The following is a 144,179-nucleotide window of genomic DNA, read 5'->3' as shown; positions in this document are numbered from 1 at the left end:
TCAATCCATTCCATCTTTTTAAGTCTCTAGTTGTTCCCTGTTTAACTATCTTGCCCTGTGAAACCATACCTGTTGAGAAACCAAATCCAGTTAAGCCATCTTCTTTGACTCCCTTAGCCCAATGGCCTGAACTACTCAGTCCTACCCCTCTACTATTGAATTTCACCACCCAAACACAATCAAAACCTCTAAAATTTCATAGCTAGCCTAATATCTTTCAAAACAAAGCTAAAACTTAAAGAGAGAGCCCTCTATGGGTGCATATTGGCTAGATTCTGTACCTAAAAGTTGGTTTGTGGTTACCTCAGACCCCTTTCCTCTTCCCAACAACTTCAAGGAAAATCTGAGTGATAACAGGATGAATGTGAAGATAAACCAAGACTTGGAGCTTATATGAGTTTGAAGAATGGAGATTTGATTTATAGAAAAAAAACTACATCAAGGAGAAGATTAGTGGATAAGAAGCTAAATTGAATTAGAGAATCAAAGAAAGATATGTAGTTGTAGAGTAAGGAGAAGATTATATGAAAGTTTAACTTTTGTATCAATGACATCTTTAATTAAAAACCTCATATTTGAGTTTGAAAATGGATGAAAGGGGGAATTGATAGGTTGAGCAAGTAGGTGTTTACAGATCAAGGAGGTTGGAGTTTTCTTCAGGTTGCAGCTTATAGATATTAAGGAGTTGGTTCTTAGAGTAAGTAGGTGCTTGAAAAGAAAAGGGGGTTGGAGCCTACTCTAGATTGGTTCCTACATAATTTGATGTAATTTGGAGTTAGTTTTTAAATTTACACCATAATAAAAAATAATTTGTGTTTTTCTGCCATATGGATTTCCAAGTTAACATCTAGTGTTCAAATTACATGCGATTTATGCACTATTGTATTGTTAAATGTGTTTAATTGAATAATTAGTTGTTAAAAGTGTTAAAATACTGATTCACCTCCGCACTAAGTATTTTTCTAGTTTCCAACAATTGATATCAAATTAGGTTCCTTCAATAACAATCTAACAATTGGAAGGTAAGGATGAGAACTTACATAATGTCTCTTGGTGTAGATGTTTGGAATACAATGTTGAGTGGTTATAAAAATCCAAATGTATTGATTAAAATAGATGATAAGCTAGAGTTTTCTTATAACACTAAAGTAATTAATGCAATACTAAGTGGTTTTCTAGAATTTTAGTTGCTTAAAGTCATGCAGTAAAAAATAACTAAAGAAGTATGGGATAAGATGATCAACTGATATGAAGGTGATAGTAAGGTAAAGAAAGCCAAAATCCAAATCTATAGTGCTATAGGGATTAATGCACGGGTGGTTGTGGACATAAAATCCCTCTCGGGTCTCTCGGGACTCAAGGGAAGACATAATTAGGTGACTTACAGTTGTTTAGGGATACATGCACATATTCATGTTAATCTAGAATCGAAAAAGTAAAAGAGAAGAGTTACCTCTCAATCTCTAGTGAAGTTTCATCAGAGATCTTAGTGCGACAAAGAGAAGGCTACTTCACCCGCTCCTAGAGGAGAAAATTCACATATACAAGAAAAGAATTAACCTTCACAACATATACATCTCGACAACTAAAAACATTAACATATAGGAATATATAAATCTATAGTGCATGTAAGAGAACCATCAATCTCGAATTTGCATCAACATATACAGAAAACAAGTCTCAACATCATCAAGTAGACAAAACAAGAGCATATCTATATTACTAGATTAGAGAAGAATGATTACAACCATGGTTTCTAAATCAAGTCTTACCTTAGCTCCTTGGCTCCTTTCCCTCTCTCTGTCTCAACTCTTTGACATCATAATAATGCTTGTCTCAATATTCAGATCGACCCCTTGTTATAATGGCCAAGCCTCTAATTTATAGATGAGGAGAGGCTCTCTCCTTGCCAGGTTCTTCATGAGTTACAATTAGGAAAAATATTGGATGTTGCCTCAATTTATTTCACTTTCCCTTCTCGTGAAGTTCTCGTAGGAATAAAAATGTCCTTAGTTAAGAATCAGGTAGATGTTTCCTTCTTTTCAAGTTGGCATTTGAGTGAAAAGTGGAGTGGTAGTCAGTCAACTCATGCTTTGTCCTCTAGAATCTCATAAATATCTAGTAACACTTCCCTTTAGGCAAAACATAGCCTTAACCTAGGGAATAACGCTTTTTTTTAAGTCATGAGGAGAAATATAACTCACTTTGTCTGTTTTTGCGGTGGGTTTCCCTAGTAAATGGGTTTGCAACTTAGTGTTTTCTTTGAGTCAAAGTATCCTTGTCCTTTGAGCCCATGAGAAGGTCATTCTGTGTATAACATATGCTCCCTAAAGTGTGAGGTCAGAGATGGAGACAATGACCGAAATAATTTATATAAGGCAGAGAGGATTAGAGCTTTGGAACTGGAGGACACCTAAGAACAACAACATATGTTAGAAATATATAAACATGTCTTGAGTCGGGAATTTCCATGCTCAGTGGTTGTATCAGAGTGATTTCTTAGAAGAGGTATGACTGTCATGTCCACCGATAGGCACAAGGCTGAGTGTTGTAAGCCTCTACCCAAGGTCTTGCTCACTGCCTCTTTGAATGACATATTTCTGCACATGTGAATAAAGTAGTTGAGGTTGAACATGTGAGAAATCATCTGATTACTAGTCAATGATGGAAACAGTTAATAGGCACAAGGATGACCACTGATAAGGATGATGGTATCCAAGATGTCTAGTACAAACTAGCGAGTGTGAAAAGTTTTTTGTTGTTGAACACTCGTAGAATTGTTCAACTGGGAGCCAATAGTGAAAACCCCCAATCAAACGCGGGGTAAACTGCCACTGAGGACTACAAGTTCTAGGGTAATAATATGTTTCTAGATCTACTTCCTAGATATGATGTTGAAGTCGATAGGAAGAGATCTGTCAAAGGTAGGAAATAAAGTGTCTTACATCAGTTGACACGAAACGGCGAAAGAATGATTGTTTTGGAGATAGACTAGAGAAATGGGTCAAATAAGGAGAGGGAAATATCAAGCATGTGATGATATGGTCAATACAGGAAGCAGAGAGTAGATGAATCTCTTGAATAATAGAAGGCATGGCATCAAGGTTACTAGACAACTTAGACTCATGAACAAAAAAGAGTGTTAGGATACAGGGATACATAAACATCATAATATGAAGGCTAAGCTCATTGGATGGTAAGGTTCAATGAGAAGATGATAAAGAGGTCTATTGAGGGGGTGCCATGTTCAAGGGATTTACTGTTGCCAAAATATCCTTTAGAATATAGATATCGAGCCACTGTTCTATCCAATTTTTCCTTATATGATTAAGTTTAACGAGTCAATACGTGTAAAATCGGTGGTATTTTCATATATAAAGAGTCCGAAAAGATCGTAAAGATGACTCCAAAGGGTACCTTTGTCATGGTTGATGACCGTATGTGACAAAGGGTTAATAGTATACCCGACACAGTTCCTTTTCTGTAACTTCGTCCATTGAGACTAGATAAAGTGATAAACCTATGCTTAATAAAAGTCTACCTCATTTTGTTACGAGTACGAGGAGACAAAGTAAACTTGATATTCTTCATGAAATTTTAATGAGTGAGACGAAAAAAACTTGATAGATCTTCATAAAATTTTAACGAGTCAGATGAAGGAAACTCGATATGTCTTTTTCAGTTTTAGGGAGGGAGAAAAAGAGGTAAAAAGAGTTACCCAGGTCTTAATCGTAGGAGTTTTATGATCCTGAAGAAGGCAACTTGGGGGTTTTTCAGTTCAAGGGTGAGAAAAAGTCCCAAAAACAAATGTGCTCATATCTTCTTCATAGGAGTTTTACAAGTCTGGAGAAGGTAATTTGGGGGTTTTTCAGTTCAAGAGTGAGAAAAAGTTCCAAAAAATAACGTGCTCATCCAGAGTCAAACTTGGTCAACTCTGCATAAAGACACTAAAAGATCATCAGAGCATAAGTAAAATTTGACAGAGTAGTGATATGGTGCATGTTTAACAACATAGAAATGAATAGATTCAATTTCAATCACTAGCTAAAGTGAGTCATACCTCCAGAGTGACTATAAGAAGGGTGACAAACCCACATTTTCACTGTTTGAAGTTTGTGAGAGTGATCTAAAGATGTTGGGACAGGGTCCCCTGTGGTCCGTTTTGGGGAAAAGGCCCAAGTTTTGGGGTAGAAAGCCCAATTTTTGTTATGTAAAGAACAAATTCTCCGCAAGTTGTGGTCACATAGTGCGTAGATAGTAATTGACATAAAGGGATTTTCCCTTCTTTTATGTAAGTTGTGTCGGCTTGTATAGACATACCCATGGTACGTGGATCATGGGATTGTATAAAGAGGAGAGTATTGGAGAGTCTAAGGAAGATAGTCATGAGTGAAGAATGAATGTAATGGGTCATTAAGAAGGAAAGAGCAAATTGTCTTATCCTAGAAGAGAGGCTTTACAGCTGTGTGCGTAGAGGCCTAGAGAAGAGTCTGTAGCTGAGTGCGTGGACCCCTGCAACTGAGTGTGCAGGGTAGACTTGAGTCTGTAAGCAAATTTCAAGTATCAATAAAGAGATTATTCTAGAAATATCTGTGTTTTTGTCCATTTACTTATGTTATGAAAAAACACGTTTATATTATGATGAATGATGGGTTTATGATTTATTGTTGTATTGATGCACAATTTTGCATGGTTTACATTGTTATATGAATGCAAGTGCTAATATCTGTTTACGCGAAGAATATCTTAATACATGTTAAAGATATTAGACACTTAAGATGATCTGGGTAATAACAGACTTAGGAGTAATTACATAGGTGCGTAAGTGGTCAACTTGCCTGTTTAGGGTTCTGTTGTGGCCAGCAACAACCCCCCTTCTTATTTAGTGTTGTTCCTAATACTAAATAAGTGGGGACCCTTAGTTAAAAATTTAAAAAATCAAGTTAGTGCTTGAATTTCCTTTTCGAATAAAACTTACCATCATAAGCTTAGGAAATCCCCTTGGAAAATCTAAAAAATCTAAGTTCTATGATAAGGTAAGACAAAATCTTTCCTTAGGAAATATCACATCACAAAAGGATAACAGGATACCTCCTTACAAGCTGAATTCTAACATTGCGAGATCGCGATACGCGATAATAAACAAATATCACATCGCATACATCAAAGAAAACTTACATTGAAATACTTTAATTTGCCGATATGCGATGACGCATATCGCAAATCGCATTTCGCAGAAAACAGGTTAACGAAGATTGTTATATATTACGTTCCTGTGATAGCACAATATTGCGATATTGCGATATTGCAGTTTTGCGATAAAGCGGCAATGCGATACCACGATTATGCGATAATGCGATATTGAAAGTTCGCGATATAGCAAGCAAGCAATGTCGTGATTCTGCGATGTTGCGATCTGCGATATTGCGAAGCAAATCGCAAAATCGCTTCATCGCAGATCTTTCGGGCTCGTGGTTCAAAAAAGTATTTTCCATAAACCGACACCTGGTTATGCGCTTTAATGCTAATTAATGAGTTAGTTGCCAGTTATTAATGGAATATGGTTTCGTGCTTATCGAAAAGTCATTTCACGTAAGGTGATATATTTTATACGTCTTCAACATTTAAAACTTTCCCATCACCTTCCTTATCATTATTCTCACTTCACTTGTAAATTGTAGGAATGAAGAATAGAGAATGATACAAAGCAGTACGTAGGATATTATGGGAAAGAAAAGCAAAGCTCCGAGTTTTGAAGAGAAAGAAATGGTGCCATTGTATACAGACACAGCCTGTAACAGAGACATTGGTATTGCTACGTGGGAAGGCATGTATAATCTACTTGAGGAGGAGAATCCCAGAGTAATGGAAGTTACTGCTACTGCGAGCTCACATAGTTCTTCTGAGGTATCTATCACAGAGCTAGCTTGTTCATTCTTACACCAGATAGCAGCAAGGCCCAAAATTCTCCCATACACATACATGTTAAATGGATACTTGACAACGTTGATATCAGAAAGAGATAGTTTAAGACTCAGGGTCAAGAGCTTGTGGAACCATTATTTTTACAATTTTTAGCTTTATATCCACTAAAAGAAAAAAGCGCAAAAGGAGAAAAACGCATCAAGGAATCCCGGATCAAGAAACGCCTAGCGCTAATCGCGCATCGCTGAGAAAAACTTCTTGAAAAGGAAAGTTTCTAATTGCTCAGTCACCTGCAGGCCCCAAAAAATTGCAAGAAAGCAACGATAGAGACAGACTGGAAACAGAATGCTCAAGAAAAGGTAGAATCAATCCAACGATCAACCAAGTTGAATTGGGATTATTACTAGGCACACTTGGTAAAGCCACATAGCCAGTGGATGACTCTTAAGTGTATCATCAATTCTGCTGAGAAGATGGCGCTAGCTCTTGCCAATTATTTTTTCTCAGCTCAGCTAAAATCGGAAGTCGGCCAGCCGACTCTTCTCAAACAGATGCTGAATGCGTGCGATTTCAAGGAGTAGATACAGAAGTAGTTTTAATTTTAGATTTAATTTTAGTTTTAATTTTGTTTTATTTTTGCCTGAAATGAGGACGGTCATTTAAACCGCATCCTACATTTTTGTAATAAGTTATTTTTAGATTTATTTAGTAGTATTTAAACCCTTCTCATGCATTTAGAGAAGGGTCCTGAAATTTGTCAAAAACTTATCCCCAGAACATGCACTTTTGTACCCTCTGAGGAGGTTTTGATGAATGAATGGAACATGATTTATTGATATTTGCATTTGATATTTGCTACTGATGTTGCACTTTTGTACTCTTAGTGGATGTTAGATCAAGAAGAGATAAATCATTATCGCTTGAAGCTCATGAGTAGGACTAGTTATAAATGGTACTTCTATCTCTTAACTATTTCTTCCTTTGTGTTAAAGTGATATTCATGTTTATTTGTTTATATATTGATGCGTGAATGCTTGAGTTATCATTTGACACTTTTGTATGATGATAGCTATTTATTTATGCTTAATGTATGAGTAGCTTATTATGCGATATGTTTTTCACAATTGTTTCGTCTAACTTTTTATACGAAGCGGTTCATCCTTATTGAATTCTTTTCTCATAACAATTGAATGATCTTTATTACCAATTGTTATTTGAAATCATTTTAGATCGCATAACAGAAATATTACACCCCGGGTTAGTGTAGACTTAGATATTTCTGCTTATTAGAATACAATTTCTATATTATTAGATTAGAGTTAGAGTAAAAGTATTCCATTTAGAAACTGTTAGAAAGAGAAATATCAGTCCTTCACACACACACACACATAAATTGGGAAACTGGTCCCATATCCCTAGTCAGACCCACTATACCAAACAGAAAAGGAGCTCCAAACCAAGGTCCGGACTGGGTGGGTATCCCCCTTGTTGTAGACCCAATTTTCGGGGCTTCAACAGGTTCGTGAAAGATAGTCGTAGACCTTCACGAAGGTCTAGAGGCCGGTAAGAGAGAGTTATATTAATAAGCCTTAAGGGCTTATCAATATGCGTGAAGACAGGTTTAGGGCACAAAACAACATCAAAATCATCTCTGGGTGCAGAAACTTGGTTCCAGCATCCCCCCATACTGCTTCGGGTGAGACTTCAGTCCGCACTCAATGGGTTGATGTCGAAAGGGCCAGTAGTGTAGGGATTTGTTTTGGCAAACTTAAATATGAACCTAGATCAAGACCCACTAAGCCAACAAATGGTTCCGTTGCTGGGACTGGGATCTACGTAAAGGGATGTGTGATGTCGCAGCACTGGAATCCAACTAAGAAGGAAAATGAATATTGGTTGGACAGAAATATGCATGAATTCGCGGTGCAAGAAAACATAAATATGCCATTGAAGAAAGAATAGTGGATTGTAGATTTCTGTGGTTTGGTTTTTTAGAGTTACAAGGTATGTGGGATTTCATCCTCCCAGATGAAGAGGATCAAGAGGCATTCCCGGTTAGTACTCGCAGCAGAAATCAACTTGATCCTCCTCAATCTACACCTAAGCCAAAGAGCGCAAGCTCAATGACCAAGGACAAAGTCGCAGCCAAGAAAACATCACCTAAAGTGACTCAAACCAACCCAGTCCAAACAGACACATCAACTCCATCTAAAACGCTAATCATTTCGAATGAAATGGAGTATAATATCATAGAAGACATGAAAAAGACTAGGGCCAATATCACTTTTTACGAATTGAGTAAGTTAAAACACTAGCAAAAAGTAATTTTAAAAGAATTGCATGCTGTACCAGTTGCACCTTTACCAGCCGCTGTAATCTCTCAAGCTTCCCATGACATGGGAAGACCTCCAACTAATGTGATTAATAAAGTTGATCCAAATGATATCGCCTTAATTGGAGGAAGATCGAGATCTCATACTCCCCCATTTTTCCTTACTTATGAATTTTTCAATAAAAACATGCATAATTGCTTAGTGGATTTTGGAGCTTCATCGAATATTATACCAAGATAAATATGTGCAAAATTGAACGTTCAACCATAGAAATCCACTGCGCGCATAGTCCAATTAGATCGATCACAATTCGAAGTGATTGGCGAATTAAATCAGGTTACCATAGGGTTGTCATCCAACCCAAAGGTATGTGAAGTTATCGACATTTTAGTTGCTGATATTCCAGAATTTTATGGCCTAATTCTTAGCAGAGATTGGTCAAAAAAACTTCATGGATAGTTTGCAACTGGCTGGTCGCATATGTGGCTCCCTTATAATGGTAAACCAAATCAGATAAAAGTTGAGCGGGAAAAACATCAAAAATACATAGTAACAAAACTTGAGGGAGAAAATGAACCAATAGCATATAATTCTAACTTCATTGGCAACTATTCAGTAGATTGCTTCCTAGGAAATTTTAATGCTCATACTTCACCTTACTTAGAACATTCTATTTTATCTCAAGTGGAAAATTTCTCTCAAACAGATAGTTCTAAATGTATTAATTTTATAGATAGTCCTGTAAATAAATCTTTGTTTTGGAAGTTATTTTTTGATGGTTCCAAGTCTAATGAAGGAGCAGGAGCAGGATGCGTGTTAATAAGCCCAGAGGGAGATAAAACTATGCTAACTTGCAGACTCAAATTTGATTGCACCAACAATACCGCAGAATACGAGGCTTTAATCCAAGGGTTATACAAAGCAATCGGATTAGACGTCAAATATCTTCAAGTTTTCGGAGATTCTGAAATTGTAATCAGACAGTTACGTGTTAAACACACATGGACATCAAGAACAATATGAAGGATAAAACGCGAGAGTACATTTTTATTAACAAATGATTTACATTTATAGTACATGTTGTGACCGATGGGTTTCACATCCCAAGGTCTCTTGGACTTCTCTTTGTCTATTCGGCTTCCACACTAACCCATTGAGGATTAGGTGTCCAAAATTCCCCCCTTAATCCGAAGGGTTATGTATGAGTCCAAGAAGAGAGCTGTAATACAAAATGTGCAAAAATGCATGGCAACACTAGGCTGAATGTGCTCTCTGAAATGTTGCTATAAAGGGCGGTGGTTTAAGGATGACCACCAACGCTGGAATGCTTAATGCAGTTCCTGGAACTCTTCCAAAACTGGAAGGAAGCTGAAGTCTTCTGCTAGAGGAAGTGCTCCTATTGTTTTGAAGAGGGAAACATTCAACCATGAAAGGGAGCTCTCACCCCGCATAAAAGGGAAAACTTCAACCTGAAAAGGGAAGTCTCAACCTGTGATGGTTGAAGGATGACCAACAACTCTGGAATGCTTAATGCAATTCCCGGAACTCTTCCAAAACTGGCAAGAAGCTGGAGTCTTCTGCTAGAGGAAGTGTTCTCAATTTTGTTCCTAGAATTCTTCCGAAACTGGCAAGAAGCTGAAGTCTTCTGCTAGAGGAAGTGTCCCAGATTACCAAATGAAGGCATGCTCAAGGGCATATTTGTTTCTAGCTACAACTCTGAATCTGGTGTGGCAGGTTGTGGCTCAGGCTCACTTGATGTGGCTTTGAAGCTTGTAGATGACCACCATTTACCCCCTGTTAGATACAAGGTGAGATTATGGAGAAAACTCAACTGCAAGACTGTTCAATACTCTGGAAGAAATTCTGACATTTGATTGGAATATCTTCTTGGCTGTTGATGCCCATTGCCAAGAAGCGATCCATCCAAGATGAATCTTTGTTCTTGCAGGACATTTATTTCTGAAGCATCTGTGTGAAGAATGGGTGGTTTTATGACATTGCTTACATGGATGGAGATCAAAATAGTGATCTTTCAAATGGCCAACTCCATCACAGTGTTGGCATTTCACAATTTGTTGTTGTTGGTGTGGAAGAGGAGCAGAATCTGGAACAACTGGTGGTGAACTGTCATGAGAAGCAGGTGAACTGTCATGAATGAATCCAACACTCTGAGACTGAATGGGCTTTGAGTAGTCTGGATATGAAAGGACAAGTCCTTCTCATATCCAAGACCGGTTTTGTGCTTGTTGTGGACAAGCTGTTCCCAAGGTCTAATGATGGGCTTGTGAAGTGCAGACTGAGTTTCTGCATCTGCATGTACAACTGCTACTTTATTGGGTACTAAATTTGAACCAACTGTAACATTATTGACTTGCTTCTAATGGGTTGCAGTGTCAATGTTTTGAACAGAAACATGTTCAGAATGACTCCTTCGTTTTAATTCTTCCTGCTGTAGTTGAGATTCAAGCTGCAAAAATTCAATCTTGTCATGTACATCTTGTAAACAACTGTGAATATCGGTGAGAAAATCCTTGCTGATTTTGATTGTATTATCCATAGTAGAGAGTATTAGATTGTCCAGTGACTTTAATATTGCACCAATTGGAGCCATTTTTCAACCTCAAAAAAATAGTAAAACAATGAGGAAAAGATGGACACCAATTTCTCTTTTATATAAACTTATGGCAAAAACTTCAAATCAACCTTGGCAGCTTGCAATAGATTCAACACACAAAGAATGGTGACATCCGGAAAACAGACTCCTCATTCAAAAATGAATTTTCTCCAATTTACCTGAGAATTTAAGTTCCAACAAGGCAACAAGAAATTCAGGCCTCAAAAAGATATGTTCCTGTACCAGCCTTGAATCCAAGAGAACCTGTCATGGGAATAATTTTCTGAAGAATGGAATTTTGAATGCCAAATTGACAGTGTGACTAGGTTCTCAGAGTAATACGATAACAGGTATTCTGATCGACATAGACTAATTTTCTGTGAATTTTTCTTAAGCCTTAATTTGACAAAAAGATTGCAATGATGAATAAAGAAGGCAATCAGAGGCAACAGCTTATTCAATCTGATTACACAGGAAAAAGGGAACCAAAACCTTCCCAAGGGCTTCCTTCAGAACCTCCCACAACACTCTCCACTGGTTGTGTAAAAATAAACAGTATCCACAACATAAGCAACTGCCTGATCAGTATTTCAATAGAAAGAAAGAGCATTCCTCAGTGGGTTTAACTGTTACAACCATTTCAGGCTCCACCTCAACATCTAAGTGGGTTATCAAGAGTTAGTTAGTTGTTGTTAGAGAGCTTATTGTGCCAATCAACTGCTAGCTGAAAACTCTACTAGAAATCTTGCCAAAGATTTAAGAAATATATATATAAATATTGCTTCAAGCAGAGTGGGAGATTGACATGAAGGACACTGGCATGTGTTCTTTATTTGATCTCTGTTGTCTATTTATGAAATATTTCTAAACATTATATGATTCAGATGGATATTTCTAACTCCAACCATTATTTTCAATTTTTTTTCAAAAACAGTAAAATATATGAAAGCAAAATTTGAATCGTAACATTATCACTCATCGATTTGCTTCTACATATTTTAACTATGCATGTTCATGTTTTTCTGAAACGTAGATCACGAGTCTTGTACTCTCCACGGGAATTGAATGAAGCCACTAGGCTTGTTAATTTAGAAACCGTTTTGGCCTTCACATCACCAAGAATTGAATGAAGCGATGTTAATTCTAGCAGATGGTACTATAAATACTACTCGATCTGAGATATATGAATAATTCTTCCATCACCCTGGACAGAGAACCCTGCATGCATCACCTGGTACAAGTATCAATCCAAATCGATCCCAAGCATAATAACACCAGCTACTCTTTACAAGTGACTTCTTTCAAAGGGTGGACAAAATCCTGAGATTTTCCATCAATAAACATGGCGGTCGCTGGTTACAAAAACAAGTATTTATATGTGGGAGGATGCTCGAGCGGATGCAAATCTTTACAACACTTTCCTTTTTATAGAATTGTCAAATTGAGAGGTACAGAAAAAGAATCAGTTTCAACTTGGTGGGCAGGAAAGCGTTCATTTATAGGAGAGCCAATGTTTGTGTCCAGATCATTAGGCTTTCGCCAACCTTATCTCCCTGGATTCGAAAAAGACAATAGATACATATTAGTCATACAATACGCAGGTTTGAGATGTAACAACCTGCCACACCATTACAAGGCTTTACCAACGTAGCAGAGGTTCATTCGATGGAGACTGTGCTGACACGAATCTCGCCAACTGAAATTAAGATGTTGACAAGACGAACAATTCCAGTCGCCCGGTTAGCGATTCATCTTCCTAAAGAGAGCACCGACCAAACAGTTACTCGATGGATGCGTAGATAGCTTAGGTTTCTGACTGCTGAACTCGCTAGACGGAGCCCTTCAACAATTAGCAATAGCGTTAATGTAATACCACAGACTTGGCAGTGTTAATGTAATACCACAGACTTCAGGCAAATGCATAACATAATGAAACTGTTTAATCAGAGTGGAGCGGCGTATGGATGTTTATGAGCAGCTAGAATAAATGGTGAATAGCAGGTGGAGCAGCGTATATATGGAATACTGAATTTGGTCATATGGGCAAGTGTGAATTCATTCATAGGTTTTCAAATTTAATGCAGGTTTCTACGGCTTCAACATCTTCAAGCTTTAAACAACTACCCTCAGCGCATTCTAGAACATTTACACGCAGACCTCTTAGCACACAGTGCACGATCTCACATTCATTACAATGCAGCCAATGCTCCAAATTCTGGCAGAGGGACAGGGAATAATGAGGACAACGACAGAAAACTTACAGGAGTTACAGCACAAAAAGCTAATTTGGGAACCTGGGACCTGTGGCAGCATCAACGCATAGTAACATGAGCTTTGTAATGAGCAGCATCAACACATACCAATGTTAGACCATGTCAGAGTAGTGTACAACACACAGTAAAATGCTTTATAAGGTGGAAATTCTGATCAACTTTGATTAGGAGAAAGGCAGAACTGACATGTATATAGAGACCACAAAACAAGTGGCTCACATTGGAGCAGGACCAGTAATCGCCCGCTCTGATACCATGTTAAACACACATGGGCAGCAAGAACAATATGAAGGATAAAACATGATGGTACATTTTTATTAACAAATGATTTACATTTATAGTACATGTTGTGACCGTTGGGTTTCACATCCCAAGGTCTCTTGGACTTCTCTTTGTCTATTTGGCTTCCACACTAACCCATTGAGGATTAGGTGTCCAACAGTACGTAATACTATACACTATTTATTAGGTCATTTAAAACATTACCAATCTTTAGTTCAAGATCTGACTGAACACTTTATAGCATTTAATATTTCATCAGTTCCCAGACTCCAGAATGCTAGCGCATACCTCTTAGCCAACATAGCTTCCAAGCTCATTCCTTCAGAATATTTTAGCCCTGACCGATTTTCAATTGAGTTAATTTTTAGACCATCTATTCCTGATAACATTACCAATTGGAGGATTTTCAATGATGATCTTGATATCGTGAGTTTCCTCACATTTGAAGGATCCTACACCAATCAAATAATTGATGAAGGCCAACATGACCAACAATTGCAACAGGATAGTACTAACAATGCTATACCTAAATCAGTAGTCAAACTAGAAGACCTTTATGATTTGAAAGATCGATTCAAAAGATCTACCAATTCAAAACTCCAAAGCTCAACTTTGAATTATGAATTAGTAAATCTTGGAACTAATGCCAAACCACAAAATATCAACCTAGGCCTTAGCCTAGCCCCTGAAGAAAAATTAGCATATATTCATCTCTTGCGACAATACAAAAGTGTCTTTGCTTGTAATTACGATGAACTCAAAACATAGGACACTTCCATCATCCAACATACTATTCCAGTGATCGATAATGAAAAACCTGTCCAACAAAAGTTGAGAAAGATCCATCCCAATTTAGAAAACGAGATCAAAACTGAACTCAATAAGTTATTGAAAGCCAAAATAATTTTTCCTGTTAGACATTCTAAATGGGTCTCCAATATGGTCCCTGTTAGAAAGAAAAACGAAGATATTAGAATCTGCATTGACTTTTGAAATCTTAACAAAGCCTGCAAAAAGGATAATTTTCCTTTGCCCCCCATGGAACAAATAATGCAGGCAGTTGCGGGCTCAGAATTAATGTCATTCTTGGATGGATTCTTAGGATACAATCAAGTGTTGGTACATCCCAATGATCAATTTAAAACTACATTCAGAACTAAATGGGGTACATACTCATATCAAAAGATGTCATTTGGTTTGATTAATCCAGGTGCCACATTTTAGAGAGCCATGGACATCGCATTCAAGGGGTTAGTTAATAAATCAGTGGTAATCTATTTGGATGATATAACTGTGTATTCCAAGAAACGAAACAACCATCTCAGAGATTTAAAACAAATCTTCCAATGTTGTTTAAGGTATGGAATTTCACTTAACCCGAAAAAATCTTTTTTCACATTAAGTGAATGAAAACTTCTCGAAGTCATAGTGTTAAAATATGGGATTCACATTGAGCCTGACAGAATCAAGGAGATTTCCGCAGTACCCCTACCTCACAACAAGAAAGCCATGAAATCTTTTCTTGGCCAGATTAACTTTGTAAAGAGGTTCATTCCAGATTTTTCAAGAATCGTGTCTCCTTTACAAGCCATGATTGAAAAGAACGCAAACTTTAAATGGGGCCAAGATGAACATGAGGCATTCAATCTGATCAAACAAGCAATTATTAATGCTCCATCTTTGGCAACTCCAATTTTTTCTGATCCGTTTATTATGTATACATTTGCCTCTGATAGATCATATGCTGCGACACTCACTCAGGAAAATCAAGAAAAGGTGGAAGCCCCAATTGCTTCTTTCAGTTCCAATTTACAAGGAGCTGAGTTGAATTATTCAGACGTAGAGAAATAAGCTTATGCTGTTTTCAAAGCAATTAAATATTTCAAACCTTTTTTACTCAAAACACATACCAAAATCATAGTACCGTTTCCAGCAGTAAGAAATCTTCTAGTACAGAAGGATGTGGGTGAGAAAAGGGCCAATTGGGTTACTTCCTTACAGGAATATGACGTAGAAATCAAACCAGCAAGTATTGTAAAAGGTCAAGGCTTTTGCAAAATGCTGGCCAGAGCATCGCTAATGTCCGAAAATCCATCTGCAGAGGTACAAGTGTACGAGGTAAGCCTAAACGATGTTGAGTCATTATACGCTGATATTATTTATTATCTAAAGAATGGATATGCTCCTTCAAACCTCGATCATACCAAGAAAAGAGCTCTAAGGTTAAAAGCCAAACAATATCAGCTCATGAATGATGTTCTTTTTAGAATAAATTATGACTCTGTTCTCCTTAGATGTCTTGAGAAATCTGAAGCTGAAAAAGTCTTGCAGGAACTCCACGATGGGCCAGCAGGTGGACACTATGCTGGAGATGCAACTGCTCACAAAATTTTGCGCGCAGGCTATTACTGGCCCACATTATTCAAAGACGCACATAACTACATAAGGAAATGTCAAGTCTGTCAAACCGCTGCTGGAAGACAAAAGAAACCATCCTTGCCACTGCAACCAGTTAACATTGAACAACCTTTCGATCAGTGGGGATTGGACATAATAGGTGAGATCATTCCTCACTCTTCTAAACAACATAGATACATCCTTACAGCAACAAATTACTTTACTAAATGGGTAGAAGTAGCTCCACTCAAGACGGCTAATGCTGAAAATATCGTTGAGTTCATAGATCAATTCATAATCACCAGGTTTGGGTTGCCTTCCGCTTTAATGTTTGATAATGCATCATATTTTTCTGGTAAGGCAATGACTAAATTTGCACTAAAAAGGGGTTTCAAGCTTAAATACTCTACCAATTATTACCCACAAGGGAATGGGTTAGCTGAATCTACAAATAAGAATTTAATTAGAATCATTAAGCAAACCATTGACCAAAATCATAAAAATTGGCATAAGTCTTTAATATATGCTTTATGGGTAGATCGAATAACGAAGAAAGCCTCCATTAGCACTTCTCCCTTTAATTTAGTTTATGGGAAAGAAGTGGTTCTTCCAACACATCTAGCAATTCCCTCTTTAGCCTTGGTTCAATATATTGATGAAGCACCAACTTTTGCCTTACAACTAAGGAAACTAGAATTAATTAAGTTAGAAGAACAACGAGAACAGGCTAAAATAACTCACGCTCATAATCAAGCATTAGTGAAAGCCTCTTTTGATTCCAATATGATATCCAGAAAATTTTGTCAGATAGGAGACCTAGTTTTAAAATGGGACAAGGCTCATGAGAAAAAAGGGAAACATACAAAGTTTCAAAGAATATGGCTGGGTCCTTTTCAAATCGTAGAAGTCATAGGTCCGTCCACTTTCATGTTACAATATTTAACAGGGAAAAGATATTCTTTACCTGTTAATGGTCAGATACTCAAAAAATAATTTCCATAGAAGATCATTCTTCTATTTTGTAGACTAGTTGTTTTTCTTTTCATAATAAAACCAGTTGTAAATGGTTACATTTGAGATTCACGAAAAAGATACAAATTCTCTTCTAGATTTTGTTTTTTCACTTGTATAAATAGAATTCTTTCTAAAAAATTGATCATTACTATTGAAAGATATAGTTAAAGACTCTAGGCCTAGAAATGATATTAGTTTCGACTTTGTAAATTTTGATGAAAAGCCACCTTTAGTTAGAAATTGTTTTATATCAGTTCAATAAAAGGTATCAATAATAAAATAAAGATTTTCTGTAGAAAAGATCTTTTCAAAAAACTCTATTATTGTCGTCCAGAGCCATCTTAAGGAAACAATGACTTCCTCCCCACCTAGGAAACTACAACATTTGGAGAATGATCCAAAGATAAACTTTAACTTAAAGAGTAATAGGTCTCATCACGAGCCAACTTATCATGATCATAGCTATTATAGCTTGCTGACTTTGCCAATATTGCATACCACAACAGGGCAATGACTCAAGATTGTTGCAATCATAAGACAAGGGGTCTCATCACGAGCCAACTTGTTCAACAAAGTTATAAATCAGTGAATGGTTGTGTCATGAATTGGCTACCAAACCAAGACATTGTTCTTTAAAGATAAAAAGAAAATGAAAGAAAAAAGTGTGGAAATGGATTCCTCTTTGAAAGTTGTAAATTTCTCTAAGTGGGATACAGGATCATTGTTGGGTAACAGGTAACCCTGTTGAAGCTATAAATGCTTGTTGGCAGCAGAGGCTCTACCTGTGACAAATGAGCATATTTAAAATTGATTTAAAGAGAAGGCTTTATTTTTATCTTTATAAACCAAGTAATGACTGATGTAGATACAAGGACTAGCTTGAGGGAGTAAATAATCAAAGTCGAAAATAGAAGAAACAAAATATCATTGATAGGTAAAAGCATAATGTACTTAATCTTTCTTTAATAAAGTTTAATTTTCTGGAAAATTTCCTGTTTTGGAGGTTTTGAAAATTCAAAAGAACAGCAGAGATAATTGGTTCTTCCAAGTGAATTGTCAATTGTTGTGGCCAGCGACAACCCCCCTTCTTATTTAGTGTTATTCCTAATACTAAATAAGTGGGGGCCCTTAGTTAAAAATTTAAAAAATCAAGTTAGTGCTTGAATTTCCTTTTCGAATAAAACTTACGATCAAAAGCTTAGGAAATCCCCTTGGAAAATCTAAAAATCTAAGTTCTATGATAAGGTAAGACAAAATCTTTCCTTAGGAAATATCACATCGCAAAAGGATAACAGGATACCTCCTTACAAGCTGAATTCTAACATTGCGAGATCATGATACACGATAATAAAAAAATATCGCATTGCATACATCAAAGATAACTTACATTGAAATACTTTAATTTGCCGATATGCGATGATGCATATCGCAAATTTCATTTCGCAAAAAACAGGTTAACGAAGATTGTTATATATTACGTTCCTGCGATAGCGCGATATTGCGATATTGCAGTTTTGCGATAAAGTGGCAATGCGATACCATGATTATGCGATAATGCGATATAGCAAGCAAGAAATGTTGTGATTCTGCGATGTTGCGATCTGCGATATTGTGAAGCAAAAAGCAAAATCGCTTCATCGCAGATCTTTCGGGCTCATGGTTCAAAAAAATATTTTCCATAAACCGACACCTGGTTATGCGCTTTAATGCTAATTAATGAGTTATTTGCCAGTTATTAATGGAATATGGTTTCGTGCTTATCGAAAAGTCATTTCACGTAAGGTGATATATTTTATACGTCTTCGACATTTAAAACTTTCCCATCACCTTCCTTATCATTATTCTCACTTCACTTGTAAATTGTAGGAACGAAGAATAGAGAACGATACAAAGCAGTACGCAGGATATTATGGGAAAGAAAAGCAAAGCTCTGAGTTCTAAAGAGAAAGAAATGGCACCATTGTATACAGACACAGCCTGTAACAGAGATGCTGGTATTGCTACGTGGGAAGGCATGTATAATCTACTTGAGGAGGAGAATCCCAGAGTAATGGAAGTTACTGCTACTGCGAGCTCACATAGTTCTTCTGAGGCATCTATCACAGAGATAGTTTGTTCATTCTTACACCGGATAGCAGAAAGGCCCAAAATTCTCCCATACACGGACATGGTTAAATGGATACTTGACAGTGTTGATATCAGAAACAGACAGTTTAAGACTCAGGGTCAAGAGCTTGCGGAATCATTATTTTTACAAATTTTGAGCTTTATATCCGCTAAAAGAAAAAAGTGCAAAAGGCAAAAGACGCATCAAGGAAGCCCAGATCAAGAAACGCCTAGCGCTAATTGTGCATCACTGAGAAAAACTTCTCGAAAAGGAAAGTTTCTAATTGCTCAGTCACCTGCAAACCCCAAACAATTGCAAGAAAGCAACAATAGAGATAGACTGGAAACAGAAGGCTCAAGAAAAGGCAGAAGCAATCCAACGTTCAACCAAGTTGAATTGGGATTATTACTTGGCACACTTGGTAAAGCCACATAGCCAGTGGATGACTCTTAAGTGTATCATCAATTCTACTGAGAAGATGGTGCCAACTCTCGCCGATTCTATTTTCTCAGCATAGCTAAAATCGAAATTCGACCAGCCGACTCTTCTCAAACAGATGTTGAATGCGTGCGATTTCAAGGAGCAGATACAGAAGTAGTTTTAATTTTAGATTTAATTTTAGTTTTAATTTTGTTTTATTTTTTCCTGAAATGAGGACGATCATTTAAACTGCATCCTACATTTTTGTAAATAAGTTATTTTTAGATTTATTTAGTAGTATTTAAACCCTTCTCATGCATTTAGAGAAGGGTCCTGAAATTTGTCAAAAACTTATCCCCAGAACATGCACTTTTGTACCCTCTGAGGAGGTTTTGATGAATGAATGGAAAATGATTTATTGATATTTGAATTTGATATTTTCTACTGATGTTGCACTTTTGTACTCTTAGTGGATGTTAGATCAAGAAGAGATAAATCATTATCGCTTGAAGCTCATGAGTAGGACTAGTTATAAATGGTACTTCTATATCTTAACTATTTCTGCCTTTGTGTTAAAGTGATATTCATGTTTAGTTGTTTATATATTGATGCGTGAATGATTGAGTTATCATTTGTAACTTTTGTACGATGATAGCTATTTATTTATGCTTAATGTATGAGTAGCTTATTATGCGATATGTTTTTCACAACTGTTTCGTCTAACTTTTTATACGAAGTGGTTCATCCTTATTGAATTATTTTCTCATAACAATTGAATGATCTTTATACCAATTATTATTTGAAATCATTTTAGATCGCATAACGAAAAGATTACACCCTGGGTTAGTGTAGACTTAAATATTTCTGCTTATTAGAATACAATTTCTATATTATTAGATTAGAGTTAGAGTAAAAGTATTCCATTTAGAAACTGTTAGAAAGAGAAATATAAGTCCTTCACACACACACACATAAATTGGGAAACTAGTCCCATATCCCTAGTCGGACCCACTATACCAAGCGGAAAAGGAGCTGCTAACCAAGGTCCGGCCCGGGTGGGTATCCCCCTTGTTGTAGACCCGATTTTCGGGGCTTCAAGAGGTTCGTGAAAGATAGTCGTAGACTTTCACGAAGGTCTAGAGGCCGGTAAGAGGGAGTTATATTAATAAGCCTTAAGGGCTTATCGATATGCGTGAAGGCAGGTTTAGGGCACAAAATGACATCAAAATCATCTCCGGGTGCGGAAAATTGGTTCCAGCATCCCCCCATACTGCTTCGGGTGAGACTTCAGTCCGCGCTCCACGGGTTGATGTCGAAAGGGCCAATAGTGTAGGGATTTGTTTTGGAAAACTTAACTATGATCCTAGGTCAAGACCCACTAAGCCAACAAATGGTTCCGTTGTTGGGACCGGGATCTACATAAAGAGATGTGTGATGTCGTAGCACTGGAATCCAACTAAGAAGGAAATTGAAGATTGGTTGGACAGAAAGATCCATGAATTCGCGGTGCAAGAAAATATAAATCTGCCATTGAAGAAAGAATAGTGGATTGTAGATTTCTGTGGTTTGGTTTTTTAGAATCTAACAATTCACATAAAATCAATTAATATAAAACTATAATAATTATCCATGAATAATAAATAAAATTAAAAATTCTTAAAATTTAAAATTATAAAATATATATTAAAATATTAAAAATCTAGTTAATTCAAATCATTAGACTGGTCAGCTCACATACTTGACATCTCAACCACAACCTTATTTATCACTACTGTCTCTCTCCTTTGTAAATCAAGTCCTGATGATGAGTCTTGGTCTAGACTCGAAACGTCAACAAAGAAAAAATGAAAACTGTGGATTATCCGAGTTTAGATTCTAGAAAAGAATAGTCATTGGAAAGGTATCTGTACATGGAGATACACAAATTTTTTGTTTGTTCCTTCCCAATTGAGCTATATAAGTGGATCGCTAAATTAGCAGACGGATAGGGAAGGTGGAGGCTTGACAGTCCAATAGTGTGGACCCCGGAGCTAGTACAAAGATTGGAAGCCTTTGAAGAAAATATCACACACGCTATCGATCACTAGATTCATTACATCTTAGGAGGGTTTGTGATAGAATTCATGGTCGATACCTCGGTCAGCTACAAAAATGTAGAGCGACGCTTCTTCAAGAGACCGCGAGGTAAGTATTTAAGATCTTTGAATACTTGGATTAAAATGATCTTGTGTGAAAAATGGTTATGAAATTACCTTGATGTTTAGAGCTACGCGAAGTGGAAAGTTATTTAGGGATAGGAGGAGACCATGACCTGAATATAGCCCGCTGATTGAGCCTCCTCTAAGTAACAATGAAGGAGAAGCACAAGCTTCTTCACAGAGTGATGTCTAGTTAATAAGACAAGGGTTCCTGCAAATACCCCATCTGCCCACACCACCTCCATCTTTACCTCCACTGCATACACCTTCTCCCACATCGCCACCACCTCCACCACCATTCAATATGCTGAATACAGTGAAGTTGCCCATTTTTAAGGGCTTGGGAAATGAGGACCCGAACTAGTTTTGGTTCGTTGCGAAGGCTGTGTGACAATCTCAGAACATTACAGATGATCATATGAAGAAAGAAATGTTGGTTACTGACTTACAGGAGTGCACGCTAACGTGGTACATTAAGTATTGCACTGATACTGACAGCTGCATTGGAAAACATTCAAACTGCACCGAATAAGGAATTTAATAAGCCCAAGTCTGAAGCGGAATAAATTGTTGGATTCAAGGAGATCATGATGAAGCCTGGTGAGACACCATGGGAGCTAGATCGGAGATTGAAATGCAAGATCTGTGAAGCTAATCTTATGGATGGGTAGCACCGTGAATGGTTTGTATCTTCACTCTTGCCTCATCTAAGGGTTGCTTTATCACAGCAGAAGATCGGGACCCAAGGGGAAGCCCTGGAGATTGCGATGAGATTGCATGAGATGCCGATTCAAGATGATGCTTTGGGGGTTGAACAAATTCACGTGGAGTTGCAAAAACATTTCCTAGAATTCCAAAGTTTGAAGAAGGATAGTGTGGCTCGGCCTAAGGTGCACGAAGAAGTTTGGTATCTGAAATGTAAGAGTCAAGGGCATGATAATCACTGTTTCCCTATCTTTACGAATTATGTTGTAGGAGGAGGGCCAATGCCTCTGAGGCCGGAATATCAAGCAAGGCCAAGTACAGGGCTTGCGCTATGGTGTGCTATCTATCAGGTAGCTAGAAAAAATATAACAAACAATTGTCACTTACTGCAGAAATTTGTACAAACACCACAACAACTCTTCTGCAACTTCTATAAATCAGTGGGTCACGATGAGCATAACTACTGTAGTTATGAGCTGATGATGGAAAGAACGCTCACATATTGGATGCAACAGAAGAGTGCCATGTATTAATAGCTAAGTTGCAGGAAAAGGGGACACAGCCTCAGCAACCTACCCAGAACCTGCAGATGATGAGGGCAGAACCCCGCGAAGAGGATCCCAATGTGAATATTGTGCTATGAAGTGGAATGAAAATTGGTGAAGATAAGGGGAAGCAGCCTAAAGAGAGTGAATGGGTCCGTAAAGCTCTAGAGAAGGAGTTTGGTTTTGATTTAGAATGCGCAAAAGAAAATTTCATGGAAGGAAAGAAAAGCTTCGCTGAGGCTTCTACCTCAGGGAGCTAGGATAAGCAGTCTGAAGAAATGGACCCATCCATGCTTACTAGATTTTTGGAGACCTATTTGAAGTAGCTACGTGATAGCAAGGTCATGAAAGGATTACAGGAGTTGATCAATAAATGTGTTGGTAAAGAAAATGCTCCTGAGGGACCGTGTGTGGTTAGGAAAATTGGTAAGCATAAGGCAAGAACAGGGCGTGAGATGAGGCTCACCATGCAAATAGGAGAGTATGAAATGGACCAAGTTATTTTGGATCTTAGGTCAGATGCGAATGTTTTTCCTAAACAAACATGGGAGAGAATGGGGAGACCTATGCTGCAGTGGTCCCCTATTCAATTGAGGATGGTGAATCAGCAAAAGGTTATCCCCATGGGAATATTGCAGGGAGTAACAGTAGATATCGAAGGTGTGAGTGCGTTGGATGATTTTGAAGTGATAGAGATTGTTGATGAAAACAATCCCTATCCCACACTCCTTAGGATTGAATGAGCTATTAACATGAATGGGGTGATCAATTTGAAGAAGCGAACGATGTCATTTGAAAGGAAATCGCTCTATGTAGTAGTACCTTGGACCGTGAAGAAGGACCGCGCTATACTGAACCGATCCTTGATTATGAAAGTGACAATGATTTGGACCAGATTTATAAATAACGACGTGAGATCAAGATTGGGTGAATCCAATAGTTGATGGATGTATTGCATGGGACCGTGAAAGCATGAAGTGTCTACGCTATGCTGTAATATGATGACTAAGGCATTGCATTGTGTATCATTGGAGGTAAGAAGTTTTCCTTATTATGATGGTTTAACTGATGTTGATAAGTTTTTGGATGAATTTGAAAGGGAAGTACCAGAGAAGTCTCACTTCGAAGCCTTGGACTTGGTGCTGCGCGCTGTTCCTGCAAGGTGGTGGGGTACGCATAAAGACAATTTTGATGGATGACGTGAATAAAAAAGAATGATGAGGGTGCAGTTTGGTCACCAAAAGGTGCGATTGATAGAGAAATATGATTGGAGGAGTGATACACATGATCAATTAGCAAAATGGATTGATGCTTATGGAGCAGAACCGAACCCAGAGTGGGTGCATCTGTTCTGTCACACTTAGACATAATACCAATGAATTGGTACCTGGAAATAGAGCTCCGTCACGGTACGAATGAATGGGATATTTTTAGCCAAGGATTCTTGATGACGTTCAGCTTTGAGGATGGATTCAAGTGCATCAACGAAGCACTGCAAGAGGTCAAGGCAACTATCTTTTGAATACCATAGGACCCGATGGATTTGATTCAACCAGATTGGACCACCCAGTTGCGCCATGCATTGGAGTGCTACAATGTGATTTCTGAGGAAGAAGAGGAGGATCAAAGGAACATTAATATCCCAGAGACAGAAGGTCACTGTGAAGTTCAGGGACCGTAGATAGAGAATCCATATATCACCTCACCATTGAAAACTATACAAGTGAACATTGGAACAGAGGCAGAGCCGAGGTTTGCGAAGTTAGGGGACTAGTGGGATGATGCTATGGTGGATAAGGTTACTGAGTTGCTCCGAGAATACCAAGATTTATTCCTACAAATTTTTTAGACTTGAAGGGGATAGTAGGCGATTTAGGAGTGATGAAGATGACGTTGAAGCTAGTCACGAAGGTTGTGTAGTAGAGGCCATGTCGCCTTAATCCAAAGTATAAAGAAAAGGTCCGTTTAGAGTTGGATAAATTTCTTGTAGTAGGGATTATTGAACCAGTGGAGGAGTATGATTGGGTAAGCTCCATTGTATTCAAGGAAAAGAAGCAGAAGGATGAGATAAGGCTCTGTGTAGATCTCAGGAAACTGAATGACGCTTGCGTTCATGATCCCTTTCCAACTCCGTTCACGGATGAGATATTGGATAATGTTGTCGGATAGGAAGAATATTAGCTTACTGATGGGTTCTATGGATATCATTAGATAAATATCATGCTAGAAGATAGGAGTAAGATGACCTTCGTGACTGACTGGGGATGCTTTTAGTATACGGTAATGCCTTTTGGACTTATGAATGTGCCCACAATATTTTTGTACGTAGTCATTTTGGCGCTCAAAGAGTTAATTCACAAGTTTTTGGAAGTATACTTTGATGATTGGATGGTGTTTGGGCTCATAAAGCGCCATGTAGCTAGTTTGCGCTTGATGCTGGATACGTACCAGAGGTATCAAATCATGCTAAACTTGAAAAAGTGTCTATTTTGCGTCCCTTTCAGAATCTTGTTGGATCATGTAGTGTTTAGAAAAGGATTAATGGTGCACCCAGCTAAGATTGTGGTTATAATTAATTTTGAGGCACCAAGAAGTGTTAAACAGCTGCGCGCAACACTCGGTCATACCAGTTATTATCGAAAGTTCATCAAGAGCTATGCCCAGATTACTGCGCTGATGGAAAAACTATTATAGAAGGATGCTACATTATGTTGGAATGAGGAATGTCAGTAGAGATTGGATGTGTTAAATGAGAAAATGGTCACCACGTTGATCCTAGTCTTCTCGGATTGGAAGAAGGAATTTCATGTGCATGTGGATGCATCATGTATTGCACTGGAAGAAGTGCTGACACAAGCTGGTGAAGGAGAACTAGATCACCTGACAACATTTGTAAGCAGGAAGCTGTCGAAGGCTAGAAAGAACTATTCGATGACAGAGTGTGAAGGGTTGGCTATGGTGTACGCACTCTAGAAGTTCAGGCATTACTTGCTAGGTAGATACTTTAAGATGTTGTTGGGCTTGGAATCCCCCTGTAACATGTTTTGGGGCTCAAAGCCCAAAGTTTTGAATAATGTTATTGTAAAGATCTGCGAAGTGCGGGCACGGAGCACAAATTATATGTTAGATTCATAGGGTTGTCCACCCTAAATTTTTGAATGTAGTGTCAGCCTACCCATGGTTCGCAGACCATGGGATTGTATAAATAGAGCGAGGCTCTAAGTTGTAAGAAGAAGGAGACACATGAAGAAACCAATAGAGTCTAGAATATAGCGAGCATAGAGTAAGAGTCTAAGTGTTTTTGGGTCATAGTAGTAGGAAGAGGCTCTGCAGTTGAGTGCGTAGAGGCCTAGAAGAGTCCATAGTTGAGTGCACGGACCCTTGCAGTTGAGTGCGCAGGGCGGAGTCGCGTCTGTAACCATGGAAGGAGAATAATAAGGAAGAAGTTGATTCCAAATCTTGTGTATCTGTTCTTGTGCTATTTCCTGTTTAATTATATTTTTTTCTTTATCACGTGTACTTATATGAATGTTGAATACTGTTAAATATAACTAGACATATATGGATAAGCTAAGTGATTGACTAAATCGGGTGAATAGTAAGGAATTGGGTAATAACACGGATTGGGCCCCAAATAAGGCTACACGAAGGTAGCATCGTGGGCTGCGAAGTACTGATAGGTGCACGTAGTGACGTGCACACAGGGTCAAACCGTGGACCACCTAAAATCATCAGACATCTCTAGGGTGCGGAAACTTAGTTCTAACACCCTCCCATACTACTTCGGGTGAGACCTCAGTTCGTGCTCCACAGACTATTGCCGAAAGGGCCAGTAGTACCGGGATTTGTTTGGCTAAATCACTTGTAAACCTGGGTCAGGCCCCATTAAGCTAAGAAGTGGTTCCGTTGTTGGGACTTGAGCCTGGGTCCGCACTCCAAACCCCGCTCCTCCCCTATGGAATTGTCTTTGAAGGCTCACACCTAGGCTGTGTGCCCACCATGAAATTTGAATATTGAGACCTCGCAAACAGTGAGAAGTATCCGCACTTAGAAATGACAAACCTGATGAAACAGAATACAGAGGTGCTGACAATAACATTAGAGCCGCGAAAATGGTTACGTAGTGTGGAAAAGGCCAAGTTGCTTCATATACTATGGATACCACATTTCCACCATGCATCCATCACCATTTTCGTCATCAAGCAACTGCTCTACCTGGTGTATGATGGGTACTTATGGCTGGAGGAGCCTATACCCATCACAGCAGATCTCATCCACCAAATTTCTCGGCTTCCCTGTAAGGGAAAGGACCCCACGATGATAGCAGGGAAAAGTAGTGACTTGGCTCTCGTAGAGGCCATGAAGGCAAAATATAAGCTCGAAAAGGAAAAAAGGGGTTATGATATCACCAGTATCAAAGATAAAGGGGTGCGCATAGCCACCCAACTCCTAGTTGGTAAGGTAATGGGAAAATGTTGCACCGATGAAGTTCCAGGGCCGGTGGTCGCGTTGGTTGAACAATGCACGGAGGGGGTTCAGTTCAACTGGGCCAAGTTCCTCTGCGAGGAGCCTTTGCTCAACTGTCGCGAAGCCTAGGAGGAGGGTAAGACCTTCCACTACACGTGGTTGCTCTTATCCATCTTGCTGGTAGCAAGAGAACTTCCGGAGGATAGCCAGTTCCCAAGCATTGACCAAGACTTACTAGAGGCCACAAAGTATGCTTCGCTCTGCACGACCAAGGATGCGAAACGGATTCGCGATACCAAGATTTTCTGGGTGCTCATGGAGGCGAGCATCCAAATGTGGATTAATAGGAGGCCATGCTTGTTCCCCATGGTGTACAACAGTCTACAGAGTTTTTTAGATTTCAAGGCAGACATGCACAATATCTACATCAAGGCGCGAAAAGATCCAGTGTAGCAGTGGAAAAAGCTCCCATTAATAGTGTTACAGGGAAAAGTGTCTATGCAGAACTGCTAATCCCAGTAAGGCTGGTAGCTACCTTAGAAACAAACAAAGTAAAACTACTTTCGTTTTCCTTTATGAAAGATAGATGAGAGAAGAATAAAGGAGAACAAACTCTGTCTTGTGCTTGGTTCCTTTGCTCGATTCCTCTCTCTTCTAATAGTCCTTTGCTGCTTGCCTTTCTTGTATACCCAGCTTCATAGAGCACTTGTAGAATCAAAGAAACATAAAACTATACAAGTACATGGATCTATTATCATAAACAATCTAGGATCAAATGTAAATTGACCATACAAATGCATAAAACATCAATCACACAAGAGTATGGAGGAAAAATTGAATAGATTTATTGATAATCAAGAAAGAGCCAAGAGAGTTACAACCAATCATTCTGACCCAGCATCATCCTCTCAGCAAGTGAGCCCTTCTTCACCTCATGAAAAGCTTAGATCACCCAACACTATGATGTTGCCTCAAGAAACCAACAACAATTCCTTACAAGATGCAAAATTCCAGCCCCCTGGATCTCTGGGATGAGGGATCCATATATAGATGTCTGCAAGGGAGATGAGTCAGCTTGTGATTTGATTAGTGTCTTCCCTCTGATAGTTCTTGCTTCCACTTGCAGATTGATGATCTCTTACTCATCCCTAGTCGAATTCAGAGAGGCAAGTGTCACAGGAGAAGTTTCTGGAAGATTCCATGCTTCTCCACCTCGCGGATTGACACTGCCATTTGTCCCTTCTCGCCCATTGCACCCCATAGAAGGTCTTTTTGAAATGCAATGCAACTACTGTGTGTATTTAGGTGAGATGCAATGCACTTTGCCTATGGAGCAGGTGAAATGGTCCAGTTTTGACCAAATCTGAGCAGTTTTTCATGGAGAACTTTTGGGAGAAGCTGTAATCAGTTGACCTTGTTCTTTTAGGGGTTGGAACAACACCTTTAGGGACTTAGGAGCCCTTGGTTTATGGAAATTTTATGCTTGGGGTTGCAGTGCCAAAAAATTTCTATAACAGTTGCCCCCTAAAGCATGAGATCGTTAATCTTTTTTGATGTCGGGTGAAATGCTTTATCATGAGGATCTGAAGTTCTTTCAAGCTGGAAGGAGGCCTGTAATAAGATACAATAAAATACATTATCTTCATAATATTTTCATTATCTAACTGAGGTGGGCATTCCCATGCTCAGCTTTATAAATTCATTTTCATGTGCATAGGACAGACAATCGTCTGAGTGTAGACTGATGATTCTGGTAGAGCCATCATCCCTTAGATTGGATGATCATCTGTGCAACAATGATGTACATTTTATGTCTTTATTTTCCTGAATATATATCATAGCCCGGATGGATGAAACTAGATCCGGGGTCTTCAATCTCGTTTGATCTTCACTCAAAGTATAAGTCGATCCATGTGAGAGATGTTTTGGAGTCGAACATGGAAAGACATCGCCTGATTACCAGCCAATGATGTAAGCTGTTAACAGGCGCGAGAGGAATCACCAATAATGATAATGATGCTCAAGGTACTGCAGTACAATTCACGTGGTGTGAATAAAGGACTTGGCATTGAACACCATGCAAAATCTTTCAGTCGAAGGTCATTGATGTAAACCTGTCTCCGGAAGTGAGAAACTTGCCATTGAGGCATGCAAGCTTCAAAGTACTAAAAGGGGTGTTCCTAGATCGACTTCTTGGATAATGAGCTGATGTCGACAAGAAGCAATACGTCATAGGAGGGCCTTAATGAATACCACATCAATGACATGGAATGGAGCAAATGATTTTAATGGAGGCGAAAACGATCTGGTGATATAAGGTTCAGGGTGGCGGTCATGAAAGAATGGAGCGTAAATGTATTGTAGCGGGTGAGACACAGGTGAATTCTCTGAGTGACTTCTCTTGAACATATCGGCGACAATGACATGATGGATTGGTAGCATTAACCCCAAATGTGGATGGTGTGATGTGACCCGTGAATGAAACAACCCAACCTGACTTGGATGCGGAGTGAAAGTGTCATGTTCAAGAGCGACTTGCTACCAACAAAGTTTCTTCAAGTTTTCTTCCCAATTTTTCCCCAGTCATTGCTGACCAGTACCTCTTTATTTTTGTTAAGCTTGAGGAGGATAACATATGCTTTTTCTATAATCTTCCCTTCGGGAAAACCCATCGCTATATTTTAACGAGCCTAGCGATAGTGAAACTCGTTCTTGTATGTTATGGACAAGTTTGTCGCTATTACGTTTTAACGAGTTTAACGACAAAGATAACTCGGTCCTTTTCAATTTTAGAGAGTCTGAAAAGGGACATAAAGGAAACTCCAAAAATCATTTTTCGACATCTGATCCCTTAGGTCCGAAAAAGTATAAAACTATACAGAAGGGATGAATTTTCGGTACTTTTAACGAGCCAAACAAAACAAGCGCTCGATCTTTTTGTGTAATAATCCCTCAGGTCCAAAAAGATTAAAATCTAAAGGAGGGATAGCACTTCTGGTCACTTTAACGAGCTGGAGAGGCCAATGGCTCGGCAATCTTTTCATATTTTACGAGTCAGCTGAAAAGACCTTAAAGGAGACTCATTTTTTGAGGAACGAGTGATAAATTCAGGTAGCAGCTAATTCCAGGTAAGGTTTGGAATTTCCCAATCACGGCAGTGTTACAAGGATGGCTAATAGAATCACTCTTTGCGACTATTCCTCAAAAGGGGTAAACAATCAAGTGGAGGTGAATGATTTGCCAATACAAAGTGGAGGTGATGATGAGAACACGACCAAGGCTTCAAAGGCTGAAGTACTCCATTCACGATGGTTATTTACCAGAAATTGGTTCATTTTTTAATGAGCTTAAATGGTGGGGAAAACATTTTCTCAGTGCTTATGTTTATTTTTTAACGAGCATGAAGTCTGCGTTAAAACTGCTCGATTAATCCAGTCTTGTAATAAGAATGTCTCATATATAAAAACAACAATTTTTCAAAGATTTGCCCCACATCCTTTCTTTATGCAAGTTAGGAAACGACCAATCCTACGAGTTTAAAGGGTTAGAGGACCTACAAATTTAAAAAAATAAATGGTCGCTCTTCACTTGCACGCCAAAAGGTTTGCATGCCCCCAGGTATAAAATAGAGTTTCAAGGTCACCCTTCAATCTACCGACAAAACATTTGTTTTATCAGGAAAGGCTTACCTCTTTCAGGTTACCAAAGATTGTTCTATCTGCACCGTAAACAAAACACTTCTTCGGCGATGCCTGTTGAAATAGACAAAGGCGAGTGGCGCAGACGCCTCCACCCACATAACTTTGACAAGGGAATCTTATTCCAGTCTAACCCCCTTTTCCAATTGCGGACGGGAGTGTTAGACTAGTCATATATCTCTCGTGGAAACTTACCCTATACCTGAAGTTTTCCTGCCGAAGCAGACCAGGGTGCATGCCCCTTGGGTTTCAGTCATGTCCTCCGAATCACTCGCGCTCATCAGGAGGACGGACTTGGGATTGATGAGACATTCCTTGTGTGAAAAGACCATTCAGGGATGGTATATGACTATTTGCTATGTGTGAACCGGGAAATGAAAGCTGGTCTACAAGCTTGACCACTCTTCCTTCGTGCTGAAAACACATTAATCTAAAGAGTGATGAGACAATGGCTCCCATGCAATAAATATAGTCTCGTCCAAGGAGTAGATTATAATCCAGGGGTCCTTGGACTACCATTACGTTCATTTGAATGGTTTTCCATCTCAATGTTATGGGCACATCGGGAAGGATCCCTAACGGTCGACTGGTTCCTTTGTCAAAGCCTATTAGATTTCTCATCTTAGGCAAAAGCAATGGCGAACCAAGCGCTTTCAAAGCAGTCGAGAAAAGGATACTCACAGAAGTCCCTTCATCTATGATGGTATCAGCCATAACCATTCTATATATTTGAGCAATGATTCGGAATGGTACACTAGCCGGTAAACGGGGTTTTCCTAGTTGATTCCAGTCGAAGGAGACAACCAGGTTGTTTGGAGGTGGGACCAAATAGACGACGAGATATGACTCTGATGAACTTCCTTCCTGCAGTAAAGGAACAGGTAGATTTCCCCCATGTTCTTCCGAGTCTGTGCTTACGAAAATAATTTGGACGGTGTCATCCTTGTTCTCTTTGGTGACTGTATCATCTGAAGATGGAACCTCTGAAGGCAAGACCGGGTCAACTGCCGCCTCGACCTTTTGACTTTCGTCTGGTATGGGTTCAGATGGTTCATCTTCAATGATAGACGCTTCGACTGACCACAAGGGCAGGTTAGCCGGATTTTCAACTAGTGACGGACTCGGTAAGAGTTTCTTATATCCAGGAGGAAGTCGTAACGGTGAAACCAGACGATCGTCCAAAACTCTTTTAGCCTCGTCTAAGAAGGGACAACGGTGGACGACGTGATTTCCTTCACACAGTTTACAAGGAAATTTGCACTTTCCTTTTTGTCCAGGGGCTTCACTTTCACTAGTCGACGGTGTGTTTTCAACATGATCATCAGAGGTTGACGACACCGGGTTGTGAAAACAAGGAGACCAGTCCCTTAAGATCCGAGGGATGCAAGGACAATCTCTATGATAGTGGTCTCTTTTGCAAATGACACATGGCGATTTAGGCCTGGTTGGTGCAGTGTGTGGATTTTCGCTAGACAACACTTGGTTGCCCCTTTTCGCCTTTGGCTCCTTCTTCTTCTTCTCTTTCTTCTTCTTTTCCTTCTTCTTCTCAGGTACTTGATTTTTGTCTTTACCAGCCCCATCAAGCGAAGAGGAAGGAGGAGAGGAAGAATTGGATGAAGTAGAGGGTTGGGGGGTAACTCTGGAATTGTCTAGTTGCTGACTCAATTGTTGAGGAATTGCAGTGTTCTGAATGACGGAGGTTGAGAAAACCCATACAGGCAAGCCGATTGTTAATCCTGGAAGCGACGATGTGGCCATATGGAGTGCACCAACATCTCCCCAAGAGGAGAAGGGACTAAGACTTCCTCCAAGGGGAACTCCTTGGTTGGTGGACTCTATTTTCTCAACCTAAGACCAATGTAGGAAAGGTGATGATTATTCTGTTTAAAATAAATTTTAGATACTTTGACACAACTTTTTTTTTCAATTTTAAAGAGTCGTGGAAAAAACAAAAGATGATTCTAGTCGCCTTCGATTTTTAATGAGCTTGAAGTGACAAGTGCTCAGATGGACCTTTTCCGTTAAGGAGTCTGAAAAGGAATGAAAGGGACTGCTCTGGAAATATAGGCAGAGGGATTACCAAACCAACCGCAAAACTGCAGAATACTTTTTACGGTACGACAGTCAATCTTCCCGAATTTTGTGTTCAGTGCATTGCGATCGATAGGGCGGCAGACACGGCTTCCTATGGATAAAGGAATCAACCTATTGTGGTCTCCCAAAATATACTCGATGGTACGTGGGAGCACAAGTCCGTATTGTCACTTATCGTCTCAAAGTGGAGGAATCACCCAACCAACAGTGAAAACAACAGTTACCGGGCTTTACGACACCGGAATACGTCTCTAACCTAGACTTCTAGATGTTGTGCGTTAGGTTCCAAAGCGTTGTTAGATTCATTAAATTTATTTTATAGTTGATCTTGCTTAAGAAATTTGCCTTTCAGGTTCACCGCGTGATGTAGATGTACAATTCCTAAAATGCAATCTAAGATGATAAACAGTCGTTTTACCTTCTTTGTGCAATGAAAATCCTAGCTACTAAGGAAAGAGAGACAATATCTTTTAACAAAGAGCATAGAGCACACACTATATGCACTATCCTAAATCAAACCAATCAAACAGTCTAAATGCAAATGCACATGCATGTATTTGTTTTCAGCCTTCTTAATATGTGAATGATAAAAAGAAAGCTAATGCGCAAATCTGAATTATTTTTCAAAGCGACAATTACTAACAAGTTTCTTTTCAAATCAAAATGAAGACAATGACAACACTTTGCGATTTGGAAATGAAAACTTGCTTTCGACACTAGAAAAACTACTAATTCAGATCAAATACAATAGTAACAGGGTAATTGACTATCAAGAACAATCAGATTCTCTTCTATGACTAAAAATGACACTTGCGACACTTTCAAATCAAGAAACGACAGTACAATTACGTTACTTCTTTGTAAAGGAGAACTGAAAATGACTCAAAAAATACATAAAAAAATTTACAGTTATTTTCACAATGGAGGCGGAATAACAGCAAGGAAAGGGGTTTCAAACAGAGGTGTACTGACTACAGGCAACAAAATTCTTGAATAGATCTGGAAAGAGTGAACACAGAAACCAAAATTTAGGAACAATGCCTAGTCTAATCAGCGCACCTGTAACACAGTGAAACTGAAATGCAACGCACCTACTACACTCGGGAAGTGCGCTGAATTTGAGATTCAGAGAACATGCAGTGCGCTGGACCAGGGACGAGACTTTGATTGGGTTTCGGGTCACAATTTGCAGTTCAGTTAAGGGATTTTGGCCAAGCAAGTGGTAATCAGTTAATCAATAATAGGGGTAGATCTAAGGAGGTTACTAGAGCCACCACAAGGGCAATTAGAGAGCTTGTAGATCAATTGTTTAATTCATAAACAAAACCCAGAGATTGACTGAAGCAACGTTGATCTACTTTGCACTTGTATAGAAAATGCAGTTCGAAGGCTAGTTGGCTTGACTTCAGGCTCCGTCTGTAAGTTTATAAAGTAAACAAATGTAGATGAACAAACAATCTACTCGCTCCCCAGTGGAGTCACCATTTTGTTACAGGGAAAAGTGTCTATGCAGAACTGCTAATCCCAGTAAGGGTGGTAGCTACCTTAGAAACAAACAAAGTAAAACTACTTTCGTTTTCCTTTATGAAAGATAGATGAGAGAAGAATAAAGGAGACCAACCTCTGTCTTGCGCTTGGTTCCTTTGCTCGATTCCTCTCTCTTCTGATAGTCCTTTGCTGCTTGCCTTTCTTGTATACCCAGCTTCACAGAGTACCTGTAGAATCAAAGCAGCATAACAGTATACAAGAACATGGATCTATTATCATAAAAAATCTAGGATCAGATGTAAATTGACCATACAAATGCATAAAACATCAATCACACAAGAGTATGGAGGAAAACTTGAATAGCTTTATTGATAATCAAGAAAGAGCCAAGAGAGTTACAACCAATCATTCTGACCCAGCATCATCCTCTCAGCAAGTGAGCCCTTCTTCACCTTATGAAAAGCTTAGATCACCCAACCTATGATGTTGCCCCAAGAAACCAACATCAATTCCTTACAAGATGCAAAATTCCAGCCCCATGGATCTCTGGGACGAGGGATCCATATATGGATGTTTTCAAGGGAGATGAGTCAGCTTGTGATTTGATTAGTGTCTTCCCTCTGATAGTTCTTGCTTCCACTTGGAGATTGATGATCTCTTACTCATCCCTAGTCGAATTTAGAGAGGCAAGTGTCACAGGAGAAGTTTTTGGAAGATTCCATGCTTCTCCACCTCGCAGATTGACACTGCCATCTTTCCCTTATCACCCATCGCACCCCATAGAAGGGATTTTTGAAATGCAACGCACCTACTGTGTGTATTTAGGTGAGATGCAACACACTTTGCCTATGGAGCAGGTGAAATGGTTCCAATTTTGACCAGTTCTGAGTAGTTTTTCATGGAGAACTTCTGGGAGAAGCTGTACTCAGTTGACCTTGTTCTTTTAGGGGTTGGAAAAACACCTTTAGGGACTTAGGAGCCCTTGGTTTATGGACATTTTATGCTTGGGGTTGCAGTGCCCAAAAATGTCTATAACACATAGCCACTAACAAAGAAATCCTTACGGTTTTAGAGACATGGCCTCCCGAGTTGCGCGCCCCAGATTTGGTGGAGTTAGAGAAAGTAGCAACACAGAAATAGAAGCAGGATTCCAAGCTACACATCACTCAACTAGCTAAAAGAAGGCGGAAAAAAAAAGCGGCAGCAGAGCTAAGGGCAGTACGCGAAGTAGAACATAAAACCACAAAGCAAAAGAAGGTCGTAGAAGTAGTAGTAGCACAAACAACCGGGGTAGCAATAGAGGAGGGTCAAGCAACGTCCTCAGGGCAGGAGGTGGAGGACACTGAACTCGCAGAGGGGAGTGCGGATCTAGGGACCATGTCCACACAGCTCAAATGGTCATGCATCGTAGAAAGATCGGGACCAAGGAAAAAGGTCAAGGCCTCGATGCTGGTCATCGACCTGATCACCTTGACCGAGGGTGATCTCCATGACATCGGTGAAACGGTTCACGATGTCACTGGGGAAGCACTCTAGGAGTTTATGATAGAGTAGCAGACTGTAGGAGTTATAGGTGCGGGCCCCGCAAGAGGGTACCTTCCCTACCCATGTCGCAGCAGGCATGTCCATAGTAGAATAGATGCTTCGTGCAATGATGACCAATATGATAACCTTACCAGAGGGAGCGCTAGTCTCGAAGAGTATAATGGATCGGGTGACACTTAATACAATGAAAGGCATTGGCCTTAACTTGGTCTCCCTTCCCCGCAACACCCTTTATTAACTGCAGGATGGGATAACAGCAGAACTCCTCACCAGAGAGAGCCATGAAATCTAGGTTCTAAGCGAGCATAAGATTAATATTGAACAGATTAGCTTGCAGCACGACGAGTTGGTGATGCAGAACCAATAGTTGGTACAGACAGTTGATGACGCTTGCCGGCGTGTCCTAGAATTGTCCATTGTAGTTGACCTACCAACAAAAGTGCGGATCCACTGTTTGGCAAGTGGAGTTCGAAACGCGCGCGAGGAAACAACATGAGTACAGCTAGAGCTGAATCTCCAGATTACCGAGCTACATTTGAAGGTGCAGCCTTCCACTCCCCCAGAGGTCAAAGAAAAGCGCGCCAACGCTATTGTAGTAGGGATGGAAGAGATTGGAGGTGTAGTACACGACTGTACCAACATGTTGGAGGTCCTCACTACATTGCAGGAGGACCCCAACATTCAGCAGCTGGAGACCGAGGCATGTGAACTCCAACAACAATATGGAAACATTAGAGGGACTGCGCAGATAGTAGTCCTTACTCAGTGGCTTGCCAGGATGCAGCAAGCCAAGGCTTTAAAAGAACAAGTGGATGTGGCATGCCACAAAGAAGCAATTTTAAAGGCATGCATCCAATCGTGGATTGATGAAGCCTTCACAATCATGGTAGATATTGAAGGAAAACTAGCACAGATTCAAGGAATGCATGCACATATGCAGCACAGTATGCCGGAAACAGAGGGTTCAGAAGCAAGGATGCAACAAGTTCAAAAGGCAGCAGCTCAGTGCGCTACCAACATTTAGGCCATCCGGGACCAGCTTGAGGGACTCCGCACCAGGATCGTTGTGCCAATAGAGTGACTCAAGGACGAGTCATGATGTTTGTGTTGGGGGCCTGTTGGGCATAGAATCCCCCCGCAACATGTTTTGGGGCTCAAAGCCCAAAGTTTTGAATAATTTTATTGTAAAGGTTGCGAAGTGTGGGTGTAGAGTGCAAATTGTATGTTAGAGTAATAGGGTTTTCTGCTCTAAAGTTTTGAATGTAGTGTCTGTTGGGTAGCGAAAGCCCCACACAACAGTCATGGGGCACGAAGCACGCAATTTTGGGTAAAAATAGGGTAAAGACTTTGCGGGATGCATGGAGTGCGAATAATAATAAGTCAAAGTCAAACGGGTAGTCCACCCAAAAATAATGTAAAGAAATGAAAGTTGAGTCGGCCCGCCCATGGATCGTGGTCCATGGAAAGGTATAAATAGAGCGAGGTTCTATGGGTAGAGTAGCTAAGTTTTGTTGTATGGTTTTGGATCTGTCTTGTAATGGGTTTTTGAGAAAAGCATTTTGAAAGCATCTATAAGTCCGAGTTGAGGGTGTGGGTAGAGGATAGAGGCTCTGTAGCTGTGTGTGCAAAGGCCTGGAAGAGTTTGCAGCTGTGTGCGTGGACCCCTGCAGTTGAGTGTGCAGGGTGGATCTGGATGTACTGGTGATAAGTGAAAATAAAGATAAGTTCCTTCTGAGAATTCTATGTCAAATCTAAATTACCACAAATCTGGCATTTTGTATGAGTAATAAGATTGTTTTGATCTATGCGCACATGAATGCCTATTGAATACTTGTGAATATGGGTTAAATCTTAATATGCGAACTGAATAAATCTGATAAATTTTTTCTTAAAGACTATTCTAAAGTATATCCGAGTTGCAATACTTCATCCAATAGATTAGATCTATAGATTATGTGCTAATAGACAGTAAGTGGTATTCGAGAACTATGCGAAGACAGCGCAGCGGGAAGTTGCAGAACGGGGTGCGAAACCTCCAAAACACATCTAGACATCCCAAGGGTGCGGAAACATGGTTCCAGCACCCTCCTCTGCTACCATGGGTGAGACCTCAGTCTGCGCTTCGCGGGCTATTTCTAAAAGGGAAGGTAGCGACGGGATTTGCTTGGGTAAATAATTCTTCCAAGCCTAGGTCAGGCCCATCTAAGCCAACAAATGGTTCCGTTGCTGGGACCGAGATCTGCCTAAGGGGTGTCTAATGTGGGAAAACTAGAATGCTATGAAGAAAGAGATTGAAGAGTAGTGGGATCTGAAACTGCACAAGTTCGTAGTTCAGGAAAAAAGGAACCCGCGAGTATCAGAAGAAGATTGGCTGGACCAATATATATTCATAGACATTTATGAAATCTTCTTTGCGTCATTTCTGGTGGAGTTGTACGAATAGATCGCAAGGCTAGCTAACAGCGTGGGAAGGTGTAGATTGGACCAGCCTATCGTGTGGACCCCGGAACTGGTGCGCAGGCTAGAAGCCACCGAGGATAAAATCGCGTGCGCAGTAGATCATTGGCTGGATCGGGTAATAGGAGGATTTATCACTGAGTTCGCAATAGATACTATCATGAGATATAGCGAAGCGAAAAGGTGGTTTCTTCAAGGACCTTAGGGTAGGTATATCAAATCATTGAATACCTGGATTAAGATGCTGTTGTGTGAAAAAAATATTATGTGCATTTATTGATGTCGTGAGTAACACAGAGCGGAAGAGTTTATCGCAGAACGAGAGGAATAGAGAACAGTCCTTTAGCTTCCATTTCTCGGGAAAGCAAGGAGGAGCTCATGAGGTTCTCACCAGGAAGTTCGGTCTGGTTGATCAGGGAGTGCTTCCAAATGATGCCACCTCCGTCCACACCGCCAGCCGCTTCACCTACCTCGAATCCGTCCACACCAATCCCGACCCCACCTCCTCCATCACTTCCACTAAAAGTCGGGATGGCGAGTGCAATCAAACTGCCAGTATTTAATGGTGTGGGGAATGAAGAACTAGGATGATTCTGGTTTGTGATACGATCTGTATGGGACACCCAAGGAATTACATATGAGAACATCAAGAAGGCCACCTTAGTTAGTGCACTACAAGACCGCGCGCTGACGTGGTACATAAAATACTCGACCGACCATCCGAATGAGGGAATAGTGGCAATCCAAGATATGCTAAATAAAGATTTTGGCCGACCAAAGTCAGAAACCAAATTGTTTATTGGGTTCAAGGAGATCGCAATGTTTCCTGGCGAAACTCCGTGGGACCTGGACCAAAGGTTAAAGAGCACTATTCGTGAAGCCAATATGACCTTGACAAATGCGCAACATTGCGCGTGGTTTGTGGAGTCACTGACACCACATCTGAGGATGGCTTTGTCACAACAAAAGATCTCAACCCAAGTCGAGGCAGTGGAGATAGTAGTGAGGTTACATGAGACCCCAATACTGGATCCAGGGTTGGGAGTTCAACAAATCCACACGCAACTTCAAAACTTGAGTTTAGAAATGCAAAGATTGAAGAAAGAAAGAGTGTCCTGACCAGAGGTACGTACGGAGGTAGGCTGTATTAAATGCAAGAGCCAAGTGGACGATAAGGAACATTGCCCTGTCTTTGTGAACTATTTGGCGAGGGGAGGCCCGATGCTGTTAAAAGTGGAGGTACAAGCAGGACCAAGTGCCGCACCTGCGCTCTGGTGCACGATCTGTCAAGTGGGTGGGAAACATGCAACAGATAACTACCACCTATTGCAAAAGTATACCCAGACCCCACAGCAGTTGTATTGCAACTTTTGTAGATCGGTGGGACACGATGAGTGAATGTGTCGAAGCTATGACTTAATGATGTAAAGAACCCCAGCTTACTGAATGCAGACTGAAGTGTGAGGAGGATTTCAAGGATGCGGTCGAGGAAGAGGAATGGGACCCGGGCGGGGCTGCGGACAGCTGATCTGTTATAATTGTGGAGGGCTGAGACACTACGCTCGCGACTGCACTAACCCGACCAGGACTTCGTGCCCCTACTACAAGTAGTTTGATCATGAAATGGTAGACTGTCTGACCTTAATTGCCCAAATGCGCGAAAAGGGAGTACTCCAATCTCCACCAACCTAGAATATCCAGATGATGTGAGTAGAACCTCGTGAAGAGGATCCCAGTATAAATATGGTACTAAGGAGTGGCACAACTATAGGAGGTAATCCACAAGAAGAGTGTGCGGAAGGCGGAAAGAGGTGCGACACACCTACAAAGGAACATGACTCTGAGCCGGAATAGGGGAAGAAGATGTCGAGGGAAGCTCAGCGGAGCTTCGCGGAAGCTTCTACTCTAGGTAGGAGGGATCAAATGGAGTCGGGATTGGACCCCTCCATGATTACTACCTTTCTCGAAACCTGCATGAAACTACTGCATGATAGTAAAGCCGTTCAAGGGTTACAAGAGCTGATCATTAGGTGCGTCGGATCTAGTGAGCAACAAGTAGTCTGAAAAATAGGAAGACATGCTCTGTGCACAGGACGGGAAATGAGGCTAGCAGTGTAAATCGGTGAATATGAAATGGATCACGTCATCCTGGACTTAGGCTCGGATGCGAACGTATTACCTAAACAAGCATGGGACCACATGGGCAAGCCTGCACTGTAATGGTCCCCAATTCAGTTGTGAATGGACAACCAACAAAAGATTTTACCAATGGGTTGACTGCAAGGAGTGACTGTGGATATCGACGGTGTAAGTACACAGACTGATTTCGAAGTCATAGAGATTGTTGATGACAGTAACCCTTACCCTGCATTGCTCGGAATTGATTGGGCAACAGACATGAAAGGGATCATTAACTTAAAAAGGCGGAAAATGACGTTCGAAAAGAAGTCACTACGAGTAGTAGTTTCGTTGGACCCAGTGGAAGGAGAATGCTACACCGAACCTGTGCGTGACAAGGACAGTGACGATGAACTGGATTGCATCTATTAGATAACCACGTAGGACCAAGATCAGGTGCACTCCACAGACAATGGAAGAATCTCGTGGGAACATGATAGCACTTGTATAGTGGATTCCGATGAGGAGACTGAACGATGGCAGAACCGATTGCAGGAAGTTATGACACTTGACTACAATATGATGATTCGATAACATCTAGTAGAGCACACCGTAACAGATGAAGGGTAGCTCGGCCAGCTAGGCACTTTATATGCAACATGGGAGCAACATAATGTGGCGGAAAACGTGTTACATGCACCTGGGGGGGCGCAGAAGCCGAATGGTAGGAAGAGGTTTGAGGCATGCATTAGAGGATGTACGTGGCTACCAAGATGGTATAGAATGAATATTCGACAACGACGACAGGTACGGGTGCACATTAGGCGGTTGTCAACCCAACCGGATCTGAACGGAATGAAGGTTCGCACAGTCGGGCAAGGAAGTCTCTCTACGATTGACCAAACCAGCACAAAGATAGTTCACCCTAGTGACAACATCTGTGAAAGTATTCAATAGCTCTGGGTAGTCATTTTGCACGGTAAGGTGCAACTGGGTAAGTTAGAAGAAACAGGGGCCAGACTCTATGCATAGAGTGCGAAGTTGGATAAAGCAATTGACAAGTTGTAGTTAGAAGCCACCTACACAGATTACATGAAGGAACTAACGAAGGAAACGGACATGGCTGGCTCTCCTACCCTGCCACAAGCAGCGACCCCACTAGCATGGTTGCGCTTGCACCAGAAAGGACAAGGCCACACATACCGCAATGCGTTAGCAGAATCGAGGGAACGCAGAAAGTGATTGTAGCTCGGGCTAGTTGGGAAAAGGAAGACCCGCATGAGGGGTTCTCCCACCTGATTATCTGTAGGAGGACTAGTTCCAGCTCCCCTCGCAGTTGAAAGAGGGTGCGGGACTATAAAACAAGCTGTTGTGAAGCTGTGCGATATGGCCACAACATACATACAACAACTACACTTGCGACCCTGGGGATTCGTTGCCGCGAAGGAAATATGGAAAGCGACTGTTGCAGGTACCGTTCATGATATGATGGCCCATTTAAAGCATAGTGGAGCAGACGGCGGGTAATTAAGGCATAAGAATAACCACCAAAATCACATTTATGAGCTGCCTCAAGGGAAAACAACCAATTTTAAATTTGAAATCATATGTAATCATAGTAAGGGTCACACCTGTAGGTTTTAACCCCGTACAAAAATTACCTGCATACGAATTCTAAAACAAAGAAAATAAATAATGCGAGAGCAGAACACATAAAACACATATACACAGAGATTTTCCCCTAGATCCCAAAACCAGGACTACCAGCTTGATTTTTCATTATGTTCCTTTCAATGTTATAATACATATTTATACATGCCAAAGCATCCAATACCATGGACCAAAACCCATGGTGTCCAATACCATGGACCAAAAACCATCGCGTTCAAAAACCATGTGTGAAAATCATGCACAAAACCATAGGTGGGTATGCCCAACCTAACATAGGGTCCAAAACCAAAATTTTCCGAGGCATTGCTCCGGACCCCATAGAGTGGGGTTACGGGTGCCCCTCAAATCCCCTATTAACTACGCGGAAAGAATATAACACAACCCAACATTCTCCCACTTGTTGTTTTCTTTCCACATGGATCCACAAGAGAGTTTAGTCATTTTTCCAGCCCTGAAATGCCCATTGTCTCTCTGCACCAAGAGAACTTCTCAGAGCTCACAATTTTTTGAATGCATCCATAATATTCTTCAAAGTGTCCACCTTTACTAGCAACACCTTTTTGTCTTCTATCATATCCCTCACAAAGTGATACTAAACATCAATGTGCTTTGTCTTTGATGATATGCGGGGTTCTTTTCCAAGAAAATTGCACTTTGGCTGTCACAGTCTATCCTTATAGCTTCCTGTACTAAACCCATACTTGAACACAATCTCTGCAACCAAATTGCTTCCTTGCTTGCATGAGTGGCTACCATGTATTCTTCCTCTGTAGTTGACAGTGCCACTACAGATTGTTTCTTACTCATCCAAATGACTACACCTCGAAATAGGTTAAACACATACCCACTTGTAGATCTTCTCTGATCCAGATATCTAGCCCAGTCTGCATCAACAAAGCCATGAATATCCAACACTTGTCCAATCCTGGTCTTCCTTGGTAGCATTAACCATAATCAATAGTGCCACGCAAATACCTGAAAACTCGCTTCACTGTTGTCCACTGCTCCTTCCCTGGTTTTGACATAAACCTGCTCAATGCTCCCACTGCATGTGCAATGTTTGGTCTAGTACAGACCATTGCATACATCAGGCTACCGACTGCACTTGCATATGGAACACGGGACATGTCCTTTTCCTCTTCTTGTGTCTTGGGACACTGTTCAGCAGATAAACTCACACCTACAGGAATAGGAACCTTCACCGGTTTACTATCCTGCATATTAAACCTCTGTAATATTGTCTCGACATACTTCCTCTGGTTTAACCAGAGCTTCCTCTTTGCCCACTCTCTTTTAATTTCCATGCCCAAAATATAGTTTGCAGCACCAAGATCTTTCATGTCTAATTTGGAGGACAATTGGGTCTTCAAATCCTGGATAAATTCTTTGTCATTTCCAACCAACATATCATCCACATACAAGACTAGATAAATAACACAGTCACCAATTAATTTAAAATACACACAGTGATCTGCTTTGCTTCTGGTGAAGCCAAATCCCCATATAAATGTATCAAATTTCTAATACCACATCCTTGGGGACTGTTTTAACCCATATATGGACTTATTTAACTTACATACTAGGTCTTTCTTACCCTTCACCTCAAAGCCTTCAGGTTGCTTCATGTACATCTCCTCTTCCAGATCCCCGTGAAGAAATGTTGTCTTCACATCTATCTGTTCCACTTCTCCTTCTGCATTTGTCTTCTTTTTGAACACCCATTTGCTACCAATGGGTTTCCTTCTATCCGGCAAATCCACCAGATCCAAAGCCTCATTTTTGTGCAAAGATGCCATTTCATCAACCATGGCCTCTTTCTAGAGCTTTCCATCCTTTGAATCAACTTCTTCCTTCACAGTTTTGGGATCATCATCGGTAACAAACAAAGCAAAATTTGAACAGAAAGCAGATGGACTATACCTTTCTGGCTGCCTTCTTTCTCGAACTGATCTTCTCATAGCCAGAGTTTGTGGCTCTTCATCTTCTGATTCCTCCTCTACTGTAGAGTCTGATTCTTCCTCCTTTAGCTCAAACTCTATCTGTTAGACTCAGTCTTGTCAGTCCTCTGTCAGAGCCAAATTCACCAAGGTTCATTTCTCGTCATTTGCCGTCATCAAATGCCATTTTGGTCAAAAAGAGTTATTTTAATTCTTGAGTCCAGGGTTTTGTCTCCAGAAGTGTGAAATAACGCTTGCAGGCCAGAGGGAGGTTCAGTAAGTTTTTATTTCAGGAATGTCATCGTCAATAATGCGAGATTGATTCTTCTTCAAAACCCTGTTTTGAAGAAGAAATCATCAAATGTGTTTTTGTAGTAAATATGTAATTTGTCAAAATGTTTCGAAGTTGTACAACTCTTCAATGGAAGCAACTATAGCTTCTCCTATCCCTACAAAAGAACAAACAGAAGAACCATCATTCCAACTAAAGAAGGTCAGAGAAGAAAATGAAAGACACGAAGGAATTTGTGGTGGAAAATATATTGTTTGAAGGCAAGTCAGAATATCAAGATTTGATGGTATTTCAGTCAGTAACATATGGGAAAGTGCTTGTTCTGGATAAGGTGATTTAGTTGATAGAGAAAGATGAATGCGCCTACCATGAGATGATAGCTCATCTTCTACTTTGTTCTATTTCATCTCCCAGAAAGGTATTGGTTGTTGGAGGAGGTGATGGGGGAGTTCTTCGAGAAATATGTCGACACAGTTTGGTGGAACAAATTGATATATGTGAAATTGATGAAATGGTTATAAATGTATCCTAACAATTTTTCCCAAACGTTGCTGTAGGCTATGATGATCCTCGTGTAAGGCTTCATATCGGTGATGGAACTGCCTTTTTGAGGGAATGTCTGGCCGGAATTTATGATGCAATTATTGTAGACTCTACTAATCGAGTAGGTCCTGCAAAGGAACTATTTGGAAAACCATTTTATGAAACAGTGTCCAGAGCATTGAGGCCTGGAGGCGTAGTTATAATTTAGGCAGAAATCTTGTGGTTACATATGCATATTATTTAAGATATTGTCACAACGTGGAGGCAGAATTTCAGGGGCTCTGTTCACTATAAATGGACATCAGTTCCAACATATCCAAGTGGCGCAATTGGTTTTGTGATTTGCTCAAGTGAAGGACCACCAATAGATTTCAAAAATCCTGTTAATCCCATTAAAGAGAAGTGCTATATTAAATTCTAAAGCAAAGCAATTGTTTTTGACAACCTATCTGCATGTCAAACATTCACAAAAATCCAAAGGAGAAAGCCAAATTTGGAGGTTGAAGAGTGAATTTCAGTGTTGGAGAGGCCGACAGTGTGTTGACAGTGTGTGCGGCGCATACAAGGAGTGCACGGTGCATAGGATGCGCGCGGCGCACTGAGATAAAATCACCAGTGGAAATTTACAAGCGTGCGGCACAGTAGACCAGCGCGGCGCACTAGCTGTGTTCGCGGCGCACAGAGCCGGAACACCACAGAAATTGTGCCACCGCTTATAAATTTCAAATTCAAAATTGCTCCGGTCACACCAATAACTTCTCCGCTTTATAAATTCGAAATACATTTTAAATCCCCGATTTTTTAGTAATCTTCCAATTGAGGAGGGATATAATATAATGAGTATAAGGCAGTCGTAATAATTCCGTGAGTGAGGAAAGTTTTGATATTCTTCGGGAAAGTTTTGATCTTCTTCTTCGGTGGACAGAAATCCGGAAGCTGGTGGAGCTTGGTTATATGGTGAGACCATAATGGGGATTGATTTATTGAATAATAATCATAATAATTTGTTCTGGCAGTACAGAGAAACAATGGTGGAAGAAACCTCGTCGTCATCTCCTGGGGTAGTTGACTTTTCGGTTCCACCGGGAAGACAGTGATTCCATATAGAACTGAAGACGGATGAAACCACATTCGTTTCATGGAAGAAATTGATTAAATATTCTCAGAAGGCCGTTCAGTCTCATCCTATTGGACCACCCGTCGAAGCTCACCCTGCTTCGAAGCCTCGGATTTCTCCAGAGGCTACAACTGGGGATTCTGTTGTGCAGATAGATTCGGTTTCAGCTCCTTCACATCGATTTAGTGCAGTTATTGAGAGGATCAAACGTTTGTACAAGGGAACTGGAAGTAGTGATGAAGAAGAGCTAGATAAAATTCTAGATGACGACCAGTATGATACTGAAAACTCATATATAGATGATACAAAAATGGATGAGTACTTCTCAGTTGATGGGGGAAAGACAAAGCAAACAGGATTTTTTCATCAACAGAGGGAAATTAGAACACTCGAATGAGCCTGCTGCTTCTCCCGTGCTTGCTCCAAAGAAGAGGAGAAGGAAATATACCAAGAAGATGCCAAATGATGAAGAGATTCCAAGCAAATTTGTCAAAGATGGGTGCTCCTCAACTAAAGGCAGCTGCAAGAAGTGGACCTTTGGTGGGTATGAATGCCACAAGCTCTAGTCAAGATATCACTTTTATTTCTGTTGGTGAATATTCAGATGAAAAGCCATTGAAAAAGCAAGAATCAAAACCAGGAAATGTTCACGTTGGGCCCAGTTCATTAAAAGCAGAGAGATGCAAAGAAGTTCATTGTAAAACAGAGCCAACTGTCGTAGGAATTGAGGTGTTTAATAAGGATGGGGCAATTTCAAATATTTCAATTGCAGGCTCTAAAGAAACCACTGTCAAGAAGGCAATCACGGCTGAACCTTTAGATGGTGATATGCAATATCACTCAGATAAACATGCAACTCTTGGAACTGAATGCCATAAAAGACAATTGATGAAGTGTGCAAATGATATGTCAACCTCCAATAAAAGTAGAGCCTTTGAGAAAGTTGAAGAAGGTGACGGTTCAGTGGATGTGAATCTTGTTGTATACCAGATATCAACCTCCAAAATCAAACCTTCACTACCGCTTCATAAGGAAGCTAGTCCTGCAAGGCCTAAATGAACTATTCTGGACAAAGCCTTCCAAGATTTGGAAAAGGGAGTTGCTGAATTGTGTCCACCTTCTACTGATATTTGAGAATCAGATCAGTCATTCCAAGTGGTGAAAAAGCGTATACCTCGTGATGTCAAGCAAAATGATGTAATTAATCGTCTTATGGGCATTTTAGGCCATGCAATGCAGCTTAAAACATTGAAGAGAAACTTGAAGGAAATGATTGCATCAGGAATCTCGGCCAAGCAGGAAAAAGAAGGTAGGCTTCAACACATAAAAAAAGAGGTGACTGAAATGGTCCAAATGCAAGTATCTTCTTTGCAAGCTCAAGAAAGCAGGCAAGAAGGTTCATTGGATGATTTACAAGCAGTATCAACCTCTGTAGAAAAACGAAATTGAATAAGATTACTAATGGTGGTGGAGAGACGACTAAACGAAAGAAGGCTCAAGTAAAATTGAGTACTGATGGATGGAATGGAGATGTGAATACTGGAACTGTTTCTAATCCCAGCTGTGAATATTCAACTCCTCGTGACAAACAAACTATGGTGGAGCAAGTTCATAATGAATCTTTAAATAGAGGTAATATACTGTAATACATGATTGCAGATCCAAAGCCTTCATCTATTATTGACCGAAAACAGAAGTATTTTGAAAAAGGTGAGAATAAGGGTTCAGATTGGGAAATTGAATGGAATAAATGTGTAGGAATCCCATCGAAAAGGAAAAAAAAAATTAAACCAAAAACAGATTTAGGTATAGAAAATACATATACAGGGCATATGAAAGCGTGTTCCTTTGAAGAGAAGGAAACGAACAAGCTGGACCAAGAAGGTTGCGGAGATGTCTATGCTTCATTTGATAAGTATCTCGAAGTTGAGAAGACTTGACGGTGATAAAAAATATCATGCCGAGCAGTATGGACTTCAGAAGGCAAGAAAAGGTGTTCTTTTCCTTGGTTTTCCTCCCGTACTACAACTTCAGTTGAAACGTTGGATATGATTTCATGCAAGACACAATTTGAACGCAGTAACAATAACAATAATGGTCCAGAAAATAGACAGCCAAAACATCATTACAAAAGCCATGATCTCAGCGCCAACATACTTTCTCTCAACATATGAAATGAAGTCATAATCGAGGTGAAAGTATTGATCATGAAAGGATCTCCATGAAATAGCCATAGATATATTCTGTGACTAGTTTAAGACAGCCCAGACCAATGTATGGTTGGAAAACATCTATATCTTTTTGGCTGGAGCTGGATTTAAACGCATGTACACGTGTTTCTCAGAAACTACATGGTTATCTCCAAACTGGGCACGCAAAGGCTACCTTTTTAAACCAATGTGTTGTTCAGAGGGATGAAGGGCGCATAATCATACATTTTGATCCTACTAAATAGAGTCATGAATTTGTTGTGATTGGGTTGCACGTGGTATTAAAGGAGAATGGTAGCCGGGTGCATTCATTTAAGGCAAAATTCTAATGGAAAACCATTTTTTATTGAAAAATTAGTTTCTATTCAGCTGACAAATGTAAAAGAAAACTAAACAATTCGCAGAGCGGCCTCCAAATAGATAATCCATCAGCAGACAGCTGAGATATCTTTAAGGCAACTGGTCAAACTAAATATCATTTTCCAGATGGGAATCTGGGAGGTAATCAATTCAAAATGGACAATCTTGATAAGGAAGGATTTTATGCTAATATTGTTCCAGATACAGTTGAATGCAAAACTGTGGCTGTTGAGGGGTACAAGGCACAAAGTGATATAGTGATTGAACGTCTGGACAGATTGATCAGTGCATTGAAGAGAGGAAGGAATATGTTGCGGTTGAAAGTATGCATTTGTGTCTGAAATTTCGTGATGGGGCTCATGAGAGTGTATCCATCCATTATACATTGCGAATGAAGTGAAGCGTTTAGAGCGCTTGGCAATTCGTTGCTAAGCATATGACCTTTGTTCCTACAGAACAAATATGTTACATACATCTGGGTGTGTTATAGACATTTTTGTGCCTTACAGCATAGAGCATGAAATGTCAATAATCTAAGGGATCCAAAGTCCCTAAACATGTTGTTCTTACCCTTAGAGGAACAAGGTCAGCAAACCACAGCACTGCAAATCAGTTCTCCACTGAAAAACACTCAAAAACAGGTCAATTTTGGATCAAAGCAGCTGCTCCACTAAGCATCTGCGCTGAATGTCAAAAGCTCTATGGTGTACCTGCGCTGCATAGCAAGTGCAACAAAGGCTACCTGCGCTGGGCGTACTTTGACATGTGGAGGAATCTTTTCTCAATGTGCCAGTGCCCAGGAAGCTTCCAAAATGACACTTGGATCAGAAGATTCGCCTAATGATGAGTAAATAGGTTCTAAAACTCCAAGTGGAAGGTAGAAACTCCGAGTGGACTCAAGGACTGAAGAACAACTGGAGTTGAAGAGGACAACAAGTCACACATCAAGCTGACTTATCTTCACTCCAAAACTATATATAAGGATCTCATCCCATGGGATCTAGAGGGTGGAATTTAGTGCGAAGAATTGCTGTTGGTTTACAGTTGTGAGCATTGGGTGATTGCTTGAGGGAGGTGAAGAAGAGATTTCTCTCCGTCGGGAAGGTGATGCTGGATTGGACCTTTCATGGTTGTATCACCGCTTGAACCTTACTTCCATATATTAATAAAGCATTTGAGGTTCTTCTATTCGCATGTGTTTCAATGATGTATTGTCTTACTTGCATATTTGATTTATGCTAATCCTTGAATCAGTTATGAATGCATGCTTCTTGTAGTTTCCTTTCTTTGTCTTGTTTGCAGGATCTCGTGTAGCTGGGCCCGTGAAAAGACTTGGAGCTGGGAGCAAGCGGTAAATAGAGGAGATTGGATCGACCATTTGCGCAAGACATCGGTAAGTGGATCTCTTCCTTTCATCTCTTGCATGTCATAAAGAAGTAACTTTAGATAGCTTTGCTTCAGCTGTTGCTAAGGAACTGTCACCCATAGAGTGGGTTAGGGTCATTCCGAGTTGGATACTTTCCCCCACAACAGACTGGCGACTCCGCTGGGGATCGTGCCTTGTTGGTAGCTTGTGTTTCTTGCTATTCATTTCTTAAACAAAGGGAGTACCGAATCGAACTGCATTCGAGTCCTTTGAATGCAAAGTAGAGGGCAGCTACTCTAGCCCAGTGCTGGGCATGTTTATGATTTGAAGAGATGGTCCACAAGGACTCTTTTTAGCTCTTTGCGATAGTGTTCATCTTCCTTTAATCATCCTCTAGTGTATACTTGACTGATAGCCTATGATTTGGCCAAGAACCATTGATTTTTGAGCAAACTGTGACCCGGAATCTGAGAGAGACGAGAGTTGTCTCTTCAGTGCAGCTGCAGCAAAGGCTACCTGCGCTGCAACGCAGGTCCCGAAGGGGCTACCTGCGATGCATGTCAGATTGATAGTGCAGCACCTGCGCTGATCCAGTTTTGCCTTGTGCAACTGGGATTCCCCACTGTCTGTTGCCCAGTTTTCAATATTGTTTTTGCAGCCTGTTGTCAACCTGTATACCCAGCTGAAACTACTTTTCTTTTCCTTCATTCCGCCTCAGTTGTATGAAGAAACCGTGATTGTTCTTATTGTATTTCTTGCTGTCATTCACAGTTTCCCATAGCGAGAGTGAACTAGTCTTGCTATGACCTCTTGGATCTAGACCTATGAGAAAGTGTCGTTGTGATTCTAAGAGCTAGTTTATTGCTGTTCATAGCTGCTTGAGCATTTGCTTTCGTTATATGGTTCGAATTTCAGTATTTCTTGTGTTGAAACGAGTGAATCTTAAGGTGTTCTTTTGATTATTGGACAAAAACTTGTTTGCTTTCGCTTGAAATTGAATTCGAAATTATACAACAGCTTTCTTTTTGTAATACATCAACATTAAGGAAGAAGAAAAGAAATACTTGCATTGTGCATGTGCATTTTGACAGTTTGCATGTCGATTTAGGAAAATTGCATCAGTGTGTGTTCTATGATCTGTTTGAAAAGATGATGTCTTTCTTTTCCTTCAGTAGTTAAGGTTTTCATAAGTTGAAAGAATTGAAAAAGCTTGCTTATCATTCTTAGACTGCATTTAGGAGTTGTATCATACATCACGTGGTGATCCATAAAGGCAAACTGCTAAGCAAGATCAACCTAAAAAGAACTGAATTTATCTAACAACGCTTTGAAACATAACGAAACACGGTAGAGGTCTAGGTAGAGACGTGAACCGGCGTCTTTAAACATAGTGACTGTCGATCTCTACGAAGGTGGGTGATTCCTCCTGAGGGACGATAGCACTAATACGGACTTGTGCCCCCGCGTACCGTCGCGTATATTGGGGGACCCCTATAGGAACAAAGCCTTTATCCATAGGAAGCCGTGTCGGCCGCCCTACTGATCGCGATGCAGTGAACACAACATTCACGAAGATCGACTACTCGTACCGTAAAACGTATTCTGTGGTTTCGCGAAAGGTTTGGCACACCCTCTGCCTAGAACTCCAGAGTAGTTTCTTTTGGCCTTTTTCAAACTCTATAACTGAAAAAGTCCATCCGAGCATTTGTCACTTCGGGCTCGTTAATACATCAAAGGAGAATAGAGTCATCTTTAGCTTTTTCTCGACTCTTAAAAAGTGAAAAAGCAAGTTGTGTCTTAAAAAGCGTCTAAAATTAATTCAATTCGAAAACACATTTTACCCTGTGCATTGTTGGTTGATCAAGTAATCCGCAACAGTGGAAGAAAGTCAATCGATGAACCGTCATTCGCGGAGGCGTACGAGTCAACTGTCTTTGTCTCCGGAATCGAAAACAACCCGGGAAAAGCGATCTCGTTCAACTAGTTCCAAATCTCCTGTCAAAGTTAGAACAAGTGTTCCGACGACATCTGAGGTTCCGGTTACTCCAAACATTTCTGGAAACCCTGCCCCTATTGAAGAAGTTCAACAGCCCCAGAAGGACAATAACACTGATCCTAGTCTGAGAGCAAATACTTGTGTTACTGAATCGGTTCCATCAGTGATCGGTTCAGAGAGTCTTGCTCCTCAAACAACTATCGCTGTCGAAACAACCCCTTCTTCGGCACCAGAAATATTCTACGGACCTGACGGTCTTCCTCTTCCACCCGGTCTGATCGCAATAGAAGAAATTGTAGAAGATCCGCAAGCAACTACTCCAACACATTTTGGAGCAGGGATCACTCTACTTCCTACTGCATCAGAAGCTAGCCTATCACCCAGAGAAGTTCCTGAAGAATCACTAGGCAATCTATTGGATAGACTCAAAATGTCTGAACAACCGTCGACATCTAGGACTGTGCCGAATGACACAGCGACAGCAGAACTCCCTGCAGTCATTCCGACAATGTTCGCCGGCATACCATCTGTCCCTAACTCTCAACAGCTGGAGGGGGTCCCTTCGGGGGCCATGACGACAGTATGGTCTGTTCCTGTTTGTTCTCCCGGGATAATACCAGGTAACTCCTATGTTGGAACTGAACAGATTGATCCTTTCGGAAATCAGTTTGGGCAATCCGGTCCTTGAGGTGTAATAAATCCTCTCGGTTCCGGACCACCACCGTATGGGGGGCAATATGCTTTTTCATTACCCCCTCCGGGAGGTTACCCATACGGGAGCTCACAACCATACTCAGGTTATACTGGAATAACTACAAGTGGTTGGATACCTATGCTACCCCAGCAACCAAGAGTTATGTATTCTATGCAACAACAGATGCCTGTGACGAACATCCCGACGACACCAGCAATTGTGACTGTGTCGCAAGTTCAAACGATACCTGTTGCGTGTCAACCTGAGTTTTCTCAGGTTGTAATGCAACAACCCTTTGACCCTGCAACCCAACCACAATCGCCGACTGGCGGGGCGACACAAGCACAAACGGGTACCCTTACCCCTCACCTTGGCCCAGTGGTAAGCATCGCACAACAACCAATGGTATCACAACCATGGTTGGTGCAGTATCAACAACCGCAGTTCCAGCAAGTGTACCAAGGTACCGAGCAGCAGATTTTTGCGAACAATGGACAACCGTACCTACAATACGGTCAAAACCAACCACTTTACAGTGGGGTAGTCCACCAACCGTATCAATCATACCAACATCAAATACATTATGCCGGTATGCAAAGACCAACTGCTCAGGCGATCCCTTCGTATCCTGGGTATGCTTCGCCTAATCTGAGTCAACAGCTGCCATTCGTGGCAACTCTAGAGTTACCCGATTTACATCGGTTGACAAACGATCTGATTGCTTATGCCCCTTGGTGGCCAGCGATTCCTCACAAACTTCCCTCTGACATTCCTAAATTCAATGGAAATCCGGGCGAATACCCGTCAAATCACGTCATGACCTTTCATCTATGGTGTTCATCGAACACTCTGAACGATGATTCGATAAGACTTCGCCTCTTCTAGAGGACATTGACAGGTCTGGCGGCCAAATGGTATATAGAATTGCCAAGAGCCTCTTTCGACAATTTCAGCTCCTTGGCCATGACTTTCTTAACCCATTTTCAATTACCTATCAGGTATGAAACAGGAACCGAGATACTGACCAACTTCAAACAGACGACAACTACTCACATATCTGATCACATACATGAGTGGCGTCGTCGTCGTAGGATGGTGAAAACATACGTTCTTGATCAGCTATTAGCTGAATGGTTTATAAAGTCATTACTTCCAGCTATAACAGAAGATGTGGCCAAGGGGGGAGTCGTAACAGAGGAGCAAGTCATTGCTCGTGCTCAATATTTAGACTTAGTATATACTCAGTCTGGCACGCTCTACGACAAGATACCTGACGCCCCTAGACCTGAATTTTCAATTCCTCCACCTCCTAAATCAAATATTGACTCTCATGCCGGAGATGGCGTGATTGGCACTGCAAGTGTGAATTCGAAAAAGGCGTCACCTCAGAAAGCCCGTAAGACTTCAGATCGAAATGCCCATGAAGAGATTCTTGCTTCGGAAGTAAATGCCATATCAGCAGATAAAGGCAAAGAAACCAATCAACCAGGAAGCAAGAAGAAGCAAAACAAAGGGAAGAAGAAGCAACAGGATGATCCGTCGCCTAAAAAAACTTCTTCGAACTCTCCTGAGAAAGGGAAAAAGAAATGGCCCTGTATGATATGTGACGAAGATCACAAGACAACAGATTGTCCATACAAAGCTGAGCTCAAGAGATTCTTTAAAAGTCCAAAGAACCCAGCTGTGTTGACTGATCCATTTCCCAATCCAGGTCAAAATATGGTTGATAGTGGAAATGCTTCCCCGTCGCAAGTGCTAATGTTATCGATCTCTAAGCAGAAAAATGATGCTTTGATTTCGACAAGGAACAAAGATTACGGGAATCCGCAACTATCAAACGAGAAAGGTAAAGATCAACCTAGTAGTTCGACAACGACTTCGACAGAAGTTGTCCCACCCATAATGCCAGAATTAACGATAAAACCACCTAAGGGTGTAGTACACAAGTTGACTTTTAATCCTCGTGCCAGAGCGGCGCAACATTATAACATAGTAGAAGATTTGGCTCAATCGCCATCCGCTATGTCGACTCTAGAAGTACTACAAAATTGTCCATCCCAAAGGCAGGCATTGTTATCGGCAATAGGGGGGGTTGATCCTAAGGATTCCAATCTTGTGTCCTTTGATCACAAAGGGTATGAACCTCAGTTACCAGCTCAACTAGCTTTCCTTATTCAAGTGAAGGCCCTCAACAAAACTATTCACAGAACAATTATTGACGAGGGGGCATCGACATGTATTATGTCAATGAGCTGCTGGAAAACGCTAGGGTCACCAACCTTGTCGAGATCTTCGACAACACTAAAGGCTTTCGACGGTAGGACATATACCCCTTACGGTATCCTAAGTAACTTGAAAGTTGAACTAGGTGGAAAAACAGTAGAGATTGATGTTGAAGTCATAGATGGAAATCTGGATTACAACATCCTACTGGGAAGACCATGGATTTATGCCATGGCAGCTGTCGTGTCGACTTATTTTAGGGAGATCGCTTTCCCATTTGAAGGAGGGATTACGGTCGTCGACCAACAGAACTTCCTCCTTAATGGTTCACAAGTTACGGGAAGCATTCCCATGATCCATGAAAGCGACCATTCAATTCAAGATATAGGAGTAGGCCTGTTGAAAGACCCCACGATGATGGGGACTTTCTCGCTACCAAATCATATGTACATAGGAAATGTACCATTGGTGGCTACCTGCAACATGATATCTTCCACGAAGGTCGCAAAAGACAAAGTCATCATGGATCGTGCAATGGTTTTGCACCCAAGCCCGATCGAAATATTGTAGCAATCAATGTTTCAGGCATGGGAGGCGAGTCCAAATCAACGCTCGTCAAGCGTTTGGGTAGACAGGTCAGGAGAATGTGGTACCCCTTTAGATCCTTGGTCACGAGTGCATGCAAGTGACGAAGGAATCCTACAGTCAATGTTGATTGAGGGGGCACCATGGGATGATAACCACCATCATTCCCTTCTTCAGGAAGATACTCAAGGTGACCTATATCACCCTTCAGTATTAAATTCCTAACAAATACTGTAAATACGGTGGATTCCGAGAGAAACCTGTCCAATATAGAAGAGACTATAGCCATAAATATCTCGACCAAAACAGACATTGTAGAGAATATTTATATCGGCAAAGGTTGTTCCCCTTCAGAACAAGAAATATATAAAGCTCTTTTCCGCGAATTTAGAGATGTCTTTGCTTGGTCATATGATGAAATGCCAGGCATCGACTCGAGTATCGTTGAACATGAAATTAAGATGTATCCTGATGTCAAACCAGTAAGACAACGGCTTCGGCAGGTGCACCCCAAGAAAGCCGCTGCCATTAAGGCAGAAGTTGAAAAACTCCTCCATGCTGGTTTCGTCTACCCGGTTCCTCTAACCGACTGGGTATCGAATATTGTCCCTGTTATGAAAAAACAAGGAACAATACGAGTGTGCGTCGATTATAGGGATGTAAATCAAGCTTGTCCAAAGGACAACTACCCTACACCCTTCATCGACCAGATAATTGATGAATGCACCGGATGTGAAATCTTTTCGTTTATGGACGGATTTTCCGGGTATAATCAAATTAATATCCACCCACAGGACCAATCAAAGACTGCATTTATTTGTCCGTGGGGCACATTCGCTTATCGAAAATTACCCTTTGGTTTAAAGAACGCAGGGGCGACGTTTCAAAGAGCAATGAATTATGCTTTCCATGACATCAAGAACATCGTTCAACCTTATCTCGACGATCTTTCGGCTCATTCGCAAAAGCGGACTGATCATCCGCATCATTTAAGAGCGATATTTCTACGTTGCCGACACTACAAGATAAGACTCAATCCGCACAAATGTGTGTTTTGCATCGGTTCTGGTTGTTTACTTGGCTTTATAGTCTCCAAGGATGGGATTCGTCTCGACCCTTGCAAGGTGTAGGCAATCATTAACTTTCCTCCACCTTCGAACTTGCTTCAGATTCAGAAACTCCAAGGGAAAGCAAACTTTCTGAGGAGGTTCATTCCGAATTACGCAGAACTTGCTAAAGGTTATACTCGTCTCTTGAAAAAGGATGTACCTTTCGTCTGGGACCAAGTCGCACAAGCTTCCTTTGATGCTCTGAAAGAAGCGCTAGTAAAAGCATCATTAATGTACGCCCCGGACTATCAAAGAGACTTTAACCTGTATCTGGCTGCAGCAGATACGACCATTGCAATGGTTTTAGTTCAAGAAGTTGACGGAATTGAGCACCCTATATATTATTTAAGTAAAAACTTAAATGATACAGAAAGTAAATATTCTCATGTTGAAAAGCTAGCACTTGCTGCTGTTCAAGCGATACAAAGATTTCGGCATTATGTCCTCTTCAGGAAGACCACCGTATTGTCAGATTGCAACCCCATGACTTATATACTGTCGCGACAGTTGCTTGGGGGCAAATATTCAAAGTGGATAGCTATCCTTCAAGAGTTTGATCTGGAATTTGTGAAATCCAAATCAAAGAAAGCTTTATTTTTCGCAGAATTATTATGCGATCTCCCATCATCGTCCAACGATGAAACGTCCAAAGAATCGATCGTGGACGAAAGTTTGTTTCTGATATCAGCAAGTGATGAGTGGTATGGAGATATAATAGTTTATCTCCAAACCCAAAAGTTTCGGCCAGACACCTCTCACTCAGAACAAAAATGCATTCGATACCAAGCAAAAGACTACATGATCGTCGGTGATACGCTTTACCGTCGTGGTGTCGATACGGTCCTGAGAAGGTGTCTAACCCATGAGGAAGCCGAAAAAGCCCTGAATGAATGTCATTCAGGCACCTGTGGGGGGCATCAATCTGGATATGCTACAGCACAAAGAATCTTACGAGCAGGATACTTCTGGCCAACCATGTTCAAAGATTGCATAACCGCAGTTAGAATTTGCCATGCATGTCAGATTTTTGATAGCAAAACCAGAAGACCCCCCGCTCCTTTACAGCCAATAATAGTTGTGGGGCCTTTCGCCAAGTGGGGCATCGATTTCATGCAATGTAACCCCACCTCCACCGGGGGGCATGGGTATATTATAGTCGCAGTTGACTATTTTACCAAATGGGCCGAGGCGATGCCTACATTGGATAACACTGGTGAAACAGCAGCCCTATTCTTTTTTAATCATGTGGTCGCTAGATTCGGCGTGCCACGGGCCATAGTAACAGATCATGGATCGCATTTTCGCAATCACATGATGGTTGAATTAACTGCCAAACTAGGATTGTCTCACGACAGCTCTACTCCGTACTATCCGCAAGCTAACGGACAAGTTGAAGCGATCAACAAAGTCCTGAAGCGCATGCTGTAAAGGATGGTGGGGGTTCACAAAAGAAGATGGCATTTGATCCTGTACTCGGCTTTGTGGGCCTACCGAACGTCGGTAAGGAATGCCACTGGGTTCACACCGTTTCAACTGGTGTATGGCCTGGAAGCGATCCTACCAATCCAGTGTGAAATTTCGTCCCTTAAACTCGCAATTGATCTCCTCCCCGGAACCTCAGAAGAAGAAGCTCGTTTCTTGGAGTTAATCCAGTTGGATGAAACCCGTCGTGGTGCCGCCTTGGCCAACGAAGCCCATAAGAAACGATTCAAAGCACAGTTCGACAAAAATGTCAAACCCCGTGTCTTCTCAGAAGGTGATTTGGTCTTGCTTTATGACCAAGAATCCGATAAATTGGGAGCTGGGAAATTCAAGTCCTTATGGATGGGCCCTTATATTTTTAAAAGGGTGTTAGCAAAAGGTGCCTACGATTTGGTAGATTATGACGGAATTCCACTGGCGCAACCCCGCAACGGGTTGTACCTTAAGCGTTACTATGCCTAATAGTAACCTGTATGCTTTTGTTACATTTTTGTTTTCGCTAAAGCGTTTGTTCCGGTTTAAGTAATCCGCTTTTTACACTTATTGCAGATGTCAAATCCATTGGAACCATGGGTTGGATATGCTGACGGAGCGAGTCGTAGTTCGAGGAACCTATCCTCAGCAGCATGGGCCATTTTTAACCCAAGCGGCGAGTTAATGAGTTTCAGGGGGGTATGTATTGGTCAATCAACAAATAATATCGCTGAGTATAGCGCGTTGATAGAGCTCCTCTCTGATGCCATCACCCATGGCATACGCCGGCTAGTCGTCAGGCTAGACTCACAGCTCGTGGTACTACAGCTCAAAGGTACCTACTCTGTCCGAAATCCAGCTATTTATCGCAAGTTCCTAAGAGTTAAAATCTTGGAAAGACAGTTTGATTTTATCCAATATCAACACATTTCCAGAAACTTAAACACATTAACCGACTCATTAGCAAACTATGTGTTAGATAGACATTTGCAAATTTGATAAAAAGAGAAGCATCATCGATGTTTCATACATGGATCACATAAAAACTGGGATAAACCCCGAAAATAAAAAATATATATAACTGTTTACGGTTTACATATAATGTTCTGTAACCAAGACAAAATCGGTCATACGACCCCAAAACTCAAAAATGGCTGGGGGGCACCCTAGCCTAGTGATGCTCGTGATAACATGCCACGGCCTGTGCGATCATGCGCAGAAGACGTGACCATCGTCTAGGAACACCAGCAGTATGTCGCTGCAATCGCAGAGGCAACTCGTCAATCCGTACATCCGGAATCCCAAAGGTAAGACCCTCGACCTGTTCCTGCACAGCTGCAAGAGTCTCGGCCAAGTCAAGGTCACGGAGAATAGCTCTCCTTGGAGCCTCCCCTGCTAGGGCAGCGGCCGGAACTCTCGGACGAACTGCTGGACGGACGGGGCCCACATCTGCATGCACACATGAGTTTGATTAGATTCTTGATAGAGTAAAGCACAAGGACATTATAAATAAAAAACAGTAAACAGTGATAAGGTCAAAATATTTACCAAGATCACCCCACTGCTGGCCATCCGGTAGTACCAAATCCGGATCACCTCGGAAATCCATGCCAATATATGGATACTCGAAAAAAGCCATATCCTGCCGCTCGAACCACCTAAAGAAGGCATCAGTAAAAGTAATCAGATTGACCTGCATGTCTAGCCATGTGGTCGACCCACCTCTGCATGCGTGGCTCAGTAGGAGATGGCAAGTCGAGGACAATGTACTGAGGTTGCATCAGGGGTATCTTCTCCAAAGCGAAGGCAGTCAAAACTGAACCAAAGCCAAAATTCTTCATTTTCCTGTCCTTTACTTTGGTCAACTGGTTTTTCATCTGAACCAGTACTGCATCACACCAGTTAAAAACTTTCGGCTGAAGACACTCCAGGGCGTGCTGCACATATGACCTGTTGGCAACATGAGGGGATGCACTGCCGGCCATCCTACAAATCGTGTACAGAATAGACCTGAGAGACCTGTCAGTGACATCACGGATAGAAACCTTGCCATCTCTGCTCGGCTGGGATCCCTCCCTACAATACTGACGGATATAATCTTTCACGTAATCGCTCCCTCGGGCCGAACCGGACAAGGAAATGGGGGCACCCCGCCTTGACAACCCAGTCAAGAAGTAAATGTCCACTATGGTCAAAGGGATGGACTTGCCCCTAATCTGGAACACTTGGTTAACAGGATCCCAAGCATCAAGCAGGTACTGCAGTAAACGTATCTGTGCCCTCATGCTAGATATACGGAATAATTTTAGCAAGCTACAGTTCCGCAACGCGCTCACGGTAACAGGATCATGGAGGGCAATCATGTCCTCCTCTTCATGCTCTCGTTCTCGCCACGTGAGAGTCATTCTGCTCCAATAAACTCTGCAAAACAAACAAGAGGAGGAGTAAGATCCCTGACTCAGTAAAGAAAATGGCAAAATTCTCATAAAAAAAATGCAACCAAAAGGTTTTCTGTGCCCAACGCAGGTGGGGAAGGGTCTCACCTGCGTTGGGAGACAAACTGCCTTTGAAAATGAGAACCCCCAACGCAGGTTTCGATATAGGGCACCTGCGCTGATGGCAGAGCGCCCTAGAGAAACCCCAGGGGCTCATGGGGGCAGGAAAACAAGCATAAAACTGAGAAATAAGACCATGAAAAGATAGAGCTAGGGTTTAGCTCCTACCTGGTGGAAACGGCACTGAAAATCATCCACAGAATCTCCCGAAATCAGCTGGTGAAAAATCGAGGGGAAGAGGCACCTCCAAAGCTCCAACAAACCAAATGCACGTGAAATGGTAAAATGAGAGGTAAAAACATCTTTTAAATTGCTTTTTACTTAGTTCAAAGTGAAATATTAGTATTTTTACTTCATGTTATCCGTTTCTAACAAGTTTGTTGCAGCAAATTGATGAAAACAGTACTATCTCTGGAAAAGAAAAACTAGTCATGGTAAAATATGAATTTGACTTTATCAAACGAGCAGTTTTGGCAAAGTTCATGCTCGTTAAAAAATAAACGCAAGATCCGAGCAGTTTTAACACGGACTTCATGCTCGTTAAAAAATAAACATAAGCATGTGAGCAAGCTTTCCCCAGAGTTCAAGCTCATCCAGAAAAAATGAACCGGTAAATAACCATTTGAGACCGTAAATTCATCAGCCATAAAAGCCTTGGTCGTGTTTGTGCACCGTCACCTCCACTTTTCATTTGGCCGATCATTCACATCCACTTGATTGTTTACCTATTTTGAGGAACAGCTGCGAAGAGTGATCCCACCTAGCCATCCTTGTAATACTGTCGTGATTGGAAAATTCCAACCTGTACCTGGAATCTGCTGCTATCCCTGTTTATCACTCGTTCCTCAAAATACGAGTCTTCTTTGAGCTCTTTTCACTGACTCGTAAAAAATGAAAAGTTTACGGAGTTTTGGCCTTCCAGCTCGTTAAAAGGACCGGAAGAGCTATCCCTCCTCTAGATTTTAATCTTTTTGGACCTGAGGGATTATTGCACAAAAAGATCGAGTGTTTGTCTAGTTCGGCTCGATAAAGCTATCGAACATTCATCCCTTCTGTATTGTTTTATACTTTTTTGGACTTAAGGGATTAGATGACGAAAAAGGACCCTTGGAGTCCACTTTATGTACCCTTTTCAGACTCTCTAAAAATGAAAAGGACCGAGTTGTCTTTGTCGCTGGGCTCGTTAAAAATATTAGATAGCGACAAACTTGTCTTTAGACGAGAACGAGTTTCCCTATCGCTAGGCTCGTTAAAAAGTAGCGATGGGCTTGCCCGAAGGGCAGGTTATAGAGCAAGCATATGTTATCCTCCTCAAGCTTGACAAAAATAAAGAGGTACTGGTCAGAAATGACTGGGGAAAAATTGGGAGAACCTCAAAGCTTAATGGTAGCAAGTCGCTCTTGAACATGACACTTTTGCGTCCGTAAATATCGGGTTGGGTTATTATCATTCACCGGTCCTTTCACCATGGTCTCGCCATACCATCCATACATGGGGTAATGCTACCGATCCATCACATCAGTGTCATTATATGTTCAAGAGATGTCATTCAGAAAGTGTCAACCGGGTCCCATCCACTACCGTACATCATCTTTCATCCTTCCATGACCGCCACCTTGAATCATATTTCACAGATCGTTTTCACCATCATCACTAGCTCCGTTCCATGTCACTGATGTGGGATTCATTAAGGCCCTCCTTTGACGGATCACTTCTTGTCGACATCAGCTCATTATCCAAGAAGTTGATCTAGGAACACCCCCTCAGTACTTTGAAGCTTGCATGCCTCAATGGCAAGTTTCTCACTCCCGGCGATAGGTATACATTAATGACCTTCGACCAGGAGACTTTGCGTGGTGTTCGACGTCAGATCCTATATTCACACCACGTGAATTGTGCTGCAATACCTTGAGGGTCATCATCATTATCGATGATTCCTCTCGCGCTTGTTAACAGTTTACATTATTGACTGGTAATCAAGCGATGTCTTTCCATGTTCGACTTCAGGAAATCCTCACATGGATCGACTTGTACTAGAGTGAAGATCGGACAAGTTTGAAGACCCCGGATCTAGTTTCATCCATCCGGGCTGCGATATATATTCAGGAGATAAAAACATAGACATGTGCAGCAGATGATCATCCTACTAAAAGGATGATAATTAAAAGCAGAGAATTATCAGTCTATTATCAGACGATCGTCTGTTTATGTACAACAAATGTATTTATAAAGCTGAGCATGGGAAATGCCCGCATCAGCTAGATCATGAAAAGAAAGTATGAAAAGATAATGTATTGTATTGTATTTTGTTACAGGTCACCTCCCGACGATTGAATGAACTTCGGATCCTCCTAATAAAGCATTTCACCCGATAAACGACCTCATACTTTAGGGGGCAACTGTTATAGACATTTTTGCGCCTTACAACATAGAGCATGAAATGTCAATAATCTAAGGGATCCAAAGTCCCTAAACATGTTGTTATTACCCTTAGAGGAACAAGGTCAGCAAACCACAACACTGCAAATCAGTTCTCCACTGAAAAACACTCAAAAACAGGTCAATTTTGGATCAAAGCAGCTGCTCCACTAAGCATCTGCGTTGAATGTCAAAAGCTCTATGGTGTACCTGCGCTGCATAGCAAGTGCAACAAAGGCTACCTGCACTGGGCGTACTTTGACATGTGGAGGGATCTTTTCTCAATGTGCCAGTGCCCAGGAAGCTTCCAAAATGACACTTGGATCAGAAGATTCACCTAATGATGAGTAAAGAGGTTCTAAAACTCCAAGTGGAAGGTAGAAACTTCGAGTGGACTCAAGGACTGAAGAACAACTGGAGTTGAAGAGGACAACAAGTCACACATCAAGCTGACTTATCTTCACTCCAAAACTCTATATAAGGATCTCATCCCATGGGATCTAGAGGGCGGAATTTAGTGCGAATAATTGCTGTTGGTTTACAGTTGTGAGCATTGGGTGATTGCTTGAGGGAGGTGAAGAAGAGATTTCTCTCCGTCGGGAAGGTGATGCTGGATTGGACCTTTCATGGTTGTATCACCGCCTGAACCTTACTTCCATATATTAATAAAGCATTTGAGGTTCTTCTATTCCCATGTGTTTCAATGATGTATTGTCTTACTTGCATATTTGATTTATGCTAATCCTTGAATCAGTTATGAATGCATGCTTCTTGTAGTTTCCTTTCTTTGTCTTGTTTGCATGATCTCGTGTAGCTGGGCCCGTGAAAAGACTTGGAGCTGGGAGCAAGCGGTAAATAGAGGAGATTGAATCGACCATTTGCGCAAGACATCGGTAAGTGGATCTCTTCCTTTCATCTCTTGCATGTCATAAAGAAGTAACTTTAGATAACTTTGCTTCAGTTGTTGCTAAGGAACTGTCACCCTTAGAGTGGGTTAGGGTCATTCCGAGTTGGATACTTTCCCCCACAACAGGGTGATTCAGGATTACCTGTGTAAACGAGCTAGCCAACAGAGAGTTCCAAAAGTCAATAATATTACTGAGAATAAAAGTGTTGCCTCTAGACATGCTACAATATTTAGCTGTTTACGCATAAGAGATACAGGCGAAACACCTCTATAACCCAGTGACAAATACAGTAAGGAGTAAATGAAGAGTATCACAATGTCTGTGCTGCAGATTCAATTAGCTCGAAGGGTATGTTTGAAACTTATTCAGAGACAGAGGTCCTTGTGGGCGTTTCATGGCACTTGTTAATGCCGATGGATCTAGCGCTAATTACAAAAATTGGTTTTAAATGGAAAAAGAGAAGGTGAAAGGTCAAAAGCCCAATTAAATGAAGAATACCTACCACAGCCGAAAAATAGGAAACGATGGTCTATTTCTGACTTCAGTTACAATTTCAAGGGATTCACACCTACAGATGTCACTCTTTCAGATCCGAGCAAAATGTAATGCTGCTCCTTTAGCGATGGATGGCTTTTCATCTTCAGTTAGTAATGATTAAATCATCCCATATTTTGAATCGATTCATTTTTTGATAGAGTGAGTCTATTTATTGTATGAAAATTATGTGTAAAGGGTTCTAAGTTCTGGAAAACAGTGGGAGAGATGTGAAGGAAAACTTCACTGTATAGTTTTGACAGGGATTTAATGAAAAGATATAGCTCTGACTCCTAAGATTCTTGTGGTGTGAATTTAGCATTTGTCTTTTCCTTTGTTTCATATGTAGCTTGTTATGTTTCCATTTGATTTGATAATCATTTCTAAATGAATACTTTTAAGTGAGAAAGGTAGAATCTAGTTTGCTGCTCTGCCTTGGGTAGGTATTCATGTTTTGTGTTTTCTTCTATTTGATAAGGATTCAACTATTGCCCTTGTCAACCTCTCAGCATTCTTTTCATTCCATATAATTTCAAAATTGAATGCTAAATTTCTTTCCTGTCTTGCCTCCTGAGATAATCTGTGTCTCAGATTTAATCTCCCTGCTCATGCTATTCTCGATCCCACGCTGCCCAGAAAACCCAGTCATTTATCAAATTACCCCTTTTTCCGATCCATTTACTAGCCTAAAATCATTTCCCATTTTCAGTCATCTCGCACCCGATTGCTCATTTTATCGAGATTGACTGGAGAGAGCGCTCTCCTGTCCTCGTAGGGCTAGCTATGAGGCTGAGCTTGGTTTAATGTTGCCTTGAACCTCGCCTTCATTTAGCCTGAGGCAGATTCGATCACTAACATAGTGGCAACCATACTGAGGACAAAAATGGTTTGCTTGAAGATTGTTTTTCCCTAGTACATATCTCAAGTTCAGAGCTGATTGTTGATGGTGAACAGCGATCAGACATAGGAAGACGGCTGAAATCGTTCACCTGGCGACTCCTTTCACTCAAGACTCCAGCAATCAATCCTTCATGGTGACTCCACTGCAGAGAGATCAGTAGCGGTAAGATTTTCAAGATGGATCGGATTGCAAGAAGATATGCTTCCATGAGCCGAGATCACATCCCAGGTTTTCCAAATAAAATGCCCAAGGTAGATTGGTCAAAGAATTTTCCTGTGTTCAGAAATGTGGAAGGTAATGATGCTGCTCTTCATCTGGTGAAATTTCACATTCACGTGCATGAATTAAAGATTGATTTTCCTGAACACTATTTGATGAAAATGTTTGTGGCTACCCTGGAAGACGAAGCCCGATCTTGGTATGAAAGTTTGCCACCTGCTTCTATTTATTGTTTAAAGGATTTTCATTCAATATTCTTTGAGAAGTATAAAGAATCTTATCCATCATTAAATTTAGTTTAGGATTGTTGCAAGCATGCTTATGGTTTTATTGAGAACCTTGAAAAATGTTATGAGGATGATAATTTTACAGACGAAGAAATCATGGAAGCATTGTATGAAAATATGTTTCAGCAGCCTACAGAACTCTTAGAGGAAACTTTGCAGCAAGATCAAAATCATCTGGTTAAAGATTTCCATATGACTGAAAATGATGAAAAAAGAAGTACTATTTCAGATCTGGTTGAAATAAATGAGGATACACAGGAAAATGATGTCCCAATCTCCGAAAAAGATGTTGATAAACCAGATCGAGAGACGGATTGTGATGAGGAAAAACATGTTCCGGATCTCATAGAAGAGAATTGCATTGTTGAGGCTGCCTCAAATGAAGAAGACAGAGTTATAGGCCTAATTGCCCTCATCTCATCAAAACACAACCTTCCGACCAAGGTAATCCAGTCAATTCATGAACAACAAGAGGATATCTTTGTTCAAGTAGGTGAAAAAGTTTCTCTGGATGAATTTATGATAGATGATGTCATGCTTGAGTTTCAAGAATCATCTGAAGTTTCTTTTCTTATGATTAATGACTGTAATAAGGAACATGAAAACCTGGCTATCATATCATATGAAGATAACCTACAATACATTTACACCGCAGAAGATCAAACATTCAGGATTTCCATTCAGATTCTTCTTCATATGTTTCATGTGCTGAAATGTTTTTCCAAGAAGATATCTGCTCATCTATTTGTTCAGAATTTTTTGGGGACCAGGAGCAGATTTTTACTGAAGTACATTTTGAAGAGAGATCAGAAGTAGGTGAAAAGGACACCTTGTTCTTTGAGCAGGAGGTGGCAATGGCAAATCTTCATGTTTTTCAAGATCCTCTGGCAAGTTTGTTACAGCTAGCAGTGACGGTGATTATTGGAGTGTTCAGTGATGAAGGAGATCATGGTAAATTAGCTTTTTGGAGACCCAGTTACAAGTATCTACCGTTGACCAGAAGATTTGATAGGAAGAATCAGTCAAGAAGCCATCTTCTTGATTGGTTGCATTGGCATTTTGATATAGTTTGAGGATATATTGTCTTGTAAGAAACACAGGTGGCCATGTACTGCCACCAAGCTTTAAGTTTTAAGTTCAGGTCTTAGTGTTTTTAAGTACAATTTGTCGAGTCAGTTTTTCAGTCATTTCAGATTTACAATTGAGTCGGTTTGAGTCCAATTTCAGTCAATAAATGCGTTAAATTCTGTGTTGGTTGTCGAAATAATGACTCCATAGCCCAATGGACGAAGGCACTGTCTGCTCACCGAAAGATATGTAGTTCTTGGCACCTCCACGGAGCGGCAACTGCCATCCCAATTGGATCCAATGTTAGACTCAGTCTTGCAGTCCTCTGTCAGAGCCAAATTCACCAAGGTTCATTTCTCGTCATTTGCTGTCATCAAATGCCATTTTGGTCAAAAAGAGTTATTTTAATACTTGAGCCGAGGGTTTTGTCTCCAGAAGTGTGAAATAATGCTTGCAGGCCAGAGGGAGGTTCAATAAGTTTTTATTTCAGGAATGTCATCATCAATAATGCGTGATGGGTTCTTATTCAAAACCCTGTTTTGAACAAGAAATCATCAAATGTGTTTTTGTAGTAAATATGTAATTTGTCAAAATGTTTCCAAGTTGTACAGCTCTTCAATGGCAGCAACTATAGCTTCTCCTATCCCTGCAAAAGCACAAATAGAAGAACCATCATTCCAGGTAAAAACGGTCAGAGAAGAAAATGAAAGACACGAAGGAATTTGTGGTGGAAAATATATTGTTCGAAAGCAAGTCAGAATATCAAGATGTGATGGTATTCCAGTCAGTAACATATGGGAAAGTGCTTGTTCTGGATAAGGTGATTCAGTTGACAGAGAAAGATGAATGTTCCTACCATGAGATGATAGCTCATCTTCCACTTTGTTCTATTTCATCTCCTAGAAAGGTATTGGTTGTTGGAGGAGGTGATGGGGGAGTTCTTCGAGAAATATGTCAACACAGTTCGGTGGAACAAATTGATATATGTGAAATTGATGAAATGGTTATAAATGTATCCAATTTTTTTTTCCCAAACGTTGCTGTAGGCTATGATGATCCTCATGTAAGGCTTCATATCGGTCATGGAATTGCCTTTTTGAGGGAATTTCTGGCTGGAATTTATGATGCAATCATTGTAGACTCTACTGATCTAGTAGGTCCTATAGAGGAACAATTTGGAAAACCATTTTATGAAACAATGTCCAGAGCATTGAGGCCTGGAGGCGTACATATAAGTCAGGCAAAAATCTTGTGGTTACATATGCATGTTATTCAAGATATTGTCACAACGTGCAGGGAGACGTTTAGGGGCTCTGTTCACTATACATGGACATTAGTTCCAACATATCCAAGTGGCGCAATTGGTTTTGTGATTTGCTCAAGTGAAGGACCACCAATAGATTTCAAAAATCCTGTTAATCCCATTAAAGAGCAGTTCTATATTAAATTGTAAAGCAAATCCATTGTTTTTGACAACCTATCTGCATGTCAAACATTCACAAAAATCCAAAGGAGAAAGCCAAATTTGGAGGTTGAAGAGTGAATTTCAGTGTTGGAGAGGCTGATAGTGTGTTGACAGTGCACGCGGCGCATACAAGGAGTGCGCGGCGCATAGGATGTGCGCGGCGCACTGAGCTAAAATTGCCAGTGGAAATTTACAAGCGCGTGACACACTAGACCAGCGCGACGCACTAACTGTGCTCATGGCGCACAGAGCCGGAACACCATAGAAATTGTGCCACTGCTTATAAATTTCAAATTCAAAATCGCTCCGGTCACACCAATAACTTCTTTGCTTTATAAATTCGAAATACATTTTAAATCCCCAATTTTTTTTTAGTAATCTGCCAATTGAGGAGGGATATAATATAATGAGTATAAGACAGTCGTAATAATTCTGTGAGTGAGGAAAGTTTTGATATTCTTCAGGAAAGTTTTGATCTTCTTCTTTGGTGGATAGAAAACCGGAAGCTGGTGGAGCTTGTTTATATGGTGAGACCATAACGGGGATTGATTTATTGAATAATAATCATAATAATTTTTTCTGGCAATACAGAGAAACAATGGTGGAAGAAACCTCGTCGTCATCTCCTGGGGTAGTCGGCTTTTCGGTTCCACTGGGAAGACAACGATTCCATATATAACTGAAGACGAACGAAACCACATTTGTTTCATGGAAGAAATTGATTAAAGATTCTCAGAAGGCCGTTCAGTCTCATCTTGTTGAACCACCCGTCGGAGCTCACCCTGCTTCGGAGGCTCAGATTGCTCCAGAGGCCACAACTAGGGATTCTGTTGTGCAGACGGATCTGGTTTCAGCTCTTTCACATCGATTTAGTGCAGTTATTGAGAGGATCGAACGTTTGTAGAAGGGAATTGGAAGTAGCGATGAAGAAGAGCTAGATAAAATTCCGGACGATGACCAGTATGATACTGAAAGCTCATTTATAGATGATACAAAACTGGATGAGTACTTCTCAGTTGATGGGGGAAAGACAAAGCACACATGATTTTTTCATCAACAGAGGGAAATTAGAACACTCGAATGAGCCTGCTGCCTCTCCCGTGCTTGGTCCAAAGAAAAGGAGAAGGAAAGATACCAAGAAGATGCCAAATGATGAAGAGATTCCAAGAAAATTTGTCAAAGATGGGTGCCCCTCGAATAAAGGTAGCTGCAAGAAGTGGACCTTTGGTTGGTAGGAATGCCACAAGCTCTGGTCAGGATATCACTTGTCTTTCTGTTGGTGAATATTCAGATGAAAAACCATTGAAAAAGTAAGAATCAAAACCAGGAAATGTTCACGTTGGGCCCAGTTCATTAAAAGCAGAGAGATGCAAAGAATTTGATTGTAAAACAGAGCCAACTGTCGTAGGCATTGAGGTGTTTAATAAGGATGGGGCAATTCCAAATATTTTGATTGTAGGCTCTAAAGAAACCACTGTCAAGAAGGCAATCATGGCTGAACGTTCAGATGGTGATATGCAATATCACTCAGATAAACATGCAACTCTTGGAACTGAATGCCATACAAGACAATTGATGAAGTGTGCAAATGATATGTCAACCTCCAATAAAAGTAGAGCCTTTGAGAAAGCTGAAGAAGGTGACGATTCAGTGGATGTGAATCATGTTGTATACTAGATATCGACCTCCAAAATCAAACCTTCACTACCGCTTCATGAGGAAGCTAGTCCTGCAAGGCCTAAATGCACTATTCTGGACAAAGCCTTCCAAGATTAGGAAAAGGGAGTTGCTGAATTGTGTCCACCTTCTACTATCATTCGAGAATCAGATCAGCCATTCCAAGTGGTGAAAAATCATATACATCGTGATGTCAAGCAAAATGATGTAATTAATCATCTTATGGGCATTTTAGGCCATGTAATGCGGCTTAAAACATTGAAGAGAAACTTGAAGGAAATGATTGCATCAGGAATCTCGGCCAAGTAGGAAAAAGAAGGTAGGCTTGAACACATAAAAAAATAGGTGACTGAAATGGTCCAAATGCAAGTATCTTCTTTGCAAGCTCAGGAAAGCAGGCAAGAAGGTTCATTGGATGATTTACAAACAGTATCAACCTCTGTAGAAAAAGAAATTGAATAAGATTACTAATGGTGGTGGAGAGACGACTAAACGAAAGAAGGCTCCTGTAAAATTGAGTACCGACGGATGGAATGGAGATGTGAATACTAGAACTGTTTCTAATCCCCACTGTGAAGATTCAACTCCTCATGACAAGCAAACTATGGTGGAGCAAGTTCATAATGAATCTTTAAATAGAGATAATATACTGCAATACAGGATTGCAGATCCAAAGCCTTCAACTATTATTGACTGAAAACAGAAGTGTTTTGAAAAAGGTGAGAATAAGGGTTCATATTGGGAAATTGAATGGAATAAATGTGTAGGAATCCCATCAAAAAGGAAAAAAAAAGTAAACCAAAAACATATTTAGGTATAGAAAATACATATACAGGGCATATGAAAGCGTGTTCCTTTGAAGAGAAGGAAACGAACAAGCTGGACCAAGAAGGTTGTCGAGATGTCTATGCTTCATTTGATAAGTATCTCAAAGTTGAGAAGACTTGATGGTGATAACAAATATCATGCCGAGCAGTATGGACTTCAGAAGGCTAGAAAAGGTGTTCTTTTCCTTGGTTTTCCTCCCGAACTACAACTTCAGTTGAAACGTTGGATATGATTTCATGCTAGACACAATTGGAACGCAGTCACAATAACAATAATGGTCCAGAAAATAGATAGCCACAGCGTCATTACAAAAGCCATGATCTCAGCGCCAACATACTTTCTCTCAACATATGAAATGAAGTCATAATCGAGGTGAAAGTATTGATCATGAAAGGATCTCCATGAAATAGCCACATATATATTCTGTGATTCGTTTAAGACAGCCCAAACCAATGTATGGTTGGAAAACATATATATCTTTTCGACTCGAGCTGGATTTAAACGCAGGTACACGTGTTCCTCAGAAACTACGTGGCTATCTCCATACTGGGCATGCAAAGGCAGCCTTTTTAAACTGATGCGTTGTTCAGAGGGATGTAGGGCGCATAATCATACGCTTTGATCCTGCTAAACAGAGTCATGAATTTGTTGTGATTGGGTTGCACGTGCTATTAAAGGAGAATGACCGCCAGGTGCGTTCATTTAACACAAAATTCTAATGGAAAACCATTTTTTATTGAAAAATTAGTTTCTATTCAGCTGACAAATGTAAAAGAAAACTAAACAATTCGCAGAGCGGCCTCCAAATAGATAATCCATTAGCAGACAGCTGAGATATCTTTAAAGACAACTGGTCAAACTGAAATCGTTTGCCAGATGAGACTCTGGGAGGTAATCAATTCAAAACGGACAATCGTGATAAGGAAGGCTTTTATGCTAATATTGTTCCAGATACAGTTGAACACAAAACTGTGGTTGTTGAGGGGTACAAGGCACAAAGTGATATAGTGATTGAACGTCTGGACAGATTGATCAGTGCGTGGAAGAAAGGAAGGAATATGTTGTGGTTGAAAGTATGCATTTGAGTCTGAAATTTTGTGATGGGGCTCATGAGAGGGTATCCATCCATTATACATTGCGAATGAAGCAAAGCGTTTAGAGCGCTTGGCAATTCGTTGCTAAGTATATGACCTTTGGTCCTGCACAGAACAAATATGTTACATACATCCGGGCGATTCAGGATTACTTGTGTAAATGAGCTAGCCAACAGAGAGTTCCAAAAGTTAATAATATTAATGAGAATCAAAGTGTTGCCTCGAGACATGCTACAATATTTAGTTTTTTACGCATAAGAGATATAGGTGAAACACCTCTATAACCCAGTGACAAATACAGTAAGGAGTAAATGGAGAGTATCACATGTCTGTGCTGCACATTCAATTAGCTTGAAGGGTATATTTGAAACTTATTTAGAGACAAAGGTCCTTGTGGGCATTTCATGGCACTTGTTAATGCCGATGGATCTGGCACTAATTATAAAAATTGGTTTTAAACGGCAAAAGAGAAGGTGAAATGTCAAAAAGCCCAATTAAATGAAGAATACCTACAACAACCTAAAAATAGGAAACGATGGTCTATTTCTGACTTCAGTTACAATTTCAAGGGATTTACACCTACAGATGTAACTCTTTCAGATCCGAGCAAAATGTAATGCTGCTCCTTTAGCGATGGATGGCTTTTCATCTTCAGTTAGTAATGATTAAATCATCCCATATTATGAATCGATTCATTTTTTGATAGAGTGAGTCTATTTATTGTATGAAAATTATGTGTAAAGGGTTCTGAGTTCTGGAAAACTGTGGGAGAGTTGTGAAGGAAAAATTCACTGTACAGTTTTGTCAGGGATTTAATGAAAAGATACAGCTCCGACTCCTGAGATTCTTGTGGTGTGAATTTAGCATTTGTCTTTTCCTTTTTTTCATATGTAGCTTGTTATGTTTCCATTTCATTTCATAATCATTTCTAAATGAATACTTTTAAGTGAGAAAGGCAAAATCCAGTTTGCTGCTCTGCCTTGGGAAGGTATTCATGTTTTGTGTTTTCTTTTGTTTGATAAGGATTCATCTATCGCCCTTGTCAACCTCTCAGCATACATTTCATTCCATATAATTTCAAAATTGAATGCTAAATTTATTGCCTGTCTTGCCTCCTGAGATAACCTGTGTCTCGGATTTAATATCCTTGCTCATGCTATTCTCGATCCCACGCTGCCCAGAAAACCTAGTCATTTATCAAAATACCCCTTTTTCCTATCCATTTACTAGCCTAAAATCAGTTCCCATTTTTAGTCATCTCGCACCCGATTGCTCATTTTATCGAGATTGACTGGAGAGAGCCCTCTCCTGTCCTCGTAGGGCTAGCTACGAGGCTGAGCTTGGTTTGATGTTTCCTTGAACCTCGCCTTCATTCAGTCTGAGGTGGCTTCGAGCGCTAACATAGTGGCGACCATACTGGGGATGAAAATGGTTTGCTTGAAGATTGTTTTGCCCCAGTACATATCTCAAGTTTAGAGCTGATTGTTGATGGTGAACAACGATCAAACATAGGGAGATGGCTGAAATCGTTCACCTAGCGACTCCTTTCACTGAAGAATCCAACAATCAATCCTTCATGGTGACTCCACTACAAAGAGATCAGTAGCGGTAAGATTTTCAAGATGGATCGGATTGCAAGAACATACGCTCCCATGAGCCGAGATCACATCCCAAGTTTTCCAAATAAAATGCCCAAGGTAGATTGGTCAAAGAATTTTCCTGTGTTCAGAAATGTGGAAGGTAATGACGCTGCTCTTCATCTGGTGAAATTTCACATTCACGTGCATGAATTAAAGTTCAATTTTCTTGAAGACTGTTTGATGAAAATGTTTATGGCTACCTTGGAAGACGAAGCCTGATCTTGGTATGAAAGTTTTCCACCTGCTTCTATTTATTGTTTAAAGGATTTTCATTCAATATTCTTTGAGAAGTATAAAGAATCTTATCCATCATTAAATTTAGTTCAAGATTGTTGCAAGCATGCTTATGGTTTTATTGAGAACCTTGAAAAATACTATGAGGATGATAATTTTATGGACGAAGAAATCATGGAAGCATTGTATGAAAATCTATTTCAGCAGCCTACAGAACTCTTAGAGGAAACTTTGCAGCAAGATCAAAATCAGCAGGTTAAATATTTCCATATGACTGAAAATGATGAAAAAAGAAGTACTATTTCAGATCTGGTTGAAATAAATGAGGATACACAGGAAAATGATGTCCCAATCTATGAAAAAGATGATGATAAACCAGATCGAGAGATGGATTGTGATGAGGAAAAACATGTTGTTCCAGATCTCATAGAAGAGAATTGCATTGTTGAGGCTGCCTCAAATGAAGAAGACAGAGTTACAGGCCTAACTGCCCTCATCTCATCAAAACACAACCTTCCGACCAAGGTAATCCAGTCAATTCATGAACAATAAGAGGATGAATTTATGATAGATGATGTCATGCTTGAGTTTCAAGAATCATCCGAAGTTGTTTTTCTTATGATTAATGAATGTAATAAGGAACATGAAAACCTAGCTATCATATCATATGAAGATAACCTACAGTACATTTACACCGCAGAAGATCAAAACATTTAGGATTTCCATTCAGATTCTTCTTCATATGTTTCATGTGCTGAAATGTTTTTCCAATAAGAGATCTGCTCATCTATTTGTTCAGAATTTTTTGGGGACCAGGAGCAGATTTTTACTGAAGTACATTTTGAAGAGAGATCAGAAGCAGGTGAAAAGGACACCTTGTTCTTTCAGCAAGAGGTGGCAATGACAAATCTTCATGTTTTTCAAGATCCTTTGGCAAGTTTGTTGCAACCAGCAGTGATAGTGATTATTGGAGTGTTCAGTGATGAAGGAGATCATGGTAAATTAGGTTTTTAGAGACCCAGTTACAAGCATCTACCATTGACCAGAAGATCTGATAGGAAGAATTAGTCAAGAAGCCATCTTCTTGATTGGTTGCATTGGCATTTTGATATAGTTTGAGGATATATTGTCTTGTAAGAAACACAGGTGGCCATGTATTGCCACCAAGCTTTAAGTTTTAAGTTCAAGTCTTAGTGTTTTTGAGTACAGTTTGTCGAGTCATTTTTTCAGTCATTTCAGATTTACAATTGAGTTGGTTTGAGTCCAATTTCAGTCAATAAATGTGTCAAAGTCTGTGTTGGTTGTCAGAATAATGACTCCATAGCCCAATGGATGAAGGCACTGTCTGCTCACCCAAAGATCTGCGGTTCTTGGCACCTCCACAGAGCGGTAGCTGCCATCCCAATTGGAGCCAATGTTAGACTCAGTCTTATCAGTCCTCTGTTAGAGCTAAATTCACGAAGGTTCATTTCTCGTCATTTGCCATCATCAAATGCCATTTTGGTCAAAAAGAGTTATTTTAATTCTTGAGTCCAGGGTTTTCTCTCCAGAAGTGTGAAATAACATTGGCAGGCCAGAGGGAGGTTCAGTAAGCTTTTATTTCAGGAATGTCATCGTCAATAATGCGAGATTGATTCTTCTTCAAAACCCTGTTTTGAAGAAGAAATCATCAAATGTGTTTTTGTAGTAAATATGTAATTTGTCAAAATGTTTCGAAGTTGTACAGCTCTTCAATGGCAGCAGCTATAGCTGCTCCTATCCCTGCAAAAGCACAAATAGAAGAACCATCATTTCAGCTAAAGAAGGTCAGAGAAGAAAATGAAAGACTCGAAGGAATTTGCGGTGGAAAATATATTGTTTGAAGGCAAGTCAGAATATCAAGATGTGATGGTATTTCAGTCAGTAACATATGGGAAAGTGCTTGTTCTGGATAAGGTGATTCAGTTGATAGAGAAAGATGAATGCGCCTACCATGAGATGATAGCTCATCTTCCACTTTGTTCTATTTCATCTCCCAGAAAGGTATTGGTTGTTGGAGGAGGTGATGGGGGAGTTCTTTGAGAAATATGTCGACACAGTTCACTGGAACAAATTGATATATGTGAAATTGATGAAATGGTTATAAATGTATCCAAACAATTTTTTCCAAATGTTGCTGTAGGTTATGATGATCCTTGTGTAAGGCTTCATATCGGTGATGGAACTGCCTTTTTGAGGGAATGTCTGGCCGGAATTTATGATGCAATTATTGTAGACTCTACTGATCCAGTAGGTCCTATAAAGGAACTATTTGGAAAACCATTTTATGGAATAGTGTCCAGAGCATTGAGGCCTGGAGGCGTAGTTATAGTTCAGGCAGAAAGCTTGTGGCTACATATGCATGTTATTCAAGATATTGTCACAACGTGCAGGGAGACGGATCCGGTTTCAGCTCCTTCACATCGATTTAGTGCAGTTATTGAGAGGATCGAACGTTTGCACAAGGTAACTGGAAGTAGTGATGAAGAAGAGCTAGATAAAATTCCAGACGACGACCAATATGATACTGAAAACTCATTTATAGATGATACAAAACAGGATGAGTACTTCTGAGTTGATGGGGGAAAGACAAAGCACACATTATTTTTTCATCAACAGGTGGAAATTAGAACACTTGAATGAGCCTGCTGCCTCTCCCATGCTTGTTCCAAAGAAAATGAGAAGGAAAGATACTAAGAAGATGCTAAATGATGAAGAGAATCCAAGCAAATTTGTCAAAGACGGGTGCTCCTCGAATAAAGGCAGCTGCAAGAAGTGGACCTTTGGTGGACATGAATGCCACAAGCTCTGGTCAGGATATCACTTTTCTTTCTGTTGGTGAATATTCAGATGAAAAACCATTGAAAAAGAAAGAATCAAAACCAGGAAATGTTCACGTTGGGCCTAGTTCATTAAAAGCGGAGAGATGCAAAGAAGTTCATTGTAAAACAGAGCCAACTGTCGTAGGAATTGAGGTGTTTAATAAGGATGGGGCAATTCCACGGAGCGGCAGCTGCCATCACAATTGGATCCAATGTTAGACTCAGTCTTGTCAGTCCTCTGTCAGAGCCAAATTCACCAAGGTTCATTTCTCGTCATTTGCCGTCATCAAATGCCATTTTGGTAAAAAAGAGTTATTTTAATTCTTGAGTCCAGGGTTTTGTCTCTAGAAGTGTGAAATAATGCTTGCAGGGCAGAGGGAGGTTCAATAAATTTTTATTTCAGGAATGTCATCATCAATAATGCCCGATTGGTTCTTCTTCAAAACCCTGTTTTGAAGAAGAAATCATCAAATGTGTTTTTGTAGTAAATATGTATTTTGTCAAAATGTTTCGAAGTTGTACAACTCTTAAATGGCAGCAACTATAGCTGCTCCTATCCCTGCAAAAGAACAAATAGAAGAACCATCATTCCAGGTAAAGAAGGTCAGAGAAGAAAATGAAAGACTCGAAGGAATTTGCGGTGGAAAATATATTGTTTGAAGGCAAGTCAGAATATCAAGATGTGATGGTATTTCAGTCAGTAACATATGGGAAACTGCTTGTTCTGGATAAGGTGATTCAGTTGACAGAGAAAGATGAATGCGCCTACCATGAGATGATAGCTCATCTTCCACTTTGTTCTATTTCATCTCCCAGAAAGCTATTGGTTGTTGAAGGAGGTGATGGGGGACTTATTCGAGAAATATGTCGACACAGTTCGGTGGAACAAATTGATATATGTGAAATTGATGAAATGGTTATAAATGTATCCAATTTTTTTTTCCCAAACTTGCTGTAGGCTATGCTGATCCTCGTGTAAGGCTTCATGTCGGTGATGGAACTGCCTTTTTGAGGGAATGTCTGGCCGGAATTTATGATGCAATTATTGTAGACTCTACTGATCTAGTAGGTCCTACAGAGGAACTATTTGGAAAACCATTTTATGAAACAATGTCCAGAGCATTGAGGCCTGGAGGTGTAGTTATAAGTAAGGCAGAAAGCTTGTGGTTATATATGCATGTTATTCAAGATATTGTCACAACGTGCAGGGAGACTTTCAGGGGCTCTGTTCACTATACATGGACATCATTTCCAACATATCCAAGTGGTGCAATTGGTTTTTTGATTTGCTCAAGTGAAGGACCACCAATATATTTCAAAAATCCTGTTAATCCCATTAAAGAGCAGTTCCATATTAAATTGTAAAGCAAATCCATTGTTTTTGACAACCTATCTGCATGTCAAACATTCACAAAAATCCAAAGGAGAAAGCCAAATTTGGAGGTTGAAGAGTGAATTTCAGTGTTGGAGAAGCTGATAGTGTGTTGAAAGTGTGCACGGCACATAGGATGCGCGCGGCGCACTGAGCTAAAATCGCCAGTGGAAATTTACAAGCGCGCGGCGCACCACACCAACGCGATGCACTAGCTGTGCTCACGGCAGACAGAGCCAGAACACCATAGAAATTGTGCCACCGCTTATAAATTTCAAATTCAAAATCGCTCCGGTCACACCAATAACTTCTCCGCTTTATAAATTCGAAACACATTTTAAATCCCCGATTTTTTTTAGTAATCTTCCAATTGAGGAGGGATATAATATAATGAGTATAAGACAGTGGTAATAATTCTATGAGTGAGGAAAGTTTTGATATTCTTCGGGAAAGTTTTGATCTTCTTCTTCGGTGGACAGAAATCTGGAAGCTGGTGGATCTTGGTTATATGGTGAGACCATAACGGGGATCGATTTATTGAATAATAATCATAATAATTTGTTCTAGCAGTACAGAGAAACAATGGTGGAAGAAACCTCGTCGTCATCTCCTGGGGTAGTCGGCTTTTCGGTTCCACCGGGAAGACAACGATTCCATATAGAACTGAAGATTGACGAAACCACATTTGTTTCATGGAAGAAATTGATTAAAGATTCTCAGAAGGCCGTTCAGTCTCATCCTGTTGAACCACCCGTCGGAGCTTACCCTACTTCGAAGGCTCAGATTGCTCCAGAGGCCACAACTGGGGATTCTGTTGTGCAGACGGATTCGGTTTCAGCTCTTTCACATCGATTTAGTGCAGTTATTGAGAGGATCGAACGTTTGTACAAGGGAACTGGAAGTAGTGATGAAGAAGAGCTAGATAAAATTCCAGACGACGACCAGTATGATACTGAAAGCTCATTTATAGATGATACAAAACTGGATGAGTACTTCTCAGTTGATGGGGGAAAGACAAAGCACACATGATTTTTTCATCAACAGAGGGAAATTAGAACACTCGAATGAGCCTGCTGCCTCTCCCGTGCTTGGTCCAAAGAAAAGGAGAAGGAAAGATACCAAGAATATGCTAAATGATGGAGAGATTACAAGAAAATTTGTCAAAGATGGGTGCTCCTCGAATAAAGGTAGCTGCAAGAAGTGGACCTTTGGTGGGTATGAATGCCACAAGCTCTGGTGAGGATATCACTTGTCTTTCTGTTGGTGAATATTCAGATGAAAAACCATTGAAAAAGCAAGAATCAAAACCAGGAATGTTCACGTTGGGCCCAGTTCATTAAAAGCGGAGAGATGCAAAGAAGTTCATTGTAAAACAGAGCCAACTGTCGTAGGCATTGAGGTGTTTAATAAGGATGGGGCAATTCCAAATATTTCTATTGCAGGCTCTAAAGAAACCACTGTCAAGAAGGCAATCATGGCTGAACCTTCAGATGGTGATATGCAATATCACTCAGATAAACATGCAACTCTTGGAACTGAATGCCATACAAGACAATTGATGAAGTGTGCAAATGATATGTCAACCTCCAATAAAGGTAGAGCCTTTGAGAAAAACCTTCACTACCGCTTCATAAGGAAGCTAGTCCTGCAAGGCCTAAATGCACTATTCTGGACAAAGCCTTCCAAGATTTGGAAAAGGGAGTTGCTGAATTGTGTCCACCTTCTACTAACATTCGAGAATCAGATCAGTCATGTCAAGTGGTGAAAAAGCGTATACCTCGTGATGTCAAGTAAAATGATGTAATTAATAGTCTTATGGGCATTTTAGGCCATGTAATGCGGCTTAAAACATTGAAGAGAAACTTGAAGGAAATGATTGCATTAGGAATCTCGGCCAAGCAGGAAAAAGAAGGTAGTCTTGAACACATAAAAAAAGAGGTGACTGAAATGGTCCAAATGCAAGTATCTTCTTTGCAAGCTCACGAAATCAGGCAAGAAGGTTCATTGGATGATTACAAGGAGTATCAACCTCTGTAGAAAAAAGAAATTGAATAAGATTACTAATGGTGGTGGAGAGACGACTAAACGAAAGAAGGCTCCAGTAAAATTGAGTACCGACGGATGGAATGGAGATGTGAATACTGGAACTGTTTCTAATCCCAGCTGTGAAGATTCAACTCCTCGTGACAAGCAAACTATGGTGGAGCAAGTTCATAATGAATCTTTAAATAGAGGTAATATACTGCAATACAGGATTGCAGATCCAAAGCCTTCATCTATTATTGACCGAAAACATAAGTATTTTGAAAAAGGTGAGAATAAGGGTTCAGATTGGGAAATTGAATGGAATAAATGTGTAGGAATCCCATCGGAAAGGAAAAAAAAGTAAACCAAAAACAGATTTAGGTATAGAAAATACATATACAGGGCATATGAAAGCGTGTTCCTTTGAAGAGAAGGAAACGAACAAGCTAGATCAAGAAGGCTGCCGAGATGTCTATGCTTCATTTGATAAGTATCTCAAAGTTGAGAAGACTTGAAGGTGATAACAAATATCATGCCGAGCAGTATGGACTTTAGAAGGCAAGAAAAGGTGTTCTTTTCCTTGGTTTTCCTCCTGTACTACAACTTCAGTTGAAACGTTGGATATGATTTCATGCTAGACACAATTGGAACGTAGTCACAATAACAATAATGGTCTAGAAAATTGACAACCACAACGTCATTACAAAAGCCATGATCTCAGCGCCAACATACTTTCTCTCGACATATGAAATGAAGTCATAATCAAGGTGAAAGTATTGATCATGAAAGGATCTCCATGAAATAGCCACAGATATATTCTGTGATTCATCTAAGACAGCCCAGACCAATGTATGGATGGAAAACATCTATATCTTTTCGGCTGGAGCTGGATTTGAATGCATGTACACGTGTTCCTCAGAAACTATGTGGCTATCTCCATACTGGGCACACAAAGGCTGCCTTTTTAAACCAATGCATTGTTCAGAGGGATGAAGGGCGCATAATCATACATTTTGATCCTGCTAAACAGAGTCATGAATTTGTTGTGATTGGGTTGCACATGGTATTAAAGGAGATTGGCAGCCGGGTGCGTTCATTTAAGGAAAAATTCTAATGGAAAAGCATTTTTTATTGAAAAATTAGTTTCTATTCAGCTGACAAATGTAAAAGAGAACTAAACAATTTGTAGAGCGGCCTCCAAATAGATAATCCATCAGCAGACAACTGAGATATCTTTAAAGACAACGGGTCAAACTGAATATCGTTTGCCAGATGAGACTTTGGGAGGTAACGAATTCAAAATGGACAATCGTGATAAGGAAGGCTTTTATGCTAATATTGTTCCAGATACAGTTGAATGCAAAATTGTGGTTGTTGAGGTGTACAAGGCACAAAGTGATATAGTGATTGAACGTCTGGACAGATTGATTAGTGTGTGGAAGAAAGGAAGGAATATGTTTCGATTGAAAGTATGCATTTGAGTCTGGAATTTCGTGATGGGGCTCATGAGAGGGTATCCATCCATTATACATTGCGAATGAAGCGAAGCGTTTAGAGCGCTTGGCAATTCGTTGCTAAGTATATGACCTTTGGTCCTATACAGAACAAATATGTTACATACATCCGGGTGATTCAGGATTACCTGTGTAAACGAGGTGGCCAACAGAGAGTTCCAAAAGTCAATAATATTAATGAGAATCAAAGTGTTTCCTCCAGACATGCTACAATATTTAGCTGTTTACGCATAAGAGATACAGGTGAAACACCTCTATAACCCAGTGGAAAATACAGTAAGGAGTAAATGAAGAGTATCACAATGTATGTGCTGCAGATTCAATTAGCTCGAAGGGTATGTTTGAAACTTATTCAGAGACAGAGGTCCTTGTGGGCATTTCATGGCACTTGTTAATGCTGATGGATCTGGCGCTAATTATAAAAATTGGTTTTAAATGGCAAAAGAGAAGGTGAAAGGTCAAAAGCCCAATTAAATGAAGAATACCTACCACAACCGAAAAATAGGAAATGATGGTCTATTTCTAACTTCAGTTACAATTTCAAGGGATTTACACCTACAGATGTCACTCTTTCAGATCCGAGAAAAATGTAACGCTGCTCCTTTAGCGATGGATGGATTTTCATCTTCAGTTAGTAATGATTAAATCATCCCATATTCTGAATCGATTCATTTTTTGATAGAGTGAGTCTATTTATTGTATGAAAATTATGTGTAAAGGGTTCTGAGTTCTGGAAAACAGTGGGAGAGTTGTGAAGGAAAACTTCACTGTACAGTTTTGACAGGGATTTAATGAAAAGATACAGCTCTGACTCTTGAGATTCTTGTGGTGTGAATTTAGCATTTGTCTTTTCCTTTGTTTCATATGTAGCTTGTTATGTTTCCATTTCATTTCATAATCATTTCTAAATGAATACTTTTAAGTGAGAAAGGCAGAATCCAATTTGCTGCTTTACCTTGGGAAGGTATTCATGTTTTGTGTTTTCTTCTGTTTGATAAGGATTCATCTATTGCCCTTGTCAACCTCTTAGCATTCTTTTCATTCCATATAATTTCAAAATTGAATGCTAAATTTATTGCCTATCTTGCCTCCTGAGATAATCTGTGTCTCGGATTTAATCTCCCTGCTCATGCTATTCTCGATCCCATGCTGCCCAGAAAACCTAGTCATTTATCAAATTACCCTTTTTCCTATCCATTTACTAGCCTAAAATCAGTTCCCATTTTTAGTCATCTCGCACCCGATTGCTCATTTTATCGAGATTGACTGGAGAGAGCCCTCTCCTGTCCTCGTAGGGCTAGATATGAGGCTGAGCTTGGTTTTATGTTGCCTTGAACCTCACCTTCATTCAGCCTGAGGCAGATTCGAGCGCTAACACTATCTTCTCAGGTTCCTTTAGTTGGACTTCATGTTTAATAACTCTTTCACCTCTTTAAACACCACATCTCGACTGTACATAACGTTCCTTGTTACTGGGTTCCAAAGCTTATAACCCTTTAAACCATCCTTATACCCAATAGAGATGCACTTTTTAGATTTACTATCCAAATTTGTTCTTTTCTCCTTTGGAAAATGTACATATGCATCACACCCTACCCTCAGATGTGAAAGAGAGGGTTTCTTACCAGTCCATACCTATTGTGGAGTCTTATTCTCCAACACTGATGAAGGTGACCTGTTGACCAGGTAACATGTAGTATCCACCGCCTCTGCCCAGAATTCCTGTCCTAACCCAGCACCACTGAGCATGCTTCTTTCCCTTTCCATCAACGTCTTGTTCATTCTTTCTGCAACTCCATTTTGCTGAGGTGCATATGGAGTAGTCTTCTGCCGTGCTATACCACACTTGCAGAATTCTTCAAATTCCTTACTGCAAAACTCTCCACCATTATCTGTCCTTAGCACCTTTATCTTCTTCTTTGTCTGGTTTTCCACTAGAACCTTAAATTCCCTAAACCTATCAAAGACTTCAGATTTATTCTTAAGGAAATATATCCATGTATTCCATGAGAAGTCATCTATAAATGATACATAGTACACAGACTTACCCAGTGATGGAACCTTCACAGGTCCAAACACATCACTGTTCACAGGCTCTAATATATGTTTCGCCCTCTTACCACCAAAGGGGAAACTCACCCGATTCTGCTTCTCGTATACACAATTTTCACAGAAATCAAAATCCAGAGAGCTATTACTCATACCTTCTACCATACCTTTACCATGAAGTATTCGAAGGCCCTTCTCTCTAATATATCAAAGCCTTTGATGCCACAACATGGTCTTTTCTCCACAGACCACTAGATTTTCTACTCCACTTTCAGGAACCATGGAACTGTTGCACCCATCAACAACAGTGCTACCTTGTAGCTTGTACAAAGTTCCAATCCAAACTCCCCGCATCAATACTAGTGCTCCTTGAACCATATTTTAGGTATCCTTCTCGAACACTATTTTTACACCTGCATCATCCAACTTACTAACAGAAATCAGATTTTTGGCTAATGCAGGAATATGCAGAACACTCGGAAGTGTTCTAACCCTTCCACCTTGCAGCGTCAACTTTACTTTTCCATGACCAATGATTCTAGCCTTCCTATCATCCCCCAAGAAATCACCACCATCATATTTATCATACTCACAGAACCACTCTCTATGGGGAGGGAAGTGAAAGGATGCACCTGAGTCAATCAACCATGCCTCATGATCTACATGTGTACTTGAAGAAGCCAAGTACACATCCCCATATTCATCTGAGGTGGTTTTCGCCTCTGCAGAAGGAGCCTCATCATATCCCTTTCCTTTTTCAGGAGCTTTAGATTTACAGTCCCTTTTGAAGTGGCCTTCCTTTTCGCATTTCCAGCACACCACCTTTACAGGTTTTCCTGGAGATTTAGATCTCCCTCTAGATTTAGATCTCCCACTGAATGACTTATTTTTGTTTCTGTTCTAGGACCGTCCTCATACAGACAAGGCATCACCATTTTTGCTCTCCATATTTTTCCTTCTCATGCACTCTGTCAGCAAGGCTGAGACTATTTCATCAAACTGCAAGGCAGTTGCATTGCTACCTATTGCAATAAGTAGACTATCCCACGAATCTGGTAGAGAACACAACAAACTGATGCGCTTATCTTCATCTGAAATTTTAATATCAACAGATGCTAACTGACTTACCACAGTATTAAATGCGTTCAGATGCTCTGTCACTGAATCTCCATCTTTCATCCTCAGGTTATACAGATTTTTCCACAGGAACAGTTTATTCACTAGAGACTTAGATTGGTACAAAGTACCTAACTTTTCCCACAAAGACTTTGCTGTAGCTTCCCCTGATACATTCAACAATACTGAATTTGAGACACACAATCGTATTGTGTTTTTTGCCTTCCGATCCAACTTCTTCCATTCTTTGTCGGATACTCCCGTTGGTTTAGTACCTGGATCTACCACGATCCACTAATCTTTATCCACCAATAGGTCCTCCATCTTGAGTTTCCACAACTCAAAACTCTGACCATTAAATTTATCGATCTCTATCTTTCCATTTCTCGCCATCTTCTTTCACCACCAGAATCAATCTCGCAGATCTCCCACTGAACAGGGTCTACCACAGGCCTGAGCGAAACCCCTCAGCAACAAAGGCATCCCCTTGAAGCCAAATCTGCTCCAATACCAAATGTAGGTTTTAACCCCATACAGAAATTACCTGCATACGAATTCTAAAACACAAAAAAAATAATGCGAGAGAAAAACACATAAAACACATATACATAGAGATTTTCCCCTGGATCCCAAAATCAGGACTATCAGCTTGATTTCATTATGTTCCTTTCAATGTTACAATACATATTTATACATGCCGAAGCATCCAATACCATGGAACAAAAACCATCGCGTCTGAAAAACATGTGAGAAAGTCATGCACAAAACCATAGGTGGGTTCGCCCAACCTAACATAGGGTCCAAAACCAAAATTTTCCGAAGCGCTAACCCGGACCCCATAAAGTGGGGTTATGGGTCCCCCTCAAACCCCTTGTTAACTAGTGATAAGAATATAACACAACCCAACAACACCACCATGTCTTACCATCCTACAAGAAAGTCGCCCAAGGTTAGAAACAAGCGCAAGATGAGTGACAAGCAATTAGAAGAAAGTTTGTGGTTTAAGGCATTGCCGAAGCACTACCAGGAAACAATCCTCAAAGCACACAACCCTACCACTGATAATCCATAGCAAGCTTCGCCGCAAGCAGCTGAGCTCCCTAAATCACCCCGGATGCTGAGGACTAGGAAGGACCCTCAGGTTCCAGAATCAGTAAGAAGGTTACCGCAACACCTGCACTTTGGCAAGTTCACAATGCAGGAAAAGGGTAAAACTGCTACAATTAACAGCAACGAGGAAGAAAAAAAGTCTCCCACATATATCGAAGAAGTAAACACTGAGGAGGATCCCATACAACTAGTGCGATGATCCAAGTATGTGCCTCCAAGCAATGGGAAGGCGAAGGTACCTGCAAACCTAGATGAGGTCGACACTGTAATCATTATCCCATCTCTACCAAACATAGTCCCAGTGGAAAACTTGGTAGTTGGTCGTGTTGCAACAATGAAATTCAAATATTGGGACCTCGTAGATATAGTAAAATTTCCCCACCTGGTAACGGACGCACTGATGGAGTGGAATGTAGAAGGGACGGTGACAACGCTACAGCCAAAGCAGTGGCTGTGGAAGGTGGACAAAGCCAGGTTGCCCTGTGTCTTTTTTATTCCTCGCTTCCTCTGGCCTCCTATCACCATGTTGGTCATAAAGTAGTTGCTCTGTTTAGTTCATGAGGAAATATTATGGGTCAGCAAACCTGTCTGTATCACAGCTAAACTTGTTCATCAGGTCTCGCACCTTCCTTGCAACGGAAGAGACCCTTAGGAAATTACTGATAGAAGTAACGATGTCACGATGATAGAGCGACTGAAAAATAAGTATCAGCCCGTGAAGGGACAACAAGGGTACATCATTGATAGTATCTTAGATAACGTAGTCCGCATTGCCACTTAGTTGCTGGTAGGAAACATAATGAGGAAATTCTGTGGCACTGAGATTCCCACAGTAGTTATCGCACTTGCTGAGGAATGCGCAGCCGACATACGGTTCAATTGGTCACAGTTCCTTTGTGAAGAGTTTCTGACCAATTGCCGTGAAGTGCAGGAGGAGGGCAAGACTTTCCATTATGCGTGGTTGCTCCTATCCATCATGCTGGTCGCCACTGACTTACCTGAAGAAAGCCAGTTTCCTGTCTTGGACTCGGAATGGCCGGAAGCCACTCGATATGCTTCCCTCTGGGCGACAAGGGATGTGGGACAAATTTGAAATATCAAAATCTTTTGGGTACTGATGGATTCAAATGTATGTCAGTGGATTAATGAGCTACCCCACCTGTCTGACAGGATCTATGAAAGCATGAAGCATATTGCCAAATTTAAAGCAGACATGCATCGTATCTACATCAGGGCACGTAAGGACCTGGCCCAAGCATGGACCTCACTCTGATTTATTGCCATTGATGATGTTTTCGACGGGATTGTGGATACCTGGCCACCAGCATGGCATGGACCGGAGGTGGTAAAACGCAACGAGGCTGCTATCTGGCAGAAAAAGGAGGAAGCTAAGTGTGCCGTGCAGCAAAAGCGCAATGAACAATTTTCCACAGAAGTTCAGGCAGCCTGGGAGGCGGCACTGGCGACAGCAGGAAAGACACCACCAAGAGGGTCTGTGCCGACAACGGACAGGAGCAGTCAAAAGGCACCCTCTAAGACGGCTACTGACGAGCCACCAGCAATGGGCACAGATTCACCTTTGAAGCACCCAGCGCCATCAGAGTGGCCGAAGCCACGAAAGAAGGCAAAGGTGTCTAAAATGGATAGTGGAGTGACCACGTTAACCGAAGGGGACCTAACTGACATCGAAAACACCATTCAGGATGCCGCTCGGGAGGCAGTCGACGAGGCCATGTCGGAGCAGCAGATTGTGTTGGGGGAACTCCATACATAGCTACAATAACTTGGAACATGAATCACACTGATAGGCTCCAGCGCTACTCCGGGGGTTTCCATTATGATAGCTGCAAAACCATTGTTAAAAGCCCAAATGGATCATTCCACCCCGATTCCAATAGGAGCATTGATTAACACAAATGCGGAGGACCAAGCTGTGCTAGAATGACTTACAGGGTTGGGGCTAAATGTGGCTACTATACCACACGAAAACTTACAACAACTCCAAGACAACGCCACGATCGAACTCCGCACTAGGGCCGGTCATGCCGATCATGTACTCCAGGAGCAGAAAATTAATATCGAACAACTGCACCTCCAACATGAGAAAGCAGTCACACAAAAGCAGCAGATGGAGAAGCTCGTGGCATAAGCCTGCTCGAGTGCCCGAGAATTAGAAATTGTGGAGGACTTGCCTATTGAGACACAAATCCATAAACTAGCTACTGGGTTCTGAAATGCAAAGGAGGAGGCCGTGCGGATCCAGCTAGAGCTCAGCTCGTAGATCGCAGACTTAAAACTACAGGTTCCACCACTGACACCACCAGAGATCCTAGAGCAATGCAAGAACATTATTACTATGGGGCGCACGATGCTCACATGTTCAATGGCGGAATGTACTGAGCTACTAACTCAGTCAATTGTTACGCTCACCGCCCTTCAGGAGGATCCAACACTTTGTCGATTGGAAACTGAGGCCCGGGAGCTCCACTATGCTTATGATCAGCTCAGAGGAACCATGCAAACTGTTGTTATTATGCAGCGCTTGGACAAGATGCGAGAAGCGCGGGTCCTGAAAATCCAAGCCGATACCGCCGGGGAAAAGGAAGCAGTAGTTAAAGCCCATCTCTAGCCATGGTTGGATGAGGCATTTGCGGTTTCAACCACCATAGAGTGCAAGGTAGCCCACATGTAGGCTAAGTATGCCACTATGGAGATAACAGAGACAGGGACTGAGGTGTCAAAGACACATGTGGAATAGATGAAGTGAATGACGGAAGAGTTTGTTGTTAGCACAAGCGACGAAGAGAAGATGCTAGCCGATCTTTGCGCAAAGTTGGTCGAAGCAACTGAGTGACTTGGGACGATTCACGATGATTGTGTTAAGGGACTATTGGGTAGTGGAAGCCTCGCGCAATGGTCATGAGGCATGGAGACCCACAATTTTGGGTAAAAATAGGGTAAAGACTCCGCAAGATGCATGGAGCATGAATTGTAATAAGTCAAAGTCAAAGGGGTAGTCCACCCAAAAATAATGTAAAGAAATGAAAGTTGAGTCGGCTCGCCCATGGATCGCGGTGCATGGAAAGGTATAAATAGAGCGAGGCTCTATGGGTAGAGTAGCTAAGTTTTGTTGTATGGTTTTGGATTTGTCATGTAATGGATTTTTGAGAAAAGCATTCTAAAAGTGTCTATAAGTCTGAGTCGAGGGTGTGGGTAGAGGATAGAGGCTCTGTAGTTGTGTGCGCAGAGGCCTGGAAGAGTCCGTAGCTGTGTGCGCGGACCCCTGCAGCTGAGTGCGCAGGGCGAATCTAGATGTACTGGTGATAAGTGGAAAAAAAGATAAGTTCCTTCTGAGAATTCTGTGTCAAATTTGAATTACCTCAAGTCTGGCATTTTGTATGAGTAATAACACTATTTTGATCTATGCGCACATGATTGCTTATTGAATACTTGTGAATCTGGTTTAAAACTTAATACGCGAACTGAATAAATCTGATAAATGTTTGCTTAAATACTATTCTAAAGTAGATCCGAGTTGAAATACTTCATACAATAGATTAGATCGATAGAATGCGTGCTAATAGATAGTAAGAGGTATTCAGGAACTGCACGAAGACAGTGCAACACGAAGCTGTAGAACGGGGCGCGAAACCTCCAAACCACATCTAAACATCCCAAGGGTGTGGAAACCTAGTTCTAGCACCCTCCCCTGTACCTCGGGTGAGATCTTAGTCCGCGCTTTGCGGGCTATTGCTGAAAGGGCCGGTAGCGGCGCGATTCGCTTGGCTAAATAATTCTTTCGAACCTGGGTCAGGCCCATATAAGCCAACAGTGTTGACCTACCCATGGTTTGCAGACCATGGGATTGTATAAATAGAGTGAGGCTCTAAGTTGTAAGAAGAATTAGAGACATGAAGAAACCAATAAAGTCTAGAAGATAACGAGCATAGAGTAAGAGTCTAAGTGTTTTTGGGTCGTAGTAGTAGGAAGAGGCTCTGCAGCTGAGTGCGTAGAGGCCTAGTAGAGTCTACAGATGAGTGTGCGGACCCCTGTAGCTGAGTGCGTAGTGTGGAGTCGAGTCTGTAACCAAGGAAGGAGAATAATAAGGAAGAAGTTGATTCCAAATCTTGTGTATCTGTTCTTGTGCTATTTCCTGTTTAATTATATTGTTTTCTTTATCGTGCACACTTATATGAATGCTGAATATTGTTAAATATAACTAGATATATACAGATAAACTAAGTGATTGACTAAATCAAGTGAATAGTAAGGAATTGGGTAATAACATGGATAGGGCCCTGAATAAGGCTACATGAAGGAAACATCGCAGCCTGCGAAGTACTGATAGGTGCGCGTAGTGACATGCGCACAAGGTCAAACCGTGGACCACCTAAAATCATTAAACATCTCTAGGGTGCGGAAACCTAGTTCTAGCACCCTCCCATACTACTTCAGGTGAGACATCAGTCCGCGCTTTGTGGACTATTGTCGAAAGGGCTAGTAGTACCAGGATTTGTTTGGCTAAATCACCTCTGAACCTGGGTCAGGCCCCATTAAGACAACAGATGTACACACACCATTCTGCATTAAAAAACCTGGTCAACAAGCCTATATCAGGGGGAGAAATGTGTAGATGGCTGTTGTTATTTCAATTATATGATTTCGAAGTCATTATGAAGCCAGGGACATTGACTGTCAGACCAGATCATCTGTCGTGCATTGAAACCATAGAGGAGCCTACCAAGTTAGAGGAGGGACTGCCTGACGCGCAACTCTTTGTGGTGCACATGACAGACAATCACTTTGTAGACATCATCCACTTCTTGACTATGGGAACGAATCTAGAAGGATACACAAGTCAACAAAACAAGAAATTAGTGGTGCGTGTGACATATTTTACTGTTATTGCAAGCCACTTGTATAAAATGGGATCAGATGAGATATTGTGACGATATGTGCTTGATTTTGAACACAACAATATCCCAGCTCAAGCTCATGGAGGAGCTACGGGAGGCCACTTTGTAGGAAAAGTGACAGTGCAGAACATTTTACGCGCTGGGTTGTGGTGACCCACCTTGCATAAGGATTCTAAAGCGTATTGTAGGTCATGAAATGCATGTCAGAGGACGGGCAGGCCATCGCGGAGGGATGAGCTACCTCTGAATCCACAAGTGTCATTGCAACCATTTGAAAAGTGGGCAATTGATTTTGTAGGACCAATTCAGCCTTGAGGAAAGAAGACGGGTGCGTGGTATATCATCAACGCGACTGAATATTTGACCAGATGGGTGGAAGCATAACCTGTGAAGGATTGTATAGGGGAAACAATAGCAAAGTTCCTATTTGAATGTGTGCTGACCAGGTTTGATTGCCTGAATGTTTTGATGAGTGATCGCATTACGCACTTACTTAATGAAACAATCAACGCGTTAATAGAAGAATTCCAAGTTTATCATCAGAAGAGTACGCCATATCATCCTCAGGTTAATAGGACAGTGGAAGTGTTTAATAAGGTATTGGAGAATGTGTCGACAAAAGTCTGCAATGAACATAGGAATGATTAGGAAATATGCATACTAGCGGTGCTATGGGCTTATAGAACTACTTGTAAGAAGATGATTGGATAGACACCATTTAGGCTGGTCTATGGCATAGAGGTTGTGATGCCTATGAAGTATATTGCTTAGCCTAAGCATAGCGCCTGTTATCACTGAAAATATTTCAAAGGAAAAGGAGAGCAGAAATCTTCATCAAATTCAAGCAAGGCAGCTCCTCAATTAAGCAAGGTATTTTCTTCAATTTGTTTTGTCTAAAGAAATTTCAAAGGAGAAAATGTCAAAAGAAAGGAAAATACCATCATCACCATAACAATCACCAATGTACAAGAATGACAGAAACAAGGCAGCCAACAGTCAAGAAGAAAGACAGAGCTTTGAGGAGGATAAGGAGAAATTTTGAAACTAGCTACAAATCCACGTTTTCGTAGCGCAGACAGTGTAAAAATCCTGTTTTTCGCTACGAAATCAGTGATTTCGCAGCGCGCTGCGAAACCCCTGTAGCAGCCTGTTTCAGCTAAAGAAACTCTGTTTTCTGCTTTTACTAGTCAATTTCTAAAAGCTTTCCTGAGCAGCTTAGAACTTAACTTTGCAAACTGAAAGAGGCTTTTCTTCCTAACATGCTGCGCTACAAAAACCTCTTTCCGTTTCTTCAAATTCGTTCTGAGGTGGGAGGAATTTACGGTTAAACTTGCGCTACGAAACTGCAGAAAGTCAAGCTTTGTCTACTGGTTTTAGTAGTGTTTTTCAAAATCCGTTTCTGGTCACATGAAAGGCTATCTTGGAATTCTGAAGGAGGTTTCTCTTCATAACATGTCCCGCTACAATAACCTATCTCACTTTATTCGTATGTGTTTTCAGTTGGGAGATAAGAAGCTTTTATTGAGACCCTAATTTCAGAAAACGGATTTTTTCCTATTTGCCACGTGTTTTTCAAGGACAGTTTCTGGACAGCTGGAGAAATATTTTCAAAAACCAGGAGAGGTTTTTGTTCTGGACAATATGGGCTACAAAAACCTCCTTCAGTTTCGTAAAATGTGTCATGGATGAAGAGATAAAGGCTCTACAATTTTCAAGGATCTAACCCTAAAAACAGGGAAACATGTTCCCTAATTTCTAGGGTTTCTCATCAGCAGTTGGGTGACCACGTGGGAGGCTTCATCAAATTCGACCTCATGGAGTGTTAGGTGTCAAAGAATGCTTTAAATGTTTAGATAAGTTTGTTGTAATCATAATAAGGAGTTACACTCCTAGTTGTATTAGGTCTCTAGGACTCCTAGTTAGCTGTCCTTTGCATTTAATAGTTAGTTTTGAGTGTCATTAGGTGTCACTGATGGTAAATTCGAATTCTCTTGATGAGGGATGATGGAATCCTAATTGTAAATGCTTTATATAGAGCAAGAGGTCGAATTAGCAAAGGGTTGGAGACGTTTTGGCTCAATTGCTGCTCTATGTGCAGACTGTGTATATTTTTAACCTAATGCAGAATTTCTACTTAGACAACTCAAGATTCATGAAGAGTTCTTGTATGTTCTTGTTTTGATGGCATCTTCCAATACTTACATTGCAGTGAGGTTTACTTATGATACTCAGAATTCATCAATGATGCTCTGACTTCCTTCATAGATAAACTAACTGTGTTTCACTGTTTTATATTTGCATTTCTGCACTTGAACTCTATAATGCCTTGACTTCCATGCTAGGTAGAATGTTTTGGCTTCACTACTCAGGATTCAAAGAGGGTTTTTAATTTCCTATTGTCTCATGGCTTTCCTCTTTCACTTACTTGCAGTGGTATGAATACATGTTACTTAGAATTCATCAATGATGCTCTAACTTCCTTCATGTATTTATAAACCGTGTTTCCTTGCATTGTATCTTTGTTTTGTTGATGTATAAAAACTCTCTATGCCCTGACTTCATGTTAAGCTGATCTTGTTGTGGTACTGAACATACTTTGACTCCATAGCCCAATGGTAGCCAACCTTCATCTTTCAACCTATAAACATATACAATCACAAACCATAGAGTTAGCCATCTATCTTATTCTTTAATCAAAATCTTTAACCCTTTGAGAGAGCCCTCTCAGGCTGAGGAGGCTAAGCCTCAGCCAAAAGTTTGGTTTGAAATAGTTACTCAAAGTCTTCCTGATCAGCAGCCTATCAGGGGCATGATTTTGTGATAACATTTTGGTGCGTCTGCCGGGAGCCTGAAGTCTATTCATTCCCGAAATTTAGAGGCTGAACTTCTGAAGGTAGCAGGAGCTCAGACATCTTTTTGAGGCTGCAAAACTACCTTGGCGACTCCATACATCGAATAAGAAATTGGAAGGTGACTCCACTGCTAAAAGATCAGTAGCTTGATGAAGTTTCAAGATGAATTCCACTGCAAGAATGAATGCTAGGTATGCTCCTATGAATCGGTCTCATATCCCTGGTTTTCCAAATCCTATGCCAAAGGTTGATTGGTTAGATGATCTTCCAATATTCAAAGATGAAAAGAAGGACAATGCTGCTCTTCATTTGGTTAGGTTTCATATGCATGTACGCAGTCTTAAGGTTCACTTTCCTGAGGATTGTCTTATGAGGATGTTTATGGCCACTTTAGAAGGAAAAGCATGGTCTTGGTATAAAAGTTTGGAAAATGGTTCATTATCTTCTCTTGCTGATTTCCATGATGTGTTCTATGACATGTATAAAGAGTGTCATCCTTCATTATTGTTGCTCAAAGATTGTTGTAGACATTCTTCAAGTCTTATTCAGTACTTGGAGGATTGTTATGATGATGATGAATTTATGGATGAAGAAATTTTAGAGGCTCTCCATAACAATGTATTTCAGCACCAAGGAGAAAGTATATCATCCCATGAAACGCAGCATGAGGAGCAGCAGGTGTTCACTTGTGAAAACCGTGTTTCATCCCTTGAGATGAATGAAGAGATGCAGCAGTATTCTGAAGATGAAATCGACTGCAAACAACAAGAAGAAGTGGGAGATAGATTTTATGACCCTCAGGCAGAGGAAAAGCTTGCTCAATTTTGTAATTCCTTGCAGCAGCTTTCTTCAAATAATAATCATAATAGTGAGGAAAATTACATTGTTTGTGAGCATCATTCAAAAAGGCAGTTGGATAACATATCAAATAAATTTGGTGTGGCTAAAGATAAGTTGTTTGAAGATATAGAATGTTATGAGAATCAGCAAACTAACCATGTGTTTTTTGACCCTATAGCTGAATACATGGAAAAGATTTACTGTTCAGGCTTCCAGTTATATTTTCATCTTGAAGAACAGTTACACCTCATACTGCATTGGTTACTTCAGCATCTGGTTTATTTTTGTTTCAAGCACAGCCAAAGGATTCAAGTGTTAGATCAGATCGATGACTGGATTTATTGGAAGTTTCATGTTCCTTGAGCTACAAGTGGAGCTTGCAGCTGATAGGGTAGGTAGGTAGGAAAGTGCAAATAAGCTCAAGGTGACTGAGCATTTTTATTTTTCAGTAGATATAGACTTCTTTCTCCTACAGTGATCATCAAGCTTAAGCCTGAGGTGAAGGCCCAAGGAACTTAAAGAAGATGTTTGTCAAATAAATTTTTGTTCATGATAAGAGGATAAGGCACTGGAACTGCCGGTTCTTAGTGTACCACAAGGGCACACTATCCCAAGTGGAGCCACTGTTATCACTGAAAATATTTCAAAGGAAAAGGAGAGCAGAAATCTTCATCAAATTCAAGCAAGGCAGCTCCTCAATTAAGCAAGGTATTTTCTTCAATTTGTTTTGTCTAAAGAAATTTCAAAGGAGAAAATGTCAAAAGAAAGGAAAATACCATCATCACCATAACAATCACCAATGTACAAGAATGACAGAAACAAGGCAACCAGCAGTCAAGAAGAAAGACAGAGCTTTGAGGAGGATAAGGAGAAATTTTGAAACTAGCTACGAATCCACGTTTTCGTAGCGCAGACAGTGTAAAAATCCTGTTTTTCGCTACGAAATCAGTGATTTCGCAGCGCGCTGCGAAACCCCTGTAGCAGCCTGTTTCAGCTGAAGAAACTCTGTTTTCTGCTTTTACTAGTCAATTTCTAAAAGCTTTCCTGAGCAGCTGAGAACTTAACTTTACAAACTGAAAGAGGCTTTTCTTCCTAACATGCTTCACTACAAAAACCTCTTTCCGTTTCTTCAAATTCGTTCTGAGGTGGGAGGAATTTACGGTTAAACTTGTGCTACGAAACTGCAGAAAGTCAAGCTTTGTCTACTGGTTTTAGTAGTGTTTTTCAAAATCAGTTTCTGGTCACATGAAAGGCTATCTTGGAATTCTGAAGGAGGCTTCTCTTTATAAAATGTCCCGCTACAATAACCTATCTCACTTTATTCGTATGTGTTTTCAGTTGGGAGATAAGAAGCTTTTATTGAGACCCTAATTTCAGAAAACGGTTTTTTTCCTATTTGCCACGTGTTTTTCAAGGACAGTTTCGGGACAGCTGGAGAAATATTTTCAAAAACCAGGAGAGGTTTTTGTTCTGGACAATATGGGCTACAAAAACCTCCTTCAGTTTCGTAAAATGTGTCATGGATGAAGAGATAAAGGCTCTGCAATTTTCAAGGATCTAACCCTAAAAACAGGGAAACATGTTCCCTAATTTCTAGGGTTTCTCATCAGCAGTTGGGTGACCACGTGGGAGGCTTCATCAAATTCGACCTCATGGAGTGTTAGGTGTCAAAGAATGCTTTAAATGTTTAGATAATTTTGTTGTAATCATAATAAGGAGTTACACTCCTAGTTGTATTAGGTCTCTAGGACTCCTAGTTAGCTGTCCTTTGCATTTAATAGTTAGTTTTGAGTGTCATTAGGTGTCACTGATGGAAAATTCGAATTCTCTTGATGAGGGATGATGGAATCCTAATTGTAAATGCTTTATATAGAGCAAGAGGTCGAATTAGCAAAGGGTTGGAGACTTTTTGGCTCAATTGCTGCTCTATGTGCAGACTGTGTATATTTTTAACCTAATGCAGAATTTCTACTTAGACAACTCAAGATTCATGAAGAGTTCTTGTATGTTCTTGTTTTGATGGCATCTTCCAATACTTACATTGCAGTGAGGTTTACTTATGATACTCAGAATTCATCAATGATGCTCTGACTTCCTTCATAGATAAACTAACTGTGTTTCACTGTTTTATATTTGCATTTCTGCACTTGAACTCTATAATGCCTTGACTTCCATGCTAGGTAGAATGTTTTGGCTTCACTACTCAGGATTCAAAGGGGGTTTTTAATTTCCTATTGTCTCATGGCTTTCCTCTTTCACTTACTTGCAGTGGTATGAATACATGTTACTTAGAATTCATCAATGATGCTCTAACTTCCTTCATGTATTTATAAACTGTGTTTCCTTGCATTGTATCTTTGTTTTGTTGATGTATAAAAACTCTCTATGCCCTGACTTCATGTTAAGCTGATCTTGCTGTGGTACTGAACATACTTTGACTCCATAGCTCAATGGTAGCCAACCTTCATCTTTCAACCTATAAACATATACAATCACAAACCATAGAGTTAGCCATCTATCTTATTCTTTAATCAAAATCTTTAACCCTTTGAGAGAGCCCTCTCAGGCTGAGGAGGCTAAGCCTCAGCCAAAAGTTTGGTTTGAAATAGTTACTCAAAGTCTTCCTGATCAGCAGCCTATCAGGGGCATGATTTTGTGATAACAGCGCCTTTCATAGGAATGACGAACCATGGATCCTTACAAGAGTGGCTCGCGCAGCTGATAGAGCTAGAGGAAGATAGATTCTTGGTTGGATTCCATCAACAAGTTTAGAAGAAGTGTGAAAAGGCATGGCACGATCAACACATAAAACTATCCACCTTCAAGGTAAGCAATTTAGTTTTATTATATGACAAAAATTTTGATAAATTTCCAAGAAAATTTTAGATGCATTGTCTGGGGCCATATGTGATCAAGGAGATTACCGATGGTGGAGAAGTTTATCTTATGAAATTGACTGGAGATCCATTTCTCGGAAAGGTAAATGGAAACCGATTGAAGCCATAAATTGGGGATCCGACCATATGACTATATGACGGTAGCACATTCTTAGCACTCTAGGAAACTACAAGGAGGCACTAGACTATAAACTACATTGCCTAGATTGTAGAGCTACGTGATTAGGGGTCTGTGCGGAATAAAAGGGTGTCGCAATATCATTAGACGCGTGAAGGAAGCTGTGCTACAGGACGAGAGACCGCACAACATAGCTAGAAAGTGACCATTATTGTCATTGTTCATGATTTGACTACCAGAAGATGATTAAGAGGAATAGGTGGTTGACATTTAGGGAATTTAAGGCTGAAATAAAGTGTGAAATATTTGGAAATCTACCGCCAATCTCGCATTTATGAACGGATTTTGCGGGGAACGATCGAATTTGAATTTGAAATTTCCTATAAATTATAGATGGCCATCGAATGAGAAACACTTTGCATTATTAGAATTTCTGAGTGTTGTTGTCTGTTGCTTGAGCTCTTTACGAATTTTCTTGCAAGCCCTATGTCTGGGTCTGATCAGAACTTCGTTAACAGTGTCATGCCTACACTAGCTGAGACGGCTAGTACTGGGGGTGTTGTCACCTCTGAGGGAGCTGCCCCTGAGGTTGTGAGTATGGAGGTTCTCACAGCAGTGCCTAAGGCATTGAGGTCACCTAGGCTAAAGCCTACGTCACCAAGAGAGACTCCAAAGCCAAAGAAGGATAAATAGAAGAAGAAGCTTCTAGTGCACGAGTCACCGAGGAAACATGCAGCTACACAGGCGCAGTGGAAAGAAAAGCCAACCACGCAGGAGAGAGGAAAAGTGGTAGACCTGGAGGGCACAGAAGACATAGATGTTGATGGGGTAGAACTATTTTGAAGCTATTGGAGTACATCCTTCCACGCCAAGGAAAGGTTAAGGTCCCGAAGGACCTAGATGAGGGACAGTTCCTCCGGAACACACCCCTGCTGCCAGAAAAATAACTTTTGAAGCTCCGCGCTTAGCACATGTCCCACACCTAAAACTTGAAAATTGGGATTTGGGAGACGTTGGGTGGTTTCCCCACCTAGCCACGGATGCCTTCATGAAGCGAGTGTTCTACAAGGAGTCTGGTGTCATTGCGCTGGAGCCGGTGGAACAGATTCGTGGGGTAAACAAGACAGGGTTGTTGAACCTCCTATGGGTGCCTCACGACCACCGCGCCCCTATAGATTTGACGGTCATTAAGCGGTTACTGTGCCTTGTGCATGATGGGTGCTTGTGGCTGACTGAGCTGATACTATGGTGATCCATAGGATCACATTATTCCCTCGTTCATGACTGAATCCGACAAAGGCATTTGGCGGCAAGATGGGCGAGTGTGACCTCACTAAGAAGATGAAGGACAAGTTCAAACTTGTCAAGAAAGCATGTGGGTATTCTATTTCAGTATTACTGACCCCGCAATGAAGGTGGCCACGCAAATTTTGGCTAGAAAAGTGACGAGAAAGTGCCATGCGGAAGAGGTGCCAACACTAGTAGTTTTGTTAGTGGCTCAGTGTGTGGAGGGCGTACAATTTAATTGGGCACACTACCTGTGTAACTAGTTCCTTGAAAATTGCAGAGAGGCATAAGACCAAAGTATAACTTTCCATTATTCATGGCTATTACTGTCAATTGTGTTGGTCACATGGGAGTAGTCGAAGGATAGATAGTTTCCTCCGATTTAGATAGATTTACCAGAAGCATCGAAGTTTGCTTCACTATGGGCCACAAAGGATGTTGCATGGGTTCGAGAAACTAATTTTTTTTGGGTATTAATGGAGATGAGCATTCATATGGCCATCAACCGAAAGTTGTAGTTGTCACCAACCATGTTTGAGCAGTTGTCTGTGTATGCAGAGTTCAAGGCGGACTTCAACCATGTGTACATCCGGGCGCTGAAGGATCTGGATCATAAGTGGCATGATATTCCCTACTTGGCTACAGATGATGCCATCACAAAGGTCCTCAAGCGATCGCTATTTTATTGGCACACACCATCGAATTTGGCCACTGGGACTAGAAATTCCACAGAGAAGCTAAAAAAGGAAGTGGCCCAACTGAAGGTGTAGCAGTTGGTAGAAAAAAGGAAGAAGGAGGCTGAGAAGAAGGCTCGACGAAGAAGCAGAGTGCACTGCAAAGGAGCAAGCGGAGTAGGAAGAGCATGACTCTAACAGAAGTTAGAAATCTCCTTCACCCCAAACATATGGAGAGCACTCCTTTTCATGTAAAGCGACATAGGAAACAGGAAAAGGAGGGACAGTGAAAGAAGACCAAAGCCTCCAAATCTTTGCTCGATCCAATCACCTTGATAAAGGGTGACTTGGATGATATTGGAGACAAGGTAAGGGATACGACGATGGAACTGCTGCAACAATTTGAGCAGAAGCAAAAGCAAGCACTGGTTGCCATACAGATGGGTTTGCGTGAGCTGCAGATCCAAAAAACTAGACTGCAGGCAGGTGTAGGGCAGACCAGCACGACCTCAACCAGTTTGGCATCAGGGACCACTCAAGCAACAGAGTTGGTTTGATCCTTGGATCTCTAGGAAGTTGTGCTTCCAGATGCAGCTCTGAGCATGGAGGCAGAAGTTGACAAGGCTACTGTCAGCGCTTTAAAGAATATTGGTCTGAACTTGGCCGTGCTCCCCAATGAATTCCTTCACACGCTGCAAGCAAGTGTGATTGCATAACTTTAGACTCGAGAACAACGCGCGTTGAGCATGATCAATGAGAAGAAAGTAAAAAATGAACAGATATTATTTGAGAAGACAGCTACGCTAGAAGCATGGAAGAAGGTTTAGGAGAAGAATGAGAAAACCACAACAGTGGTAGCCGAAGCATGCAAAACCATTGTTGAACTACATATCCTAGAAGAAGCGTTAGTGGAGGCCAAGATTAGAAAGTTGGCTACAAGTGTGCACGATGCAAGTATAGAGATGGCCAAGCTTTAGTTTGAACTGAACCTTAAAATCATAGAGCTTGAGTTGAAGTCACAACCTTCAACTCCACCAGAGGTCAGAGAACAACGCGAGGTAGTTGTAAAGGATGCAACCGCGACAGTAGATGTTGTGGTGGTAGATTGTACCGCGCTCTTTGAGAAATCTATGGAGATCATCACAACTCTACAGGAGGATCCTAACCTGTAGAGGTTGAACACAAAGGGCCGGGAATTGCAAGAAGAATATGACAAATCAAGAGTGACGGCGTGCATGGTCGCTATATCACAATGATTGGCTAAGCTGCATGAGGCAAAGCAGTTGCTCGAATAGGTGGAGGCAGTGCAATGGAAAGAGGCAGTCCTCAAGGCCATATTGGGGCCTTGGCTAGACGATGCCTATGTTATCTCTACCTCAATTGAAGAGAAGCTAACATGCTTACAAAGGACACTACAGAAGGTAAAGGAAGATAGTACAGGACCAACAACCTAGCAGCTGGTCGAACAGATCAAGAAGGTAGCCACGCATAGTGTGACTGAGGTAGCAGTGGCACAGGTCGAGCTGGGAGGTCTCCATGCCAGAAGAGTGACTCACGGGCAAGTGACGATATTTGTGTTGAGGGCTTGTTGGGACAGGGTCCCCTGCGGTTTGTTTTGGGGCAGAAAGATCAACTTTTGTTACGTAAAGTATAAAGTCCCCACAAGTTGTGGTCATAGAGCGCGTAGATAGTAAGTTTCATAAAGGAATTTTGCCTTCTTTTATGTAAGTTGTGTCGACTTGTATAGACCTACCCATGGTGTGCAGACCATGGGATTGTATAAAAAGGAGAGCCTTAGAGAGTCTAAGGCAGATATTCATGAGTAAAGAATGAATGTAATGGGTCACTAAGAAGGAAAGAGCGAAGAGTATTAGCGTAGAAGATAGGCTCTGCAGCTGTGTGCGCAAAGGCCTATAGTAGACTCTAGAGTCTACAGCTAAGTGCGCGAACCCCTGCAGCTGAGTGTGTAGGGTAGTCTTGAGTTTGTAAGCAAATTTGAAGTATCAATAAAGAGATTATTATGGAAATATCTATGTTTTTTTCCATTTACTTATGTTATGAATAAATGTGTTTATATTATGATGAATGATTTATGATTTTGCATGGTTTACATTGTTATATGAACGCAAGTGCTAATATCTGTTTAAGCGAAGAATATATTAATACACATTAAAGATATTAGATACTTAAGCCGATCTGGGTAATAATAGACTTAAGAGTAATTACATAGGCATGTAAGTGGTCGACTCGCCTGTTTAGCGTCTGCAAAAGATAGTCGTAGACCTTCATGAAGGTCTAGAGGCCGGTAAGAGGGAGTTATATTGATAAGCCTTAAGGGCTTATTGATATGTGCGAAGGCAGGTTTAGGGCACAAAACGAAATCACAATCATCTCTGGGTGAGGAAACTTGGTTTCGGCATCCTCCCATACCACTTCGGGTGAGACTTCAATCGGCCCTCCGCAGATTGATGCCGAAAGGGCCAGTAGTCTAGGGATTTGTTTGGAAAACTTAACTCTGAACCTAGGTCAGGACCCACTAAGCCAATAGAAGAGAAAAATGACCAAAACCTTCCCGAGAGATTAAGAGCAATCCAGAAGGCCATTCGACATTCCGTTAGTTCTAGGTAGGTGGCTTGATCCCTATCTTGCATTTAAATACTTAATTCAGGTTGATTACTGGCCATTTGAGTGTTTTTTAGCAATCCTTAGGTGGCTTGGACAACTAACCCGGTCCCCCAGGCCATGTGGTGTGTTAAATGCCATCTTCATGAAGGGGAGGTGCATTAGCATGCCATGTGCGCATTGGAGGGCCGCATTAGCTAGATGAGCACAATGATAGATTGGTTTTCTTAATTTCCTAGGGTTTTTTTCTAGCTAGAAACTCATTTAAGGGCTTGCAAGATGAGTCTTTGGAGAGAAAGAGCTCATGATGCCAAGGAACTATGAATTTTGAATGATCTGACATGTTTGGAAGCTTTGAGATGATGTGGGATGTTGAACTATTTTAGACTTGACCTGATGAAGAGTCGGGAGGATCTCTTGAGTTGGATTATCCAATGGTGGGATGAATGAAAAAGTGTGTTCAGGGTTGGGGACCTGTTGTGGGGAAAAATGCCTATGCAGAACGATCCTATCCACCTAAGGTGTGACAGTGCCTTAGCAACAAACAGAGACAGCTATTCTAGTATTCTTCCTTTATGAATTAAGAATGAAGAGAGATGGATGGACTAACCGGTGTCTTCCATTTGTCCCTCGATCCGGTTTCTCTTCTCTTTGAGAGTTCCCAGCTACTTGCCTTCTCGCTCGCCCAGCTTCAACAGGTCTCTGCAAGATCACAAGAAGAGAACACTACACCAAGACATAGATTCATATTCATAACTATTTCAGGATTAGAAATAAACTAAACATACTAATGCAATCATACATCAAAGACACATCAGCATATAGGAGAAACAGAGATAGCTTTATTGATGAATAACAAGGTTTAGGAAGAGATACAACCCAGAGGGCTCCAATCCAGCATCTCCTTCCCAGCAAATGAAATTCCTATCTTCACCTTCCTTCAAAGCATTAAGCACCCAATGATTCCAATCTAAAACCAACAACAATTCTTTGCAATAACAAAATTCCAGCCTCTAGATCTCATGGAGGAGAGATCCATATATAGATGTTTGGAGAGAGGATGAGTCAGCTTGAGATCTGACTAGTGTCCTCTCTCTCTATTAGTTCTTGCTTCCACTTGGAGGTTCTTGCTTCCACTTGGAGATTGAGAACCTCTTACTCATCACTAGTCGAATTCACTGAGGCAAGTGTCATTGAGGAAGATTCTGGAAGCTTCCAGGGTCTTGACACCTTGTTGAATGAACTTTCCATTTGTCAATTCCTGCTCAGCGCACCCTGGTAGTGCTTCTACCTGCGTTGCAGTGCAGGTAGCTAGTGCAGACTTTGCATTTCAGCGCAGACAGCTAGTGGAGCCTCTGAATTGATCCTGAATTGACTTGTTTTTTAGCAGTTTCTGGTTGAGAACTTCTATGAATTGCTGTGGTTTGTTAGCCTTGTTCCTCTAGGGGTAGGAACAACATGTTTAGGGACTTTGGATCCCTTAGATTATGGACATTTTATGCTTATAGCTGTAAGGCACAAAAATGTCTATAATAGTTGCCCCCTAAAGTATGAGGCCGTTTATCGGGTGAAATGCTTTATCAGGAGGATCCGAAGTTCATTCATTGCTAGGAGGAGACCTGTAACACAATACAATACAATAAATTATTTTTCATACTGCTTTCATGATCTAGCTGAGGCGGGCATTCCCATGCTCAGCTTTATAAATTCATTTTTCTGTACATAGAACAGACAATCGTCTGATGGTAGACTGATAATTTTGATGAAATTATCATCCTTTGGGTAGGATGATTATCTGCTGCAATGATGTACATGTCAATGTCTTTGTCTTTCCTGAATATATATCGTAGCCCGGATGGATGAAACTAGATCCGGGGTCTTCAAACTCATTTGATCTTCACTCTAAGTACAAGTCGATCCATGTGAGAAATGTTCTGAAGTCGAACATGGAAAGACAACGCTTGATTACCGGTCAATGAGGTAAACCGTTAACAAGCGCGAGAGGAATCACTGATAATGATAATGACCCTCAACGTACTGCAGTACAATTCACGTGGTTTGAATAAAGGACTTGGCATCGAACACCATGAAAAATATTTCGGTCGAAGGTCATTGATGTATACTTGTCGCCGGAAGTGAGAAACTTGCCATTGAGGCATGCAAGCTTCAAAGTACTGAAGGGGTTGTTCCTAGATCAACTTCTTGGATAATGAGCTGATGTCGACAAGAAGCGATCCGTCAAAGGATGGCCTTAATGAATCCCACATTAGTGACACGGAACGGAGCTAATGATTTTGATGGAGGTGAAAACGATCTGATGACATATGATTCAGGGTGGCGGTCATGAAAGGATGAAGGATAATGTATGGCAGTGGATGGGACACGGTTGACTTCTCTGAATGACTTCTCTTGAACATATGGCGACACTTATGCGATGGATCGGTAGCATTACCCCAAATATGGATGGTATGGCGAGACCATGGTGATGTGACCGGTGAATGAAACAACCCAACCCGACTGTGGTACGGAGGAAAAGTGTCATGTTCAAGAGCGACTTGCTACCATGAAAGTTTTCTTGAGTTTCTCCCAATTTTTCCCCAGTCATTGCTGACCAGTACCTCTTTATTTTTGTCAAGCTTGAGGAGGATAACATATTCTTGTTCTATAACTTGCCCTTCGGGCAAGCCCATCGCTATGTTTTAACGAGCCTAGCGATAGTGAAACTCGTTCTCGTCTAAAGACAAGTTTGTCGCTATTTAATGATTTTAACGAGTCTAGCGACAAAGATAACTCGGTCCTTTTCATTTTTAGAGAGTCTGAAAAGGTACGTAAAGTCAACTCCGAAAGTCCTTTTTCGTCATCTAATCCTTTAAGTCCAAAAAAATATAAAAAAATACAGAAGGGATGAGTTTTCAATAGTTTTAACGAGCCGAACAAAACAAGTGCTCGATCTTTTTGTGCAATAATCCCTCAGGTCCAAAAAGATTAAAATCTAGAGGAGGGATAGCTCTTCCGGTCGCTTTAACGAGCTGGAAGGCCAAAACTCGACAATCTTTTCATATTTTATGAGTCATATGAAAAGAGCTTAAAGAAGACTCGTCTTTTGAGGAACGAGTGATAAAACGGGTTAGCAGCTGATTCCAGGTACGGGTTGGAATTTTCCAGTCACGGCAGTGTCACAAGGATGGCTAGTGAAATCACTCTTCGTAGTTGTTCCTCAAAATGGGTAAACAATGGAGGTGAACGATCGACCAAATTAAAAGTGGAGGTGACATGCAAACATGACCAAGGCTTTAATGGCCGATGATATTACATTCACAGTGGTTATTTACCGGGATAGTTCATTTTTTAACGAGCTTAAACGCGGGTGGAAACATTTGCTCAATCTTATGTTTATTTTTTAACGAGCATGAACTATGCGCTAAAACTGCTCGGATCTTGTGTTTAGTTTTTAACGAGCATGAACTGTGTGCTAAAACTGCTCGATTATATGGTCAAATTTTGATTTTTTACCATGACTAGCTTTGCCATTTTCAAAGATAGTACTGTATCCTCAATTGCTGCATCAAACTAGTTAGAAATGAATAACATTTGCTTGAAAATGAGATTAAAACCCTAATATTTCGCTTTGAACTACGTAAAAAGCAAAAAAAGTGTTTTTACCTCTCATTTTACCATTTCATTTGAACTTGGTTTGTTGGAGCTTTGGAGGTGCCTCTTTCCCCTTGATTTTCATCAGCTGATTCCAGGAGATTCTGCAGACGATTTTTGGCGCCGTCTGGACTAGGTAGGAGCTAAACTTGAGCTCTTTCATTTCATGGTTTCTTTTCTGCATTCTGTGCTTGTTTTCCTGTTTTCCTGAGCTCTTGGGGTTTTATTGGGTCGCTCTGCCATCAGCGCACCTGGTTCACTCGAAACCTGCGCTGAATGTCAAGTTGAATGAAGGCAGTTTGACCTTCAACGCAGGTGGAACACTGGCTAGTTGCTCTGGGCACAGAAAAATAGTTTTGTTGCACAGTTTTTGATGAAAATTTTGCCAGTTTCTAACTCCTCTCATGTTTGTTTTTCAGAGATTATTGGAGCAAAATGACCCTTACATGGTGAGAACAAGAACATGAAGAAGAGGACATGATTGCCTTACATGACCCTGTCACGGTGAACGCGCTGCAGAACTGTGGTCTGCTGAAGTTTTTCCGTATCTCTAGTATGAGACAAAAGATCTCCTTATTGCAGTATATGCTTGATGCTTGGGATCCTATCAACCAAGTATTTCAGATTATGAGAAAATCTATCCCTTTGACTGTGGTAGACATTTACTTCTTGACTGGCTTGTCGAGGCGGGGTGCCCCCATTTCTTTGTCAGGTTTGGCCCGAGGGAGTGACTCTGTGAGAGATTATGTTCGCTAGTATTGTAGGGAAGGATCTCAGCCGAGCAGAGACGGAAAGATAGTTATCCGTGAGATTGCTGACAGGTCTCTCAGGTCCATTCTGTATACTGTTGGCAGGATGGCCGGTAGTGCATCTCTTCATGTTGCCAACAGATCCTATTTGCAGCATGCCTTGGAGTGCCTCCAACCGAAAATATTCAATTGGTGTGATGCAGTACTTCTTCAGATGAAAAGTCAGTTGACCAAGGTAAAGGACGGGAAGTTGAAGAACTTTGGATTTGGTTCTATTTTGACCGCCTTTGCCTTGGAGAAGATACCACTGATGCAGCCTCAGTACATTGCACTCGACTTGCCTTCTCCTACCGAGCCACGCATGCAGAGATGGGTTGATCACATGTCTAGGCATGTTGGTCATTCTCAGATTTCTTTCACTGATACCTTCTTTAGGTGGTTCGAGCGTTAGGAGATGGTCTATTCCGAGTATCCATATGTTGGCATGGATTTCCGAGGTGATCCGGATTTGGTATTGCCCGATGGCGAACAGTGGGGCACTATTGGTAAAATCTTCGACCATATCACTGTTTACTGTTTTTATTTGTAATGTCCTTGTGCTTTATTCTATCAAGACTTTAATCAAACTCATGTGTTCATGCAGATGTTGGTCCTGTTCGTCCAGCAGTTCGCCCGAGAGCGCCAGTCGCTGCCCCAATAGGGGAGACTGCTGGGAGGGTTATCCTTCGCGACCTTGATGTGGCCGAGACCCTTACAGCTGTGCAGGAGTAGGTTGAGAGCCTTACTCTTGGCATTCCGAATGTTAGGATCGATGAGTTACCTCTACAGTTGCAGCGGCATACTACTAGTGTGCCTAGACGATGGACTCGTCCCTTACGCATGATTGCACAGGCCGTGACGTGCTATCATGAGCATCACTAGGCTAGGGTGACCCCTAGCATTTTGAGTTTTTGGGTCATGCGATCGATTTTTGTCTTGGTGACAGAACATTATGTGTAAACGATAAACATCTTATATATATATTTTGATTTTCGGGGTTTATTTTGGTTGAGTTATATGATCCATATGTACAACATTGATGATGTGTTTTCTTTTTATAGATGTCGCAAATGTCTGTCTAACACATAGTTTTCTAATGAGTCGGTTAATGTGTTTAAGTTTCTGGAAATATGTTGGTATTGAATTAAATCAAACTGTCTTTCCAAAATCCTAACCCTTAGAAACATGCGATAAATAGCTGGGTTGCGGACAAAATATATACCATTGACTTGTAGTATTACGAGTTGTGAGTCTAGCCTGACGATTAGTTGGCGTATAAAAACCCCGTGCTCTTCCTTCCGGACCTTATCACAAGCTTCCACATGATCAAAGACGTTTTGAAATGGGTCATGATAAGCCTCAAAGCATCATTGTGGGCTAGCAGCCCCTGCATGCCCCAACCTCCAATTCCAACCACGCTATTGGTAAAATCTTTGACCATATCACTGTTTACTGTTTTTATTTGTAATGTCCTTGTGATTTATTCTATCAAGACTTTAATCAAACTCATGTGTGCATGCAGATGTTGGTCCTGTTCGTCCAGCAGTTCACCCGAGAGCGCCAGTCGCTGCCCCAGCAGGGGAGACTGCTGGGAGGGTTATCATTCGCGACCTTGATGTGGCCGAGACCCTTACAGCTGTGTAGGAGTAGGTTGAGAGCCTTACTCTTGGCATTCCATATGTGAGGATCGACGAGTTACCTCTACAGTTGCAGCGGCATACTACTGGTGTGCCTAGACGATGGACTCGTCTCTTATGCATGATTGCACAGGCCGTGACGTGTTATCATGAGCATCACTAGGCTAGGGTGCCCCCTAGCATTTTGAGTTTTTGGGTCATGCGACCGATTTTTGTCTTGGTGACAGAACATTCTGTGTAAACGATAAACAGCTTATATATATATATATATATATTTTGATTTTCAGGGTTTATTATGGTTGAGTTATATGATCCATATGTACAACATTGATGACGTGTTTTCTTTTTATAAATGTCACAAATGTCTGTCTAACACATAGTTTGCTAATGAGTCGGTTAATGTGTTTAAGTTTCTGGAAATATGTTGGTATTGAATTAAATCAAACTGTCTTTCCAAAATCCTAACCCTTAGAAACATGCGATAAATAGCTGGGTTGCGGACGGAATATATACCATTGAGTTGTAGTATTACGAGTTGTGAGTCTAGCCTGACGATTAGTCGGCGTATACCATGAGTGATGGCATCAGAGAGTAGTTCTATCAACGCGCTATACTCAGCGATGTTATTCGTTGATTGCCCAATACATACACCTCTGAAACTTACTAACTCGCCGCTTGGATCAAAAATGGCCCAAGCTGCGGAGGACAGGTTCCGCGAACTACGACTCGCTCCGTCTGCGTATCCCACACATGTCTCCAGAAGGTTTGACATCTGCAATAAATGTAAAAAGGTGGATTACTCGACCAAAACAAACACTTTAGCGAAAACAAAATACAACAAAAGCATACAGGTTACTATTTAAGCATAGTAACGCTTGCGGTACAACCCATTATGGGGCTGCGCCAGTGGAAATCCGTCATAATCCATTAACTCGTAGGCTCCTTTTGCTAACACTCGTTTAACAATATAGGGGCCCATCCATAAAGAATTAAATTTACCTGCTCCCAATTTATCGGATTCTTGGTGATAAAGCAAGACCAAGTCACCTTCTGAGAAGACACGGGGTTTGACATTTTTGTCGAACTGCGCCTTGACTCGTTTCTTATGGGCTTCGTTAGCCAAAGCGGCATCACGACGGGTTTCATCCAATTGGATTAATTCCAAGAAACGGGCCTCTTCTTTTGAAGTTCCGGGGAGGAGATCAATTGCGAGTTTAAGAGACAAGATTTCACACTAGATTGGTAGGACTGCTTCCAGGCCATACACCAGTTGGAAAGGTGTGAACCCGTTCGCATTTCTTACCGATGTTCGGTATGCCCACAAAGCTGAGTACAGGATTAGGTGCCATATTCTTTTGTGAACTCCGATCATCCTTTGCAACATACGCTTCAGGACTTTTTTGATCGCTTCAACTTATCCGTTGGCTTGCGGATAATACGGGGTAGAGCTGTCGTGAGATAGCCCTAGCTTGGCAGCTAATTCAACCATCATGTGATTGCAAAAATGCGATCCATGATCCGTAACTATAGCCTGTGGTACGCCGAATCTGGCGACTACATGATTGAAAAAGAAAAGGGCAGCTGTTTCACCAGTGTTATCTAATGTAGGCATCGCCTCGGCCCATTTGGTAAAATAGTCAACGACGACTATAATATACCCATGACCCCCGGTCGAGGTGGGGTTGCATGCCATGAAATCGATGCCCCATTCGGCGAAAGGCCCAACAGTGACTATTGGCTGTAAAGGTGCGGGTGGTCTTCTGGTTTTGCTATCAAAAATTTGACAAGCATGGCAACTCCTGACTGCGGTTATGCAATCTTTGAACATGGTTGGCTAGAAGTATCCTTCTCGTAAGATTTTCTGTGCTGTAGCATATCCAGATTGATGCCCCACACACGCGCCTGAATGACACTCATTCAGGGCTTTTTTGGCCTCCTCATGGGTGAGGCACCTTCTCAAAACTGTATCGATACCACGACGGTAAAGCGTATCACCGACGATCATGTAGTCTTTTGCTTGGTATCGTATACGTTTCTGTTCTGAGTGAGAAGTGTTAGGCTTGAATTTTTGGGTTTGCAGATAAAAGATTATATCTCCATACCACTCATCGCTTGTGGATATCAGAAACAAACTTTCGTCCACGATTGATTCTTCGTATGTTTCATCGTTGGACGACGATGGGAGATCGCACAATAATTCCGCGAAAACTAAAGCTTTATTTGATTTGGATTTTAAAAATTCCAGATCAAACTCTTGAAGGATCGCTATCCATTTTGAATATTTTCCCCCGATCAACTATCGCGACAATATATAAGTCATGGGGTTGCAATCTGATAGAATGGTAGTTTTCTGAAAGAGGACATAATGTCGAAATCTTTGTATCGCTTGAACAGTAGCGAGTGCTAGCTTTTCAACTTAAGAATATTTGCTTTCTGTATCATTCAAGTTTTTACTTAAATAATATATAGGATGTTCAATTCCATCACTTCTTGAACTAAAACCATCGCAATGGTCGTATCCGTTGCAGCCAGATACAGGTTAAAATCTCTTTGATAGTCCGGGGAATACATTAATGATTCTCTTACTAGAGACTCTTTCAGAGCGTCAAAAGAAGCTTGCGCCACCTGATCCCAGACAAAAGGTACATCCTTTTTCAAAAGACGAGTATAACCTTTAGCAAGTTCTACGTAATTTGGAATGAACCTCCTCAGAAAGTTTGCTTTCCCTTGGAGTTTCTGAATCTGAAGCAAATTTGAAGGTGGAGGCAAATTGATGATTGCCTGAACCTTGCAAGGGTCGAGACAAATCCCGTCCTTGGAGACTACAAAGCCAAGTAAACGACCAGAGCTGACGCAAAATACACATTTGTGTGGATTGAGTCGTATCTTGTAGTGTCGGCAACGTAGAAATATCGCTCTTAAATGCTGCGGATGATCAGTCCGCTTTCGCGAATGAGCCGGAAGGTCATCGAGGTATGGTTGAACGATGTTCTTGATGTCATGGAAGACATAATTCATTGCCCTCTGAAACGTCGCCCCAGAGTTCTTTAAACCAAAGGGTAATTTTCGATATGCGAATGTGCCCCACAGACAAATGAATGCAGTCTTTGACTGGTCCTGTGGGCGGATATTTATTTGATTATACCCGGAGAATCCATCCATAAATGAAAAGATTTCACATCCGGCGCATTCATCAATTATCTGGTCGATGAAGGGTGTAGGGTAGTTGTCTTTTGGACAAGCTTGATTTACATCCCTATAATCGACGCACACTCTAATTGTTCCTTGTTTTTTCATAACAGGGACAATATTCGATACCCAATTGGTTAGAGGAACCGGGTAGATGAAACCAGCATGGAGAAGTTTTTCAACTTCTGCCTTAATGGCAACGGCTTTCTTGGGGTGCACCTGCTGAAGCCGTTGTCTTACTGGTTTGACATCAGGATACATCTTAATTTCATGTTCAACGATACTCGAGTCGATGCCTGGCATTTCATCATATGACCAAGCAAAGACATCTCTGAATTCGCGAAAAAGAGCGTTATATATTTCCAGCTCTGAAGGAGAACAACATTTGCCAACATAAATATTCTCTACAACATCTGCTTTGGTTGAGATATTTATGGCTATAGTCTCTTCAATATTGGACAGGTTCCGCTCGGAATCCACCGTGTTTACAGTATTTGATAGGAATTCAAAGACTGAAGGGTGATAAAGGTCATCTTGAGTATCTTCTTCACAATCCGGAAGAAGGGAACGATGGTGGCTATCATTCCATGGTGCCCCCTCAATCAACATTGATTGTAGAATTCCTTCGTCGGTTCCATGCACTCGCGACCAAGGGTCTAACGGGGTACCATATTCTCTAGACCTATCTACCCAAACGCTTGATGAGCGTTGATTTGGGTTCGCCTCCCATGCCAGAAACATTGATTGCTACAAAATTTCTATTGGGCTTGGGGGCAAAACCATTGCATGATCCATGTCGATATCGTCTTCTGAGATCTTCGTGGAAGATATCATGTTGCAGGCTCCTACCAACGCTACTTTTCCTATATAGATTGAAGGTGGAAGTGCGAAAGTTCCCATTAATGTGGGGTCTTTCAGTAGGCCTACTCCAATATCTTGAAGCGAATGGTTGCTACCATGGATCATAGGAATGCTTCCTGTAACTTGTGAACCATTAGGGAGGAAGTTTTGTTGGTCGATGATCGTAATCCCTCCTTGAAAGGGGAATGCGATCTTTCTAAAATAGGTCGACACAACAGCTGCCATGGCATAGATCCACGGTCTTCCTAGTAGGATGTTGTAATCAAGATTCCCATCGATGACTTCAACATCTATTTCTACCGTTTTTCCCCCCAGTTCAACCTTCAAGTTATTTAGGATACCATATGGGGTATATGTCCTTCCGTCGAATGCTTTTAATGTTGTTGAAGATCGCGACAAGGTTGGAGATCCTAAAGTTTTCTAGCAACTCATCGACATAATACATGTAGATGCCCCCTCATCAATAATTGTTCGGTGAACAGTTTTTTTGAGGGCTTTCACTTGGGTAAGGAAAGCTAATTGAGCTGGTAACTGAGGATCGTATCCTTTGTGGTCAAAGGATACAAGATTGGAATCCTTAGGATCAACCCCACTAATGGCTGATAACAAAGCTTGCCTTTGGGATGGGCAATTTTGTAGTACTTCAAGAGTCGACATAGCGGATGGCGATTGGGCCAAATCTTCCACTATGTTATAATGCTGCGCTGCTCTGGGGCGAGGATTAAATGTCGACTTGTGTACTACTCCCTTTGGCAGTTTTATTGTTAATTCAAGAATGATGGGTGGTACAACTTCTATCGAAGTTGTTGTCGAACTGCTTGGTTGATCTTTTTCCTTGCCGTTCGACAGTTGCGGATTCTCGTAATCTTTGTTCCTTGTCGAAATCAAAGCATCATTTTGTTGCTTGGAAATCGACAACATAAGCACTTGCGACGGGGAAGATTTTCCACTATCAACCAGATTTTGACCTGGATTTGGAAACGGATCAGTTAACACAGCTGAGGTTTGCAAACTCTTAAAGAATTTTTTAAGCTCAGCTTTGTATGGACATTCTCTCGTCCAGTGATTCTCATCACATATCTGACACCCGAAGGGGGGTTTCCTATCTCCAGGAGGGTTTGAAGAAGTTTTTTCAGGGGATGACTCACCCTATTTCTTCTTCTTCCCTTTGTTTTGCTTCTTCTTGCTTCCTGGTTGTTTGGTTTCTTTGCCTTTATCTGATGATACGACATTTACTTCCGAAGCAAGAATTTCGTCTTTTGCATTTTGATCTGAAGTCTTACGGGCCTGCTTGGAGTTGGCCTTTGTCGACTTCGCATTTGTCGTGCCAATCACGCCATCGCAGGCATGAGAGTCATTATTTGATTTAGGAGGAGGAGGAATTGAGAATTCCGGTCTAGGGGCGTCAGGTATTTTTTCATAGAGCGTGCTAGACTGAGTATAGACTAAGTCTACATACTGCGCACGAGCGATAACTTGCTCTTCCGTTACGACTCCCCCCTTTGCCACATCTTCCGTTATAGCAGGAAGTAACGACTTGATAAACCATTCAGCTAATAGCTGATCGGGAACATACGTTTTTACCATCCTATGAAGACGTCGCACTCATGTATATGATCAGATATGTGAGTGGCTGTTGTCTGTTTGAAGTTGGTTAAGATTTCCATTCCCGTTTCATACCTTATCGGTAATTGAAAATGGGTTAAGAATGTTGTGGCTAAGGTGCTGAAATTGTCGAACGAAGATCTAGGTAATTCAATATACCATTTAGCCACTGGACCCGTTAACGTCCTCTGAAAGAGGCGAACCCTTATCGAATCATCGTTTAAGGTGTTTGATGAACACCATAGATGAAAGGTCATCACGTGATTCGATGGTTCTTCACTCGGATTTCCATTAAATTTAGGAATGTCTGAAGGAAGTTTGTGAGGAATCGCTGGCCACCAAGGGGCGTAAGCAATTGGATCGTTTGTTAAATGGTGTAAATCGGGTAACTCTAAAGTTGCCACGAATGGTAACTGTTGATTCAGGTTAGGTGAAGCATACCCAGGATACGATGGGATCTCCTGAGCAGTTGGCCTTTGCATACCAGCATAATGTAATTGATGTTGGTATGATTGATATGGTTGGTGGACATGACCACCGTAAAGTGGTTGATTTTGACCGTTTTGAATGTACGGTTGTCCACTGTTCGCAAAGATCTGCTGCTCAGAACCTTGGTATACTTGTTGGAATTGTGGTTGTTGATATTGCACCAGCCACGGTTGCGAAGCCATGTTCTGTTGTGCTATACTAACCGTTGGACCAAGGTGTGGGGTAATTGTACCCGTTTGGACCTGTGTCGCCCCACCAGTAGGCGATTGTGGTTGAGTCACAGGGTCAAGGGGCTGTTGTATTACAACTTGAGAAATCTGAGGTTGACACACAACAGGAAACGTTTGAACTTGCGACACTGTCACAATAGCCGGTGTGGTCGGGATGTTCGACATAGGTACACATTGTTGCATAGAATACACAACCCTTGGTTGTTGAGGTAGCATAGGTACCCAACCACTTGATGTAACTCCAGTATAACCTGAATATTGTTGTGAACTCCCGTATGGATACCCTCCCGGAGGGGGTAATGAAAGGGCATACTGCCCCCCATACGGTGGCAATCCGGAACTCAAGGGGATTGTTTGTCCTTGAGGACTGGATTGCCCAAATTGACCTCCAAATGGATCAATCTGGCGAGTTTCAACATAAGAGTTGCCGGATATTATTCTGGAGGAACAAACTGGAACGGACCACACTGTCGAAATAGTCCCTGGGTGGACTCCTTCTAGCGGTTGTGAGCTAGTCGGGACAGATGGTATGCCGACAAACATTGTTGGAGTGACGGCAGGGAGTTTTGCTGTCGCTGTGTCATTCGACACAGTCCTGGATGTTGACGGTTTTTCAGACATTTTGAGTCTATCTAAGAGATTACCTAGCGATTCTACAGGAACTTCCACTGGTGGTAGACTAACTTCTGATGTCGAAGGAAATAGAGTGACCCCGACTCCAAAATGTGCTGGAGTACTTGCTTGCGGGTCTTCTACAATTTCCTCTATCGCAATCAAACCAGGTGGAAGGGGAAGACCATCAGGTCCGTAAAATATTTCTGGTGCTGAAGAAGGGGTTGAATCAACAATGACAAATGTTTGAAGAAAAAGACTCTCTGAACCGGTTACAGATGGAACTGGTTCAGTAACACAAGTGTTTGTTCTCAGACTAGGATCAGTATCAGTGTCCCTCTGTGGCTGTTGAACTTCTTTTATAGAGGCAGGGTTTCCAGAAATGTTTGGAGTAACCGGAATCTCAGATGTTGTTGGAACAGTTGTTCTAACTTTGATAGGAGATTTCGAACCGGTTAAACAAGTTCACTTTGTCCGTACTGTTTTCGATTCCAGAGACAAAGACGGTTGACTCGTAAGTCTCCGCGAACGACGGGGTTTCAATTGACTTTCTTCCACGATTGCGGATTACTCGATCAACCAAAATACAAAAAGGGGAAAGTGTGTTTCCGAATTAAATGAATTTTTTAGACGCTTTAGACACAACTTGCTTTTTCACCTTTAAAGAGTCGAGAAAAAGCTAAAAATGACTCTAGTTTCCTTCGATGTTTTAACGAGCCCGAAGTGACAAATGCTCAGATGGAATTTTTCTGTCATAGAGTCTGAAAAAGGCCAAAAGGAACTGCTCTGGAGTTCTAGGTAGAGGGTGTGCCAAACTTTTCGCAAAACTGCAGAATACGTTTTAAGGTACGGGCAGTCGATCTTCCTGAATGCTGTGTTCAGTGCATTGCGATCAGTAGGGTGCCTGACACGGCTTCCTGAGGATAAAGGTTTTATGCCTATAGGGGTCTTTCAATATATACTCGACGGTACGTGGGAGCACAATCCATACTGGCGCTATCGTCCCTCAGGAGGAATCACCCACCATCAGCGAGATCGACAATTACCAGGCTTTACGACGCCAGAACACGTCTCTAGCCTAGACCTCTATGTTGTGCATTAAGTTACAAAGCGTTGTTAAGTTCATTCAATTTATTTTAGGTTGATCTTTTTAGAAGTTTTCCTTTTGAGGTTCACCACGAGATGCATGATAAAATTCCTAAATGCAGTCTAAAGATGATAAGCAAGCTTTTCTATATTTTCAACAATGAAAATCCTAGCTACAAAGGGAAAAGAAAGACACCATCTTTTCTCAAAGAGCAATCAGCACACTCTAATGCACTTTTCCTAAATCAAGCATGCAAACTATCAAGATGCAAATGCACAATGCAGGTGTTTGTTTTCCGCTTTGTTAATATTGATGCCTAAAAAGAAAGCTTTTTGTACAACTTTGAATTTGCTTTTAAATGACAAATACAAACAAGTTTACTTTTCCGAAACCAGAAAGGGTAGAAGAGAATACAACACTTTCCGACTTTCGAAATGAACACTTGTTTCGACACTTAAAAGAGACAAACTCAAACCAAAAGCAAAAGTAAATGTATAATCAACTGCAAACAGCCAATGAACTCTCTCCTAAGATCACAATCAACAGATCTGAATCAAGGGCTACAGGATGACTATTTCACTCTTGCAAAGGAAAACTGTAAATGACGCAACAAACGCATAAAAACACTCACAGTCTTTTTGTACAAAAGGAGGTGGAATTTAAGCAGAGAAAAGGAGTTATCAGACATGTACCTATGCTGGTTACAGGCTGCAAAAATCAGAGATCAAAACAAGGCAAAACAGAGCAGAGAACCCCAGCTGCACAAGGCCTAACTGGATCAATGCACCCTCAACACAGGGGTTTTGACATTCAGCGCAGGTAGCCTTCACGAGACCTGCGTTGAAATGCAGAACCTCTTCACAGGGTCTGTGCTGAAGGAGAAACGAGAGTTTCTCACTGGGTTCTGGGTCACAGTTTGCTGATTAATCTACGATTTCAGGCCATATAAAAGCAACAAGCAAGGTACAATCAAAGGGATGCTTTGAGGAAGGGCTAAGATCTATCACGAAGGATCATCAAATCATTTGTGAGTCCATTGTTCAGATCATAGAAAAATCCAGTGATTGGATCAAAGCAGCTGTCTACTTTGCATCTGAGAATAGCAGATGCAATTCGATTGTTGTTGTTGAGTCTATGAAACAAACAATGATAGAGACACAAATAAAATGACCAAGCAGATCTCCCCAGTGGATTCGCCAATTTTTTGTGGGGAAAAATGCCTATGCAGGACGATCCTATCCACCTAAGGTGTGACAGTGCGTTAGCAACAAATAGAGACAGCTATTCTAGTATTCTTCCTTTATGAATTAAGAATGAAGAGAGATGGATGGACTAACCGGTGTCTTCCGTTTGTCCCTCGATCTGGTTTCTCTTCTCTTTGATAGTTCCTAGCTACTTTCCTTCTCGCTCGCGCAACTTCAACAGGTCTCTGCAAGATCACAAGAAGAGAACACTTCATATTCATAACTAGTTCAGGATTAGAAATAAACTAAACATACTAATGCAACCATACATCAAAGACACATCAGCATATAGGAGAAACAGAGATAGCTTTATTGATGAATAACAAGGTTCAGGAAGAGATACAACCCAGAGGGCTCCAATCTAGCATCTCCTTCCCAGCAAATGACATTCCTATCTTCACCTTCCTTCAAAGCATTAAGCACCCAATGATTCCAATCTCAAACCAACAACAATTCTTTGCAATAACAAAATTCCAGCCTCTAGATCTCATGGAGGAGAGATCCATATATAGATGTTTGGAGAGAGGATGAGTCAGCTTGAGATCTGACTAGTGTCCTCTCCCTCTGTCAGTTCTTGCTTCCACTTGGAGGTTCTTGCTTCCACTTGGAGATTGAGAACCTCTTACTCATCACTAGTCGAATTCACTGAGGCAAGTGTCATTGAGGAAGATTCTGGAAGCTTCCAGGGTCTTGACACCTTGTTGAATGAACTTGCAATTTGTCAATTCCTGCTCAGCGCACCCTGGTAGTGCTTCTACTTGCGTTGCAGTGCAGGTAGCCAGTGCAGACTTTGCATTTCAGCGCAGACAGCTAGTGGAGCCTCTGAATTGATCCTGAATTGACTTGTTTTTGAGCAGTTTCTGGTGGAGAACTTTTGTGAATTGCTATGGTTTGTTAGCCTTGTTCCTCTAGGGGTAGGAACAACATGTTTAGGGACTTTGGATCCCTTAGATTATGGACAAAATTTCTATAACAGTACCATGAGCTCTCTATCGAGCATAAAAACATATATTTCCTACCTAGTTTATTGTGCATAGGTGCATGCATAAACCTGACAAGAGGGAGAGAAGATCCCAAGACCAATGTGGAGTTGATCTGAACATATTGCAGTGACAACAATCAACCAGTGAGAAACAGGATTCTGACAGAGTGGATCAGAATAAGGCTAATGAGGGCTATTATATGGATGATCGTGCACCTGGCAGGGTCTAAGAGTCAACATGTGGCTACAAAGGTCAAGTTGCTACTGGAATTGGATTTCTTACAGCCGCAAGTGTTCAATTGGTGTGAGGGAGTCGTCCGCTAGGTGAAAGTAGAGTTGAAAACATGTAAGACTTAGACCCAAAGAGAGTTTGGGTATGGCACTTTGATCATGTCCTTTATACTAGAGAGGGTGCCTGTGATGAGGCCTCATATGATTATTGGTATAGTTGATCCAAGGGAGCCTAGACATCAGTGATGGGCATCCCTAGAACCTCGTAAAGGAGGGGGACCAATTAGACACTTCTTTGAGTGGCTAGTGGCTAGATCGTGATGATTGAGGATTATCTGTATGTTGACATGAAATACTCAGGGGATCCAAAACTAACATTTCCACCCGGCACTTAGTGGGGGCCGCTAGGTAAGAGGATGTATCAAAGTGAAAAGTATTTTTTTCTTTTGAAGTTTATGCAATTTTTTTTTTGTTTATGGGAGAAAAAAGCTGACATGAAGGGTTTTCTTAACACAAATGTGGCACTAGATCATCTTGCGAGTATCCCTTGCCATGCTAGGCAAGGTGATCAAATACCTAGGTTTAGAATCACAGTAGAGGGTGCGATAGCCGCCGAAGAGGGAGATGACACACAAATTCTTCGTGAGGTTTCTAGGAACCTCGAAGGTTTGAGCATGGGAGTGCCACCTCTTCCCATGAGAGAGATACCGATCCATATGCAGTGACACACAATGGGTGTGCTGGAGTAGATTTTGGTGCCTTTGAGGAGGTTAAATAGAGCAGTGATTTGTTACTATGAGTAGTAGGCTCAACATGAGTAGGGTACGACCAACGGGTGTCAAAGCGAGGCTTAGCATATCCATTTTTGTATTAAAACACCTAGGTTTTGGTAACTTTTGATGTAAATAGTCTAGAAACAATATATATATATATATATATATATATATATATATATATATATATATATATATACATACATACATACATACATATACATATATATATATATATATACACACATACATATATATATATATATATACATATACATACATATATATATACATACATATATATATATACATACATACACACATATATATACATACACACACACACACACACACACACATATACATACATACATACATACATATATATATTTGGCAATTTGATGGTGTATGTGTTTTGTGATTTTTGTAAATTTTTATTGTGAAAATTTTACCCTCATGCATGTAACTATAAGAATGTGAGATATGCCAATTCAATACATAGTTTTCCAATGAATCAGCTAATGCATTATATTACCTAGGAATGTGTTCATATGTAATAAATTCTAATTGACGTTCTAAAAGTTGTACCCTTAAGAAGTAACGTAACACGATTGGATTGTGAATGTGATAATGATTAGTCAATTGCATAACAACAAACTAAGAGTCTAACCTTAGCACCATATTAGAGATGTCACGAGATGTAGATTCAGTAAGGAGTTCAATAACGGACATGTATGACATGACATTGAGTTTGGAATTAGGGGCTTGTCTGATAACATCAAGGACACCGTTAGGCAAGACTGTGCTGTCATCCTCAGGAAGGTCAAGCCCCCTAAGAACAATCTTAGTAAGGGTGAATTTGATGCCCTTAGATCCTTGAACCAGAACAAGGACATAGTCATTCTAAAAGTTGATAAAGGTGGGGCTTCTTTTATCCTCGACAAGGAGGATTATCTTAGGAAGATGTTGGATCATCTTTGCAATAGTGGAAGCTATAAAAAGCTTAGTAAGAATCCCCTGAAAAGGATCTCCAAGAATGTTTCTCTAGCCATTAAGTCTAGCAGCATTGTGGCTTCCTTCAGTCACAAACTTATTGAGAGTAGCCCCATCACTCCTAGGATCTATGGACTTCCTAAGATCCACAAGGACGGGGCCCCCCTGAGACCTATTGTCAACACCATAGGAGGGCCCACCTACCTCCTAGAAAAATATCTTGCCTTGAAGCTTAAACCCCTTGTTGGGCTTACAGAGTCCTTCATCAAAGACTCTTATTCATTTTTCAATGAGTTAAAGGGCATAAAGTGTGATCCTGGGGACATTCTTGTTAGCTTTGATGTGGTTTCTATTTACACTTGCATTCCTATAAAGGAGGCCATTAAGGTCATTAATCACCTCACTGACCCTGATACTACTCATTTAGTAGAGATTTATCTTACCTCTACTTTTTTCTTCTTTGAAGGGGAATTCTATGAGCAGACTTGTGGGGTGGCCATGGGCTCCCCCTTGTCCCCTATTGTGGATAATATTTTTATGGAGGACTTTGAATCCAAGGCTTTGGCATCAGCCCATCTCCTGCTGAAGCTATGGAAAAGATTTGTGGATGATACTAATGTCATCTGGCCTCATGGCCATGAGGAGTTGGATCTATTTTTTCAACATCTCAACAATCAATCTTCCTCCATAAAGCTTACTATGGAGCAAGAAGTTGATGGGTGCCTACCTTTCCTTGATGTTTTCATTTCGAAGAAGGAAGATGGTTCTTTCTCCCACAAGGTGTTTCGTAAGAAAACTCATATTGTGCAGTATCTTCATGCAAACTCACCATTTCCATGCTAAAAAATGGGGTGTTCTCAACACGCTTGCTACTCGTGTGTTAAGAATATCTAATGAAGGGAACCTTGATAAAGAGAAAGACCATATTCTTAACGTTTTTTTTAATAATGGTTATAGTAGGCAACAAGGTCTGAAAGCCTTCCTCAGAGCTAGAAAAGGTCTCAAGGTTTAAAAAAGACCCTTAGATCGAGCTGCAGGGGTGCATCTCCCTTTCATTCAGGGGACTACTGAAAGGATAGCGAGAATCCTCAGAAGGCATAATGTTCCCTCTACCTTCAGACCCCTCAACACCATTCGTAGCTCCCTTAGATCTGTTAAAGACCCAGTTGACCCCAAGGACATGAAAGGTGTTTATGTTATTCCCTGTTCGTGTGGGACCCCCTATGTTGGTGAAACTGGGTGCTCTATTAATCAAAGGATTCATGATCATGCAGCTGACATCAAGCATGGGAGGGCCCAGACTTCATACTTAACTAAACACAGAGAGAAGACTAAGCATCATATATGTATTGAGGAGGCTAAGGTTATTGCTAAGGTTGCTCATTTTCATCATCGGAAGTTTAGGGAGGCCATATAAATGGAAAGGAGGTTGAGAAATCTCAATAGGGATGACAACTGGAATATTAGTAGTTGTTGGATCCCTGCCCTTTCCTCTTGGCCCCCCCATCCCCTTTTTTTTTTCTACCTTGTCTTCTTGATCGAGTGGATTTCTTGATTTTTTTGTTTGTTTTTTTTTTTTTTCTAACAAAAAGCCTCCCGTATTATTGAGGTGAAGTTCTATAATGTTTTTCTTAGTAATTTATATATAATTAAATATGTTTAAAATTATAATCATGTACTAATTGATTATCATTTAAGTGTATTCCTTATCATATTTGGTTATATAAAAATAGGATTAGTAATAAAAATAAACATAATATACTATATTATGAGTTATTTAATTCATTTTATTAGTAAAGATAATATGAGTAATCGAAATATTTTTAATTAGATATATTTAGGTTTATCTAAATTAAAAATGTTTATTTTTGGAAAAGTAATAAATATTTTGATTTAAATTATATTTATTCTAAGAAAAAAAAATCTAGTTAATACCATAGTAACTCATAGGTTGGATGAGTTTATATATTTTTAATAAAAATTATTCATATTTGGTTATATAAAAATAATTTTAGAATAGAATTAACTAATTAGATTAAACATAAGAGAGTTATTTTAATGAGGGTAATCAAAATATTTTCATGTGAATTAAAAATAATAAATATTTTAATTTAAATTAGATTTATTAGGTTCATATGAATTAAAAATGAATATTTTTGGTAAACTAATAAATATTTTGATTATAGTTCCTAGGTTAGTATATTTTTAAATTAGATTTATTCAGGTTCATATGAATTAAAAACAGTTATATCTAACAAATTAACTAATGAATTAATTGTCTCTTGGACCAGTCAACTATAGCTGTTACCCTATCCCTGTGATCAAATTTAGTTGTTTCTTGGTCAATTATAGCTGTTTTTTTCTAACCATTTGAATGATCTCTCTCTATTTAAGCTATGCCTAGTTCTGGTTCTTCATCCTTTCCTGATGATGAACCACACTTGTTGGTTCGAAACGCGTCGGCAAATGAATCTTGATGTGATTATCGTCGAAAACCTGTCTCAAAAAAACGAACATGTACTCAGCAATATTATTGGTGGAATAACCAAGAAGAACTCCCCCGGAACTAAGTAGTGCCGACTCAGGTGTATAAAGAACCCCGCAGCTGATGTAATGTGCCCTGTGTGATGACTGGCACCATCCGCATATCTGACGTATGGTAAGGGTGACGAAGACATCTGTTCAACAAGAGGCGTGTATGAGACAAATACTCATTTAAAAGCCAAAAATATCTAGACACACCAAAATAATAAAAATTTATATACATAAAATTACAAAGTAGATGCTCAATAGAACACTAGGTGAAATACTTTTTCGGATAGAGCCCGTTATAGGGCTCCATGAGTGGGATTCCATTGCAGTCCTAAAGTTCATAGACACCTTTAGAAAGAACCTTAGTATCGACATAGGGGTTGACCCTTAATGGTTGAAGTGTTCCTACCCCTAAGAGATCATGATTCTAATCGTAAAGTAAATGAGGTCGCCCTCTTGGTAAGATCGAGGCTTGACATGTTTATCGTATTGGGATTTGAATCATCACTTAGGTGCTTTGAGAGTGATTGCAACATATCGACGAGTTTCATCCAACTAATTTAGTGACAAAAGGCGCTCTTCTTCGACAATAGTGTCGAGCAGGAGTTCAATAATGAGTTTAAGCTAGGGAATCTAGAACTTGATAGGAAGAATTGATTCTAGGCCATAGGCTAGCTGAAATGGCCTAAATCTTGTAGATTTTTTTTATTGACATTTGGTATGCCGAAAGAGAAGGATATAACATGTGATGCTAGTGGGTTTTCTGATTGCCCACTAACCAATGGACCATGGTCTTGAGGAAGCCATTGACGGCTTCCACTTGGCTATTGGCTTGTGGGTAGTAGGAGGAAGAATGTTCTTATCGAAAACAAAACAAAGATGTTAATTCAAACAACATATGGTTATGAAAGTGGGAGCCATGATCTATAATGATTATGTAGGGTACACCGAAATGTTAGATTAACTAATTAAACAAGAATAGAGCTGCAGTTTCTCCATTAGCCTGAAAAGTGGGAATGGCTTATGTTGGGTGTGGAGCCTGATTATCTTCTTTATTCAGAGGTATTGCCACATTGGACCCTATTCCATAATGGGGTGGCAACGTCACCCATCATTTAATCACTATCAAGGGGGGGGGGGGGGGGGGCGAGACGACAATTTAATGAGCCCCCCCTTGGTGGGGTTTTGGGGGCAGTGCCCCCGAAGTTAAAAATAGATGTAAAATTTCCTTGTAAAATATTGTAATTTCGTAGTCAATCTAAGCCATTAATTAGGCGAATGAAATGACGGTAGCATTATGTTTAATTTAGGGATGTTTCCCTAGAAGGAAACCCCTCACTATATATGAGGAAATTGTATTGCGGCTAGATATATATGTGTATTATTAGCAAGAAAGTGAGATGAGATTGTATGAGAAAGAAGAGGAAATTACAACAAATCTGCTGTAGGTTGTATCTCTTCATTTTACTAGATAATATAAAAGGAAGGACTAGTTGTTTCTCCATGGACGTAGCCCAAATTGGGTGAACCAGGTATATCTATGTCTCTCTTATTTTATGCATTTTCTGTGTTTGTGTTTCTGCAATATTTTATGTGTTCCATTTCTCTATAATATATAATTTTCTAACAACTGGTATCAAAGCCGAAGGTCTATTTGGCTGATAAACTCGCAGGAGAGAAGGGTTCCTAGTTCGAGTTGGAGAAATGGCAGAATATGGTAGGTTTAGGGTCAAAACATTTAACGATAGAAACTACCAGTTGTGGAAGATGCAAATGGATGATTATCTGTATCAGAAAGATACGTACCTACCATTGATCGGAAAGGAAAAGAAGCTGATGAGTATGGCAGACATAGAATGGGATATTCTCATCAGAAAGGCACTTCAAATGACATGACTATGCCTAGCAGCATCAGTAGCCTTTAATATTTCAAAGGAAATGACAACAAAGGGTTTAATGTTGGCATTGGCTAAACTATATGAAAAACCCTCATCCTCAAATAAGGTATTTCTTATGAAGTGTTTATTTAATATGAAGATGCCATAAGGTGGATTTGTTGCTGATCATTTAAATGAATTTAGCATGGTTACTATCCAGCTAAGTTATGTAGGGGTAAATTTTTGGCTTATATGGGCCTGACACAGGTTCGGAAGAATTATTTAGCCAAGCAAATCCCACAGCTACCGGCCCTTTCAGCAACAACTCATGAAGCGTGGACTGAGGTCTCACCCGAGGTAGCAGGGGAGGGTGTGGAAACTAGGTTTTTGCACCCTTGGGATGTCTGAATGTGGTTTGGAGAGTTCATGCTTCATTTTGCAGCTTCACACTGCGCTGTATTTGTGCATATCCTGAATACCCCGCGCAGTCTATAGATTTAATCTAGTGGATGAAGTATTGCAACTCAGATCTACTTTAAGGTGGTCTTTAAGCAAACATTTATCACTTTCATTCAGTTCAAATATTAATATTAAAACCCGATTCACAAGTATTCAATAATCAATGCGCATAGACAAAAACAACCTTATAACCATACAGAATGCCAGATCCATGATAAATCATAGATTACAAACAATTTCCAGAATGAACTTATCTTTATTTTTACTTAACACCAGTACATCCAGATCTGCCCTGTGCAGTTAGCTGCAGGGGTCCGCGCATACAGCTGTGAAATCTTTCAAGCCTCTGTGCACACAACTGCAAAGCCTCTATCCTCTACCCAACCCCTCGACTCGGACTTACAGATGATTTAAAACTGCTTCTAACCACCCATTACAATTTGGCTCCAAGACTATGCCCAAAAGAACTGCTTTTCCCTCCTAGAGCTACGCTCTATTTATACCTATCTATGGTTCACGGAACGACTTACTTCCTGTTATTTTATATTATTTTTTAGGCGAACAACCCTTTGACTCAGTCTTTTACATTACGTGCTCCGCATATTTCGGAGGTTTATAATATTTTTATCCTAATTTCTAGGCTGTTAGACCCAAAACTGTTACGTGGGACCTCCGCTACCCAACAGTCCCCCAACACAATTATCGTGACTCGTCCCGAGTCACTCGTTGGTGTGGTGAGTTGTGCTGCCATGGCTTGGCGGTTGACCGCCCTCTGAGTGACGCTCGTCTAGTTGCTTCTTCATTGTCTCCTACACCGCTTCGTCTAGCTCCTACTTCAATGTTTTTGCCACTTCTTGCGACCGATGCTGCTAATTCTGCTATGCTCGGTTAACACAGAACACCCCATCATCAGATTTTAGTTTGAGCGGAGGAGCCGTGTACGGAACCCCCTTGTACTACCCCAGCAACTTCCAACCTTCGTATCCGCTCTTTGTCTTGTCTGTTGCAGCTTGTGTTGCAATTTTGTAAGATTTTTGATGTTGTCCATGAGATCCCACTTCTTAGGGTCTTTAAGAGACGCCTTAGTAACTTTGTTTCCACCTGTGGTCTTCGTTTTTCCATTCTTCTACTGAATTGTTGTGGTTCGACGACCTATCTGCAGGCAGGGCGACGACATCTGGACGAATTCTGCTTCGTGTCTCCCTTTTTTCGGTACATCCCCTCCTATCGAGGCATTTGGCTGCAGAACACCCATGGTTGTTAACACCATGCTCCTTAGATAGTCTTGCTGCTCCATCGGCCATATCACCAGCCTCGGGCTTATTCCTTGTGTAGAGATACTAACTAGCTCCATATCAATACTTAGCATACGCTTGGCGGAAGTATAGTTCGCCTGGTGGATGTCCCTCAGTGATTTATAAGTGATTCAAAATTCAAATTCCCTGATTCCCGCCTGTTCTAGCGTCCCTGTGGAGATTTTGTGGTAGCTCGTGCCATGTCTAGCTCATACTCTTCCTCTTAATTGCTCGCTACCCACTCCCTTTCGCCATAATGTAGACATCTTATCATGAATAGTGACATGAACGGTCACCTCTGCTCAGAGTGACATAGCAACGTGCTTTTGATCACGCGACCGTGATCTTGATGATGAACTAGATTGACGCATATCCTGGAACTCACGCTTTTTTCTCCCAGGCTGCTTTACCATCCTGCACTCTCTTTCAACTGGCTGAAGCGATGAGACTATCCCTTGAACGGTTAGTCAGGCGGCCAACCTGCCCGTATAGAGCTTCAGGCGACTGCCATTCACTCAGCCCAGGAAGGGGTCCCCATTGAGTTTGGCAAGCTGAACCGCGCCCCCATCGGTAACTTCTTTGACGACATAGGGTCCCAACCAATGCATTCAGATTTTTCCAGGGAATTTCTCGAATTTACTGTCGTATAACAATACTAAATTATTCTCTTTAAAAGTGCACACCTTGATATGGCGATCATGCCATGCTTTTTCACACTGCTTCTGTACTTGCTAATGGAATCCAACCAAAAACCGTTCCTCTTCTAGTTCTTTGAGCTACACAAGCCTTTCCTCCAAAGCCTCGCGGTCTACCATACCTATGATTTTCGTGATCCGCAGACTAGGTACAATATATTCCATATGCATAACGGCCTCTGTGCCATAGACAAACTGAAAAGGTGTCTGGCTCGTCAACTTATTGCATGTGGTTCAATATGCCATAGCACAATAGGGATGCGTAAGTCCCAATCATTTCGTCACATATTATAGACCTTGGTCAATGCGGTCTCTAAGATTTTGTTGAATGCCTCAACAGTCCCATTCTCTTGCAGGAGGTATGACGTACTTTTTTGGTGATATATCTGGAATTCCTCAGTGAGTGCGCTGATTGTTTCATTCAGAAAATGCATTCCCCGGTCGCTCATGAGAATTTTGGGACATCCAAACCTTGTTAGTACATTCTCAAACAAAAACTTCGTAGTTTTTGCAGCTGTGCAATCCTTAACCGGTTGTGCTTCAGCCCATCGGGTCAAAAACTCTATCATGATGATGATTTAGCGCATGCCTCCTATTTTCCCTCGAGGCTCGATAGGTCCTATGAAGTTGATTGCCCACTTTTCGAAGGACTGTAGCATCATTTGTAGCTGGAGCAGCATTTCATCTCTCCATGATGGTTTCCCCATCCGTTGACATACATTGCAGGCTTGACAGTGGGCTTTCAAATCCTGAAGCAGAGTAGGCCACCATAATCCTGCACGAAGTATCTTCTGGGCTGTGGCGCGACATGCATAATGTCTGTCAGCAACCCCCCCATGTGCTTCGGCCAAGATATGTCCTTACTCGAACTCTAGGACATATCGACGCAAGATCTCATCATTTCCCATTTTGTAGAGGTGTCCTGCAATCACGGTGAAGTCTACTGCACGTATCACCAATTCCTTCTTTTGTTGAATGGAGTATCCTTGTGGTGCAGTTCCTATAGTTAAGAAATGAATTATACCTTCAAAATGACCATCCACTATGTGCACCACATATAGCTGAGCATCCGGAAGTCCGTCCTCTAGATTTGTGGGTTCTTCGCCGGTCTCAATTCGGGACAGGTGATCTGGGCCTACATTTAGACGTCTCGGCAACGGAACCATTTGTTTGCTTATATGGGCCTGACCTAGGTTCGAAAGAATTATTTAGCCAAGAAAATCCCATAGCTACCAGCTCTTTCGACAACAGCCCGTGAAGTGTGGACTGAGGTCTCACCCAAGTTAGTAGGGGAGGGTGTTGGAACCAGGTTTCTGCACCCTTGGGATGTCTGGATGTGGTTTGGAGAGTTCACGCTCTGTTCTGTAGCTTCGCGCTGCGCTGTATTCGGGCAGATCTTGAATACCCCACACAGTTTATAGATCTAATATAGCGGATGAAGTATTGCAACTCAGATATACTTTAAGGTGGTCTTTAAGCAAACATTTATCACTTTCATTCAGTTCGCATATTAAGATTAAAACCCAATGCACACGTATTCAATAATAAATGTGCATAAACAAAAACAGCCTTATTAGCCATTCAAAATGCCAGATCTATGATAAATCAAATATTACAAATAATTTCCAGAATGAACTTATATTTATTTCCACTTAACACCAGTACATCCAGACCTGCCTTGCACACTCAGCTGCAGGGGTCCACATACATAGTTACGGACTCTTTCAGGCCTCTGCGCACATAGCTGTAGAGCCTTTATCCTCTACCCAACCCCTCAACTTCGACTTACAGATGCTTTCAGACTGCTTCTAACCACCCATTACAATTTGGCTCCAATATTATGCCCAAAGGGAAATACTTTTCCCTCATAGAGTCGCGCTCTATTTATACCTATATATGGTTTGCAGACTGACTTACTTCCTATTATTTTATATTATTTTTTGGGCAGACAACCCTTTGAATCGGTCTTTTACATTTCACGCTCTGCATATTTCAGAGGTTTACAATATTTTTATCCTAATTTCTAGGCTATCAGACCCAAAACTGTTACGTGGGACCTCCACTACCCAACATAAATTTTGATGATGAAGTTAGGTTTCTATTATTTCTGACCTCAATGCAAGAAATCTGGAATTGTTTAGTTATGGCCATTTGTAACTTTGTCTCTGGATCTAGTACTTCAAAGTTTGATGATGTTGTCGGTGCAATCCTTAGTGAGGAAATGTGACAGAAAAGCTTCAGTGAGACATCAGGTAATGCTTTGACTGCAAAGACTAGGGGAAGTAAAATAGAAAGAGGAAAGAGCCCTGGATATCACAGTAAGTTAAGAAAAGGCAGATCCAAGTCTAGATCAGGGATAGTGTGCTAGAAATGCGGGAAGAAAGGACAACTGAAGAAATATCGTAATTTTCGGAAGGGAAAAGGAGACACACAACAAGAAAATAATCATGAAGAAAATGTGACAGGTGATGTGTTTCCAGAAGCTTTGATTCTTTCTTTAAAAAATATTAGTGATTCCTAGGTGGTATATTCAGGGGCCTCATTCCATGCCACACTTGATAGGAAACATTTTCATGATTATGTTCAAGGAGATTTTGGACAAGTTCATTTGGGTGATGATAAACCCTGCAAAATCATTGGAATGGGTAAAGTTTTTATAAAACAAAATAATGGAAACCAATGGCTATTGAAGGAGGTAAGGCATGTTCTAGATCTGAAGAAAAATCTAATTTCAATAGGGTAGTTTGGAGGTCAAGGTTGTGTAACTACTTTTACAAATAAAACTTGGAAGGTCACTAAAGGAGCCCTAGTAATAACAAAAGGAGAAAAGGTTGGTACATTGTATTTATGCAATGGTATTTCTAATTATTTTAATTCGTTAACCTCTACAGGAGTAGATACAACATTGCAGCATCATAGGCTCAGGCACATGAGTGAGAAGGGGATGAATATTCTTCGCTTAAGAAATTTTTTACTAGGTTTGAAGCATGTTGATGTGGAATTCTGTGAGAATTGTGTTTACAGAAAAGGAAGAGTGAAAAATTAGAGCTTTTGTGTACATATTTATGGGGACCTTCTTAGGTATCAGCTCTTAGTGGCTCTCATTATTAAGTTACTTTTATTGATGATGCAACCAGAAAAACCTGGATTTATTATATTTGAAATAAATTTGATGTATTTGATACTTTCAAGAAATGGGAAGCTTTGGTTGAAAATGAGACAGGGAAAATGTTGAAGTGTCTCAGATTAGACAATGGAGGAGAATATTGCCACAAAGAGTTTGATAAGTACTTTTCAGAGCATGGAATTCACAGAGAGAAGATAGTTCTAGGAACACCACAAGAAAATGGTGTGTTAGAAAGAATGAATAGGACAATCATGGAGCTTGCAAGTTGCATGAGGTTGCTGCAGGATTGCCTTTACAATTTTGGGCAGATGTTGTAGATATTGCTATTTATGTAATAAATAGAGGGCCTTCAAGTTCCTTGGATGGTGGTATTCTAGAGGATGCATGGATAGGGAAAAAGGCAAACTACTGATTTTTAAAGACTTTTGGTTGTGAAGCCTTTGTCCACATTAATAAAGAAAATAGAACAAATCTTGAGGAAAAATCAAAGAAATGTACCTTTATTGGATATGGTGTTAATGATTTTGTTTATCGCTTTTACGATTATGAAAAACATAGAATCATTAGGAGCAAAGATTTCATATTCAATGAAAAGGTTTTGTATAAGGGTTAGTTGCAGGAAAAGAAACTAGAAAAAGAAAACAGAGAATACACAGTGCTTGATGAGATAAAAAAAAAAGTGAAGGTGCCTAGAAATCATAATGATCAGCATCAATAACAACAACAACAACAACAGGCACCTCAAACACCTAAAAGTGGTGCTAGAATATCTACCAGGATAAGTAGACCCCTTGAATGATACTCTGCTTCATTATATTATGTATCGTTGACTAATACTAGTGAACCAAAATGTTAGGAAGAAGTAGTGCACATAGAAACCGGGAAGAAGAGGGAGCTAGCCATGAAAGAAGAGACGAACTCCTTGGTACATAACCAGATTCGGGACTTAGTTAGGTTTCTTGTAGGTAAAACAACATCATAGAATAAATGGGTTTACAGCTTGAAGGAAGAAGATGGAGGTAGAAAAAGGTATAAAGCTAGACTTGTGGTGAAGGGATTTGCACAGAAAAAAAGGTATAGACTTTGATGAGATATTTTCTCCTATTGTTAAAATGATTTGAATCAGAACTATTTTAATTCCAGTAGTAGAATAATATTTTCATCTTGAGTTGTTAGATGTAAATACAACCTTTCTCCATGGGGATTTGAAGGAAGAGATCTATATGCAGCATCCACAAGGATATGAGGTCAAAGGGAAGGAGAAACTAGTGTACAAGTTGAAGAAGATATTGTATGGCTTAAAACAGGCTCCAAGGTAGTGGTATCTAAAATTTGATAGGTTTATGGATGAACGAGGTTATACTATATGTCACTTTGATCATTTTTTTTATCTGAAAAGGAAAATTGATAGAAACTATATTATATTGTTATTGTATGTAGATGACATGCTTCTTGCAGGTTCTAACGTGTAGGAAATAAAAGTGCTCAAAGGAAAATTGGAAAATTCATTTGCAATTAAGGATTCAGGTGTTGTAAAACAAATCCTTGGTATGAGAATAACTAGAGACAGGAAAAATCACAAATTAACATTGTCTCATAGTGAGTACGTACAAAGGTATTGGAAAGATTTAATATGCAAAATGTAAAGCCAATTACTACACCTTTGGCTAGCCATTTCAAAATAAGTAAGGAGATGTGTCCCAAGAATCAAGAAGAGATGGATTATATGTCTAAAGTTTCATATGCATCAATAGTTGGAAGCTTAATGTATGCAATGGTCTGCACAAGGCCTGATATTTCACATGCAGCGGGAGTTGTAAGAAAGTACATGAAAAATCTAGGAAAAGAACACTGAATGGTGGTGAAGTGGATTCTCAGGTATTTGAGAGGTACCACAAATCAAGCATTATGTTTTCGTGGTTCAAACATTGCTTGTTGGGATAGGGTCCCTAGGGTCAATTTTTGTTAGTTTAATAAGTTTTTGGTTAGAATTTTGTAAAGAATGTAAAGTCTCTGCGAAATGTGGAAGAGGAGCGTGCAACTAAGTAAGAGCCAAAGGGGATTTAGCCCCTTGAATGGGTGCGTGATAGGATGGTTTTGAGACTCACCCATTGGCCGCAGGTCATGGTATTGTAATAGAAAGGCTATAAATATTTGAGTCATAGTGAGTGTAGGAGAATAACTTTGGATGAAAAATCATTGTAAGGGAAAGGTGCTAAGGCAGGAAAGCTCTGTTTCCTGTACTTAGGCGAAAGGGGAAGGCTCCTACAGTTGATTGCGAGGAGACTTTGGAAAGTCTGCAGCTAAGTGCATGGGCCCCTAAAGTTGGGTGCGCAGGGTAGAAGAGTCTGTAAATTGAATGTTGAATCTAATAAAGACGATTTTGGGTTGAATCAATTACGTCTGTGCTTTGTTCTTGATATATGCTTGAGTTAATATATCTTCTTTCTGTAAACTATTTCCTATAAATGAATGTGTTCTACTATGCAAATCTATTGAATCTTTAATATCTATGTATGAAATGAGTAATGAACCATGTTTGTGAAGATAGTAACTAGATATGTTATTATAACTGTTTGAAATGGGTAGATCTGCGTGAAGGAAGATCTAAGGTTGCTATTTACTGAGCGAAAGTCATGAATATACCTATTTTATGTCTGATAAGCACAATCGTATACCTTCGCGAAGACTTGGAGGTCAATTGGATAAAGATGCAGCAATGCACAATAAGAAGTTATAAATATGCACAAAGGAAAATATGAGCTATCAAGGCTTCAAAATACACATCAGATGGTCTCTAGATGCAAAAACTTGGTTCTAACATCCCCCAATATTACTTCGGGTGAGACTGTAGCCTGCGCTACCCAGGTTGTTGTCGAAAGGGCTGACAATGTAGGGTTTTGTTGGTTGGCACGAATAACTTTGAACTTGGGCCAGGCCCCATTAAGCCAAGATATGGTTCTGTTGTCGGGACAAGGATTTATATAAGAGATGTTTGATAAGTGGTTTCCTACAAAGAAATAGATCGAGAAGTGGATTGACCGAAAAATGCACGCATTTGCGGCTCAAGAGAATAGAAGCCCTAAATTGTCGAAGGAGTAGTGGTTATTGAGATATTTGTACATAGACGAGACTAAAGCATTCTTCTATTTCTTCCTTGATGAACTACACAAATGGTTGTCTAGATTGGAAGATAGTCGAGGGGCATGGAGGCTCAACGATCCTATAGTGTGGACTCCATAACTGGTACAATCCCTGGAAGCATCAGAAAGCAATATCGCGCGTGGATCATTGGATTGATCGCACAATTGGAAGTTTTGTGACTGAGTTCGCAGTTGATTGAACTATCAGCTATATTGAGGTAGAACATAGGCTCTTCAAGGGACCGTGAGGTAAGTATTTGAAATGATTGAAAATGTTGATTAAAATGTTTTTATGTGAAAAGAGGGTTATGAAATTACCTTGATGTTTGGAGCTACACAAAGTGGTAAATTCTTCAAAAGAAATGAAGGAACAAGCTCAGAGTACAATACTATCATTGAATCCCCTTCAAGTGACGATGAAGGGATGGTGTTGACTACAACACAAAGTGTAGTACAATTTATTAAGCAAGGTATCCCATGGATACCTTGTCGATCCAATCCACCTCCACCTCCACCTCCACCTCATATGCCTACACCTTCACCTCCACCCACACTTGCACTTCCACCATTCAACATGGTGAATGCAATGAAGATTCTAGTTTTTAAAGGGGTCAGGAGTGAAGACCCCGAAAAGTTCTGGTTTGTTGCGGATGTTGTGTGGATGGAATAGTAGATTACAGATAATAACATAAAGAAGGCACACCTGGTCACAACATTACAAGATTGAGCATTGACGTGATATATCAAGTACTCCACTGAAAACCCCAATGTAATGTTGACAAAGACCTAGCAAGCTCTGAACAAGGAGTTTAGAAATCCTAAGTTAGAGGAAAATTCGGTAACTGAGTTCAAAGAATGATGGTTTGAAGATTTTTGTGGTGTGGTTTTTGAGGTTCAAAATTTAGATATTCTACAGTTTTCATTTTGTCGGTAACTGAATTTAAATAAATTCATCAAAGCATAGATGAGTCATCATGGGACTTTGACCAGAGTTTAAAATGCCTGATTAGGCAGGCCAATATGGTGATTACAGATTCCCAACATCTTTCTACACTTAAGATCATCGTTGTCACAACAAAAGATAGCAACGCAAGAAGAATCCTTAGAAATCATGATGTGGTTGGAAGCCTCACCCATACATGATACAAACCTTGGAGTGAAATAGATTCACTCCCAGCTGGAAAACCCACACTTAGAGTTGCAGAGCCTGAAGAAAGGAAAGGGAGCCTAGCATGAGGTGCACGTTGTAGTTTGGTGCTTGAAATGCATGGGCCATGTGCATGATAAGGACCATTGCCAAGTTTATCATAATTATCTTACTGGGGGAGGGTTTGTTCCCCTAAAACCAGAGAATACTGCTAGGTCGAGCATGGGGGTTGTGCCATGGTGCGCTATCTGTCAGGTTATAGGACAACATGTGACGGAAAATTGTCATCTGCTACAAAAGTTTGTACAGACCCCTCAGAAGTTGTTTTTTAATTTATGCAAGTTTGTAGGTCATGATGAGCATCATTTCCGAAGCTATGAATTGATGGTGGATAGAACCCCTACCTACCACATGCAGGCAAAAAACTGGCCTCAAGAGCAAGACGTGGGTGGATTCCATGAAGGATTCCAAGGCCGGGAAAGAGGAAGAGGAGGAGGGGCTGGTAGAGGTCGTGGACAAGTGATTTTTTATAATTGTGGCAAGGCATGACACTTCACACGAGACTTCCAAACCCCAATGCATCCGTCATGTCAATATTGCAGACAGTTTGGCCATGTGATAGAATATTGTTCTATCCTTATAGCAAAAATGAAAGAAAAGAAGACTCATCCCAAACAGCCTATGCAAAATATCCATATAATGAGGGCAGAACCATGCGAAGAAGATCATAGTGTAAATATAGTAACAAGAAGTGGTATGACCACTGGCGAAGATAAGGGAAAATAACCAGAAACCAAGGGATGGGTGTGGAAGGCCACTGGAAAGAAAGCTAGATTTGACCTTCACCAAGATAAAGAAACAATCATGGAAGCCAAGAAGAGCTTGAATGAGGCCTCCACCTTAGGGAACCAAGGGAGATTGCCAGAAACTAGTGAGACGCAAGAGGTAGATATGTCTGTATTAGCCACTTTTCTAAAGACCTGTATGAATTTCTTGCGTGATAAGAACACAATAGAAGGGCTACAAGAGCTAATATACAAGTGCACGAATAAACAAAAGACCCCTACTCAATAGAGCACCATGAGAAAAATTGGTAAACATAAGAAGCGAATAGGGCAAAAGATGAGGCTTACCGCACAAATAGGAGAATATGAAATGGACCAGCTAATCTTGGGTCTGGGATCTAATGTAAATGTCCTGCCTAAGCAGACATGGGAGAGAATGGGGAGGCATGCGCTACAGTGGTATCCTATCTAGTTGTGCATGCCTAATCAATAGAAGATTATTCTGATGGGGTGCTTATGTAGTGTAACGGTAGACATTGACGGTGCAAGCAAGCTGGTTGACTTTGAGGTCATTGAAATAGTGGATGATAGTAACCTGTACCCCACCCTACTGGGGATTGACTGGGATTTTGTCATGGATGTAGTAATTAACTTGAAGAAGTGAAATATGACTTTTGAAAGGAAGGCACTTCAGGTTGTAGTACCACTAGACCCTGCTGAGGGAGTGCGCTATACTGAACCTATTTGTGACTTTGTGGAGGATGATGATGATTTAGATCAGATATACAACATCACATCATGAGACAAAGATTGGATCAATCCTAAGGCTGATGGAAGAATTGCGTGGGACAGGGATAGTTCCTACACCTCAAACTTAATTGAAAAACTTGAGCATTGGCAGAATCAATTGCATGAAGTATCTACGCTCTAGTGTAATATGATGACCAAATCACTAGGTGTGTTTCAACTGAGGTAAGAAAGCTTCCACATTATGATGGTTTGAATGATGTGGATCTGTTTTTGGATGAATTCGAAAGGGAAGTTGTTGGGATGGGGTCCCCTGGGTCAGTTTTGGGGAAAAGCTCAAGTTTTGATGTAACAAGATGTAAAGTCTCCACAAATTGTGGTCGCGGAGTGTGTAGCTAGTTAAGAGTCAAAAAAGGTTTTACCATCCCATATGTAAGCTTGAGTCAAATTTTTGAAGATCTACCCATGGTCCACAGACCATGGGATTTTATAAATAGGTGTGTCTTAGAGGGTCTAAGGCAAGTAATATAGTTTGTCTATGGGTACGAGCGTAGGAGTCTAGCATAGAGAAGTAGTCTTAGAGGGGAAAAGGCTTTGTAACTAAGTGCGCAGAGGTGTAGAGTAGTTTCCATAGCTAAGTGTGCAGACCTCTGCAGCTGAGTGCATAGGGAAGTATTGAGTCTATAAACCTATATTGAAGATCAATAAAGAAGATTATCAAAAAAAATCCTATGTTTTAGTTCTTTACTTATGTTATGTATGATTGCAATATATGCTGTGATGAATGATGTCTTTATGAAATAATGATACATTTCTGCGTGACTTTACTTGATCTGTATAACTAACTAATTGAAATTAATGTTAAGTGATTACGCGAAGATCCTAACGCTTTATGATAAATTTATTGAACACTTAGGCAGATCTGAGTAAATACTGATCTAAAAGTAATCTATGGTGCGAGTAAGTAGCTAATTCGCCTATTCAAAGTCCAAAAAAGCCATTCGTAGACCTTCGCAGAGGTCTAGAGTTGATCGAAGGAAGTTATAGTGATAAGCCATAAGGGCTTAAAGATATGCATGAAGGCAGATATAGGTCACAGTAGGACATCACACTGATCTCTCGGTGCGGAAACTTGGTTTCAGCACCCCCCCCCCATAGTGCTTTGAGTGAGACTCCATACCACGCATCGCGGATTGATGCTGAAAGGGCCAGTAGTGTATGGATTTTTTCGGTGCAACTAACTTTGAACCTGGTGTTAGAGTCGGTCTGGTCAGTCTTCCATCAGAGATCAAAACTCTTTATGCTTTTCATTTTTAGGAGTCCTGCTCCATTCACCCAGCTGCATTCTACTAGGATCATGCCATAATCTAACGGAAAAGGTCATGCTAGTCATTTCCCCTCATGTCTGGCTCCTGCTGGCTGATGAGCCCCAATTTTTGGTACAATTTGGGCTCATTTGGCCTACTTGCTCTGCTCAAACCATTCATTTTTTATTGCTTATGCATTCATTTCTTGGTTTATTCGTGTTGTTTGTAGGAAGAAGGGTATACATTCTATCTACGTGACTAATGCATGATGCTTTCAGGTTTTTGGCATTAAAAGGGAGAAAAAACCACGAGAAAGAAGACAAGGAGACAATGAGGTGGCACTGCTGGTTTTTAGGAGAGGATGTCCACGGTCTTGGGGACCTTCCTCGTGATTCCCACCATAGCTCCGAGCTCCAATCCATCTCCCCACCGAGCTTAGAAGCAGCCAGCTGTTCTACAGGAACAACAGTTATAATTGTTCTACAGGAACAGCAGTTATGACTGTCCTACAGGATCAGCAGTTTAAACTTCAGTTGGACAGCCGAGCTCCTAAAATCAAGGACACCTGTTGGATGATCATTTTGCATAAATACTGAGGCCGTAGCCTTGGATAGAAGCTTTTTGAACCTTGGCATTACTTTTGTAATTGGGAAGTACGAGCTACAGCTCGGTTTTTGTTCCTTTTGTAAGCCATTTTGGCATGTCATCAGACTTTCGTTTATGAATAAAGGCAGTCAGATTTTGGTCTCATTCTGAGTTTCTAAGGGAGCTATAGCTCTCAGGTTAGGGCCCAACCTGAGAGCAATAGATCTCCTCAGTGTTGTAATGTTGTTGCATTTCGTTCCAGCACTTTGAGTTTTTACTTTAGCATGCAATTCGAGTTTACAGTTTGTTAATTTAGTCTTTTTTTTTCATGAGATTAGATAGGATTAGTTTATGGTGATTTGCTTTCAGTTGCTTAAGTTCGATAGGAGGATAGTTATAAATTATTGGAGCTCCAGAAAAAAGGTTGTAAAGGCTCACTGCCATCTCTCCTAGGGATTGGGGTGCAGTCCATAACCAACCACCAAAAAGAAACGCAGTTCTTCTCACTTCTATGCAAGCTGCAACATAGAAATTTTTGTTGAAGATCCATCCATGCATTTTTGACATTGAAGCATACTTCTACATTCCACTTCCATGCATAAGTTTCATTTCTTGGTTTTCCATTGCTATTCATAGGTTTCATGGCACAATTATCATAGGTTAATTAATTTCTCGTTTTTGGTGCATAAGTCATTTGTTTCATTTACGCTGCTCCTTATCATTCCACCTTATTCTTCTTCTTGATCTCTCCTCAATCCACTTACTCAGCCTCTGTCTAGCTCATTTACCCTCCAACTCATCCATTATTCACTTAGCTCCATTCACTTACACTTTCATTGATCCCATCCTCCCAATCATCAAACCATTGCATACACTCTTCCTCCATCCGATTTCTCTGCTCCTGAGCCATCACCAGCTCCATCTCCATCTCACCTATCCTTCCACACCACTCCAACACTCCACCATCTCCCAAAACCTCCACGGCCAAACATCCTGTAGAATTGCACAGACTTCCTGTAGAAACCCCTGAGTTTCCTGTAGGATCCCCTGCAGACTTCCTGTAGAAACCTGCAAACTCGGTTGCTGAGCATCCGAACGTGGTAGGCTTCTATGGACTAATGCTGGAGACCCTCTGGGACCTCCCTTAGCTATCCTGACCTTGCCCATGCTTTCCTTCCATTCCAACCGCTCCTGCACAACCAAACCCTAATCAAAAGCATCATCACAATAAATCCAACCACTTAATGAAAAAATACAAAAACATGTCTTTTCAGATGCAAGTAGCTTAGATGCATGTATTTCAGTTCACTGCAAGTAATGGCATTATTGGTAGTTGTTTCATTCACAGTTTTGCATAGTTAGGGTCTAGCTAGTTAAATTAGGGTTTACTAGGGTTTTCATGCTTTATTGGTTTCCAGTTACTTTCTGCAATTAGACTAGTCTCCTTTGAGTTAGCTTTCGTCCATCATTCATAAAGCTTCTTCTGTGAGCCTATAGAAGTTGGCTTGAGCCCTAGCGGACTTGTGCCAACTGACCAAGTGACAGCTGCGACAAGAGCTAGTACTTGTGCATACAACACCGTCGCTTCCAAGTTTGTACGAACTACCGGGTTGATAAAATTAGGAGACAGGAAGCTCCAGGAGTTGTAGCATTATTTCTACAATACTGGAGCCCACCATCTTTTTGGCGCCGTTGCCGGGGAAGCGTCAGAGTATTAGTAATTGTTGCTTTTCTTCTAATTTCTTACTCTTGCCTTCTGCTAAGTAGTTTACTTCATTTCCATTCTGCAAAAGTAGCATAGACATTTCCTGCTTTCATAGATTAGCATTTCCTGCTTTCATAGATTAGCATTTCCTTTCTGCAAGCGTAGACTAGCATTTCCATTTCTGCAATTTCATTTGAGCAAAGTAGATTAGTTCTTTCCTGCTTTCAGTTTAATTTTGCATCTTTCATAGTTAGTTGTAGATCAATCTGTCTCATTTTTGCAGGTACCAAAAGAAAAGCAAAGCAAAAGCAATCAAAAAGAAAAAGAAAGTCTTTTCCATTTCATGCCTCGTAGGAACCGAGATAGATCAGGCAAATTCCTACCAAACACCCCCACCACATCACTGAGTCACCCTTCTCTCTTCTTTGGTGACAGTGACCCAGAAGAACCTATAGGTGAACAACCTGAGATATCCAAAGACCCTATAGTAGAAGAAGAGTTAGAGACCAATCCACCTGAAGCTATGGCTGACAATAAAAGAGACGATGAGAGAATAGAAGGTGCCTTCCCCATCCGAGAGACCAATGGAGAGATGAAAATGAAGAACATTAGCCCCTCCGCCTTACCTCACTTCCATGGAATGACCACTGAAGATCCAGACACCTTCCTGTTTGAGTTTGTTGTCCTTTGTAGAACCTATGACTATACTGAAGATGAGCAAAAGTTGAAGCTTTTCCCTTCCACTCTCAAGGATGCAGCACTACGCTGGTTCATGGGCTTACCTGGGAATAGTATCACCACTTGGGCTCAGATGCAGCAAGCTTTCAACACCAAGTACTGGGATTACTGTAGGTCCAAGGAAACAAAGGGGGAAATCTTTCGGATGTCCATGGGAAATGATGAGTCCTTAGAGGATTATGAGGAGAGGTTCCAACTAAGCTATAAGCGGGCCAGGTGCACACTTGACCTTGAATCCCTCAAGTTGGTCCTGCTCCGAGGAGTCCCTGAAGACCTTTTAGACACCCTTCACATGTTAGCTGGGGGGGACATTTACCAACTGCCTTATGAGGACATCAAGACAGTGTTTAGAAACCACTCCAGGGCAGCTCAGAAACGAGGTAGAGGAAACCACCTCTCAACTAGTGTCCCTTTCTCCAAACATGAGCTTGCAAATCAAATAGAAGACCTTAAGAGTGAGGTGAGACAAACCATTGCCATGCAGCTTGACACATTCAGGATTCAGCAAAAGAAAGAAGAGGCTGAGAGAGCCTTGGTTGTCTTCTGCCCTAGGTGTACAAGGAGGCACCCTAAGAATGAATGTCCATTGCATTCGGTTGAAGTGTGTTTCGTTTGTGAGGAGGACGATCCCACAAATCAGTGTCCAACCTTACCTGGGTTCAAAGCCATGTGCCACGGGACAAAAGCTCCCACAGAGCCTCTCTATTACCTCAACCAAAGGAGGCCATAGGGATCTAGACCTTATCAGCAGGGGATGCAAGGGGCATCTCAAGCTTATTACAGCCCCAACCAACCGACTCCTATGCCTTCCTGGGGTCCCCCTGCTCATCCTTCATGGTCCATGCCTCCTCCATGGTCTTATCCACCTCAGTACCCCACTCAACCTACTTCTCATTCATATCACTCACATTCCTAGCCACAGCCTCAATGGAATGCACCTCAGTCAGGGTGGAGGCCCCAATACAACACTCCTCCTGCCATCTTGCCTCCACCACCAGTTCAACCTCAGCCATTACCTCCTGCTCCTCGAAGGCAACCTCAAATGCCTGCTCAACCGAACCTGAACCCCAACAATAGACAGGCCCAGCAGGTATACACTGGGGAAACCCCATGCCCTACCTATGCTGTGGAGATCAATCTTCGATCTGGAAAGACTCTACCAGATCGCCAACCTCCTCCCCCAGAGGATGAGGAAGATAAACAGGAAAGTGAACCAAAGGCTATTCCACCCTTTCCTGAGAGACTAACAGCCACCACACAACCCAACCTAGAGGAGGAAGAGCTTCTGGGTGAGCTCAAGCAGTTGTGTGTAAAAATACCACTTCTCCAAGCCATCAAGGATGTGCTGATATACAACAAGCTGGTTAAGGAGAAGTGTTTCAAACACCCAGGCAGACGGAAGAAAGATGCCTCAACTATCAATGTCATAGGACAACTGTCTGACCTTATGCTAGGACAAGTCATCTGCCCAAAGTACCTCGATCCTGGAAGTCCTGTAGTAGATGTTCACATCAATGGCACCATTATACCTCACACCTTGATTGATCTGGGGGCTGCCATTAATGTGATGACCAGGGATACCATGCTTAAGCTTAATCTTTAGGGCTCCTTGAGGAAGACCTCGACAATACTGCAATTAGCAGATCGCTCCACCGTGACTCCCGAAGGGATTGTGGAGGATGTCTTGGTCTCTATTGACTCTTGGGAATACCCTGCAGACTTCCTGGTTCTGCAACCAAAGGCCAAGCTTACTGGATATCCTCTCATTTTGGGAAGGCCTTGGTTAGCTACTGCAGATGCTTACATAAGTTGTCGTGCAGGAAACATGACCATCAAAAATGGTCCCATGTCCAAGCAGCTAGTCCTATACCCTCCTGCCCAACCCTCCTTGGAGCATGACTTACCACTCTGGTTGGAAGAAGGAGAGGAGGACGAGGTGTACTCAGCACCTCTGTGCACCTTAGATACCACTAAAAGAGACCCCCCAACCGAGGATGAATTGATCGAGACCTTGATCCAGAATCCACCTTCCAGTGCACTACCCTTAGAGAAGTTGGTGGAGGATGCCCAAGCTAGCACCCTAGTGGATCTTTGTACAACCAACCCTGTTACTCCCAGAGTCAAGAATGTGGAGTTCGGCCCTGAGAAAGCATTGAAGATCAGCTCCTCCCTATCTCCTTCCCAGGAAAAGGAGCTGTGTAGTCTGTTGGCCAACCACCTAGATGCTTTTGCTTGGAGCTATAAGGAAATGAAACGAGTCCATCCTTCGGTCTGTACCCATCATATATACATCAAAGAGGATTGTAAACCGGTTAGGCAACCTTAGAGGATAATGAATCCAGCCCTTAAGGACATTGTCAAGGAAGAATTGCAAAAACTGTTGGATGTCGGATTCATTTACCCCATCTCAGATAGTGAATGGGTGTCCCCTCTAGTGTTGGTTCCCAAGAAAAATGGGAAATGGAGAATCTGTGTGGACTACCGAGAACTGAACAAAGCTACCAAGAAGGACCATTTCCCTCTACCTTTCATAGATCAAGTGTTGGATGGACTACCAGGAAAGAAGTTCTTCTCTTTCCTGGATGGGTTTAGTGGGTACAACCAAATCCAAATCAGCCCGGAAGACCAAGATAAGACCACCTTTACTTGTCCTTGGGGTACCTTTGCCTATCGAGTCCTTCCCTTTGGGCTATGCAATGCTCCTGCTACCTTTCAGAGAGCTGTCTTGAGCATCTTCTCGGAGCTAGTCCATGATGCAGTAGAAATCTATATGGATGACTTTACTCCTTATGGGGCCAACTTCCAGGAAGCATTGTCCAACCTGGGAAAAGTCCTAACCAAATGCACCGAGATGAACTTGTCCCTTAGTCCTGAAAAATTTGAATTCCTAATGACTGAAGGGACTGTGCTAGGCCATACCATTTCTTGCCAAGGATTGCAGGTGGATCCTAAAAAAATTGCTCTCATCAAGAGGGTTCCACCTCCTCAAAAGGTCAGGGATGTCCGGAGTTTCTTGGGATTAGCAGGATACTACCGGAGATTCATTAAAGATTTCAGCAAGCTAGCCTCTCCATTGTTTGGCCTGTTGGCAAAAGATGTGGAGTTTAATTAGACTGACGATTGTCAGAGGGCTTTAAATGAATTAAAGGACAAGTTGGTGTCAGCCCCAATCCTGAGAGGTCCAAACTAGGCCCTACCTTTCCACATCCACACTGATGCCTCAAACAAAGCCATAGGTGCAGCTTTAGGACAAGTTGAGCAGAAACTTCCATATGCCATTTACTTTGTTAGCAAAAACTTGTCCAAAGCTGAGCTGAATTACACTGTAACCGAGAAAGAATTCTTGGCTGTGGTCCATGCATTGAAC

The 144,179-nt window shown here is 40.9% G+C and overlaps 7 pseudogenes; all 7 read left to right on the top strand.

Moving 5' to 3' along the window:
* Positions 1-44,794: 44,794 nt before the first annotated feature.
* LOC149218813 (spermidine synthase 1 pseudogene) lies at positions 44,795-45,544 on the top strand (annotated as a pseudogene).
* Positions 45,545-46,220: 676 nt separating this feature from the next.
* On the top strand, positions 46,221-47,689 carry LOC149218812 (ubinuclein-1-like; annotated as a pseudogene).
* A 20,142-nt stretch (positions 47,690-67,831) lies between these two features.
* LOC149218811 (spermidine synthase 2 pseudogene) lies at positions 67,832-68,581 on the top strand (annotated as a pseudogene).
* Positions 68,582-69,191: 610 nt separating this feature from the next.
* On the top strand, positions 69,192-70,732 carry LOC149218810 (ubinuclein-2-like; annotated as a pseudogene).
* Positions 70,733-75,884: 5,152 nt separating this feature from the next.
* LOC149218809 (spermidine synthase 2 pseudogene) lies at positions 75,885-76,658 on the top strand (annotated as a pseudogene).
* Positions 76,659-77,522: 864 nt separating this feature from the next.
* LOC149218807 (spermidine synthase 2 pseudogene) lies at positions 77,523-84,187 on the top strand (annotated as a pseudogene).
* On the top strand, positions 78,628-80,315 carry LOC149218808 (ubinuclein-1-like; annotated as a pseudogene).
* Positions 84,188-144,179: the final 59,992 nt, after the last annotated feature.

This window comes from Pinus tabuliformis, chromosome Q, assembly GCF_031772625.1.
Source record: "Pinus tabuliformis cultivar Carrire ecotype Pingquan chromosome Q, CPIR1, whole genome shotgun sequence".
In the NCBI taxonomy this organism is placed as follows: domain Eukaryota; kingdom Viridiplantae; phylum Streptophyta; class Pinopsida; order Pinales; family Pinaceae; genus Pinus; species Pinus tabuliformis.
Note: the sequence above shows the minus strand (reverse complement) of the source record. Positions and strands in the feature narration are given on the sequence as shown.